At 39.7% G+C, this 129,014-nt stretch overlaps 6 protein-coding genes across 16 annotated transcripts in view; 2 read left to right on the top strand and 4 right to left on the bottom strand.

The window, feature by feature from the left end:
• Positions 1-28,963: 28,963 nt before the first annotated feature.
• LOC107202746 (translation initiation factor IF-2-like) lies at positions 28,964-41,243 on the bottom strand. Its single transcript, XM_015623668.2, has 4 exons — positions 41,198-41,243; positions 40,339-40,928; positions 29,445-29,563; positions 28,964-29,374 (listed from the first exon to the last, which is right to left on the bottom strand). Exons 1-4 carry the CDS (start codon positions 41,241-41,243, stop codon positions 29,332-29,334), a joined length of 798 nt encoding a protein of 265 aa, XP_015479154.1. The 3' UTR covers positions 28,964-29,331.
• KLF3 (Kruppel like factor 3) lies at positions 40,917-68,861 on the top strand. 6 transcript variants are annotated; one of them, XM_015624720.3, is made up of 7 exons: positions 40,917-41,486; positions 45,582-45,620; positions 52,241-52,337; positions 57,708-58,203; positions 59,070-59,220; positions 63,486-63,646; positions 64,810-68,861. In XM_015624720.3, exons 3-7 carry the CDS (start codon positions 52,281-52,283, stop codon positions 64,989-64,991), a joined length of 1,047 nt encoding a protein of 348 aa, XP_015480206.1. In that variant the 5' UTR covers positions 40,917-41,486; positions 45,582-45,620; positions 52,241-52,280; the 3' UTR covers positions 64,992-68,861. The 6 variants fall into 6 exon arrangements, with proteins under 6 accessions (XP_015480206.1, XP_015480210.1, XP_015480212.1 ...); XM_015624724.3 differs by having other exon boundaries at positions 52,238-52,337; positions 64,810-65,112; XM_015624722.3 differs by lacking the exon at positions 40,917-41,486 and adding an exon at positions 41,585-41,601 and having other exon boundaries at positions 64,810-65,112.
• A 4,632-nt stretch (positions 68,862-73,493) lies between these two features.
• Positions 73,494-80,281, bottom strand: LOC107203189 (toll-like receptor 6). The gene is made up of 3 exons (XM_019006407.2): positions 79,398-80,281; positions 79,172-79,241; positions 73,494-76,006 (listed from the first exon to the last, which is right to left on the bottom strand). The coding sequence occupies exon 3, from the start codon at positions 75,914-75,916 to the stop codon at positions 73,511-73,513; it is 2,406 nt and encodes an 801-aa protein (XP_018861952.1). The 5' UTR covers positions 75,917-76,006; positions 79,172-79,241; positions 79,398-80,281; the 3' UTR covers positions 73,494-73,510.
• A 3,584-nt stretch (positions 80,282-83,865) lies between these two features.
• On the bottom strand, positions 83,866-91,156 carry LOC107203190 (toll-like receptor 1). 2 transcript variants are annotated; one of them, XM_015624857.3, is made up of 2 exons: positions 91,061-91,156; positions 83,866-86,243 (listed from the first exon to the last, which is right to left on the bottom strand). In XM_015624857.3, exon 2 carries the CDS (start codon positions 86,178-86,180, stop codon positions 84,207-84,209), a length of 1,974 nt encoding a protein of 657 aa, XP_015480343.1. In that variant the 5' UTR covers positions 86,181-86,243; positions 91,061-91,156; the 3' UTR covers positions 83,866-84,206. The 2 variants fall into 2 exon arrangements, with proteins under 2 accessions (XP_015480343.1, XP_015480342.1); XM_015624856.3 differs by lacking the exon at positions 91,061-91,156 and adding an exon at positions 88,827-88,932.
• A 998-nt stretch (positions 91,157-92,154) lies between these two features.
• FAM114A1 (family with sequence similarity 114 member A1) lies at positions 92,155-123,566 on the top strand. 2 transcript variants are annotated; one of them, XM_015624858.3, is made up of 14 exons: positions 92,155-92,257; positions 94,726-95,099; positions 95,885-95,972; positions 104,436-104,549; positions 104,708-104,814; positions 106,385-106,519; positions 108,271-108,423; positions 110,655-110,778; positions 112,764-112,846; positions 113,902-114,069; positions 115,301-115,440; positions 116,691-116,763; positions 118,689-118,742; positions 120,148-123,566. In XM_015624858.3, exons 2-14 carry the CDS (start codon positions 94,734-94,736, stop codon positions 120,256-120,258), a joined length of 1,716 nt encoding a protein of 571 aa, XP_015480344.1. In that variant the 5' UTR covers positions 92,155-92,257; positions 94,726-94,733; the 3' UTR covers positions 120,259-123,566. The 2 variants fall into 2 exon arrangements, with proteins under 2 accessions (XP_015480344.1, XP_033369328.1); XM_033513437.1 differs by lacking the exons at positions 92,155-92,257; positions 94,726-95,099 and having other exon boundaries at positions 95,914-95,968.
• Positions 123,567-125,060: 1,494 nt separating this feature from the next.
• The window catches only part of TMEM156 (transmembrane protein 156), a 26,570-nt gene continuing 22,616 nt past the window's right edge, over positions 125,061-129,014 (bottom strand). For all 4 annotated transcript variants that reach the window (XM_015624861.3, XM_015624860.3, XM_015624859.3 and 1 more), the window contains exon 7: positions 125,061-126,376. The gene's annotated coding sequence lies outside the window, so the exon portion shown is untranslated. The remainder of the gene's footprint in view (positions 126,377-129,014) is intronic.

The following is a 129,014-nucleotide window of genomic DNA, read 5'->3' as shown; positions in this document are numbered from 1 at the left end:
GAGGCACCGCCCGCGCCCTCCTCCTCCTCCTCCCTGGGAGCAGCCCGGCCCCGGGGCGCTTTGTCCCCGTCCTTGTCCCGCCCTGCCCCGCCCTTGCCTCCCCCGGGCGGCCCGGCTTCGCTCGGCCCGCGCTCCCCCAGCGGCGGCGGCCCGCGCAGCGTGGATTCCTCTCCTGAGGGGCTTCAGCGGGGAAAGCAGCGTTACTGGGGCACTTCCTGCTCTTTCTCTAGCTAAAACCCTTGCCAATGAATAGTATGCGATTCAGAACGACTTAACACGCCTTGGTGTTAACATGCATATCAAAAAGTCCCATTCGTCATGCATAGCCCAAATCTTATCTGTTTTGCTGGCAGATACAATGCAAATAAATTCCAGGAATTCTGTCTTTTTTCTCTTGCCTACTTTGTTTTTGAGTCAACGAGACGCTGGCTTTTGTTCACTGTCTCTCACACAATTCCATTCACTTTATACTTGTTAGTACCTATGGCACATCCAGAGCCAAACAGCAACACCCCTCTTTCCACCTCCACCGGCCAGTATAGACAGCAGACTGACATTCCCAAAACATCACAAACTGACACACTGAAAAAGGACAACTGATATTTCTGTCTTCAGCATTGCTCTAAACAGAAGATAAATCTTTCTAGTATTTTTTTCCCCCTGCCAAATGCCAGTTAGTTTTGAAAGAAAGCTTAGTAGCCAGCATTGCATTTTGGTAACTGACCTTAAAAATTAAAATCGTCATACCAATTGCAAGTTTGTGAGAAAATTTGTAATTATGTCCCACTATCAGTTGCAAAATCTGCTTTAAATTTTTCACTGTCAATCCTATGGGCTTTCCTTGGGCAAACAGTTCTGCCTTTTGGTCTCCAGACAATCAGTATGTTTTGAATCCCACTTATTTCACAAAAAATTAACTGATTTTGTATATCAGAACTCATCATCTGTCACTCCCTGGAAGAGAAAATCTACCCAAACCAATCTTTCCACTCTGATTTTAGTTGGTATTTAGAGTACAAGGCCACACTCCAGAACACTGCTCTTAGGCTCTCCTGATCATGACAGATGTTAAGGAAGAAGCCATGGGGAGTTTTCTCTCTCCTGTGCTCTACATACCACCAGAAGTTAGGTGTCCTTAATACCAAGTTCCTTTTGCCTGAGATGTCTTTCACAAACAGTACTTAAAGACATATGATGAATCCATGGAGGATACGCATCATTCACAGCCCCTGCAGCCATGGCTCACTCAATAAATCATTGCTTTTGGCTCTGGGACATCAATCCTCCCCTCCCTAAGAGACAGTGAGACGCCCTACCCTATATAGCCTATCTCCCATCTCATTAGGTTCTTTGCCACACCAGAAATCTTCAGACTGAAATGCAGCCCTTTCGTTTGTGAGGGTTGATTCAGGATCGTCTTCAGAAACAGAAATGCTGAAGTTTCATGAGAAATCTTGTATTTATGATACTGTGTGGAGCAATATTGCCTGGCTAACAATAGCTCTGCTTCTGCCAAATAAAGGTATGTGGGACGACCAAGAGATTACAGGATGGACGTGGTAATCAGCCAACTTCAAGTGAGTAAGTGGTCATATACACTTATTATTCACAGCCCTATCCTGCAAGGACTTCAACATATCCAGAAGAGTCCATCAGGTCCTGTTGAAATCAAGTTATGTCAATAGTAATAATGGTGATATAAATATGGAACAAAAAGGAAGACACAAACCCAGCCCAAATGCTCACAAAGGCACAATCCAGGCATGGGGATCTGCTTAGATGAGCACAGAAAAGTGTCAAAGATAGAGATGGATCTCCAGAGAGAGAAGAGAGCCAGATGGTCCTGTTTCAGATGGGATCCGTGAGAACTTCTAACAGTTCACTCCACTTTCAGGCACATTCTTTGTGGCTTAGGCAAAACACTGAGGGATAATGTATGTAATGTATGTAATGTATGTAAAATATGTAATATGTAGGTTTCATTCTCAGCCTTTGGCATGGAGGCAGTGTCTTTTACAAGGTCTTCATTTGCCCCATAAGGCATGGGTGCAAAGATGCTGAACATGACCTAGGAAATGCCAGGGGAGGGATGAGTAGTAAGCTAGGCTTCTCCCAAAGCACCAGTGCCTGAGTCCAGGCTGCAAACAGATTCCTTCTTCCAATCAGAGGCAAGCTAAACCAGGTCAGTGACTGTACACGGAAAGAGGAGGAGGAGGAGGAGGAGTATGTAGTGGCAGAGATCACGCCCAGTAGCCCAGTGGCAAGAGAACTCACCCTGGAGGTGGAATATTCAGGTTTGGATGCCTTCTATTCTGCCTGACTTACAGCAGGGACTTAACTTCAGGTCTTCTGTCTCCTAAACAGGAAAGCCACCCAGGCCTTCAGTATCAATGGCACGGCTCTGCACAGAACTTTTAAATGCTCCTTTGGCCAGAGAGGAAAAAACCAAACTCTCTCACTCTGATGTGAGATCATGGAAAGCACCGATCTGGGATGAACACTCCAGCCCTCATCCAGTGAACATTTAAGTACTTTATAGAAACTGAGGGAGCTGAGTCCTACTGCAGAATATCCTCTACTCTATTGAAATGTGCACTTTTTACAAGGGAACTGGGTTTAGACACAGAGGAATAAGGATTTAAATTTCTGACATCTCTGTGTGAGGCTTAGGGGGTTTGGTTTTGTTTGTTTGTGGGTTTTTGAGTTTTCTCCTGTTTTGGGGCAGGTGCAATGCAGATGTGATCTCTCAGATTGCATGGCAAGGTGGAGATACTTGGAGCTGTGAATGCCCTCAGTAAGCAGGTATTAGCGGCTCACAGACATTTAGGAGGAAGGATTGTATGCATGCTGACAGCAAAAATGTAGCTGCATTATAGCCTATACTTTTGTCATCATCGACACCAAAGGACATCAAGTGCCTCTCAAGCTAAGCAGACTTTGTGCAGGGGTTTCTGATGATCCCAGGAATATGCTAGCATCAGGTTAACCAGATACCAGCCTAAATATCAGTCTAGCCCTTAATCTCTGGAGTTCAACTCCACTGTGGTACAGCAGTATCACAAAGACAAGGCTCTAGGCCATATCAACCTCCTATCCATCTGACTTGCCTGCAGAAGTACCTTCAGGGCATCTTCTAGGGCAGCCCAGCTGGTACTCACAGGGATGAACTTTAAGTGCACCCAAACACATTGAAGTGCACTCAAGGGCACATTTATTCCCATGCACTGCATGGCCCTGTGTCTCTGTGAAGCCTCTGCCTGGCCTTTTTGCCTGTGCAAAACATATCCTTGTGACCTTTATCAGGTGGACAAGAACACCTGGAGCAAGAGAGAATGTCTCTTGCCACAGGTGCAGATGGGACCCATAAGCTATCTGAGCTCAGGCCATCTACAAGCAAGAGGAGAACTCAGATGCTTTGCTGTCAGAGGACTACTGCTCCAGCACACCCTGGAGCCTGGGGCTGGAGTACTCACAGCCCTGCTGCCTCTGCTCCACTTGCAGTAGCTGTGATCATTCTCTTACCAGCAGCACCACGAGGATGAATGCAGTGATGTGAGGCCACTGTGGCCACAAAAGCAGGGTATAGGCAGGAAAGCTGATCTGACAAAGCAAAAGTGGAAAAGTAGAAGCTCCTTCCTGGAAACACTTCTGAGAAGCACAGAATGGGGAACAGGGAGGAAGAAAACAATCACATCATTGCCAAATCCTAGCACAGCACAGCCAAGAGTCAGGTCCCAAAGAATCATAAGATTACAAAGAAAAATGACATTTTTGTTCTTTGTATTTTTCATCTGATTTTTTGAGTCCTTAGGGTTCATATGCAATCTTTTCCCTCATTAGAAGAATCAGGATAATATTTTTCCTTTGTCACTTATCTCCAGAAAATGTCATTGTAAACAAACACACCAAACAGAACAAGGATGTCACCTGAAATGCTGAATTTTAGCTTAGAAAATTAAAATTCAAATGTATAGAATGGATAATCAGTGATATGGCTTATTGGTGCCTTTCACAATCTGTTCTACTCCTGTGAAACATAAGGCGATTTGTATTTCTGTGAACTGCAAGTCTGAAAGGAATGGAAAAAGAAACATTTGAGTATTTGCAAACATTGCATTACTGTTTTTATCTATCAGGGTGCTAATAAGAGAAAAATATTTGAAACAATTCACCAAGTCTTTTGTCAATGTGTAGGACACACAGATGAGGGTGTTGTGGGAAGGTTCTTGTCTTCTTCAGAAACATTTGCCACATCCATGCTGTTTTCATGTCCCTATATGTTAAAGTGCTGTGCTCCTGTTTGGGAGAAGGCCCCAGAAATCCCATAGCTGAAGCACAGATCTGAGAATTTTTATGAATGTGGCAATACAAATGCAATTGACGGCTTACAGGAAGCAAAAGAAAGAGAGTTTTGTATCTGTATTTACAGTGTGGTGAACAGGTGAGTTTAGTATCAGGCATCAAATTTATCCAGGTAAAAAATCACACCAAAATAAATCAAAGTCTTACTAATCTGGAAATAGCTTTTTTTCTAACTCATTCTCTAGCTTCTTTAACACGGATATTTTGTTCCTATTATGAAACTTTCTATTTCTCTACTTACATTATCAATTTGCCTATGAAGTTTCACAGTATAATACCATCAGAAATTTAATGCAGTTAAAAAAATCAAAAAGGATAAGGTTTTAATAATTAGTTACTGAAATGTCAGCTCTAGTTCTTGCCATTGTCAGCTTGGTTCTGCCTGAACCAAGATTCAGATCCAAACCATTCTTTCCTTTTGTGTGGTATATACAATACAGACATACTACAGTATTCCCAAGGAAACATAAAAGTCTCCACTCTATCTACAGGTGAAATCTTTTTGACTTCCTAAACTAAAGGTTTGTGTGGGCAAATGTTTTGGTCCCTTAAAAATACTGAAATAACCAGCTTCTCAAAGAGGCAGAAATTTTACTTTATTGTATTGCTACAAGTCTTCTGCAGCATGACTGCTAGGCAGCCTTGCCCCACAGAGAACAGAAAAGAGAGAACTAACAAAGAGAGATTCATGGATAAAGCACATCAAACCTTTATGCACTACAGTAAAGCTGAGGGCACGTTGCTGGCAGCATGGCTTTGCATGCCTGCGTGCATTTGCAGGGAAATGGAGATGCTTGTATGGGGAGTCAGCGAGGAGCCACGCACCAGCAGGACTCCTCCCGTCAGGGATCGCTACTGCCTTGGTGCCTGTGGTCACCCACGAGCAGCTCCCTCAGCCCCGCTCAGCCTGGGGCAAGGCAGAGCTCGTACACACCTGCCTGCAGGGGAGCATAAGGCTGATTCCGACAGCCGCTCACCTCAGTGATCCCCAGTGCAGACGGTGCCCCTTGTCCTTCACAGCTGTTTTACCCATGAGGGACTTCAACCTCTGAAATTGTTACACATCTGTAGTGCAAGTTTCTTGCAGCATCCTCACCTGGGAGACGGACTCTTCTCCTGTGTGGTGGCATGCTGTGGTGCCATCGGTCAGGCCAGTGGGGGAAATATCTAAAAGCTCATCTATATTCACACCAGCTCAAGTTCACTTCCCTACACCCACGTGTCTTCTCTGCCTGTAAGAAGCCTTTCAGCTGTAGGAAACCACTCCAGCTTGCATTTGCCTCGGCTCTTTCCCAGCTAGAGCTCTTCCTGAGTGAACACAAACATGACTCAGCTTTTCCTTTGAAACAGAAGAAATTTGGTTCTCTTTGCAGTTCCACTGTGGTGTGGTATGACAGAACATAGATACGTCTTTCACTTTGTTTAGAAGATGTGACACCAGTAGCAGTTGAGGATTTAATTCTGTTTTCAGCTGCAAGAGAATCTCTGTTATGTTTTTTATGTCTCTTTATGCTTCTTTTCAAAAGCCAACTTTAAACAGGCAGAGCATTCTTTAATATCACTGACTGTGTTTGCGTCTGACTTAGGTTCCCATAAAAGAAATTACTACTTGTTGTCCAAATTTCTCATTTTGGTAGTTAAAAAACGTCTCTTTGACACAGATATGTGTGTGTGTGTGTGTATATATACATATGCATGTGTATTGAATAAATGTCATTGTATAATTGCATCATGAATTGTATGATTAATATTTGAATTTCATAATGAGACTGCATAATGAATGTCTTGGTACATAAATATATGTCATTATTCAAAATGTCTTTCACATACATACACCAACAGTAAAACTTCTCAGTAATCCTTAGTCAGTACAACCATGACAACATAAAAAGAAAGAAAATATATTTATGAAAACTGGAGTCTCCTAACTTATGTCTCTCCAAAGAAAACCAACTCTGATAGTCTTAATTTTTTAAAAAACATAAAAATATTCATTATAGCTTATAATGTTTCCTATAAGCTATTGCTTAAGGATTCATATCTGTGCAATATCACTGCAACCTTGGCTTAGGTCCTATGCTCTATCTCCCTAGAACTACATAAGAGATGTTTTATTTGCTTTGTTCAAAACCAGCACCCCTCACTGCTTTCATAGAATTTCCTCTTCGTGTGGGATTGATTTTTTTTATCACAATTTGGTCATAGGCCTTTAAAAACACCTTGCAGGAGAGGCAAGGAGCATGTAGCAATGGAACAAGTGGCACTACAGTAATGAAGACAGACATGTAGCTGTTAGAAAAAGAAGGTGGATAAGGCCAGTTCAGCTCCCGATGGACTGCGATGCCTCACCTGTGGCAGGTGTGGGTGACTGTGTGCTCCCAGCCCCCTGCACAAGGCAGGTCAGCACCTGATATCAGCTTCTGATATAGCACACCCTGGAGTTCCTGGTCCTCTCTCAACCTCTTCAGTCACCCTCCAGAAGCAGTCTGAGGTCACATGTACCACTTCACCACAGAGAGGCAGAACATGTAATGAAGCGGGCAAAACCAGCTTCTGCTCAAACCATTGCACAAAGCCCAATCCCCAGCTTTCCTTAGGAACAAGTTAACTTCTATCCATCACTCCTTTCCTCTTCTGCCTCTTTCCTGCTTAGTCCACTCCAATTCCTGTGTCTTTTGTGTGTCACTTAGCTGAACATCAGTGGAATGTAGTATACATGAAACATATAAAACATTTCCTCTGCTGGAGAATCAACCCCCTCATGGGGGAGGTTGTTTTATTTTTCTTCTTTGTTGTAAGGGAGCAGAAAGGGAAAAGAGTTGCCTCAGTGGTATTTCAAAGATATAGTCCTACTTAATAAAAATGAAATAAAATAAATAAAAACAAGCAAAAAAGGAAATATCCTTATTTCTATACTCTTTGTGTACTTCACTCATAGTATCAAGCAGCAACACAGGGTTAGACTGGTGGGGTTTTTTTCCTGTACAACCTTGCTGTGGCAGGACAAAGCAATGCACCTGCCTTAAGATCAAAGGGCTGAGAAATACAGCCTTTACACTTAAAGCTGTTACTGCTGGTATGAAAAAAGCTGTGCATATCCGGATTTGAAGCATATTGATTGGGTCACAAACTCCAGAAGCTCATCTGCAAAGCACTGGTGTAGTATAAACTCACGCTGACAATTCAGATAGTACCAAAAAATCCCTGATGGGTTCACTTTGACTGGTACCTGCAGGCTCTGTGCTTGACCCATTACAATGCTTGCCTGACCCCTTCTAGATTTTCACCAGCCAGGCCAGTACAGAGAGGCAACAGAAATGTGCTTGGGGTGATTACACAGAAATATGATCCTGCGCCACACCTGATCTGAATCAAACATGTATTTCTGGGAGATCCAGTCGAACACGGATCCAGTGTCAGCAGTCATGGATTTAAAGCCTGAGAAGTTTCCAGAGAAAAGACTACAGGCTCAGGAAACAGTCGCAGATTCATGGAAATTGAAAGCAAAGCCAGTCAGTATTGTAAATGGCTTCTTCACATAATAAAAAATTGTGTTCTTTGAGAGCTATCAATTAAGAATTTTTTAATTAATTTAATGCAGTCAGGTCATATCATTTTTCTGTCAGGCACTTTTTTTAATCCATGTCACAGGGAAAAGTGTTTTTCAGAAGCCTAACAGTTGGCTGGAGGAGCCAATTCTTAGCCCAATTTGTAATTGGGAAGTGTAGAGGAGAGATAATGCTATCAAATTGAAATCTAACTACCGTACAACTTCATGGCTGAGCATAAATCATGCAACTAACCTATCTGCTCACTATTTGCATGCCACAATAGCCCCTCAAAGATTTTAACTGAGATCAGAGCAGTTTCCTGGTTCGATCTGGTGCAATTTTCGAGCACTAGCACAGATCTTTGCAGAGCTCTGCAAGACGACTGCGTGTGCCGAGCAGTTCAGAGAATCATTCCGACAACTTCATAACGCTCTGGGGAGAGATTTTGGAAATGTTCAAGTTTTAACAGTTCGTGCTTTGTGTCCCAATCGGTCGCTGGGAGCTTGTTTCTGCCCAGCGCAGGCAGAGCCGGGGCGGCCGGGTGCGGGTGTGTCTCTGCGGGCGTGTGTGCCCCAGGGCACCGCACATCCCGTCCCTCCCTCCGCACAGCCCCGAGCCTCGCACGGGCCGGGGGCAAAGACAGCGGAGCTGGCCCTGGGCAGCCGGGCTGCTGCTCACCGGCCCTGCCGCAAGGCAGCACCGGCGGCACAAGCGCTCTTGTGCAGCCCGATCGTCGGCTGCTGATCCTCTCTAGGCTGCTGGAAATATTCTTGTTTCAGCGCAGCACCCTGGCTGTAGGCTCTGGGGAGGCTGCCTGCAGTAATTACAGTCTGTCATAACATGGCTTTATTACAATAGTCGTGTTCTTGTAATAGGCAGGAATGTTTTTACCCTTATGAAATACACAGATGCTGGAAGATTTATGTGGATAATGCAAACAATAACACCTTTGCAGATTACAAACCACAGCTAATCTGCATATACTGTACTGAGGAAATAACAAGAACAGTTTATAAAGTCATCTGCCTAAAGCCAAGACTTCAGTAAAATATTTACTTTCAAGGAAGCAACATACTGTCTTTCAGTGATGTTTCTATTCATTGACAACTACAAGTTATTTGCTGGCACTTAAAAAGAAAACTTAGGGGAAGGGTAAGGGGATTTGTCTGCTTGGGGAAGGACTTCTGTTGCCATTTTAAAAATGATCAGGCCCCTCCAGGAGCCAGGTACAGCATCAGACTGTTCAGGTAGCATCGATGTAAGCAGGTTTTAGTGCCTGAACTCTATTATTATGGCTGCCATGGCTCAATACAGTAGTTGAAGACCTTGTCTGCCATAGAAAAGGCAGCCAATCTCTGCACTGGAGCTTGCTCACAGTTATGGGAGCTGAAGGTCCTTTACTATAAAACTAGTTCCTTAGTCTTTTCAATCAAAGAATCACCTAATTTGAGGGTGAAAAAATATACTTTAATCATCTTCAATAGTGCAGCCACAAGGCTCTTTATAAACAGCTACCAAAAATGAGGTGAAACTGTCAGGGTTCATTTAGAACATTTTCTCTTACATGACTTGTTTCCCCAGACTTACCCGCATGGTAGTGTGCAAGTTATATGCATTTTGTTTGTGATTGTTTCAAGACAGCTTTTTGAAGAGGTGTGGCTCATCCCCCACTCCTTGACAGTGTTTTAAAGGGCAGGGCTTGAAGACGTCTGTGACAGGCAGGCAGCTGCCACAGCAGAGGGCTTGCACAGCTTCTCAGGCTGCTTATTTTTGTCAGTATCATCCGGGAGATGTTCTGTGTCTCCCACCCAAACTGCAGCAGGTACCTCAGCAGTAATAATCTGCACCTACCCTTGAGAAAGATTCCATGGCATGCATGGAAATTCAATTTCTCTAAAACTGATACTTTTCTCTTGAAAATTTTTACATCTGTGTGACAAGGTTTATAGCTCTACTCTCTTGCTGCCATTATAGCAAAATTTGCAAAGATACTTATTTGCATTTGGCATAATGGTTCTCCTTTTTTTGTACAAGCCACAGTGACACCTCTTATGTTCAGTCACCTCCCTGCACATCAAGATGTCAGGAGGACATGCAAAGAAGACAAGCATAGCAGCAACATCACTGTTTCTTGGATCAGCTGTTGACTCAAGGTATTTTTACTTAAGCTGTTTTCCTCTGGAAAAGCAGCCAGGTACACACCAATCAGGCGCTAGTGAGGGGACTAATCAGTATTGCTTATCGTTTAGAAAGCACCACAAACATACTTGTCACTCTATAGAACATCAATTTAGGAGTATTGAACAAACATGCAGGATAGTCTCCGTTCTGAGCAGCTCAATTTAAAAACAGGATGTAGTGGGGTTAATGATAAAAAGGAGTAAACAGAATAAATGTGTTACTGAAAATTATGTTTGAAAGTTCTGTACTGAATAAATTTAATTGCTTAAGTATTGTTTTGGCTTGCAGCATCCTTTCAGAGCTCTCAGCATACTTAATGCTTAACTTTCTAGTTTAATTTAATTTTTGAAACCCCAGAGGTCCCCAGTATCCACAATACCTGATGCAAATTAATTCTATTTTAACAATGTTACAGGGTTTCATCTCCTTTTATTAATTTGTTTAAATTTCTCATCTGATGATTTCATTTCATCCACCTAAATCTTCTACCACAAGGAACAGTAAGCAGTTCAACCCACGTGCACTTTCACCCTTCCACTCCATTTATTGATTGCTCCCTCATTACTTCTCCTTGGGTTCAGGAATCTTGGTCTACTGAAGTGTTTCTGATATGAAAGCTATTCCATATCTTAAGTGATGTTTCTTCCCCTTCTCTATACCTTTTTTAATGTGACTGTACCGTTTTTGAGAAGAGCACACAGTATTTAGAGCAGCAGTGCATCACAGATTTATACAGTGGGGTAGTTTTATTGCTGCAAGCAATTTAGTATCTTCAGCTGCTAGTTTAATTACATTTTGAAAAGATGCACAAAAAGACTAAAAAGGAAATGTAAATCTTTGTAACTTCAGTCACCTCACACTGATTCTGCAACTGATATTCCAGCTTAAATTTCTAAAGACTAATTACTGACTTGGGGAGTCTAATTGTCCTCCTGCTGCACATAATGCTAGATTTTTTTTGAAGCTGTAAGACGAGACTCAGGTGCTTAGATTCTGTTTGAAAACTTATCTCTGGTTGAAAAAGAAGTGTAATATTTTTGTTTCCTTCTCTCTCTAGATTCCCATGTGAAACTGGAGCAGGAATGAAAACTCCTTATCTTACAAGTTAAAACATTTAAAATCACAAATCTCCTGTCTTTTTTTTTTTTTTTCCACTGAGATGTTCTGTTTGCTCCTAGAAGTTAAAGATACAACCTGTTGCTGTAACTGGCCTAAAAGACACTCTTACACAAATATACATACATATACAATTTTAATGGTCACACAGTAAGGAAAACTTTTCACATTATGAAAATGGTTATAGCCTATATACAAGAGTATAATGCATAACTACAGCACTTCTTATCACAGAGCATTTGGGTACTTTGAACAATATCTTAAATCAGCATGGGTTCTCTGAAGGTAATGGAGCCATGAAGGTTGAAATTAGACAAAATAGGATGAAGCAACTTTCTGACCATGGCAGAATCATATCTCTCCTGTCCCTTTCCAAAGGACTTCCAAAGGCTAAAACAGCATGATTTACATTGCTCTAGGAGGTTCAGACAGTCCTCAAACTGCATTTGCAAAGCTTTTTGGTCACAGCCATACTGCTGACAAAGGCATTATTTACACTGACAGGTCTGATAAGAGAATGTAAACACCTTGAAAGTGCCATTCCTCTTGCACAATTAGCTCCTGGCTGCTGAATCAGCGCTCTGGGGACAGCCCTTCCTGCCAACCACTCCTCCTGTTGTTCAGCCTGCACCTATCTCTGCTGCCATCGCACCATTCTTCTTCAGGGCTCCAAATCAGCCTCAGAGAGGCCAGCAAAGCCTTTTGCCAGCCAGCACAAAATGATTGTGCCCCTTTTCTAATCCAAATAGTCTATAAACTGACAAACTAGAAGATTACTTGTGTGTGATAACTGGTCAGAATCCTTACCTTACAGATCTTTTCTTTTGGGTCAAGCACACTTTTCTTGAATTACCAAACCAACCCCCCTAGATTAAAAACTGGGGAAATCCCAGATTACTGGTTACAAATATTTTTTGTTTAAGTTTGTAGGTTCCTCCAGAAGCTCCATGACTTCATCCAGGTAGTAAACTACAGTGCTCTTAGCAGAGACAGACAAAACACACAGCACCATCTAAAATCCTTCATCCATACTGGGTAAAAATAAATTGATTTGAACCACAGATAAAGATTTATCTTTTATTATCTTGTAATAGATAGCAGCAGAGCTGATGATATGATCCAACAAGTGTTTACAATCATATTATTGTATTTCATAAGCTGCCACCCCACACCTATCTGCACACCCCTAAGCTGTACCTGCTGTGCAGGCTGCAAGGCAGCAGAGTCCACTCTGGGTGCAGCTAACTGGTTGAGATGCCCAGTAAAAACAGCAGCTGCTGCATGGGAGTGTGAGAGAGGACAGAATCAGGCTCTCCTTGGAGATGCACAGGGGCAGGATGAGAGACACATGCTCCAATATGGGAAATTCCAGCTAGATCCAAGGAAATTGATTGCACTGTGAAGGGAGACAAGCACTAGCACAGGTTGCCCAGAGAATGGATGGAGTCTCCATCCTTGGAGGTATTTAAACATGGTCTGAACAACCAGCTCCAGCTGACTTGCTCTGACCAGGGCAGGGGGGGATGACCCAATATCCAGAGGTCCCTCCTCCGTTACTCCATGATGCTGTGAGTTTATGTCCAGTCACTATATTGCAGTTGAAGGAGAGGTAGTTAACAGGTTTTGAAGATTTTTCACATCATTGTAACTATCCAGGGGAAGTATCAATAAAGTATTCAAGAAAATTCAAGGACAAGAAAACAACCATTACCTATTTAAAAAAAAAAAAGAACAGAAATGAAGATTTTGAAGAAATGCTTTCCAACCAAATTATCAACTGGCAGCACAGCTTCTCAGGAAATGGAGTTCACTAAGACATGGGGAATTTCCAGCATGCTAGAGTGTGTTTTTAACCAGATTTGAGATGAAAAATGCAGACCATATATATTACAGTAATAATCAAAAATATTTCAATTAGTAAACAATGTTAATAGTGTTAAAAAGTTCATCACACAATACAGACATGCACATACATGTGTGAACATAAAATATAAATACATATGGAAATACAATGAGAATATCAACACTAAAAATTCAGGAAAGTTGATGCAAGAGAATCAAAATAAAACAAGGATAAAATATCCAGATGGAATATCACAGTTTAATTTTGAATTTCTTTGAAATTTTCCCATTGAAAAAGCCATTTGTTTTCAACATTTTTCTTTGTGAAATACATCTTGTACCCTGAAATACATCTTGTACCTGTGGAGCAGCATTTTCCAAAGGCAAAGTTCAGTTTCAAAACTTTACATCAGTTCTCTTCAGCTATTCCTACAAGAGCCAGTATCTTTGAGGAACATGAGGAATACAACTCCTATTTTACTGAGCCATGGTTTTCCTTTCATCACAATAAAGCAGTGAATTCTTCATGTCTGTTACACATTCCTGTAATGTTTCACAAAACGGCATCTACAAATGTTACTGCCCTGTTTCTTTCCGGACCACCCTAACAAACAACTTCTGCTTTATTTTTAGAATTAGTCCTTCTTGCTGGCTTTTATTTTCCTGTGCCACCCTAGCATGATTTACTGAAATTCAAATTTAACTATTAGTTTGCTGCACTGCACACCTGACTCTATGACACAAATAATACTTACTGCTTTCCCTCCAAACCCTCATGACTCAGACTATTTGAGTACCCCAAGTGTTGATGAACAAAAAGGACATAAATAATGTAACTTTCTTACTTGAAAGTATGGAGGAGAGATAATGAAATTAGCATGGCAGAGATCTTAGCAATCAGTCCTCACTACACTAAAAGCTGTGCGCTATGTCCCAGGGTGTAAGCATATAACATTTATGGATGTGAGTTATGGCCCAGAGAAGAGATTTGTGCTTCCAGTGGTATAATGCCACTAAAGGTCATGTCAGAAGAACTGAAAGTTTCTGTATCACAGGGTTGTAAAGACCCCTGATGTTTCAAACTCATGGTAGTAAAAAATGAGAGTGACTGGGGCTGCTGCACAGTTTGTGTCTGAAGCAGCTGCTGCTCTACAGTTGGTTAGGAAAAGGTTAAGGTTTTCTGGAAGTGATGTCTCCACAGATGGCAAATTCCTCTTTCTGTTCAAATAAGACTGTCAAAAACAAAACAACCTCTTTCCCAGAGAAAGAAAACTAATTTTCCACGAATTCACCCCTTCTTTCTTCCACCGTTTCCTCAGCTGTTGGTTCACTGCCAGCTCACTACATCCTCAGGCCTCGCTCCCTGTGGTTCTCAGAAAAGATCCTGTTTGCTGCTTGCTGTTGATTCCCAGCCCTGGTTACTCTGCTCTCGCAATGAACATTATATTTCCCTTCTCCCTGCTCTCATTCCTACTTTTTTTCTCTTACCTTTATGGTTCCGTCCCCTGTTTGCAGTATCATGTGCTGTTTGTGCAAAAGATGCTACCTCTCCCTAAAAAATCTGACTCATTCACATCACTGAACTCAAAAAGTTAATTGCCTCAGGGGTTTATTCATCTCAACAGCATCAAGCTAAGCTGCTTTTTCTGATGATTCAGTTTCAAATCTGTGTGTCACCAGCTTTTTTGCAGATTTTCTCTTGTTTTCCTGTGACAATCTTCATTTGATTCACTATGATATTTAAACTCGGCAGACTTCAAGAGCTGCAGTGGTAGGGTTTTTTTCCCCTTCAGCCTTCCTCCAAGGCATAAAAGGCTTCTCTTACATTCTCCCTTTTGTTTTCTGTCATGTAAGAAGAATGATCTGTAGATCACAACTGGTAGGAGCTCAACCATCAGAATTAAATGTCTTGATGAAGTCCTGTATCCTTTTGTGAATGCCTGAACACTCAACTGCGAGAACATGGATGTACAAATCTGCCATTTCTATGAACCTAAAACTTTCTCAGTAGCAGACCCATTTCTCCAGGAGGTGTTGCAGTTCTGTTCACACTCTATGGCTGAGGGGCATCAATAACTTACACATTATTGCACTTCCAGTCATTTTCATACTCTCACACAGTTATACAAATAAGGAGGGTTATGTTCTAAGGATTTATTTAAAAATCTGCTCAATAAATAAACATAAATAGCCTATAAGTAAGAGCAGGAGAACAAAATTTTTGTTACCATAACTTGAATGATAATGTGGAAATGTGGAAAAACACGTTTATGTGAGAGTGCCACGTTTTTTTAGCAATTTACATGGAATTTTGAAATCTCAGTCTTTCTGTAGGTCTTGGCCGCATGTGCAGGCAGATGTTCATTTAGCTTGTGTCTACATACACAAATCAGATGATAAAACTGGAGCTGCACACCAGTGTGGCAGAGGCACTGCTAGTGGCATGGCTGGCAATGTTTTCATCGTTTTCAAAGCGTGAAACCTCATATAATTGCTTTTTGAACACATACAAAAACTACAGCAGAATCGAGGAAGAAAATGACCCAGCTGAGAAAGAAAATCCCAGCCAAACTATTCTTGCAGATGGATCCCTCCAGCTCTTGCAAGGGAGACGTTGCAGACAGACACCTATTTCAAGGCACCTAATTTCAGTGCTGTGCTAGCCCATTGGATATGCCACTTGCAAGCGTATATTCTGCCTGGAATTCCCATGCACAACACTCACAGGGGATCCTCTTCCAGTCTCTTTCTATAGGCAGCTATACTACATGAGCTATGCAGTGGGTACACACACAAACACTGGTTTAGCTCTACATTGTACTTGTTCAGCTGATGAGTAACTTGGGAGAGAGAGTCTATGTGTGCTTCAGAGCTCAGTTAAGCAGGGGAATCTCTCCAAAAAGTTGTATTTACAGTGTCAGGGCCTAGGGCCAGCTTTGGTCTTAGAGCAATTAAGACACTTGTAACAGAAAGCTTCACTTCTGTGAGAAGATCCTGCAGAAGACACCTTCATTCAGGAAAAGAGAAATATTTTCCACAGGAAAATTTTGAAATCCTTTTCTGATATAATCACATATTTTCTAACTATATGGCACACAAAAATTATTACTTCACCATCAATTCCTACTGCCTGTCTATGTTTTGAACGCCACTTTCCCTCCTTTCCTAATTCTAACCCTCCCTAATCAGCCCCTCTCCCAAAATCAGTGACCTCTGTCAGTGCCTGGCTGCACAAAGTTCCCTGTGTACCATGCCTTAGCTGGCTGGTTCGCTGATGACTGTGCCAATTACTCCTGATGGGAGAGGCCTTCATGGGCCAAGGGAATGGAAAGCAGTCTCTCATTTTGTTGATCATAATTCCAGTTATCAAATGGGATCCTCTATTGTTTTTCTTAGCCCTGTTTTCACAGTAGTAGCTATGAATTTTCATGTAGCCTTTGAATGAGCTGTGCTGGCTGCCCAAGTTCTTTCATTATAAATACTATCTAGAGCTGTTGATCCCTAGGCTATCCCAACTCCATCAAGGGTAAAATCTAGCTTGCTCAGTCTCAGCTAAGGAGCAACCTGTTTCCCTAGCCCTCAAATGAAGTCAAGCCAGTCAGTTTTTACATTGGAAAATCCTTACAAAATATGTCTCTCGTAACTCCAAGGAGTTTCTTAGTTTTTAAATCAAACTATCCCATGACAAATTGGCACTTTAAAACAGAATACAGTCTCATAATTCTTGCATTTCTGTAGAGAAATGTTAAATGAGGACAATGGGGCAAAATTCCATATATCTTGCTGGAAGGCAAAAAGGTTAATTAATCCTCAGTGTAGTTTCAGTCATGAACAAATAGAAATGTTTAAAGAGCTCCAGGGTTTAGATTTTAGCAGAGGCTGCTATGCATACAGCAAGACTGTGATATTCTTCATCAGTGTCTGGTGCTCCACAGAGATTTTTCTGTATGAGTCCCAAAATCCAGGATTTGAGTTTTATTCACATAACAAAGCTTAGGCTGAATGGCTGAGCCAAGCTTACCAAGATGTCAGGACATCCATCTAGTTTTAACTCCTCATTTCTCCTCTTTACCATCTCTCCAGCACCTGATCTCTTTTCCCTTCAGAGATTGCTGTTGCCAGTTCCACACCAGAGACAGGCTATCACCGCAGTCTGGCATGTCTAACCACTGCAGACCCAGGGGTGTAGTCCATGACAGGAATTTGACTGTTAAACATTGTCCTAAGACTGTAGTGACATGAAAAATCCTTATTCTTCTACCATGGTTTTCTGTCCTAGACAGCATATTTTCCCAAAGGTCTGATTTTTTTATTTATAGAAAAAAAAATGAGGCATTTTGTGCCATATTATAATTGGACAAACATTGAGTGAAAGATCATCATTTCTAGGAGACCCCCAGACTGAGAGTTCAATCAGAGGAGCTTCTTGCCAGGATTTTGGTGGGAATCAAATCAGCCCCCATATCTCATGAATGATGCTTACAGGTGAGTTTGTGTCTACTGCTGGCTGTTTGGGAGTGTGGCATATGACAAATCAGACCTGCAGCTGCTCTACCCAGGAGCTCAACACTGAGCACACGATCCAGTGAGAGTGCAGTGAGCGTGACAAGCACAGTGACTTACAGAACAAGGCGGCACACCCAGCATCAACGTTGAAAAAGCTGAAATCTGATGTCTTTGCAGGACAGAGAGCACTATTAAAGTGTATTACAAAGACATAAATTTGAGCTGTGAAATGGAGCTACAGCTAAAACGATGGATCTGAGTTTTGTATCTATCTGCTGTGGGGAAATAGAATATTGGATACAAGAGCACTTAAATCCAGTGCTTTGGACTTTGGACTTGAATCTAGTTTTTCCATCTTTGTAAGTTTTTCAAAACTGTGTTCAAATTTGATCTAACACAAATTCAGTCCCAGACCCAAAATCTCAATTCAGACTCAACTCTACTGAAAATGAGTTACCCAATTTATGCCATTTAAATCCAAATTCATCCTAATTTCTAGGAAGTTCAACCTCAGTTAAACTAATTCTGAAGTTCAGGTTCATATTCTGGAAACATATGGAGAAATTAGGATACCTAGAGTAAAACACAGAGTAAAAATCAGAAGGAAGATATTGAGAAGACCAGCTGGCTGCCAAGAGAGGGGAAAGAAGGGGACACTATTTCATGGCTCTGTTCACACTTCTGTCAGGTAAGGCATAGTCAGTTCTAGTGTGGAAGCTGTGGAGATAACATGAAATGTCTCTATTATAATAAATCCTGGTTTTCAGGTAGACTTGCTAGAATGAGAACATTCCTATTCTAACCAGTGATGCAGATCTGTGATTGGAACTGATTTGTATCTCTCTTGGAAATGATGGCACCTGACTGCTTTCACCCTGTAGGAAGGTATTTAGTATTTTAGATAGCTGGCACACTGGCATAATGGTGTAGAAATGACATGAATCTGGGGTAACAGAACCAAGCAGAAGTAACGTAGCACCAGTTACATCTCTTCAATGGTGAAAGACGCTTATATTAAAATTCAACTCTTATTTTAAATATAGTTTCTTCTAAACTGAAATGGTAATTTTTTTTCTCTAGCCCTGAGAAGGTCATTTCCATAAATGGAGATACAGGTGGAATATTACTGTTTTGGTTTTGCTGTTCTTGATAGAAAAGGAAACCACAAATCCTTGCTTGCTCTGTACTCAGAAAGACAGAAGGAAAAACTCTAAGTGACCACTTGCTGTGCAAGCACAGCCTGAGATGTATGTAAAAGCTGGTAAGAAATAAAACCTTTTTTCATTCTCAGTGAGAGCAGAGGTATAAACCTCCTCACAAACAGTGTCTCCATGGTCAGCGAGATCCACATGGGCTGTTGAACTCAACAGAAACTGCTGTGTGTTAGTGCTCGCTCTCTCTCTCTCATGTGCTCAGCATTGAAAGTAACTCCTCGAGGTGCTGCACAGAACCAAAAAGGTCATTATTTAGACAAAAAAGGAACACTCAGAGTGACATGCAAAAAGCATCTTGTAACTGCCTTTAGAAGGGCAGTGACACTGCAGAAACCTAACAAAATTATCATGTGAAACTCAACATGATATTGTGAGTTTTATCCTTTTCATTACCCACATTTCTGTTTACCAATTTATCATGTGCATATGTGAAACTGTTCATCCAGCCTTGGGTGCAGTTGTTGCTGTATACTGTTTTGCACAGTCTGTGCAAAGCTTTGGCACACATGGTGCAGATTCCTTAAGACCCACACAGGGTAGTGATGGTTGTGCTGCAGAAACACTCAGGGATAAGAGCAGGGCCGTGCATGGAAAGGGAGCCCAGACTATGTGCCAGAGAATCCTGACAGGATAAAGTTTGAAATTGTAGGACGGTTCTAAAACTCAGCTAAGCCTTGCATGGGACTGCAATTTGCAGTGAACAGCAGATTGAATGGGTTCTCTCCTAAAAAAGAGAAGGAAACCTAGCAGTGTTTAAAAATTTTGTGAAAAGGAGAAAGCAGAAGCAGTAGCTACAGAAGAAATCAAGATCAAACATGGCAATTTTTTAAGGTGGAGAAGTCAAAAACTTGTTTGCATTATGCAGCAAAAAAGTCCAGGAACAAAAAGAAATTAATGTGGTAAGCAGAAGAGAGTAGGGATGGAGAGATGGAACCAGGGACCAGCCTCCAGCAGGATGAGATCCTCCTCCTATATTCCCTGCTTCACCTCCCACACACTGCTTCTTCCAGCCATAGGGTGCCTGTAGCTTGCACAGCACCACCATTTTCTCTAGACAGCTGCCCAACTGATCATATTCCTCTTTAACCATTCTGGAATGTGTTTTTAGGACCTTTTGGCTGATCATTGCAGTGGGCCAAGGAGCAATAATGACAAATCTGACCTGGGCTCTTGCACTTGTGAGTGTGGGCACATACAACAGTCTGGGCATGGCCTGTGCTCAAAGTACACTCAACTTTTTAAAGTATATTTTCCCCAAACTGATGGCACAGTCTGGGAAATGAAATCTTGTCTCTGGAGCACTGCACTGGGACCCACAGTGCATTTTTAATTCCATGCCTCATACACAGCAATTTGTTGATGACTACTCACATAGTGAACTGCACAGTTACCCACAGAGCAATTGCTGGGAAGTATCTTCCAAGTCCATTAATGATTTTTGACAGATATGGAAAAAGTTAAATTAAGGTGAAGCTTTCTTGGGTTTCTTTTCCTTTTTGTGAGACATTCAACATTTGTCTCAGTCCCAACAATATTTAAGTGTACTTGGTGCTCACACAGGAGTTTGAGGCTGTTGAGCATCCCAAAGGGCTGGAGACACAAGTCCAAGGCTAAATTTTTCTTAAGAAAACATTTCAGGTTACCTTTAAAATTATAGGCCAAATGGTAACAATAAAACAGATAAAAAACTACTATCACAACCAGAGTCTTGTATCTCCTTTGCAAGCAAACATCTGAACAAGACTAAACTTCTGGTAGTGCAATAAAACACAAAGGGTGTGGAGTTTGTGTAACATAAAGACATAATTTCTGCTTCATGAAGAAGAACAGAAAGAGGAATGAATTTCTGGGAAGTAAGCAAGTTCATTTAAACTTCAAAGAGAATCATAAAAAGGGGAGGGCAAACACAGAGATCACTTTGTTTTGAACTCTGTACAATTGCTCAATAAAAATGTCTGCTATTCAAATTTAATTTTTGGTTTAAACATTACAGTTTCTTTTGCTGCTCTTGGCAAAATTATGTTCTTATCCTGTAGGCACTTCTGTCATTACTCTTTTTCTTAGCCTCTGAGCTTAAGGCTTCACAGGAACACCAGAATTCATTCCCACAGGCTGGCCTCCAGGATAGTGCGTTGCTCATAGCTTATGCAAAAGTGTGGAGTGATATTTTCAGATATGGACACCATATCTGCAAAAACAGTACAAGTTAGCTCAAAGTTTGAGAAACTGAATGTGTCACTACTGCATAAAAAAAATTCCATTCTTCATTCTGTCTTTTCAAGCTACAATATAGAGTTCAACTATAAGGAATCTATTCCTGATTTTTAACTTAAAAGTACGTATCTTTAGAGCAGCAGAGGGTTAGCTGGCAAGTCAGCTTTTTCCCTGTCTCTGATTGTAATTCCTCTTTTAAAAGACTATTTGTGATCTTCTTCAGCAAGGCATATCAAACATTTACCAACCAAAGAAAGATTTTAATTTTTTAAATTCAAATGTTGTAGCTATATTTTACCCACAATTTCTCTATTCTCCTGAGAGCTGAGCCAGCTGACATTTATGGATTTAACTATTAGCATACTATGCATGATATAGCTTAACTTACATGCAGTCTGCATACAGTGGCAAGGATTGTTGTTTTTAACAGTTAAATTTCCCAAGGCATTTAGTGGACCTAGCTACCTATGGGGACTTACCTCATTTTCCTGCCTTTGAAAATCCAAACCAATATTAATATCTAACAGTTTTTATAGCGACCTTTTTTAATACCCAAAAGAAGACAATTTGTATTTGCACACAACAGATCCCAAAGACCCAAGAAGATAAAGAAAACTGAAACACAAAGTCCACTGGAGGCAGAGCAAAGACATGGTTTGACCCTAGGGACATCAGGATCGTTTTGGTCATCTGCTACACCAAAAGCTGGGGAAAAAAAATAAAGTTCCTTATTTACCCATAGGCTTGTCCTTCTCTTGAGAACATCAAACTCACCTGGAGCACAAAACGTTTCAGGAGACTATGGCATTGTTTTGGTCTGGTTAATATTTCTTTTTGTAAAGCTTTTTATCTTGTTTTTCAAACAGCGCTAGCACCAAAATGACCTGCCAGCTTTTATTTTTAAAGAAGTATGACTGGTCAGATTCCTAGGAATAACTATTTAAGCCAGAGGGCATGTGGTAGCCAAAGATTCTCTACACTTATAAACAAGTAGTTCTATAAAACATTGCTTCAGGCAGAGAAATGTGGCAGATAAGGCACTGCTGGATGACAGTTACATTTTCCTCAAAGTAGGAAAAACAATGTCATAGCTCCCAAAGGTCCCATCTCTGTAGGCTTGAAATAGAGCAAAAAAAAATAAAAATAAAAGAATAAAAAAGAAAGCAAGCACTGTTTTCCATTTCTCAAGAACTGCCAGTAATAAAAAGACAATGGATAAGCCTTTCTTGCACTGTATGTAATATTTTTGCATCTTCATGAATGTTATGTATACAATGCATACACAGAGACGTCAAGAGAAATAATACCATCAGTGGAACCACAGAGTTGAGAAAACAAGCATTCAAAGCCAGGGAAACACAGTCTTAAAATAAAATGCTATCCCTGAACTTTACCCTCCTATTTTTTTTCTAAAATATTGGATTTGTTATAGAAATATAAAGAAATATTGGTGATTCTAAGAGCACAAAAACCATAAAACCATCTATTGTGCAACTCAGCATATGATCCTTCACCAAAAGTAATGTTTGGCTCTTGCACATCTATAGGCTGGAGAACTTCACCTCAGTTAGTTTTCTGCAAGCCTGTTATGTTTGAATTGCACAAGTGTATTAATTAAACTAACTTTGGTTAAACTGTCTTATTGCTCAGTTATCCTTGCGCAATGAAGGTGTGCTTTTATAGGGGAAAAAGTTATTTAATGTGTTTGTAATGAAAAATGCTATAGATACATTCTCCTTCTACAAAGGGACAAACTATGAGACTCAAATTTAGTAAAATTGTACACCTTTGGTATAAGGATTTAGAAATCTAAACTAAAAATTTCCCTTTAGCACTCAATAGTACTACTACTATCCTTTTTTAACCCACTCAAATGTTAATGGTCTCATAAATTAGGCAATACACTCTCTGAGTACATCCTTTTGTTTGTTTGTTTATGTTTGTGTCAAATATAAATAATGATGATTTCATTAACTGTCTGCATTGATATCAGTCAGGGACAGTTAATTAAGTACTTTAAAAATGCACAATTGAACCAAGAGTTCCCTTAGGTTAAAAATAAATTAAATGTAATATTAATTCCTGTGTTTAGGGATTAGAATCGAGGATTCCTGCAGCATGGTGGAGGTTATCAACTGAAACCACAGAAGAGAAAACAGAGGGTACCAAGACCACAGGAAACCCATTAGACCCAAATGTAATTGCAAACTAAGTAATGTGGTCCTGGGAAACTTCAGACAAAATGTTTCCACCAGAAATGGGACAATATCCATGGAAATGTGCATTGCTTCACCTAAATCTGCAGTATTTTGTATACAATTCTGGTCACTCATTGTTCAGAAGGGATGAATTCAGGAGGCAAAAGCAGTGCAGATGACTGGCATGAGCCAAAGGATGGATAGGCTACCATACATGAAAATACAATAGGCTCATTTGTTTAACCCAGTGAAGTGAAGGTTGTTAGTGAAAATGGAATCAAGCATAACACCAGAAAGCTAAAGTAATTTTTTCAGCAATTGGGTAATACTGACACTTGATGGAAATTGGAAGTCTGACATTTTTTCAATAATGTAGATTCTTAACCAGCAAAGAAATACATTTCTGAAACAGGCACTAATTGAAAATATAAACCTAATTGCTTTAGAGAGAGACACAATTAACTTGTGAGAGGGATTGTATGATACAATTGTCTGCAACAGCAGAGGCACAGGCTTGATGATACAAAATGTCCTTTTGAATTGTATCATCCTACCTAATAGGTATTAATCTTACAAGTATGGTATAACCCACAGGTTTAATGGGCTTTAGCCACCCATAGGAGACTGGGCATCACCCATGTTTCAAAGATTGCAACAGCTGATGGGTACTACCACCTCAAAATCACTTTCAAATTTAAGTCAAGAGCTCTCAGGCAACGTTTACTCATGTTTACCGGTTTCCTGAAATCCCTCTGGTTTGCTATGGCTACAGACATGCTGCCAGTGGCTGTGCCTGCTAAAAGCAGCTTCCAGTACATAGGTTACCCAGACTGTGCTGTGTGGGTTCTCTTCCCTGCCCAGGCTCCTCTGCCGAGTGCTGCCCAGTGGCACAGCCCTGCTGCAAACTGCCTTGCATTGAGGACAAGCACTCAGGGAGCTGGAAACCCTGCATGGAACATGCAGTAAACCTAGAGGACTGTGGGAGGGACTAGCAGTGTTGAAGCAGCCAGGATTTGGAAATTTTGGCTTTCAGGAAGAGGACAGTTTGTTAACATGAACTGTGGATCCTGGAGCATTCCAAGCCTGGCTTTTTGACTTCAGCCTGTTTTCATCAGAGACCATCTTTCTGTTGAATGAGGTGGCCCCACCCAGGGATCACTTTCTGCTCTGTCTGCAACCTTGTCACCACAAGGTGAAACTGCAGCTATTGTTTAATTGAAAAGAAGTTTTGCCCACCTACAACCATTGCCTGCCATTCCTCCTGCAATCTCATTAAGCTGTGTTTTGCTTTGCTGACACCAGCGCTGCCAAAAAGCTCAGCTGGCAAAGGAGTCTGTGTTAGTAATGTGGCTGGCATTCTGCCTCCTGCGGCTGAGGTCACTTCTGAGCACTTCTGAGTCTCTGCTGGTCCACTCGGACGGATGGCCTAAAACTGTCTCCCTTTCAGCTTCCCAATGATGTAGCAGGTTTGCAATTGGACTATTGCACTGGCCTTGCTCCCTAGAAGTGATAATATCTATAACTGCTCTTTTTCTTGCCTTGTATCATCCCTAGCCATCCACCAGAGCTGTTGAAATACTTAATGATCCTGTGCTCCCATTCTACTCAAAAGCTCCAAACAGCCCTGCAGACCATTCCCCTTAATTCATGGAACAGCTTATTTACTATTAGGAAATAGCTTTGATGGAAGATTTTACTTAAATTGTTTTAAATCTGAGTTAGAATGCTTCTTTTTCAGTTCCCTGTGAAACATTCATCACTCTCACTTATGCAGGTCTTTGGATCTCAGAGGCCAGAGATGTAAAGCACAAACTCTGCCTTCTTTGTACAGTCTATAAGCAACCTTAACTGTCTAGGATGAAGTCCATTTCACCTCATCTAAGACATCAAAAAGTCAGCCTAAGTCAATAATTTATATTATCTCTATAAAGGTTGGAAAGGAGAAATTTCTTTTAGAAGGAAAACATCTCCTACACTGACATGTGGGGAGGTCTTACCCTTTGGAAAGGTCTCTCTCCATTAAATGCATGTCCAGGACACCTAACACTCAGAAAAAAAAAGTAGATGAGTCTGATGATTGATGGTTTATGTCTTGACAGTATTTTTGTAACAGAAACTAATTATTTCTGGCCCTTAAAAGCTAAGTAAAACTTTATAGCCCATTTCAGAGAAGGCAAATAGAAGCACATAGAGAATCAGAACATATCTGACCTGTCAAAAGACAGGCTGGCAACCACTGTCAAAGTCACAAGACAAAGACAGGAGATCCTCAACCACAATCCTGTGCTGAGACCATTAAACCATGCCTCTTTCAACAAACACCTTTCTACTTGTTGCCTGCGAACATATGAACAGCAGTTTTACATGGGTTATTAATTGCTTGTAGTGCCTTGCCTGGAATAGTGTGGTCACACACAAAGGATTTTCTGTAGCTGGAAGGCCAGTCCATGCCCCTTAACCCCTTCAAGCCAGCTTGAAGAGAGCAGTCAAGCTGCACATCCAGAGCCATTCAAAGCGATACTTCACAGCTCCAGATTCAGTAAAATGCCAGTGGAGACATAGTTGTACCAGAAAAGTGTTGGTTGATTTCTGGTTTGTTTTTTTTTTTTTTCCCCAGGGAAGAGGGAATATGATCAAAAGCAATCTTTCCTCCGACTGTAACTGTGGAAAGCTTGCCAGCTCCAGACATATTTTCTAGAGCAGAGCAGTCCTCAACCCTTCACAAGTGCTGTCACCTTCCAAAAGGTGAACAAAAAATAAAAGTCAGGCCAGTGAACCTTGAAGTTCTTAGGTTATCCAAGCCACTGGGTGTATCTGTAATAATATTCACATTTACACCTATTTGAAGGTACCCTGAAGTGTTTCCATGAGCACACACACAATTTTATCATTTTTAGGAACAGCTCTTGATTCTGAAATACTTGTTCTTACTAATGAAGTATACAGCTCACCAGAAATTTGTATGCACCTATAAAGGGAACTCCAAAGAGATATCTTTCACTTTATTGTGCTGGACTTAGCCTTCGGAAAAGACCGATTAGATCAGGAAGGGAGAGGTATGGCTATAAACCATTTTTGGTTAAAAGCAATTTGTGGTGCAATGTAGTTGTAAAATCACTGGGCAAATGCCTACTTCATCTCTAATCCATCGAGCTGCTGGATGTGGAGTGCATGTCATGCAGAAGCTCAGTGGTGTCATGGAGAGGCTGCATGGAGTCCTGAATTCTTATTGCCAGCTTATCAGAAAGAGTCATAAGAGAAAGGAATTGCTCTTTTTCAAACAGTTCAGTAGCTGAGAGCAGAAAATAGTAGGTTTGTTTGTGGTAAAGACAGCATTACACCCTGCACTCACTCTGCTACTTTATAGAAAGAGAAAATGTAAGCGTGCAAAGCAATAGCATTTTAATTCCAGGTTGTAAATGCTACACTCTGCTCTTCATGCCCCTTGCTTCACGTCGAGGAAAAGCTGCAGCACGCCAGACAGGAGCTCTTTTCAGTGAGGAGAAACAAAACTGAGGAAACTGGAAAACTATGCTGTTTTACTGCATTTAAACTCCCTTCTCATGGTAAGCAACAGCCACACCAGCAAGCCACAAACCAAGAGACACCTTAATGGTCCAGGAAGTTCAGAGATCTTTGAGTTAAATATTGAGCAATGCAGGTGCAGGCTGCAGATGGGAGGTTCGGGTGTGAAAGCATGCCAAGTGCATAACAAAACTCGATTGAAAGAAGCCAGTATTAAGATCTCAGTCTAAATTCATTGCACATAGATGGCAGGAATTCCACAGATAGCCTATGTGAAACAAGAGCATTTTCAAGGTTCCTCAGTGTGTGAGCCACTGGAATAAAAAGGGACCTGCATTGCTCTGCTTTCTCAGTTACAATTATTGCTATGCACACCCGAGGATATCTTCTGCTAAATACGCAGGGGCAAATAAATTCTTGGTGCAACACAGCTGAAGTGACTGTACTCATAGAATCAATGTTTTTTCAGGATTTGTGTCTAATTATTTCAGAATTAGGAACTGAGTATTTTGCTGGTCTTACCCCTTTATGCTATTTCATCTGTAAACTGTAAGAGGTAATAACAGAGGTGACTCTCTTACACATAAAGTGAATAATTACACATAAAGTGAAGAGAAAGCCTATCAAAGCAGCCCCTTGCATTTTCTTGGAGCCATTTACATACTGGCATTTAGAATCTGGGCAATTGCTCACGCAGTGGTTTTGATACAGAAAGCCCTGTGCCTACACTAACTACTACTCCATCACTGTTGACACCTACTTAAAAGACAGACTTCATGATTTATTCTTCGTGCCTTACATTTCTTTGCTTAGCTTCCAATCCAATACCTTTACAGCCAGCATTTTAAGTTTACACATTATCAGTTATAATACCAGAAATATATGCAGTATATTAGGCTAGATACACACAAGTGTTTGTAGAATGTAGGAGACTTCACAAAGACTGAAATTCTCTCTCCTCACGTGTCTTTGAAATTACCCCTAAACTTTTATTCCAGCTTAAGGATGTAAATAGGATTTATGCATGAAATGAGCTGTTGCTGGCTTTAGCACATGGGTGAATTTGGTCCGGCGGGTGTGTATGTTGATTTTCCACTCTAGAATTTCTGATCCTCCCAATTCTTCATTACTGCCTGCCAAGATTGCTATTGTTAGGCTTTGTTTTTTGTACACCTGAAGAAAGATTTATAACCTTTATGGACAAAGTATTCCACATCTGATCCTTTTATTATTTGCCTTTAACTCACTTCCCCAGCCCTGATCATAGCTGCTTTAAAAAGTTTAAATGGCTTGATGATGTTTTTATTAATTATTCATGTAAATAAAAACTAGTTTATTAAATGAGTAGGTCTTGGTTTCTGGAGTACTGGGGAAAAAGCATGTCACTGAGGACTTCTCTAAGTTGATGGTGTCCCTATAAGAGGTTCTAACTTTCTCAAGTGCTTATTTCTGAGAACTTACACCTCCAAAGGACTGGTGTTTGCAACAATTTTCTTTGGAAGATTTGAGAGTTTAAACATTTCAGACTTAGTATCAAATTTTAAAGTGAGTTAATAGACCTTTTTGAGAGAAACATTAATTTGTATTTTGAGTTATATAATTATTTCCCTAAGGTAATAAAATTCAACTGCTTTTGCAAATGAATGTTATTTTACCTCTCTTATTTTTAAAATAGTATTTCCTTAAGCTTGATAGCTCAATTCTTAAAATAAACTACTTTTTCTATTTTCATATTACATCTTAAATAACTGACACATTTTATGATCCTCTCTGGAATCCAATAAGTAAAGCTTTGATTTGAGATTTCTGTATTATGAATTTATAGTTCTTTCCTGCCACAAGTACATTCCAAAAAGAGATGAAACTTTCTGCCAAAGTATAATGCTATTCAAGTATACAAGAACAAAAACCCGAAAAAGTTGAAAATTGCATTAAGTGTCTAAACCTCTACAAAGAGGCATCAATGTTATCCAAGAAAAATATATATATTCTGTACAAAACGGGAGATTCCACAAACCCCAAACTCTAAATTTTCAGCTATTCATTAAATACACACCTGCAGCAGATTGTCCAGACCTTTTACTAGAAGTATACACAATATATTGCCCTCTCCAGATGTACCCTGCAACTGCTTCATAAAGAGGAGAAAAGGCAACAGGCACAATTTGAAGAGGCCAAAGGAAGACCTTGGACATTGTTTTTCCTGAAGAGATGACAGAACAGATTTGATGCCTGCAGAAATAAATACAGCATGTTTAATTTATAAAATATTTTATTTGTAAATAATTTTTTTATTTATTTTAAAAAACAAGCTTCAGGATTTCTACAGTAGATTTTTATGATGGTATTTATAAATATAAATACCATTCACCTAAGGTTGAATTTCTTCACTAATGTCAATCTGCTTTTGCCATGGCTCACTGGTGAGATTTTGCTGAAACAGTTCCTTTGAGAGGTCCTCGCTGCAGGAATAACTTGGCTGTTCGTAAGGGATCCAAAGAAGCCTGAGGAGAGCATGCCTTCAGTGTAGACAGAGGAGAATAAACTGAAAAGCCATCTTCATGTTCTTCATGATCTTGTTCATCTCGGTCCCATGTAATTCAGACATCCCAGACAAACTCTTCAATATGCACGTGAGCAGCAGCGCTCTCCCAGCACCAATACACTTAAAAAGGCAGCCATTATTAACATCCCCACAACTCTTCCCACATCCATCCCTAATAAAGCCCTCTTACCAAGTTTCTGAAAGCATCTTTGGATCTTTGGAAAGTGCCACTTGGCTATGCCTGTTCCTGTTCCAGGTCAACTGTCTCCTCTCTAAAGACCTCTTCCTCTCTTCCATCTCTCTTGCATACTGTGAAAGAACATAGTAAGGATAAGTTTGTATAGATCCAACAACCCTTGTTTTGATGTGACCCAGGAGAGGTAAAATCTAATTTCTGGATAGTTTTCAGTAACTTTTTCCTGTTTTGGGAACTGTTTTATTTCTGTTTAAATGTTACTATAGATACTGGAACATAATCTTATGAAGTTACATAACCAGCCTCTGCAGAGGCGAGGGCAGGGGTGTCTGGAGGGACATAACACCCTTCTGTGCAAATCTGACACAGAGAACATTTGGTGCAAAAGTGCTGGGAGGGAAAGATACCCTTCACACCAGGTCTGGGAGGCTGCGCGCCTGCCCTGGGACCCATAAGGGACAGAACACGGCTGAAGCATCTGGGTACAACTGGGTGAAACTAGTCATAGGACAGGCATTAAAATATTGAAAGGGTAACAGCAGATATTGTTCAGAGACAGCAACACGTACTACTAGATACTCCACAGCTTGGAAAAAGGAATGAAGGTACACTGTGTTTGTGTGGACTATTCAGGGCAATGATAGGTACAGAAACCAACCACCTTGGAAGAAGCTAAATCTAGGCCCAGGGTGTCAGAGTGGCCAAGCACACTAACTAGCCCAAAAAGCAGAGCTAGTCAGTTGTTGTGTCACTGCTGTCTCTGTGCCCAAGATCTGTGGTGGTGGCTGGCTAAGCACAGCTCAAAAATCACCAGTTTCCTCAGCACAAACTCTGAGCAATCTTACCTAACCATGGTAGCATGCCCATGGCCTCAGGCATTTTTCTATTAATCATGTATATTTCTTTATCATATGGTAGGAAAAATGAAGTTTCTAAACCAACTTATACATTAATTTGGCTTTTTACCACTGTGTTTATAATTTAGGAAATTGCTTAGGAAAAGTCCACTCTCCTCAAAGCCCAGAAATTTTCTATTGGTCCACCAAATACAACTGAACTCCAAGTGGACACCTGCATGTTAGAGGGGAAGGATGGTGCACTGTTTTCTTAATGTTCTTTGGTGAAAAAAGGAGAGAGCTCAACAAGACAGAGACATCAGGTACAGCCATTTAGAACCAGAAGTAAGAATTAATCAACATCACATAGCAATAATATAGGCAAGCAGATTTTGTGAGCAGAAGCCTTGTTTCACCTTCCCTGCATATACCTGCTGCCCCAGTTTTATATCTCACAGCTCTCACTGCCAATTATACTGATACCAGAGCTTTTAACCCATATGTAGCTTTTAATTAAATAAAGGCCATTTAGATACTCTTCACAAGCTATGAGTGGAGTGCTATACTTGAAAGTCTCCAATACCATTTGAAATAAGTACACACTTAAGTTAGTAGATTCTTCCCAAATCATGTAAAACAGGTCAGACACAGGTCCACTGCATTTTAAAAAACAGGGTTTATGTAAACACAGAGAGTTAGTAAATGATCCAGCATTGAGAAGGCAAGTAGGAGGTCCTGACTCCAGTGTTTGTAGTGCATATATATATATATATATATATACAGACATTTCAATTCTATTTCCACCTTCTGCTACATAAAATAAAATAAAGTAAAATCCCTCACAGAAAAACCTACAAAACAAATACACATTTAAAAAAGCCCAGTTTGCCTTGAGAAATGCCAGTAGAGAACAATTTCTATGATATACAGACTCCCCCACCAACCAGGTTTTGGCTGGGATAGAGTTGATTTTTTTCCTAGTAGCTGGTACAGGGCTGGGGTTTGGATTTAGTATTATTCAATTGATTTAATATTAGTCAATTTCTGTTAAATAAACAGGTGTTTTTTCCACTTTTGTCCAAGGAAATATTTTCCTGAACCAGCTGGGGGAGAGGCCGCTTGAATTTGTTTTCTGGAGGGACCCCATTTGGAGGTTCTCTCCCAGATTTGCCCTAAACCAGGACAAGTAATAGTGTTGCTAACACACAGATGTTTCAGTTGTCGCTGAGCTAAGTCGATGGGCTTTTCAGCTGCCCATGCTCTGCCAGCAAGGTGGTCCACAAGAAGCACGGAGGAATCGTGGCCAGGACAGTTGGCCCGAAGAGGCCAAAGAGATGTTCCATACCATAAAGTGTCACACTCAGTATAGAAACTGGGTGGGGAAGGGGTCAATCACTGCTCAGGGATAGGCCTGGCATTCGCCAGCGGGTGATCACCAATTACAATGTTCATCACTCGTGTTTCTTGGGGTTTATTTTGCTGTCTCTCCTTTTTGTTACTTTTTCATTTAAATTATTATTATATTTAATTCCTATGATTAAGCTGTTCTTATCTCAACCCTCAGGTTTTACCTTTTTCCCTCCAGTTCTTCTCTGATCACACTGGAGGGCAGGGTGTAGCAAGCAGCTGTGTCATACTTAGTTACCAGCTGGGCTTAAACCATGACTCCCACTTTTTAACAACCTGATTCCTTCAAAACTGTTTCAAGACGCACTCTGAAAACCTGAGGACTTAAAAAGAATCTGGTCTTTTTTGAAAATGTAGTACTAGTATGAAGTGATATAGATTGAGGAACAGAATTCCCTCAAAGCTTAGACTGAAAGATGGTTTTTTGGTGATGATTTTATCTGATTAATGAAAAATTTTGAAGGTGTTTGGTAAAACATACAGTATAAATGCTTTTCCTATTGCATTGAAGAAGCTATGAGCACAACTGAAAGACTTGCTCATATTGTGAAATAGTTTCTTTACTTTCACATCATTTTAATGTCACTTTCTTGATGAAATCCTGAACCATAAACTGAACTGTAGGCAGGATACCTCTGTAGTAACCCCCTCCATGACTTTGGATGTTCTGGATGTCACATTCCCTTCTATCTCAGTACCTTTTATTTTAAAATTCCATAGGGCTTTGCTTGAATTATAACTACTGCCGGAGTATTTCAAATAAATTCAGGCCACTTTACTGATCAGTTCAGTGTCATTCTTTGCTCAGAAATGCCAGTGTGACCTTACTATTTGCTGAATCTGTAAATAAGTAATTATTTGGCTTACTTATTAAGGTAACACACCCTAGCTAGGATGAAAAACCAGACCTACAAGATAATCCTCATCTCAAGTTTCTGCTGGCTGTACTGTCCCAAAGAATATGCCCATATTGAATAACTGAAATTTCATCTAGCCTTCATACTGTAGTTGGACAAGTGAGGCACAGGTGGGCAAAGCAATAGTCATTGAACAGGTGTTTTCTCCCATTAATTTATGAGTATAAATTTTTTCTCCACAGATAGGGAAATATATTTTTCTTACTAAAGAAACTGTAGTGCTAAGTATGCAATTAAATTTTTCTGTCAAATCACTTTTCATTAAAATAGGTGGATCAATAATGACATTATTAGACATCTGTGTAGAAGGCAAAGAAATTAAATTTCATAGAATAAATCCATATTTCACACTATAGCTGATATCACCCCATTAATCATTTTTTTTATATACACTGAAATTCTAAATATCCCTGCTTTACAAAAGTAAAAGTTTGGAAGTATCATGAAAAGAGCAGTTAAAAAAATAAACACACTGATAAATTTTTTTTAAAGTTTTGAAATTATATATTTTCCTAGATTTATTTTTTTCTTTCAATACTTAGAATATGCAGTAAATTTTAAAATTATATATGCATTATTGCTGGTTAAAACAGGGAACAGCATTTGTTCTTTGTTTTTAACCAACAGATGCCATTCTTGCTGGAGCATATAGTACTACATACAGGTATGTAAGATGGTAGCCACTGGCTATTCCTTTACTTTGTTGTTAATGCCTGCATTATGATAATTTTAACTTGCAATTTGTTCTCATTCAGGTTTTCTTTTTAACAAGTACAACATTTTATAGCTAGAAGTTGCTATGAACAGCCTGATTTTAAAGTACATAATGATCCTTATCTTCCCCCAACAGCAGTACTTAATGCAGAAAGAAAGAAATCACAGGGTTGGTCAGGCTGGAAAGGACCTCAGGAGGTCATTTAGTCCAAACTCCTGTTCAGAACACGTTCTGAGTTTAGAATGGATTTGTCTAGACTTTGTCCAGTCAGATCCTTTCGAAAACATTTCAGAGCCTCTCCAGGCAACTTGCTCCAAAACTTTATAACAAAACAATATTAAATCTTGTTTTAGCTAGAATTCCCCTCCCCCATTCCCTCATTTTTAGGAAACCACTGTCTCCCACTTCCACACTGTGCTCCTGAGCTTCCGTTTCACCTCCTCCATAATTTCCAGTGCTCAGGAGGCTGCTCTTGGATCTCCTGACACCATTTCTTCTCCAGGCTGTCACAGCCTTTACTGAAATACTTTTTTTATATAGTAATATTTTTAATTTATGAAAATCAGCCAAAGATGGCAGCTAGTCCAAACTGGTCAGAGTCTGCAAAGGTTTTTCAAACATCAGGAGAAGGAACAAATTATCTTATCAATTTCAGTACATACTTCAGACAAATGTATTAAATTCTACATTTTGTCTGATAAGTCATTTCAGGGCCTCACAATTCAGCAAAGAAATGTTCTACCTTTTCAGTAAGTATTCAATAACATTAGAGTAAGAGATACAATATTTTTTAGTTCCATATTAATTTTTTAAATTCTTCTAGTATATCTTTTTCATACAATACCAGCTATGCAAGGGAAGAAAACCAAACCCAAACCAAACCAAACACTCTTTCCCAAAATTGCATACTTTTGGAGTTTGTTTTTGAATATTGAGCATTATGAGTCATTTGTGACTGTGGAAATTCCAGTAAGTCAATGGAGTTACATCAGACCTGAACTGGACTCTTTAATTCCTGACAGTACATCCTAAACTACACAAGCAAACAATGTCCCCAAATGTGAAAGAAGTGTTAACATCCTCCATATTTTAAAACAGCTCTCAATCACCCAGATTAAACCCTAAAACTCCATTCTTGCAGGACCCATAAAAACCTGTGATGTCTGGATATATGAAACCTCCAAAGATCAATCTGTCTCCTACTCAATTTATAGAAACCCATACATAATAAAAGACAACAAAATGGGGAAATAAATTCTTAAATTAAACAAAAAAAAAATCCTCAACAAAATCCTTAAAATTTATTTATTTTCCCATCAGTTAAGCAAATAAATAACCATTGAAAGTCTAGCAGCTTTAACTGTAGGCTGCTGTAGTTAGATAGCCTTAACTATCTCATGGAAGATCCAAGACCTGGTTTTCCCCTAGGAGTAACCTGGCATTACTCCACTGAGTTGCTTAACTGAGCAAAGTCAAATGATATGGGCCCTCAACAGACATAAACAGACACATCTAAATTACTTTTTGCACAGCAAAGTCAACTTCCATCTGTTAACTATTCCTCTTTCTATCTAACTAGTGCATTACAAGATTTTCTGAGAATAACAAAGAGCAGAATTACTTCTCTTGATTTCCCATGTACCATGGGTTGACCCTAACTGGATGCCAGGCACTCACCAAAGCTTTTCTATCACTCCCCTCCACAGCTGGACAAGGAAGAGAAAATACCATGAAGGACTCATGAGTTAAGGACAGAGAAAGATCACTCACCGAATACTGTCATGGGCAAAACAGGCTTGAATTAGAGATGTTAACTGAATTTGTTGTTAACAAAATCAGAGCAGGATAATGAGAAGTAAAATAAGACCTTTAAAACACCTTCCCTTACCCCTCCCTCCTGCAGACAGACAGGGAATGAGGATTGCAGTCAGTAATCTCAAGTTGCTTCTGCCACTGCTCATGGAGAGCAGTCCTTCACCTGCTCCTTCCCACAGGAGACAGTTCTCCAATGTTGAGTCCATCCCACAGGCAACAGTTCTCCACAAACTGCTCCAACATGAGTCACTGTTCCACATGGTGCAGTCCTTCAAGGACAGGCTGTTCCAGCGTGGCTCCCCAAGGGGTCACAAGCCCTACCAGGAAACCTGATCCAATGGGGGCTCCTTTCTCCATGAGTCTGCAGATCCCTGCCAGGACCCTGCTCCAGGACAGCTCTCCCATGAGGTCACAGCTTAGTCTCAGGCATCCACCTGCTCCAGTGTGGGTCTCCTGCACGGGATGTAGGTGGATCTCAGCATCCCCATGGTCCTCCATGGGTTGCAGGAGCACAGCTGCCTCACCTCAGAGCTGCAGGGGAATCTCAGCTCCAGTGCCTGGAGCACCTCCTGCCCCTTCTTTTCCACTGACCTGGGTGTCTGCAGAGTTGTTCCTCTCACATATTTTCACCCCACTTTTTTCTGGCTGCAATTACACCTGCACAGTAACTTTCTTCCTTCTTAGATATGTTATCACAGAGTCATTACCACCATTTCTAATTGGCCCAGGCTTGGCCAGCAGCACGGCTGTCCTGGAGCCATTTGGGATTTGCTCTCCTGGACATGGAAGAAGCTTCTGGCAGCTTCTCACAGAAGCCACCCCTGTAGCCCCCTGCTACCAAAACCTGGCCATGCACACCCAATGCACCATAATTTCAAGACTTCCAGAGCATTTATTAGAACACAGAACAAATCTTTATACAGTGAAAGTCAACAGAATAACTGACTTCTTATCCATGTGTTTTCTGTTGCTTTCTGTTGGGAAGGAACATAGACTGAAAGCAACAGACCTATTATAACCAAACCACCGACTGCATATATTTTTGCACGAGAAAACCATGTCATCTTTCTGTTCCCTGTTGTGCAGTCATAATTCCAGCCCCAGTACTGGAAAACATCATTATAGAAATAAAGCTCAAGAACAGTATTAAGAGACAGGGTACCTACACAAGATCATTTTCAATTATAACATCATCCACACATTGTCTTAGTTCACATCAGCATATACTTGATGAAGATTTGGCCTCCAAATCCATCAATCTTCACACATACGTATCTGCTCTTGCTTCCAAAATTATTGTTATTTGTTCTGCTATGGAAACTTCAAGTGTGCCTCAACTTGAACATCACTACTAAAATCAACCATCTTTCTACACTTCAAATAATGAAATTCAAGCTCAGCAGCCTTCAGTAGTCATTACACCTGCATCAAAATCATGCCTGTTTTTAAAAATACCAACGTATAGCAGGAAGTTCAACACACACACGTCCCAGTCCCCACATGTTACCTCTGTAATTTTGATTGCTGCGGTTGGCTTGAGGGCTGGCCCTCAGAGAGCTGATTTTTGTTAAAAGCAGTCATGTGCGACTTGTTGGTTTTAACTAGAAAGAGTACCCATCCATCCTTTCCTTGTGTGAGATGGTGAATGCAAAATAACCTTGCGTTGTGGTCTTTGAAATTTGTTCCTGCACAAAACGTGAATTCATTTTAGGAGTGAGGAACTACAGTAATTGTCTTGGTCCATGGGCCACAGGAAGGGACAGGCAGGAGGAAGAGCCTGGGCCAGGTCAGGCAGCAAGACTCATCATCCGTGTGTGGGCAGGAGAGAGGCAGGGAGGGGTTCACACAGTAACCTCTGCCCTAGGCCCCATGCACCTCAATACCAGCTCTGCCCATGCTCCTCCAGTGGTTTCCTCTTGCCCACACCTGTATGAGAGAGCCAGGAAGCCTGGCTACTCACCCTTGCCTTGCCCTTCCTCCAAGCAAACAAGAAGGACCCAATTATGCAAACATGCAGATTGACTCACAAAGCTGCTCACGTGGCTGCAAGATGAGAGCCCACCATTACAGCACGGGATGTTTCAATGCAATAAGGGTGCATCTTATGTTGTGCTGTGAGTTTTTTAATACCTGCAAAAGCCTTTCCCATGGACCACTGAATTGCCGCTAGCCACAAAACTCCCAGATCTTAGGAATCATCTGCCAGGAGACAAGGCTGAGTCACAGAATTCACAGAAGGATATGTCTGAGCTATAGTCACAAGTGATGTGACTGCAGTACTGTGTATACACACACAGCCAGGCAAGCTTGACATTATTTGTCTTGGGCACTGATAGTAGTCTGGCCATTGAGTTCAGGCCAGCTTTTGGGGCATGTTTTCCATATAGCTACAGGGGCCACACTGCCACAGCTAGATTGCTACCAGTTCCCCAGCTGACTAGTTTTAAACCAGCTCAGGTATGTACATGACTGCAGTGTAAACACACCTAAGCTTTTAAGTCATTTAAGCTTCTATTCAAATTCATACTACCTCAACTTCTATATTTTTAACAACTTGGACTTACAGCATGTATCCTCACTGTACTGTGGAGAGTAAACATTTGGGGTGCAATAAATTAACAGCATTTTAAATGTGAAATTTATGATTCTTCCAAAATGTGAACAGTGTTTAACAAAAGTAATGAAGATTGCTGATTATGTGATGATGTCTCCCTCATTCCTTCCAGAAGCTGTTCAGTGAGTACTAGATGTATGAGGTGACTATCTGACCTGAAACTGCAGAACACAGTAAGTTTATACACAGATATCCAAATCCCTCAAACATGTATCTGTAGACTAAGGAAAAAGCCCACTGGTTGCAGTGGACATTTTCTGCATAAATACCACTCACTGACTATATATATAGTACATTTTGTAACACAGAACAGCTTGGAAGAAATGTCAGCTTAACAATTGTACTGCGTGGATCCAGCAAACTACTTCCAATGCACCTCATAACCTGAAGCTGAATTAAGGACTGAAAAAGTACACAGAATTCTTAAGTATTTATTTTTTAACTGATTTTTGGGAAGCAGAATATATCAGGAACGTGACAGAACAGTTACATATATCACACTGGCAATTTGGCTGAATGTAGCAAAGGTTTGTTTCAACAAATGGCTGGATTCGAACTTTTAACAGACATCTGAACATATTATGCCCTTTCATTTAACATTTTAATACTGATTTGTTCGCACCAGAGATCCATACATTTCCCTCCACCCACTCTAGGTAACATCTCCTGTCTGCTTACATCAGAAACTTGTAACATGTTGCCAACACTCCTCCTAATGCTCGGAATTATGGATCCTCAAGGCCCCATCAGGTTAAATGCTCCATCTTGTTGCAAGGGCTCATAGCAGGTGCTACAAACCAAAGGACACCCAAACAGCATTCTTTCTTTTCCAATACCAAGGACTTGCATATCACTTCTCTGCCTTCCATTTTGAGACAGAAATTCTGTGGGGATGATGGGTCGAGCAGAGATTGAAGAGGTGTTGTGATGGAAGATGTTAAGGGCTGCCATCAACCAGTCCTTTGATCTAGAAACACTTCCAGACCTGGTTTAAACTCCTGGGTCTGCTAACCAGATGGCAAGGACTCTCTCTACTACCAACTTCTCCCTACTGGTTTTTCAATTCCCACTAAAATCATTAAGATTCTGCTCCCTTCAGAATCTGGACTTGCCAAAAACAAACACAGGAAGGCAACAAAATGCTGACAGGTGTACAATCTTGACAATGCAAAAGTATCATTCTCAGTCCTCCCTCTCCTCTGCCACTTCACAAGAAGCCAGTAAAATTATACCAGATTAAAACAGGTTAATCTGAGGCCAGGGCTAGATAATAGCAAGGAAAGCCAGTGACTTCACCAGGAGCAGCAAGCTGGCTACTACTACGTATTTTGGCATTTTTCACGATTTAACATCACAACAGCTCTGCCTCTGACCTAAGGGTTTCAGTTAGCTGTTTAACCTCTGCTAGTTCCAAGAATAAAAGAATGCAAACTGGGACATATCTACTTTATCTCATGTTCATGCAAGAAGACTACAGTAGCTCCTCTTCATAGCCCTAATGAAATATTCTGTGCCCATGTGTGTAACACAGCATTCTGTTTATTTTATAGGCTTATAATAAAAAAATGACACTTTATGAGCTACATGATAGTATTTCAACAATACCTTGTTGTGACATGATATGGTGTAATTACTTAGCAGGAGATACAACAATTTATTGTTATGTCACTGAGTCATACCCTTCGGGGCTTCACATTGGTGTCTTAATTTGCTTTTTTAAAGATATACAAGCTTTAATAGCAAGCTAAGTAAAAGGATTTATTAAAAAATCCTAGGAATAAAGACATAGTCTGAACATAGCGTGCACAGCTATGTATTTGAAAATACTTTCCCCATCCTTTCCCCTTCTTTCTTTGCTTTGTTTCTACGGCATTATTGACTGGGTCAATAAGAACCAAAGTGAAAGAAAGTTCAACCCAAACATAAAAAGAAACACGTATGTTACACTAGGGTCCTATTAAGACAATTATATACATAGACTGGTCCTGCAAAGTTAGAAATACTCAGCCCCTTCCACTGGCTTTACCCACAAAACAAAGCATGTAAATGAAGACCTGCTGGGTGACCGGTCCATCCACAAGATGTATCACTGGCTTTCCATCTGTCCACACCATTACTACTGGACAGGGCCTTGCCAAACACAGCATTTGCCTCTTCCTTGGTCTCATGGTTAGGTACCATACATCAGTAAGGAGAGAACATGATTTCGTATGTCACACTACAACCATTGTGGGCACACTACAGTGAATAAGTGAGTAAGCTTTCCTTAAACAGTGAAATCAATATAGTCAGCCAAGATACATTTTTTTAAAAAGAATTGTTCAAAGTGAAGTCACTCCGTCTATCTGTGACTGTAAGTGCCTCCCATTTTACCGAGGGCGCGTGCAGTACACTCCGCTGAAAACAGTCTCAAGCAGCAAGCGCAGTCCTGGGGCAGAGCCAGAGCCCCGCCGTACCGCGCATCCCCGTGCCGGGAGCGGCCCCGCAGCGCGGACCCCACGGCAGCGCGGCCCGGCGCCGCCGGCCGCTCCTCCCGCTGCGAGCGGGGCCGGGAGGAGGGGCGGGCTGGGTCACGCACACACACCTGCCCCAGGCCGGTGCCAGACGCAGGGCAGGCAGGGGCGGCACGGGTGGGGGAGGGAGGGGATCGCCGCCTCTGGCGACGGGGGTCGAGTCGACAGAAGCTGGCAGCGGCTCTCTTCGCCGGCCCCTTCCCCTCCGGCGGGAGCGCACCCGCGGCACGACGGGCTGAGCGCAGCCATAAAAACCACCCCGGCACGGGCCTCAGCAGCCGGCGGTCCCGGCGGGCGAGCCGCCAGGCTGGGGCGGAGCCGGGCCGACACCTCTGCCCCACGCCCGCCGCGCTCCAGCCCTCGCCCCGCCCGGCCCCGCCACCTCCCCCGGCGCGACGGGGCGCGGCGCGGGCAGCCCGCGGCGGCAGGGCCGGGGAGCCGCCGCCCGGCTCCGCGCCGCCCCGCGCCCTTTCCCAGCCCCCGCCGGCGAAGCCAGCTCGGCGGCAGCGGCCCAGCGTGAGCACCTCCCTTCCTTCCCCCCGGGCGCTGGGTGTTGCTGTTGTTTTGCTGCCGCCGCAGGTCGGCCGGGGTGGACGCGGAGGGAGGGAAGCAGGGAGGGGTGCGCCGTGCCGCAGGGCCGCTGCCAGGTGCACGCCTCTGCCTGACACACGGGCGGGGAGGAGGAGCTGGACGGGCAGGTTTGTCGGTGGGGCGGTCCCGCTCCCCTCCCCTCTCCTCCCAGAGCTGCTGGGGATAATTAGTGTCTGTGCGAAGCTGTCTGCCCCCGGGAGGCAGGGCGGGCGCGCAGTCAGTGCGTGCCCGGCTGTTTGTGAGCGGTGACTCGCCCCAGCCCCTCGGCGGAGCCTCCACCCCGCGGGCGGGGACCCGCCCGGCCGCGCTCCCTGCCGTGACCCTCCCACCGCCACTCACCCCGCCGGCCCGGGGAGCCTGGCAGGGTGAGCGGCGCCGGCGTCATGTGACAGCGCGGCCCGGTGCCAGGAGCCCGGGGGGAAGGCGAGCGGGCGGAGGGCGGGAGCGGGCAGCTCCTCCTCGCACACAGACCCGGAGACACTGCCGAGGCGCCTCAGCCGCGGGGACGCGGGACACGCCGGCCTCGCGCCTCGGTCCCACCGAGCGCCCCCAGCCCTCCCACCTACCGCGACCCCCGGCGCTGCGGGAGCAGACGGAATCGCGGCGTGCTCCGCACCGCCTGCCGAGCGTAAGTGTGAGGGCGGGGGTAATGTGGGGGCCGGGCTGTGCCAGCTGCGGGATGGAGGTGCCGGAGGAGGAAAGTTTCCAGGCGCTGCGAGCAGCGCGGAGCCCGCGGCAGCAAGGTGATGCCGTGGGAGCCGCAGCCACGCCGGGGGTGGCGGGAACTGGGTCTCCGTCAGGCCGCAGCTGCAGGGAGGGGGGAGCAGAGTTCGCCGCGGGGGTTTCCTCCGCGGCGCCTGGGAAACTCGCTGTGCGGCCGGCGGGAGCCGGGGCCGGGGCCGGAGGGCCGCCGCTGGCCGCCGCGCCCGCCGGGCAAGCAGCGTACCTGTGTGGCCGGCGGGGCCGCTCGGGGGGCGCCTTCTTCAGCGGCCTCCCCCGCGCCTGTCCCCGGCGGGAGGGCCCGCGGGCCGCCCGCCCCTCGGGGCTGCTCTCCCGCCCAGTGCGGCCGCAGCCCCCGGCCTCTCGCCGGGGCGGGACAGGCGCGTCTTTGGGTAGAGACTGAAGTGCCATCGGATCCCGGGCGGGATACAGTGTTCGACCCAACCGGGGTGGAAATTTAGCGGGCTCGCTCAGTCCCGCGGGTGACGGAGTAGATGCTAGGGCAGGAGCTCGCGTGCGCGCCGTGTCCCACCCGTAGCGCGGAGCGGATCGGCAAGCGCCATGTCCCTCGTTTAACTCTTGGTGAAGTCTAGGATGAAATCGGCTCCCAAAAGACTGGCCCTCGTATTGTCACGAGCTTAGCACCGCTTGGCCGCCATGCACGGGAAGGTAAAACGTGGGACAACACAGCAGGGAAGTGTGGAGTTTATTTATAACCTTTCCTTTGCCTTTCGTTGGTTTTTCTTGTTTTGTTTTGTTTTTTACCCTTGGAGTTTTTATTTATTTTTTTTTTTCTTCTTAATTTCTGTTTATTTATTTGTTTTTAACCGAAATGGGAATAGGAGTTACTTGCCTTAGACCGCTGTCAGGTGAGTGCCTGGCACAGCTAGGGGAGCCCTGGAAAGGAAGGCTCAGCAACACGAGCCTGCTCTGGGAGATCACAGCACCTAACTGGAGCTTGGAGAAAGACCTAGTTCAGAATAGTTCAAGTGGTCATTCAGGAGTTACATTAAAAAATACATTAAAATTGTTTTGTGCACTTCCCTTTGGATTCAGGTACTATATATGCACTGTCTACTGTGTTTTATTCACTTCCTCACCTTTGAAAATTCAGGAAATGTCACGTTGCGGAACTGAACTCTGAAGGTTTAATTGTTGGGAAAAGCTGAATTTGAGTGGCTGATAGGAGAGCTCTGAAGATTGACTTCATTTAAACTAATATTCATAAATATATATTACTTGTATTGAAAAGAAAGAATTACTTGGCTGATGACTAGTGACTTTTCCATCAAATTCTTTTAAGATACCAGCATGATAATCACAAGAGCAGCTGGTACTTGTGTGACAGGAATTGCATCTTGATTTGATAATCTCACCTGACACAAAGACATGTATTTCAAATTAGCTTTCACCATGTATTTTTAATATATTGTTACTGCCTAGTATCAAAATATAAAAAACCCAAAGCTGACTTGGGTAGCCTTTTTATTACAAGCAGGTAAATATATCTGTATATCTGGTTTTCATTTTTTTTCCCTGTGCATGCTGCTACAACTATGGTGCAGATTACAAGAGAGACTGGGGGTAAGGGTGAGGGATGGGGGCAGGAAAGAATGCTATATGGTCTCTGCTTTCCCGGAGAATCCAAGCAAAATCTCCTCCAAGCTGCAGAACTGCAAGGGAGCCTGTAGGTACTGTGAACATTTGACCTAGTCAACACCTGTTTAGCCAAAAGCAAAAGCCTTCAGATAAATAAATATGTGTGAGTGAGAGATGAGTTAAAGACTCAGTGATAATAGAGATGTTGTTATACAGCAAATTACCTATATTTGCAGTTATTCAGTATAAAGAAATAAGGATCTGATACTATTGGCATAAAACCTACACCCACACCTTGCTGTGTAGATGCTGTACTAGCCAGTTTTTACCCCATATTCATTATTAAACTCCAATTTTGGAACCCCAGAGCATTCATTGGTGTTGCTGTGGTACTCATCCATGTAATTTGCTGTAACATTCTCACGTTTGATAATATTAGATGTCCCACCCGTGGTATATAAATAACCAATGCAAGGTATCTAAGAGAAGAGAGTATTTGAAACCACAGCTTTGAAGGAAAACAAGTGCTGAAGTTATTCTACTGCATGAAATCTGGACGAGTTGTGCTAGTCCTCTGCTTTTTAGCTTCCTTCACTTGTTCACCTTTATATGTGGGTGCTTCAAAAATAAGAAAAATCATGGAAAATCAGATTCTGAAATGAAGTCTGAGTGCATATGAGAACAGGGATGTGGAAGGCTAAGCATGTGATGGCTTAGAAAAATATTCTTGGGTGTATTTAGTGACGTTGGTCCTTAGCTACGGAACCGGTATTGAGCATGAGTTAGCCACTGTCTAGGAGCAGCCCCAAGCTTTACAAATCCTTCCTGCAATGGTCTCATCCCCCAGCTCTGTCTGTGAAGAGGGTGCTTACTGCCAGGCTGGGCGCTGCCTCTTTGATGTCATGAAACCGGAGCTCTGTTTAGCTACTGGCATTCTGTAAATACAGTAATAAACCAACCGGTCTAAGGGAAGGTTTCAGCGAATCCTCCTGACCTGTGGTGTCTTAAAATCTCCTGCTCCTCGTGTTAAGGGAGCCTGTTTGTAAATAGGGCAGGTCCCCTCCATAAGGACAGTGTTTTTATTCACACCCAATGAACAAACACCTCCACCCACTGTTGTTGTTTTAAAAGACTCCAGCTGCTCATGAATATAGGGTCAGGGAGGGCCGCCTAAATGTTTCTCTGTGCTTTCTCCCCAGCGCAGCCAGCAGAGCTGTTTCCTGTTCTTTGTTTCAAGGCTGGGGTTTGCGTCACACATTCCAAGTGGCATATGTGGTGCTCTTTCCTGTTTCAGGCTGTTTTCTGGCAGTTCGGTAGCCTCGTCCAGGCCCCTTGTCACTGCCCCTCAACTCCCAATCCCCACCCGATGAGTTATCATGTCTCTACACACTCAGGATTGCTTAAGATGCCTGTGTTATGTCATAACGAGGTTTCCAAGTTAACCTTTAACGTGCGCCTTCGACTCCAATATCGTTATGGGGGTGAACTGGTTAGCTCTGTTCGCTGAAAACTTGAACTCAAGTCCCCAGAAAGTTGTGAGCCAGTTTTCTGCTCTCACTTGCTCATCAGCTGATCTGGAATAGCTCCATTAAAGTCACAGAGTTGCATTGGTACACGAAGAGTATAAGTAAGAAGGTCTACATCTGTAGGCTCATAGTTGTGAGAGGGTTTTGACTTCAGCCCTTACTCAACCTGAATGGCTCACTATAAACACTTCTTATTTCCAAATCTCAAAAATGAGTAGGTATTTTCTCCTTGTGCAGGCTAGAAGATTCATTGTCTTCCAGATGTAATACAGAAACTGAGGCACTTCTGTCTCATTTTTCTTTGGCATTAATTACTGCTGTCCCGCATTTTGCATTTTTGAAGACATATAAGTAATTGTTTTACTCCTGTTTTTATATTTATCTTTCCCCCCCACCCTGTTGCAGGCAGATGTAGTGAAAAATAGAAAGGAAATGGAGAAAAACATAAATCTTTGTTGCTTTGAATCTGACAGAAGAGCTAAAAGACCCAAGTCAAAGCTCATTGAAATTGAGAGAAAAACTTGCGTTAACTTCAGTGTGCCCTGGATGAAAATGCAAGATGGAGTATTTATTCTTCTCTGTCTCTTATGGACTTGAATATATATGGTTTCTGTACACAGAGAAATACTTCCACCCTTTAATTTTACTCTTTTTGGGTTCCCCCCTCCCCCCCACCCCAGTCATTTTTAAAGCAGTCTTTTAGTTCCTTCTCTTGCTCTTCTGGATGCTACAGGTTAGCTGCTTGAGATTATTGAAGGTATCTTTAGGAAGTATCTGAAGTACACAGTTTATACTTCTTTCAGAGCTTAATTGTATTTGAAAAAAAAATATATTGGATTTTGTGCACATACTTACAGCAAACTTTTTTGTCTGTTCAGAAATCCAGATAAAAAGAAGTATTTGACTACACAGTTTTGGTAAGTTGTTTATTGATATTTTAATATTTTGCTCTCAGTTGTTTTTATTTTATTGTTTTTGTGTTCATTTTAGAACACCATGGATGAGTTTACCCATTAGAACACGATTACATATTTTAATTCTTATACTGTTAATTTGTCCAAGATTTCAAACAGTTAATCTTTTTTTTTGGTCCATTGACAGAGAGAGTTGCATTTAACTGTGTTTAATATTGGAAATTGCTGTATAATAAATGCAGTAAATTTTGTGGTTCACACCTTTTTGTAGCCAGAAGTTCTATAAAATAGGGAACTGAGGTTAAAATTAAAATAATTTTTGTAAACCAACTTTTAAATATTAATTAACATCGCTAACAGGAGGTCTTTTAGAGTTCTTTTATGCTGTCAGCGTTGAATCTTTGTGTTTTCATTCCAAGGCTAGTTGCTTCCAATCCAGAATATGAAGTTTGGCAGAGCTGGTTTTAGGAGAGATTTAACTCTTCCCTGTGAAGCATTCACTTGATGCCGAAGCTTCCTTTGAGGGTGTTTTAGCTGTAGGTGATATCTCCCAGGGGAAGGAAGTGTAAGTGTAGATCAGCCAAATGGAAAGACAAAGCTCCAACAGGTTTTAAATAGCAAACTAACTCAGAAGGGAAAAAACCTCCAATCAAATGCATGGTCTGCCTATCAAGCAGTCAGTGTGTGTTACCAACCAACTAAATTGATCCATGAAGACATGACAGAGTTTCCACTCCTAAAGAGTCTAAGCTACTTTGATCACTGTCACATTTGTACCCACTACACTGTCCACCTCTTTTCCCTGGTTGTTTTTCATTCCCCTAGCTTCACAGAAGTTCATCACCATTTGCCCTGTGTTCAGCTTCTTGTTCAAATCAGTCGTTTAGGCTGTTACTCATAAATGCATACTTCCTTTCTCTAGGATTAGATGTTCTTTCTTCTTTCTCAATCTATAAAAATGTTGAATCTCTTTTCATGTTTCCTGAAATAGCAGGAGCATATAAGACATAAGAGAACAATACTTTGACATTTTTCCCTCACAATTAAAAGATGTAATATTTCTCCTTTTAAATTATCTTAAAAATTAACCTCTTAAGAAAAACATGACAAAAGCGAAGTTCAGTTTGGAAGGGAAAGATTATCATACCATTCCACATACTTCATTTGTTTTCAAAAGTTTGATCTTTTATCCTTACTAGACTGTTTCTCCTTCTAAGAAGTAGCCTGAGACAGGAAACCAGACAGCAGCCTGCCTTGATAAGGGAGAATATTGTCTAATGGAGGTGCCTCAAGAGCTTTTCCTTCTTCTCTTAGGTTCAGTAAGTATAGAACTGAAGGTCGAAAAGGGTTTACATGGGCTCCATTTTTTTCTTGGTAAAGAAGATAATTTCTTAACAAGCATGTCAAGAATATTTTTTCCCAAGATTTTTACATACAAGACAGCCATTTGCAGACATGTGACTTCAAAGAACCTGCAACAGTATTATCAGAAATTTAATTGAAATACCTATTAGTCTACATGTCAAAGCAGTTCTGGGTCAATCAAGATGACATCAACAAAGTTACAATGCACAGGTTGTACAAAACCACAAGTTTTTCAGCCTGCTTGCAGTCCTGAAAGAAGGAAGATAAAAGATTTTCTAGTCTTCGCTAAGAAACAAATACGGTTTGAAATACTAAATACCAGAATTCTGTAGAAATGCTCTTTCTCATAATGCCTATAAATAAAACTTCAAGGAGAAAATGTTTGCCTAGGTACCATTTTCTTTTACAAAATATTCTAACTTTTTTAAACAATTATTACTGTTATCCAGTGGAAATCCAGCAAATAAATAAACACAGAAAACTGTTGCTCACTAGAACATTTTTTTGGTGTGCTGGTTCTTCATTATTCTCCTTCTGCTCTGTTCCTCATGGTCTGGCTGCTCTGGTCTCTTCCCACAGCACCGCGTCTGGACTTTTGTTGCTTTGGCTGAGTCTGACTGCTGTGCTGAGCTGGAGAGCTTCTTTCCTGCTGCTATTTTGGGGTCAAGTGCAGTTAAGCACTTGCTTACTTCCCATTAAAGTTAATGGAACTTTAGAAACACTATTTTGCTGACTCAGGTCTTGATGAGCAAGTGGTAAAGTGCAAACACATTATGGGCTCTGGAAAACAGTTTTTGTACCTTCTGCAGGGAACGTTTTTCTCAGAAACTGGTTCTTCTCTTATCAAAATCTTCGGAGGTTCCACTGAAGACAACTTTTCACCTGGGTTCAGAAAACCTCCTTTTCCTTTTGAATTTCATCAGTGGAGATTCTTCTGATATTATTACTTCTCACTTGTATCAGAGGAAGTTTCACTTGAGATTGACAGAAGTCATATGTTCCGAGCAACAGGCCTGAGTACCGAAGTGCTTGGACTGAAGAGCTTTTGCAATGTGACAGTGTTTGCTGCTGGATTCAAGCAGTGCTGCAAGAGCTGCAGTTTCTTGCAGAGGGTACTCATGCAGTGCTAATTTTGCAGATACCATTACATTATTCTGTAATTATACTGTCAATAACAATCATACCTTGAAGCTTCTAGACAAAGACTTGCTGTACATGAGGCAGCATTCCTTTGTTTCCCCCAGGCACAAAGACTGAGGAAATAAACCCTGTGTTCTCAGAGCGAAGAGGGGCAGAATGTATGGTTATCGCCCCCCTGTCTACAACAAAAGTTAGTCTCTGACTGCTCTTCCAGATCTTTAATGAGAGCATGGGCTTTATATTAGAATAAACCTTTGTTGGTGGATGTGCACAGTCAAAAGTGGCCTTCCACCCCACCCTTTCCTTTCATAACAGGTCTGCAGAGTTGGTGGACCTTGAAGATAGATGTGCAGGGGTACAGGGAGTAGCTGCACTGTGGTTGCCTTTTTTCAGCTGCTCTGCAGTGCAGATGTGTAGTCTGAATGCATTCTTTAGCCACTTAGCACATTTCATCCAGGGTAAATAATCCATACAAGCCCTTATTGTCAGAATACATGTTTAAGTACATTTAAGCTTTCATTTAACCTTAATTATGTCTCTGAAACAATAAACCATACACTTATCAGGAAGTTAATATTAAGAAGTGTTCCATCCTGACAAGGTGATGAGCTCTAACGATAATGAACTTCCCTTCTGAAATGGATACCTTGCTGTATATTGGATCATAAGGGCAGAGTTTGTGTTATTTCTGGGGTGCTGTCTTCACTGGGCTTCAGATAGGAGAGTAGTGACGGACTTTGCCTGGACTTCACCTTGCACCTGTCCTTATTTGCATACAAAACCCAGTTGCTTCATTCGTTTTTCTGAAGTACAGGGTGTGAGCAAAATCTTATCAAAAGCCGTGTCCTGTTTGGACAAGCTGGACTGACTTGGCAGAGATCCACAGGGTGGAGTGAATGGGAGGAGGCAAGAAAGTAAAACTGGGTGGCTTGTTAGCAGAAAAAAAGAGGCAGAGCAAAAAAAAGAGAGGGTGGAATGTTTGCTTACTGGATTGCAGTTAATTATTTAGTTTCAGATTACATTCATTTTAAATTCTTTCACCTCACATGAGAAAACCCTTTAATGCAAAATAGTTTACCTAAAAAAGTCCAAGACAAAAGTTCTTATTTTTTAATATATTTAACATGAATATATTGTTGTCACCTCAACAGTTTTTCAAGAGCACCTCAGGAATGAGAGATGGTATTTTGATTTTCCAGAATTTATTTGTTTCTACTAAACAATTTGCAGGATTTCAAACAAGCACATTCTGAAATCACTCTGTAAAGTATAAACCAACTGTTTTTTCATTCCTCTATAGTAGGAACAGATAAGACTGTTTACCTTCCTTCCCTATTGCCCCCCTTCTCAAGTGTTTAAGAGAGAAAGACTGAGAAGTTTTGAGTTAATAGGCATGATTTTACAAATATACTGGGAAAAATTACCTACTTCTTAGTAGAAGTACCATGCTTTATTTGTGTGTGAGTGTACATGCACATATTTGCTCATGAGTGTAGTCCAAGCTAGTAGTTTGGAGCATTATTTTTAAATACAAAGAAGAGTCCTTCGTGAGTTTATTTATAGCCTTAGAAAAACATAATTTTAAGCTAAATTTTAAATGCCAAAGCTGACTTATCTTGACTCTGTAGCAGTCCTACAGGACTAATTTAATTTTCCGTTCTTGAAAATTGGTTTCCAGTTACTATCAAATGGGGAAAAGAAACCTGCTTAAGAGTAACATAATAAGGAATGCTTGATTCCTATATTCCAATGCAGTACAGTAAACATAAAAGTAAAGCTTTCCTCTGCTTTCTTAGATGACTGCACTTGGGAAAGATTGAGAATTGCTTTTCACTTTTGTTCAGAGTAGTACACTTCCTGTTGTCTATGTCAGTTTAATTCCTTCACAGTGATTTAGAGCTATCTCAGGAAACACTGAAATGTGTAGCATGACATGTGAAATGTGTATCTAGTGTCTTTTCACACACTTTCTTGAAGTAAAAGGTGAAAAGGAGTCATTCTTAAACTGAAAGGAATACAGTTTTTGAATTAAAAAAATACAGAAAGGATGAGCATCATTGCATTTACTTAGAACAAACTTTTTTCTTTCTCTTACTTTAGAACAAAGCTTGCTTGTTTTCTTTCTCTTTCTCTCTCTTTTTCTCTATTTTGTCTCTTTCTTTCCTTTCTTTTCTCTATTCTTCCTTCACTAAAGTACAAATTAGTGTGTTACTTTATCTATGCACATACAAGCTAAAATCAAAAGTTTGTGGAAACCTGAAAGGAATTAGTTCCGAGCTCTGAGTGCCTACATTTTGCTGTAAACTTTTTTCATGCTTAAAAGTACAACTTTCCTGTTTTCACCATGTGGATGAATGTGTGAGAGTATGAATGATGCATAGATACATGGATATATTTCTGGGAAGTCAGTATTCTGAAACGCAAGTTCTAGCTATGTGACATGTTGAAACTTGAAAAAGATAACTAGATATCAGTTATATAAACTATAATAACCATTCAAAGAAAATAGTACAATTAATAACCTTCTCACTAACGTACTTAAGGTATTTATGGAATTATCACAACTTTCAGCAAATAGTGCCATCTTACATGACTGCTTTCAAACTAAAACTACATACCAAGTTTAAACTGGAAATTGCATTAAGCTTCATTATTTGTTTCACTTAAGATTTTGCAATTAGTTTTTGTCAGGCCTTGAACTTTTATAAGGGGAATTATGAAGATACTATAATTTACTCTGCTACTTGTTTGTTTCCATTATTCAAAGTACACACTGTTGTAATAGATTTCCAGAAGTCTTTAAACTTTATGTACCTGAATAACTAGTGGTAGACTTGCAACAACTCATGCCATCTTTCTCTGGAAGTTCTTAACAAATTTTGATCTATAAACACATGTTAATTTCAAAATTGTTCGTTAGCGTAGGCTTATTAGAATTGTTTTAATTTGAGCAGATACATCTTTAAATTTACATTTCTGGGAGAATTTCCCAGCCACAGCTGTAAATCTGTTTGTGAGCCTTCAGCCTGTCCTGCGGGGTGAACTGAGGATGGTGGAGTTTGGCTGTATTTGCTTCTTTCCAGTGCCATCTACTGGCCTGATTGAATTTGTGTCATTTGCTTTTGTCCTCGCATCTTAAAAGAGTTCGTACCGCTTCCAGGCAGGGCTGTGAAGTCTATGGTGTACGGTCAGAACTTGCTTCTTCAACATCAGTCATATAATAGATAACCTCGAGTGATTTATTAACAGCTTGGCAATATCTAAATGTCATTGCAAACATCTTCCTTTTACTTCCCCCTGGTTTCTCTGTGTACCCTTATGGCTTTACCCAGAAGAGGTAACTCCTTTACTTCCCAGTCTCTTTCCAAGATGGCCATGGCAAATGTGTATTATGACAGTTAGGACATGCTTTATGCTAAATACTTTTATTTCAGGCATTTAGAGATTGGACAATTAAGGTTGAACACTGTTGGAAAAAACCCTGAAGCTGCACAGAATGCAAGCAGATTTTTAAGTGCTTTTATTTTGCACAGTTAGCACAAATAGTTCTTGAATTGTCACTAAATCTATTACATTATAATAACTGATGGATTTTTTTTTTTGTTAAGTCATTGTAGCACGTTGAATATAGTCTAAGTCTTGAATTTTAATGTGTTTTTGTTTTTTTGCATTGATAACAGTGTCACTGTATGTGATCTATTGAGTGTTTCTATTAGGACTCTTAGGAAAGAGAGATCTCCAGAATCAGTTCACTTGTATAAACAAGATTATTCTGAGGTTGTAATGCTGATGAGAAATGCCTGGTCTAAACTGTGATGTGTTAAAACACTTGACAGCTAATGAAAGTCAAAATTCTTTGGCCTTGGTGTGCTGGCATGCACAATAAAAGTTCAATTTGACTTTCATTAAAGTGAGCTCCTTTGTTTCGATAGCAATTTAGAAAAAAAACCAATAAACTGCAATAAATTCAGTCAAAGATTTAAAAATCTGTGTTAAATAAAATATTTATGTAAATAAATATTCACATTAATCTGACAAAATAGTAAATTCTCTACAATTCAGAAAGTTGATTTGGGTATTTCCTGTGGCATTCCTAACACCTTATTTTTCCCCAGCAGGACAGAACCTCAGAGGCATCAGAACAGGTGAATAAAAAAGATGCTAATGTTTGACCCAGTCCCTATCAAGCAAGAAGCCATGGAGCCTGTTTCAGTGGTAAGACTTTTCAAATATATTGCCCTAAAGATGACTCTATAGTTTTTCCACCTTTAAATTCATAGTGAGATGTAATAAAGCTTTGGACTAGCTTAGGAAAGCATGTGAAGCTATATTTTGCTCTTAGTGCAATCAGATTCACGTTCTAGGAAAACTTACTATAGTTTATTACTTTATTGCCTTAAATGACCTGACCAGTTGCCTATGAGAGGCGAGACCATCCAGCTTTTGCTGCTGATGGAGGTTGAAATGAAGTTGCCATGCTTCATGGTGAAGTGGCAATAGCCTGTGGTTTCAGTGTTTGAACTAAGTGAACAGCTTCTTGCTGTGCCTTTTTCTCTTGCTTGTGGTAGCACATGCCCATGGCTAACTACTCTAAACAGGAGAAAATTAATCTTGCAAAAACCCAAACCAACAATGGCTTTTTACTGGGTAAACTGGTTGCACTACTTTACCAAAAGAGCAAATGAGAACTAGGGAAGTGGAGAAGGAATGTGGGGGGAAAAAGGGGAAGAGGAGACACTTCCTTAAAATTGGGTTGATTTTCCATGAAGTTAGAGGGTCATCTCAGAGAAGAATCTGGTAAGTAACAGCAGCAGGGACACATAGGTGGGAGCACTACAATGGGAATTGTGATTTTACAGGCTGCTGCTGAAAGGAAAGGTTTTGACCTTGCTCCCTCATACCAGCTCTGTCTCCTTCGTGTGACTGAGGAATTGTGTGGTCCTGGAATGATTTGGAACCTTTGGATCAGATCACTGAATGGTCAGAATTGCTAATCCACCAAAAATACTCATCTTTTGGTCAGATCAGGAAGCTGATCTGACTCACTCTGTGCAGCTGCTCAATATTTTGAGCAAGGGGAAGGGGGGGATGAGAGAACAGGACCTCCCCTTTCAAGCAGTAGCCTGCAATAACAGATTAAGTGTAACATGAAACCACACCCCTAGAAAGGCTGATCTATTAGAAGGGTGAAGTCAGTGTACATAACTCAGAGTGCATTGTGCTCTGAATGGCATCTTTCAATGGAAAGTTTGTTTCCTGTTTTATTAAAAATAAAGAGTAGTTTTCATAAATTTAAATGCATCTGTAAGCAGGCTGATTTCTTCAGTGGTATTAATAACACTTCTGGGAGTGGAGTTTGTATGCGTTTTAAAATTACAGTTTGACTTTCGTGGGGTTTATTTGCTGGAGAGTAGTGATAGAAAAATATCTGTCACTGAAAGTATGAGTGTGACAAATTTCAGTATTTGGGTCAGGAAAGAACTTTAGTATTGGCCAGCCTGTCTCTCACTTTAATCACAGTTATTGTGTAACTATGTTAAGGTTAGTGGTGATTATGTATTGTAGTCTAAGATTATCTAATGGTGTGCATTGAAGTCAGAGAAGAGGTCAGTTTTACAAAAGAAGTGTCATTGCTGTCTTCTGGGCTGCTTTCTGTGCATGTCTGCCTTCATCTCCCAGAGAAGATTCTGCAGTGGTTTGGGGTGCTGCACAAGTCACATAAGTGCCCCAGAACAGTTAGGTGCTTCTGCCAGATGTGCAAGATCAGTCCCTCAAAAGACTCGCTGAGAGGGGAGCAAGCAGTCTTTCCCAGACCAGCAGATGAAGGAAAAACTGCAGTGGGAAGAGCAAGGGAGCATTTCTGAGCCAAGAGCATTTCAAGACTAGAGTTCCAAGTATTGGTTAGTCTGTACTATATCCTTCTCCTAGTGATGTGGTGCCTTCCATGCGTTGGACCTCTGGAGTCTTCTTATAAGTCAGTGTAATCACTCTGGCCAGCTATTAAAAACTACTCAGAGCATTTTACCACATCTGTATGTTTTTCTTTTTGCCATTGCATAAGAGAAAAAAAAAAAGGCAGAAAAGAAAAAGCAGAAAGTCCAGAGGAAAGTATGGTTTCTGAGTGTAGTTTCCATCACTGGACACTACTTTGTTTTCCCTCAGGCTGAGGACCGTGTGTGTTTCAGCTTCTGCACACACATAGGCCACTTAACCACAAGCCCTTGAGCCCCCCAGCTCTTCTTGGTCTTGTGGCTTCCTTGGAGCCCTGGTGCCACAGCAGAAACTTCCCTGGAGACACCTCTAAAGGGAGGTACTGTGATATGGAGAGAGCATAGGGAAAAGATAGCAGCCACTGAGTGAGTTAGCTTTCTTGACCATCTTTTGAGGAGGTGGAATAAGAAACTTGTTAGTGTGATGTTGAGAGGTACTAAGCAGAGCAGTATGGGCTAACATAACCCGGACATCTAAAATCAGGATTATTTGTATTGCATCTTTAATTCTGATAGAATAATTAGAGGCCAAATTAAATAAAGCCCCTTAGGAATAACTTGGTCTTCCATCTGAATGTACACTGTAGGTGTGAAGTCTATTTGTCTTTAAAATATGGCAGTAATTGGAGTGGAAGGAGGAAACTAGTAATGTTTTTGACACCACTGTATTTCAGGGTGTGTGGCTGAAAGGATTAACTATACTTCTCAGGTGACTGAGGCTTGCACCCACACTATTTCATCACTCTACCAACAGCTCATGTCATGTATTGAAATGAATTATTGAATATATATTATGATAGTTCTGAATGAACTACTGACAAAGTCATCCAAATCCTTCCAAAAGGACTGCCTCTTGGTGCGAGGACTTCTGAAACATTTGGACAAATACCAGTTACCATTTGGTGAAACAAGTTGCTTTTTTGTTTGAATTGGAATAAACAGTTTTTTCTCTGTGTAGCAGTGTAATAGAGAGAAGTCTTGGTCAGGTGCAAGAAGTATGACACTGGTTATGTGGGTCAGGATGATTAGATTTAGTGATAATACAGTATCTAAATATTGCCAATGCAGTATATAACATAATGAGGTCTAAAGTGTTATAATATATATAAGCAGGTTAAGCTAGAAATGTTTACAGTCTTTGGCCTTGCAGAATGCACAACTACAAAGGAACAAAGCACCTGTGGAACTACTTCAGGGTTTTATCTTTGTATATGACTGCATCTTGGCATTTTTACTCACCCATCCAAAAGTGAGTGTCCCAGTCTTTGCTGTGGGCGTATTCTGCTGGCCACTCTACCAGGAAGAGGGCAATCTACCTGGAAGCTGCCCACAGTCTCAGGAGACCAGTTTTCCCAGTCTCCAGCAGCATTTCTACCCTTTTGCAGGCTGTGCACCAAAATCAATCACAGTCATCATGGCTCCCCCATCAAAGAACACATAAACTGTGTGAACATCCAGACAGTTATTCCTTGAATTCCCACCAGGTGTTCTTAGGATAAGGTTGCACCTAGGGATGCTTGTTCTTTAATACACTCATTGGCCAAAAACATTCCTGGAGATTTAAATTTCACAGGCCTTTTCCTTTTTAGCATTCTTGCAATGGAAGAAAAATTCATAGGCAATGACATTGTGATCATCACTGACAAGCCTGCAGCAGTGTAAATGCACTGATGCTTAGTGGTGGAATGTTTACAGTTTGTTAAAGCTGGGTGAGCTCTGTACTGTAAACCAGTATCAGGAGTTTTTAATGGAGTTTTAATGTTTCTTACCTGTAAAAATTCAGATTTTTTGGCCATGGCCATAATTTGATCAGATTTAATAGATACTAAATGCTGTTAAATATTAAATTATATCAATATTTAGTGGTCTCCATCACTTAGAGTGCTAATAGTTTCATTGCTTGGCTGAACCGTGCTGGCAAGTCTACAGATAGTAGACTGCAGTAATGGCATTTAATAAAATTCTGACACACCAATTACCATCAAAAATGAATGTTTCTATAAATGGAATTTATAAGAATAGTCATAAAGAGAATATATAACTTTCAGAGATTTTAATGTAATATTTACTGTTTGAAGATCAATCACCACAGTGTGTGCTGCTTTATTTGAGTGTTTTATGGACTGAGTGACTCAGCTTTGTTGTTTTATCACAATGCTATGAATGCAGGAGGAAAATCTAATATTTTCTAAACTCAGTGTTTCAAACAGTTACTGAAAAGAAGAAAATCACATTTGTGTCATTTTACAAAAATACCTCCAGTTAACATTGACATTTAAAATGAGCCATGTGTTCCCTCACAGGGAAGACAGAGTTAAGAAACCAGGAAGATGTACTGACAGTGACAGATGCGTTCACCCCAGGAAGAAAAATAATTGAAATATTACCAAAATAATTTTATAAAAATACAGTAGTTTTATACTTCTGATCTGTTTCACTTTATACCATTTTGAACATTTTTTAAATCTCACTCATCAAAATATTTTTGGTGCCAAAGAAGTAATTAGTTTCTTAATACTAGTTTACTTACCTAAACTCCAAAGATAGCATTTTATTTCAAAAAGTTGACAACACAACTAAAAATTTGTGTGCATTGCATTTTCTGTGTCTCACTGCTGTGTTAGAGCATCATATCAGTTTCCCTTGTGAGTTAGCTGTTAGTAAACAACCTCAGTTTTCTACAATTTTTAAATGCAGTCTTGATCTGGATATTTGTTTAATAATACTGCACTTTGCAGTTAATGTTAATACTTCCTTGTTTACAAAAATCTGTAGATACATGTGTGTTACTTATATAATACAAACATATATATATATGTGTGTGTGTATATATAAGTTACTAAATTGTGGAGATCATCACATAGGTCAAGATTAACTTTGGGATTTATATTGTCATGGGAACTGCTAGCTACCACTAACAGGGATATTCTTCCAACACACAAATGTTTATCCTTGTCCTTATTTTACAATATTAGACTGGCTAGTTAGCTCCTTTATATCTCAACAAATCATTTAGAAAAGTTTAGATTTTACCTTTTGTACTCTCGAGTTTCTCACCCATTACTTATATAGTTCAGCTGAGAATTTTGTATTGATTATAGGGTTCAGATTCGTAATTGCTTTCTTTAGTGATGATTGTCTTTCAATTACTTTAGCAGTTTATTGGGACCCATTACTTGCAGTTCTAAGCTCAACTGTACTCCACTCTTGCCAGAACTGATGATCCCCAGTATATAGTTATGTGCTTGGCATAGCAAATGTATCTCTCAGGTCAGATAAGAAAGGTACAGCTGAATATATGACAGGCAGTTTTAACAGGAGAAAAGTAGTTGAATAAGCCTTGAAGATTTGTTTTCATAATCTGTTTTACATTGCTTCTGAAGCAGTTAGTGAATCAGAACTTGATTAACTTCCTGTATGTGGAATCTAAACCTTTATTTAATTCACTTTTATTTAGAAAGTATATTAAAGTGCTTTTTTGAAACTTTTTCATTTTGCCTATTTTAGTGGCTGCCTTTCTTTTTCAGCAGTAGCTGTGTGTACGTGTTGATTTATTATTTGATTTTCTGTATTTCTTTTCCACTCTTTCTGACAGTCATACCCATCCAATTACCTGGACCAAATGAAACCAAACAAATACGGCGTCATTTATTCTACACCAAGTATGTTGCACAATAAATTCTACTCAAATCCTGAAGGACTATCAAATGGAATCCAGATGGAGCCAGTAGACCTTACAGTAAATAAACGGAGCTCACCACCTTCAACTGGAAGTTCTCCTTCCCCTCTAAAATTTCAGACTGCGCATAGGAGAAGTTCACCTGGTTTGACTCTGTCCTCACCCAGCTCACCTCTCAGTAAATTCACACCATCGCCCCCAGGAGTACAGCCTCTTTCTATGCCAATCACAATCCCGCCTGTAATGGCCGCTGCTCTTTCACGACACGGACTGAGAAGCCCTGGGATACTCCCAGTTATACAGCCTGTTGTGGTCCAGCCAGTTCCTTTCATGTATGCTCCCCATCTCCAGCAGCCCATCATGGTGTCCACAGTTCTTGCAGATGAGATGGAAACTCCAAGTAGCATGCAAGGTTGGTGTTGTCAGAATTCCTTTTTATGCTGTCACATCCCAACAAAATAACACAAATATCCAAGCACTTGATTTTTGTGGGTTGTTTGCATTTTAGAAAGTGGAACATAATTCCAGTTCTTCCAAAATAAATAGGCATAGAATTTGTTGTGTAAATATTTTACCAGACTTAGCAGGGTCACAGCATCCTGTTAAATTGGAAAGACCTCTGAGATCATTGGGTCCAACCTGTGACTGAACACCACCTGGTCAACTGCACTGTGGCACTGAGCACCACAGCCAGTCTTTCCTTAAACACCTCCAGGGATAGTGATGCCACCACCTCCCTAGGAAGCCTGTTCCACAGTCTAATCACCTTTTCTGGGAAGAAATTCTTCCTAATGTCCAAACTACACCTCCCCTGTGCACCTTGAAGCCATTTTCTTTTGTCCTTTCTCTAGTTGTCTGGGAGAGGAGACTGGCTGCTACCTGGCTAAAGCCTCCTTTCAGGCAGTTGTAGAGTCTCCTCTGAGCCTCCTTTTCTCCAGGATAAACAACCCCAGCTCTCTTAGCTGCTCCTCACAGGACTTGTTCTCCAGACCCTTCACCAGCTCTGTTGCACTTGTTTGTATCTACATAAACTATTGATCTACTGAGATCTGGACTGATAATAACATCAGACTGATGAAAATGAATAGAAATGTTTTGAATCAGAGCTCATCAGGAGATAACTAAAACTGAAAGATTCTGTATTTAGTATAAATTGTCACAGTAAATGTAGAACTGGTGGATTTTTTTTAACTACAGATTTTTATGTATACTATTTATTTCCCTAACTCTTTATAATTTTTATGTGTTGCCTTCCCTTTCCTACCCTCTCCCATACAGTGCCCGTCATTGAGTCTTATGAGAAGCCCACAGTCAAGAAAACAATCAAAGTAGAGCCAGGAAGCGAACCATCGAAGACTGACTTCTATCCTGAACAAATGTCACCTCCAATGATGACCTCCTTGTCTCCTCAGCAAGTAATGTTGCAAGAGTAAGTAGCTAACAGTAGTCCCAAGATCAGCAGAGGAGTGGAAAGTAGTTCCATTCTGAGGCGTGGGAAGGATTGGTGCTGTTTTAGAACATGTGATAAAATACTGGAAAACGTTCATCCCTCCCACCACTGTCACTGTGAAATGTGATTTCAATTTTCTTTCCTCCCTTATTCAGCAATACAGGAATTGATACATATTTATACATTGCAATAGATCTGCCATTTATACAATGCATTATTGAAGTGATGATAGCTTCCAATTCCACGATTTACTGAAAGTAGAACTCCCAGTGAGCCAGTGATAACCTACTTACATAAGAACAGCAGCAAAACTGAAAGAAGTTACTTGAAATACCTTTCTTTAAAATGAGTGTTGTGACTTTCTCTTCTTGGAGGACCTCTTTGTCTTTTCAAAAGTTTTGCCTACTTGGTGGGAAGAACCTCTTCAGGCTTACAAGTTCTGTGTCTATCTAGTGAAATTGCATTTTTACCTGAGGCCATTGTTCTGAAGCATTCTTCCCTCATGGCAACTTGTTTCCATCCCAGTACAAACTCATTGTGCTGGTATAGCTGTGACTGGGGCCACTGCATGAACTGGATCATAGATATAACGGGTTTTAAAACAGTGGTGTTTGCAGAAGAAAGGACAAGGGCTAGAAGAAGAAATTAGGTCTGGGGCATAAACCTTTTAACTGAAAACATTAAAAAGTTCTCAGGGAAGTACCTGAGGAGCCATGGGCACCCTTCCATTTCCTGTTTTCCTAGGGAAAGTCCTGTCAACTTACTAAAACCATGGAATGACCCAGAGCCTGTCTCATCCTTCAGCAGGCCATGCTCTGGGTAGGCAGGCAGGCTGCCAGTGTGGCTGTGGCAGGAGCTGAAGCTGGGAGCTGAGCAAGACTCACAGCACAGAACCTCAGAATCCATTTCTGCACTTCCCTCTTGCTCACTGTCACCCTTGAGGTGGTTGTCTTTGACCTCACCTCATAGAGTAAGGGAAAGGGAGCTTCAAGCCAGACACTCTAAACCCAGTGTGAGTATGGTTCAGAGACAGAAGAGCATAGGATGGATGGGTGGTCTCCTGTATTTCCTCTAGAATTCTTCCTCCTCCTCATGGCCATTGGGTTCAAAAGCACACCACATCACCAGGGCTGGCTACATTCCACAACAGCCTTCTTGTAGGCACCCCTTCTTGTCTTCAAATAGTCTAGATGCAGCTCCTAGACTGCAGGCTCTTTGCCGGTAGTAGCCAGCTAGCTTTTATAAACTATATGCTGTTTCTTTTAAATCACCTTAAATGTTTTATTGTAATGAACATAAAATAGTAAACATGCTGTTTACTAGTTGGTAACTTACCCTCCATAATGGACCTACCACACAAGGGAGTCAGGTAGGTCTACATGTAGCTGGAACTAACTACTGCTAGGTCATGACTATCAAATGGTTCAGTTTATTTTTTGTCTTCATTAAGTCTCTTTAACAAGAGCAAACCAGTAAGTGCTGTTCCTGGCTGGTACCACACCCTTCCTCCAGGGCTGAGACTTCTGCAGACTTGTCACCTGCATTAGTGATTTGCATTATTTATTTCCCAATGGGTCTATTTTCCCCAGGAAACCCATTCACTGAGCAAAGAATGTAAAATTTGGTTATATGGTATGTAATTGGTATTCATGGTACATATAATGGTATAGAATTAACGTGTAGATAGCCTTGTTACATAAAACATTTGTATGTCCATGTTTCCAAAGCATCTCCTCTGCTTGCCCATGCAGAGTATGATGTTCATGGAGAGTCTCTTCCTTGCATTGTAACAGCTTAAATTGCTGTATAGCTGTCCTGTGGAGATGTAGTTTTTGCTCCTAGAGCCAGCCCTTTCAAGTTCACATTCTTCTGTGTCCAAAACAAGAAGTTTATAATTGTATTTCTTATCATTAAAAAAAATGCATAGACAACTCACAAAAGTTGCAAGATGAGATACTTAAACCTTTATTTTAAAAAATGTTGTTGTCTCACAAGTTTATAAGCTGTAGTTAGGCATTGAAGTTTTTATCTCTGGGCATTGGTTCCAACCAATAGTACAGAGTGTACTATTCAGACACCTAAGCTACATTGAAGGGGCATAGGAAACCTTTAGTCTCACTGAAGTGACTTATTTTGCTGTAGTTTTTGGCAGTATATCTATCTATAAATAATGGTGATGGCATTTCTGTAGGGATGGCTGAACTTTCTAGTACATCTGATAATTGATGTAACTATGCAGTTATGTCTGAAATCAACCTTGAGGAAATAATCTCTGGCCAAATATAAGGAGCCTCATTAACATATTTTCATACAAGTGTCAAAGTTAACTCATGCTGTCAACATAGTGTGGTCTGTGGTTAAGAAGAAAAAGCTGTTGAAGTTTTAACATAATTCTTGGAAGATGCTCATACCTATTTAGGAGTGACACTTAAATGGGTAGACTTACGTGAGCTTGCATCTGGTTGTAGAAGAGGGAATGAAAGAACTGTGGCTGTGCTTTTATTATTGGCACTTACTTTATATTTAACTCTGAATTTGACACCACCCTAACCATTTTTTAAAACTGCCATGTCCTATCTGATTATTGATAACATTTGGTTGTCTTACCAGCCTCCTCTCCCATAAGGGGAAAAGGAGAAATTTTCAGTGCTTGTTCCAGACACTTGTGGATTGAAAATCTAAATCACAAATGGATGGTGTATGGCCAATATCCTTTTTCTCCCTTTTCCCAGATGTTATCGTGTCCAGGACTAGACTCCACATGTAATGATTTGAACCAAGTCTGTTTGCTGTCCTAAGCCAGAGCTTCTCCAAAAAGACTGGTATGCAACAGCATTAAAACGGCTTTAGAGAGCCGTTTCTTTGGAAGCTAGAAGCTTGCCTTCTTATTTAAGAGTGTGTACATCTCTGTCTAACTTCACCATCTGGGGTTTCCTGCCACTATAATATTTTTAGCTAGATTTAATGTGTACTTGAAGAGTACATCACTCAACGGTCACAGAACCACCCAAGAAAGAGAATTTGGCTCCCAGTTTCCAGCCTCTAACTCTTAAGAAAAGAATCAACAACAGAATTCAACTTTTCCCATATCAGTAATTCCCATCCTACTGCTGTGGGGTCATAGAAAAATCTCCTTCTTTAGCCAAGCACAAGATTTTCTGTCTTTAGTACATGCCCTTTATTTTGCTGAGAGAAGTAGGAATTCAGTGTTTCTGAAAATTAGGCCCTAAAGGAACTTGGGGTAAGTAACCAATAGAACCTGGTGTTACAAAACATAAGTTGATTGGTAAAAACAAGTGAAATACATTAACTTAAAAAAGATGGAATTTCTAGAAAGCTCCTTTCTGTTGCATGGAGGAGCTGGTTTTGCAACAAGGAATGCTAATATCTGCACATTACATTCTGCACGTACCTTTTTGACAAACATACAAACAAACATTTTCTAAGATTGATGTGGAAGAAGGAATCAAGGTTGTTCCCAGTTCTACAGTAGGGGTGTCATTCAACAAAGACACCTTCAAAGAAGCTTGTGTGTTTTCGCACACGTGAACATTCATGGGTTTGTTTGTTGCAAAAGTCCATATGTAGTTTGTATATGTCTTACCTGCACTGTACCTGTGGGCTTCTGAAATGAAAAATTATGTTTATGAAGGTGGAGGGACAACTTCAGACATCCTGTGGGTGTGCCACGCAGGCTAAGCTCTACTTTTAGGAATTGACGTCAGTGGTACAGGGAGGCCGCACCCTGCTGCCAGCACCAAACAGGAAATTCTTAATTACATTCTGAAGGAGTGGCTGGAACAATAAAGATTGAGTTCTGCTTTGAAACCCTAAAGATACAATTTCTTTAATAATATGGAATAGCTGTTTCCAATTACAATCAAATTAGTTGTATTTGAAGGAAAAGAAATAGTGAACAAATACAAGAAGAGTTCACTCAGGGTTTAAGAAATCTGGGTTGGACTGAAAAACACAAAGTTGAAGGGGGTTTTTCCTCTGTAAGTTTTAAAAAAGAGCTAGTAAGTAGTAAAAATGGCTACATCATGCCACAAAGTGAGTAAACATTTAAAAATACTACTGCTAAAATACACAAAATTTGCTAAACCCAGTTGAATTTTTCGACATGCGTGTAATGTTGTTCTTTCTGCCAAGAGAGAGTGGTAATGAATAAAAGGCTCTGTTATGAATCATACTAGCTGAGGTTTGCTGTGCTAAATGTTTTTAACATTAATTTGACTTTGCAGGAATCACCCTTCAGTTATAGTTCAGCCAGGAAAGAGACCTTTACCTGTGGAATCTCCAGACACACAAAGAAAACGCAGAATACATCGATGTGATTATGAAGGCTGCAACAAAGTCTACACTAAAAGCTCCCACCTGAAAGCTCACCGAAGAACCCATACAGGTTTGAGCATAGCTGTTCTTCTCTTTCTTCAATTTACTATGGTGAAATAGTGGGCTAAGCTTGTAATTTCTGCTAATGGTCAAATGACCACAGGTGTAAATAACAAAATGACAGAAGGTAGATCTGGCATTATTGTGAAAATAATTATAGGTTGAGAAAAAGATAGAGGACATAGTAGGAAAAACCTACAACAAGATACTGTAAGCCAGAACAGGTTCACAGTGCATGCTGATGTGTTTTACATTCACTGGCTCTTCATTCATTTTGTGTCCAGTTGCTTGCAGTTTACTCAGTCTGCACACCCTGTAAACACCAAATCACTTCAAATTGCACTGGCTCACCTATGACATCACTGTTAAATTTGACTTTGATTTCCATGGGAGTAGCCTGTTTGCAGAAGTCTGGACTGTATGCCAGATGCAAATGCATCTGCTCTGTGGAGATGATAACCACTGGTGCAGTGGTGCTTTTTTTCTGAATGACTGTTCCAGCAGACATCCCCATCTCTGTTCTCCACAGAAATGTTCATCTTGGCATGCTGAATGAATATACACACATCCAAGGTTTTTGCAAGGATACCTTGTTTAGGAAAAATGGAGCCCAGTTCATGTCTGTTGTGCATCAAGCCAGCCCTTTACCTGTTGGGCAATACAGTGGTGTTAAAGGAGGAGGATGACATATTAGTAATTATAGTGAGTTTGAGGTACTTGCAACAGTGATGCCAGTCATTTACACTACATTCAGTTTCAGAAATCAGAAGATTTCTGCCTGTTGTACTTTATGGTAGCACAGTCCTTTTCCCCAGAAATCTAGAAAACGAGATCCATGTTTTGAAAATACTTAACAAATGCTTAAACCTTCATCCTTCTGGGCTTCATAAGACAAAACCAATGCTAATATGGCAGAGACAGGAACAGAGAGACAATGAAAAAATAAGTTGTGGCAGGTAACAATTTTTTGGTCAGTTAACTTCAACTACACAGTTTATAGCACAGAGTACTCTTCAGCTTTGAGCTGTTTGGAGGTTTTTTGACTAAGCATTGAAGTACTTGCTGAAATTTGGCAATGCAATGAATAAATCTGTCAGATGTATGTGTGAACTTACGTGATCAAAACTGATACGTTCATGTCTTAAATCCCCACTTCTGTGTTTCCTTTTCCAGGAGAAAAACCATACAAATGCACTTGGGAGGGATGCACGTGGAAGTTTGCTCGTTCCGATGAACTAACGCGGCATTTCCGCAAGCACACAGGAATCAAACCCTTCCAGTGTCCAGACTGTGACCGTAGCTTTTCACGTTCGGACCATCTTGCTCTTCACAGGAAACGCCACATGCTAGTCTGAATGTCTTCTGTCCCTGACTCCTGCCACACTTCTTTTGTTTTTTACACATGCATTTTAATTTGGATTCAGCTGGTCTGGATCTCTGAGTTTATACCATTAAAAGCTTACGTATGGTCAGTAACAGATGTTATCTAACCCTTCCATGTCCTTGCCACGGGTCAGACCTAAAGAATGTGAACACTTCTTTTTTTTTCTCCAGGGGATGCTAAGCAAACCCTTTCTGCATTCAGTATGTTTATCGTATTTCATTTGTGAATAAGGGAATGTTTAAACCAACAGTTTTTGTTGGTTTCTTCGTATAATCAACCCAGCATATACTGATAAAATAGTAAATGTTATTGAATATCCGAAATGCTAGTCCTTGCCAGAGACTGTTATTTATGTACCCTGTAAGGGATACACTCTCATTTTATGCTCAACAATGCAATTAATGGACTCTCCCAGATATGTTGATTTCTGCAGTATGGTTAATACAACAGTTTTAGAAAGATGCCTGATTTAGAAATCCCTTCTGCCCAAACAGTGAGTAATGCTGAGGAAATAAATCTGAACAGTGTAATTACTTTACAGAAAGATTGAGTCATAGTATCATTTTCCCCAGTCAAGAAGAAGAATGGGCAGGAATTGGGCCGTACCTAATACTGAGCATCTAAACCAATGTCATCTGTATTATAGTGTAGTATATATCCTTGTTTTTGTTGCATAATGCCCCAGTGGATTTGTTAAAGGAAGACTTGGTGTGACTCTGTATGTCTGGTTTCTATGCAAGTGTATGAATGGAACACACACAGTTGAGGAAATGACTTGAGGCTGAGTAAGGGGTTTACCATGAAGAAGTTTTTCACCCAGAGGATGGTTGGGCACTGGAACTGGCTTCCCAGGCATCAAGCCTGTCTGAGCTAAGCATCTGGGCAATGCACTCAGGCACATGGTGTGACTTTTGGGGTGTCTGTGCAGGGCCAGTAGTTGGACTTAATGATCCTGATAGGTCCCTTCCAAATCAGCATATTCTGTGATTCTATGGTACTCTCCTGTGATTTGGCATTAAATTACATTCATGGAAATCTATTGCACCTCATTTCAGGAATATAGATTATCCACCTCCAGTCATGCCCCTGCATTTCTTTTAAATCATTTTTTTCTCTTTGCTTTACTTCAGAAAATAACAATCATTAAGTCAAAAATGCTCTCAACTGTATTGTTGTGAGTACCACTGCAATACACTACAGTATTTAAAATTATTGATCCACAGTGTTTTTATGAGAAGTTGGCATCAGTTATGAAGTACTTCTGATGATAAATTGAGTCATGTATCTGTTTTGGATAAAAGCTTATACCAAATCATCCAGTTCCTAACTCTGATTTGTGACTCTTGTAGTCTCTTGGTGGTAGGTACAACTACTTCCCTGTGGATGTGTCTATTGCATTAAAACCATGCCTATTAGCAAACAGAACTCCATAGGTATAAGAAATTGAATTCAAGCAACCTGCAGTTGCCCCTAGAAATGTTCCTGTGTGGGAGCCCTCTGAAAGGAAGGTTTCTGTTTGTATTAGCTGGCAGACTTTGTGGCAGGTAACAATTTTTTGGTCAGTTCTTTTGTGTGCAAGGAAATAAGATGTATTTCTCTATGCTCTCACACACGAGTGCGTTTTCCTTCCGTGCCTGGTGTAAGGTAACCACCATTCCCTGTACATTAAACATACTGAAGTCAGCATTTCCTTTCTTTTGGAAAAAATCTGTGAACAATGGAGGTGTGAGGGGAGGAAGAGTTTCATAGAACTCTGCAGCAGACAGGAGGAGTGTCCATCTGCAGGTGGGTATATTTGAGCTTGTGGAGCAGGTAGACTGTGCTTCTGTGTCCAGTGGAGCCCAATGCCAAAAATCTTGAAGATTCAAGAGTGTGAGTGCAAAGAGCCTTTATTTGGTGATAGGGCTTTACCAGCTGTTCTGACATCCATATACCTGTGAAATTAGGATGGGTCTGTACTTCCTGTGGAAAAATGCTCTGACAGTAGTTGCTCTGTTCCAGCTCCATACATCCTCCCCACCTCAGTAGGGCTACATCTGGTGTCTTGTGAGTGCCTCATCTGCTCACCTGTGGTGCTGAAACACCTGGCACATGAATCGGTCTTTTTTCTTTCTTGGTGGGCCAGATTGTTAGTGACATTGAGAAACTTGTAGGAAAGAGACTGATATTAATGAGCAGCACAATTCCAGAATGTGGACTTGTTTTACATTTTTTTTGTCATTGGTAGCAGAATTTGCTCTAGGTTTTAATGGTAATTTTGTAAATCCAGACACATCATCACTGGCTGAGAGGCTGTGTAGAAGGAGCCCTGTGCCATCAGTCACATGTCTACAGACATTTAGTACCCTGGGATGAAAACATTTCTCTGTTCTGTTGTAGAGGGGAAAAAATCAGATACTATAAACATAAGCACCTTAATGGAAACTGGTCCCGTTTTTACCTTAAAAATGCAAATTCAGAAAATTAAGGATGTTTAAGGAACATTTCTTTCTAATGCTGTGTATTGCTTTTGAGGCTTACATAAAATGTTTTCATTCATATGTTTTTTAATATTTTTTAAATCAATATTTTTTAAAACCTAAAAGCAGAACTTCTTTGTAACTAAGAGTTACTTCAGATAATTTAGTCTAGGTTATTTGTCATGTTAATTCATTATCTTATGTACCTTTTTCCTGAAAATATTTATGCTAATGATGGGGTCAAATACAGTGGAGATTGAGTGGAACTTTCAAATTTCATCCATGTGTCTTGCGAATTAGGACAACAAATTTAAACATTAAATATAAATATTTGATATTATTACATGATGAGGCCTTCTTTGTAGGATTTTTCTTTTGTCTGTGGTGTCTTTGTGGGATGTCTAAAAAGTCACAAACAAATACACTTTTAGCTGAATGTAAATTTACATCTTAACCAGCTCATTGGTTCATTTTAACAAGCTTTGGGCTTGAGGGATACCTTGCAATTTTTAAATATACTCAATTAAATACTTTCCAAAACCAGTCATTCCATCTATATCCTAAAGAATAGCCAGTTTAGATAGAAAATCCTAATCCTGGAGAATATGTAAACCCCCCTTTACTTCCTAACAGTATTGCACTGTGCAGTGTGTAGCAGTAATACTGTTTTACTAAAATGTGCCTGCTTAAGCCATTTGATTATAATAAATTACTAGTTTCTAATACAATTGCAAGAAACTAAGCAGGTATTAATGTGTGTAGTTTATTTAAATATAGACACAGCATTCTGCCATGATACCTCTAATGCCACATCTTGTTCAAGTATGTCGTCTCTGTCAAGGTTAGCAACATATAGATGAATACAAATCCTTTCTAAAAAATTTACAAAGCATTTTACATCTCTTAAGAGGGCTACACCAGTTTTCATTATATTTTGCAGATACTAGCACTTAATGTACTTTAGAAGGTCAAAATAATCTTTTTGCTTAGCATCTCTCACCTGCAAATATAGCAAGGATTTTTATTTACTTTAATACTTCTATAAACTATGCAGAATTTTTAAAATAAAATGTAATATATTTTATAAGCTAATAAGACGAAATGGCTAATTAAAGGTTTCTAGCGTGCATTACTATAACTTGCAAATACAGAGACATTTTGGTAATCTTTTCTTACTAAAGATGTGAATGTTTAATGTACTTTCACTGTTTCTACTTTGGTAGTCCAATGGGAATTCAGTAATGACATTTTGTCATGTCAAACTGTGAACATAAATTTGTACTGTACAGTCCTCATACTATATTTAGTATATTTAGTGTATTCAGTATATTTAGTATACAGTGCATATGTATTATACTTGTTAATAAAACACTCAGAATGTTGTTGGTGGTCATGTTGTCACGTGCTGGATGACAAGGAGCAGTGATGCCGCGCTGGGGTCGGAGGCAGCCTAGAGGAGACCCCTGTGGCTCTGGACATTTGGGTGGCCCTTCTGCCTGGCCCGTGGCCACCTCCCGTGTGGCCTCCTGCCAAGGGGCCCAGGGCAGGAGCACAAGGAATTTGTGCTGGAGGAGCAGCACACTTAGTGGCAAGCTCATAAAAATGTTTTACTCACTTCTAATTAGGGCATTCTAATTAGCCCATAGGCAGGTGTGGAGCACCGAACACGTGAGTTTGCCTTTTTTATCACTCACAAGATGACTGACTGGGCCTGCTCCTGGTGCCAGGCTCTGCCCCACAGCCTCTCCCAGGCTGGGGTGCCAGAGGCTGCTGACACATCTCCATGTGAGTCCTGTGCACCTCCAGACACACCTGCAGTCTGTGCTGAGAGATGATGATGATGATTAGAGATGAAGAAGAAAGGGGTTTTATTTCTTCAGACCTTATCAGATGCCTGAGAAGGGGGAGCCTGTCTGAATTCACTATGCATCTCTAACACTTCCATTTCTGCTGAAGTATTTGCATCAGGATGTTGGTTTCTCGCTGCCTGGGATCTTGCAGATCAGCCTGGTGAGTACCTGTGGTAAGCCATGGTGATGTACAGAAGGGAAAGCAATACAGCAGAAATGAGGCATAAAAATAAAAGCCTGCAAACAGCAATCAGCATATGAGAAAATGACTGGCTTGAATTTCTTGGTCTCCTGCTTGAAAATAAGGACTGCATATTGCAAAGCTCATATCAGGCTGCTGATTTCTAAGGTTTAGGGAGGAGGGACCAATGGCATGGGGGAGTCACGGCCACTGACCCAGCGTGGCAGCTGTCACGGGGAGGAGCTCGTCCTGACCTGTCCTCTGGAGCCCGCACACCTGCAAGAGGCTACTCCAGTTGCTGTGCTGATAAGATTTATCTGGTTTCCTAGGAGTCAAAAAGCATTGCATACGTTCTAGACTGAGTTACCACTTTCAGGAAGCAGTGATAATTTCAATGGCCACTGGGTGTCCCTCTTAGTCTGAGAAAAAGGCAAAATTTAAATTCATTGGATTTAAGGTAATGTTAATTTTCTCATACTTGAGAAATTAAGCTGTTCTGTCTGTCTTATTTGCTATCACTGAGTTTAATCCTGTCATACACAGAAGTCTGCTCAAGGATTTAAAACTGTTCTCTGTGTCTTTACTGTAATTTTTAGTCATAAAAACACTTTAAATGTATCTTTTACAATTAAAATTCTGCTCTGACTGAACACTAACTAAGGCAATACACAATGTTGCTTGATAAGAAATGTTGTCAAATGCTTATTTAAAAAAGAAAACCAACCAACACACCACAACAAAACGAGTCTGCTCTATCAAAGAAACTCAAAAGTGTATTTTAAGAAGCTGTAGTTTATGGTATGGTATGTAAATAACTGAAATAATTTGGCATGTGCATGAAAGATCTGCAAGGTGGAAAGGATAGAGTATAAAGGGCTCTTACAACATTAATATTCCAAAACAATATACATGGCAGACTTGAGAAACAATTTCTTTCACACCCACCTAAAACTTACATTTCAGAGCAGTCTTAAAGATGAGGGATCCTCCATGGCCCAGTCTGTGCATTACTTAGGACATAACTCCCAGTTTGCTGATGCATTAAATTCACAGAGACTGGAAAACCTGAATTAAGAAATTTTACTTCCTCTTTTCTTGTCTAGTAAACAAGATAGACTATGTGCCCTTTAGCCCATTAGCACTAAGTGTGACTGCTAATCATGTCCTTAGGCTGTAATGTCTGGGAGGGGGAGAAGGTTTTCACGAAGAAGGGGTGCAGGGTTTCTTGATAGCATTCCCCACTTTAAAGTGTCAAGAAGTGCTAGAGAGATAAAATCATAGAATCATAAAATGACTTAGGTTGAAAGGGACTCATAAAGATCATCTAGTCAACTCCCTGCAATGAGCAGGGACATCTTCAACTAAATCAGATCACTCAGAGCCCTTCCGAACCTGACCTTGAATGTTTCCAGGGATGGGACATTCACAATGTCTTTGGGCCATCTCTTCCAGTGTTTCACCACCCTCACTATAGAAAATTATTGCTTATATGCAACCTAAATCAGCCCTCTTTTAGTTTATAACCAGTACCCCTTGACTTATCACAGCAGGTCCTGCTAAAAAGTCTGTCTGCATCTTTCTTACAAGCCCTATGTGAGTACTGAAAGGCCTCAACAAGTCCTCCATGGAGCCTTCTCTTCTGCAGGCTGAACAACCCCAGCTCTCTCAGTCTGTCCTAATAGAAGAGGTGCTCCAGCCTTCTGATCATCTTTGTGGCCTCCTCTGGACTTGCTCCAACAGGTCCACATTCTTCTTACGCTGGGACTCCAGAGCTGGTGCAGCCCTGCAGGTGGGGTCTCAGCAGAGCAGAGCAGAGGGACAGAATCCCCTCCCTGGCCCTGCTGCCCACGCTGCTCTGGATGCAGCCCAGGACACGTTTGGCTCTCTGGGCTGGGAGTGCCCATGGCTGGGTCATGTCCAACCTCTCAGCCAGCAGCATCCCTAATCCCTACAAAATCTTAATTTCTGGGTAAGGCTTTGACATAGTCCCCCACAACATCCTCCTCTCTAAGTTGGAGAGATATGGATTTAATGAGTGTGGAAATAATTGAGTGATAATTAAGAGTTAATGGAGATTTTAGCTCTTCTTTCCAAAGCTCAGGAGCCAGGCACCTGGCATACTACTGTGATCCTATCCAGTTAACCTGAACTGGTAGGTGGGAAACAGCAGTGTCTTTGTTGCAGTGTGTTTTGTTAATGGTATGTTCTAAGTTGATGGTTTGGTCTAAATGAGACCCTCCCACCCCACGCTGTCAATCTATCCTGAGTCTCCTGTCAATCCTACCTTAGGCCCACCGCACGCTTGGAATTCCACTTCGGAAATCCCCTAAACTTCAAGGCTTCATTAGTCCATGTGACCCAATTTCCCCCCCAGATCCCTCATTGGATGATGATTTTGTGAACCCTGCCTTCTACCCTCCCCAGGATATCTCTGATTAGCTGATGCTTTGTACCCTCCCTTTGAATCGTCTCCATATTTCAGCTGTTGCACGCTCACATTTTCTGTCTTTTGCCGCCAAGATTCGCCAGAGCAATAAATCCTCTATTATCCCATGCAAAAGACCTCCTTCTCATCCTTGTCTCCTCAGAGCTCAGACTGACAGCCAAAAAGCCGTAGAGTAAGTGCTCTAGTCACACTTCAGGTCATCCTGCTCCTGGGGTGTGACCCACTCCTGTTGCAGGCCGAAGTGATAGAGCCAGACAAGCTCTGGTGAGATGCAATATGTCTTGGCATCTCTGGACACCAGGAAGCTCTCCCACAGCTTCAATTTCACTGTTTCATCTAGCTACCACAGCTGGTGTGTGCTGGTGAGCCACCTCAGTGAGCATTAAGGATCACGTCCTCTTACCAGTCTGATCACCTCATGTGCTGCTCACAGTTGTGATCACAGGACTTTACATTTCTATTAAGCTGTAAGTATAATGACACAACTCCACATCACCAATGAAATGACACAGGAAATTTAATAACTGATAAAGAATGAGATGTTTATTAGACTCTCAAATCTAATCTAAGCACAGCAGGTTACTAGATGTCTCCTACTAACAAACACCATTAGTTTAACCAGTAAGATTTTAGCATGTAAGTTATTTCCAAGGGAAAATTACTCTTTTTTCACCTGTGTGATGACCCTCAACACCTGGAGATAAAAGAGGGTTCACCTCCAAACATCAAGTTTCTGAGTATTAGGAAACAGAAAAAACATGCAACCTGGTATAGCTTGATAGAATCAGAGCAGAAAGCAGCAATATTACGAAACTATAAAAAAAAATAAGTACATAGTATTAACTATGAATTTGAAGACAGTGAATAGCAAATTCTCTGAAATCATGACTTGGCAGGTATCTATCTATAGATAATGTTGGATAATGTAGATAATGCAAGTAGTAATGTTAAATACAGCAAAGGAAGAAGACCACCAAACAAGGATTAATGGATTCAACTTTTCAGCATTCACCCAAGGAAGTCTCTCTGTGATGAAGGGAAAGACTTGCAGGAAGGGAAAATAAGCTAAAAGGGTGCAGATACTGTACTCTTGACATCTACTATTCTAATGTACTGGATAGGATTCAAACAAGAGTTTTCTTCTTTATGTTACTTTATTAAAACCAAGAAAGCATATCCCTACATTCTTAACCTCACAATATTCATATCAGAACAAAGATTAAATGTATGCCTTGGCAGCCTGATTACATTAAACCAGCCACTATTCTTGTTACTTTCAAATATAGCTTTCAATGGGAAAAGTCCAAAACAAATGCAACCTAAAAATAAGGTCAAACACTGAAAATTTCTCTCTCTTTCTTTGTTGATGAAGCGCAACTACAGATGACCTCTGACTACTTGGACGGCTTAAATAAGCAATAGCAATTTCTATATGTACCACATTATGTAACAAACTGGGAATATTGTAAGAAAATAGAAAAAAAAATTAACAAAGTTTAATGCAAAATAATCAAGTCAGTTATTTACATACTTATACTACTAGCAGGTGTAGCATCACTCATTTGCTTCACTGGATATTTGCAGGTTAATGTTAATGGCTGCCCTCAGGTTAGCCCAGAATAGGGCACGCTTGCTCCTCTCCTTTGGCCACTCCAGGTAAGTGCGCTTTGCCATGAGAGCTTTCAGCTTGTGATACCTGGCAGGGATAAGGTACGGAGGGATAGGCTCCAGTAAAATGAGGATTAAGCTGTTGGAATTCTCACTGAATAACTTGTGATGGGCAAAGTACAGCTCATAGTGACACCACTCGCTCTGCACAAAGTTGGGAGACAGCACAAAGATCGACTTGTAGCTCTTCTCAATGCAGTTGATAATGTTCTCCACAATGCTCTTGCCAGGGATAAAGTTCCTCTCGTGCTGGCACAGCCGCATGCAGCCCTCCCCCTTCTCCAGGTTCGGGATCAGCTCGTTCTTCACCCACAGCGAATCGCGCTCGCTGTAGGAAATGAACGCGTGGAATTGCAGAACGGCGCCCTGATCTCCGGGCGGGCTGTGCCAAGCTCTGCGCTTCGTCTGCGTCCACTGCCATGTCATCCGCACGTACCACGGCACATCCAGGTAGATGCACAGGAAGGCCACCGCAGCCACCAGCACCAGCGTCAGCAGCAGAGCTGTCACAAGCAGGAGCGTCGTGTTGCAAGCCAGCAGGCTCAGGTGGAAGTCCTTGAGCTCCGTTCCTCGCAAGCCTTCCGGGTACTCGCACACGTACGCCGCTGGCCAGCCGAACAGCTTCCCCCCTGCCCACCTCTCCAGGCGGATAAAGGCCTGCAGTTCACAGGAACACTTGAACGGGTTGTGCCCGGCCTGCAGCTCCCTGACCCTTGGGCAGCTCCGGAAGAACTCAGCAGACGGGGTGAGGATCGAATTCATCTCTATGTTCAGGAACTGCAGGGACGGAAAGCCACTGCACCCTGGCAGGTCAGCCAGCCTGTTGGATGCCAGGTTCAGCTCTTCCAGGGATTCCAGCTGCACCATCCCCCTGGGGACACTGCTGATCTGATTGTTTTGTAGGCCGAGTTTTTTGACGTTGACGGGCAAGCACTCAAACACAGCATCCGCCAACTGATTGGAGGACAGGTCCAGCTCTGTCAGAGACTCAGCCCACTGGCACTGCACGTCGGCTCCATCGTGGCGCAGCAGGTTGCTGCTCATGTCCAGGTATTTCAGTGATTTCATATGGCTGGTCATGAAGCTTACCTTGTAAAGGCTCTCAAATTTATTCTTCTGCAAAATAAGTAATTTCAGATCCATGAGAGTGCCACAATTCTGGAACAACTCATCTGTCAGAGCATTGCGAGAAAAATTTAAATACTGAAATGAGCTTGTTCTATTGGGACAAAGCATGTGCGGCATATAGGCATCACTTATTGTCAAGTTGGCAATATTCATCTCTGAGAACTGTCTGTATAGAATCTCCTGGTTGAAATAATAAACCTTATTACGAACATGCTCCAAAGTTAATGTTTTCATGGAGCCATCCAAAGAGATTAATTGTTCTACAGAGCTTAATAAGGGTAGAAATGCATATTCATTTGGCTCCTCCAGTGGACCCCGAAAAGTCAAATTTCTCACAGTCAAATGTTCCATAGGTGAATACCAAATAAGCATGAAAATTTGTAGGATGATAGCCCATTGTAAGTCCACAGCCTCAAGCGTGAGAGCCGTTGTCTTGATTTTTTTCAGAAGCATTAAAGGCGGAGCAGGGAAATATTTGTAGCTCAAGGTATATATTAAGTTAACTATTTTTAAGTTTTCTGAAGTGCTCATTCCATCATACAAGAGGGGAAAAATGAAGTTTTGGTTTGCTGCAAAAACAATGTGGAGGTTCCTTGTGGTCAAGACTGTCAGACTCTGAGGCTCATACGATGAAAAGTTTCTTAAGGTCAGGAAGACAGTGTGCAGCTGCAAATGTTTGATATATCTGAAGTCTGACCTTCGTATCATTGTAGCACTTAATCCAAGGTACTCCAAATGAAACATGTTCCCAAATTCCTGACACATGGGCAGGGCAGTAAACTTATTGAAAGAAAGATCTAAATGTCTAAGATACGCAAGAGTGAGACAGCAAACTTTTGAAATGTTATTATGAGATAAATCTAAGTATTCTAAATTTTCATTAAAAATAAAGACACTAAAGTCAAGCACTGTAATTATATTATGAGAAATATTTAATACTTGAAGGTCAGAAAAATAAATAAATTCTGAGATACTAAGTCCAGAGATCCTATTATGTGATAAATCTAATACCTGAGTATGGGCTGGAATGATTTTTGGAACATAAGTTAGCAAACTGCTTGAATAATTTGCAATAAATTCATCTTCTACAGTTGGCTGGATATTATTCCATAGTGTGAAGGTAAAGGCACAAGTAAAAACATAGATATTTGTGAGGGAGCTCATTATGCTATCCAGCTTTATCTTGTTTTTTTACAGAAACACGGAAGTATATCTTTGTTTTCTGTACAATATGTCTCCCTGATGAGTCCAGCCCTATGAAAAAAAATACATGAAATTTAATGAAGCTATTGAATGGTTGAAGTTGTTTCTTATTGTGAAAATAAAATACAATATACAATCTATGTAATAAAAAATTATTTTTACATACTCTTGTTTTCAGTCCTTATCAATAGTCCTCACTCCCATTCTTTAATTATTGACTCAGTCAAATATAAATTACTTCTCTTAATAATGGGGGTGGGATGCCACTGGTATGTTAAAAATAACATAGATGTTAAAAATACAAATTTCTCAACAATCACAAAAGAATGCAAAACTGGTACAAACCAACATCAATGCATTTATAAATAAAGGAGAATTAAACAACCAATCCATCTGCTTTTTCTATACCTCCCAAATTCATGCACATTTGGGAACAAAACTCCAATAAAACCACCCTCACAGCAACTGGTGCAAAAACGAACTCTTCACTCAAAGGATATTCTTTTTCACACTCCAAAGACCCTGGCCATTGCCATGCACCCTCTCAGGGTCAGATTATCAGCTTTGTCCTTGCTATAACACAAAGAAATAATAGTCTATTTTTCCAGCAAGCCAAGAATTCTGAAGAGGAATTATACTGTCCATTGCATTGGGTTTGTGCAGTGAGGTTTTGGTAGCAGGGGGACTACTGGTATGGTTTCTCTGAGAAGCTGCTAGAAGCTTCCTCTGTGCTCCATAAAGCCAGTAGCTGGATTTAAGCTGGATTTAGGGCCAAGGTCATCCACAACATTAGTACTGCCTCTGGGATAACACCATGAAGAAGGGGAAAAAGCCCTGGGGAACAGCAACTGCAGCTGGGAGAGGGGAGTGAGAAGATATGGGAGAAACAGCTCTGCAGACACCAAGGTCTGTGCAGAAGGAGGGGGAGGAGGTGCTCTGAGTGCTGGAGCAGAGATTCCTCTGAGGAAGCTGTGTCCTTGCAGCCCATGGAGGTCCATGATCAGCAGAGATCCACCTGCAGCCATGGAAGAGCCCATGCTGGAGCATGTTGATGCCTGAAGGAGGCTGTGACCTCATGGGAGACCCAAGTTGGAGCAAGCTCCTGGCAGGACCTGTTGTCCTGTGGAGAGAGGAGCCCACCCTGGAGCAGGTTTGTTGACAGGGCTGTCACTTCATGGAGGACCCATGCTGGAGCAGCCCGAAGTACTGTGTCCCATGGAAAGGATCTGTGCTAAAGAGTTCTTGAACTGCAGCTAGTGGGAAGGACTCATGTTGGAGAACTTTGTGGAGAACTATCTCCAGTGAAAGGGACCTCAGGATGGAGCAGGGGAACAGAGTGAGAAGGAAAAAGTGGGAAATAACAAGTGATGAGCAGACCACAGGCCCCGTTCCCTGACCCCCAGTGCCATTGGGAGAGGAGATACAGCATTCAGAAGTGAAGCTGAGCCCAGGGAACAAGGGAGGTCTGGAAAGAAGGTGTGTTGGGATTTGGTTTTATTTCTCATTATCCTACTCTGATTAATAAATTAAATTAATTTCCCAGGTTGAGTCTGTTTTGCCTGTGACAGTAATGGATGAGTGAGTGATCTCTCCCTGCCCTTATTTGGCTAACAAGCCTTTCATTTTATATTTTCTTCCCTGTCCAGTTGAGGAAGGGAGTGATGCAATGGCTTGGGTGGACAGCTAGTACTCTGCCAGGGTCAACCATCCATACTCCACACAAATGAATATTTTTACACCAGTCTGACCAAAAGCATACTAATGGTAATACCACACCATGACTGAACTATGTATGAAGCAGTGATACCCAAAATCTGAAAGAAAACAGACATTACCAAAGACTCCAGAATTTCCTAGGTGTCCTATGAAATTTCCTATATTTTCCTACGATTGGAACTTGAAAGTGAACCTCTCTAAAAATAGTGAGGGACAATTAATCTAGTTCTAAGTATCAAAAACCCAAGGAAGAAAGGATTTTGTAGATTGGGTCCAGCTGAATTAATATCTGGTCATGCCTATCAATAGCCTTCATGGACTTGGAGAGACATCAGTCCTTTTCTGAAAAACCATGACCTGGGCATTACTCTCTCATTGTCAAGCGTTAAACAAAACACACAGACAATATGAAGCATAAGCAACTCATATTGAGCAAATCACTCAACAACAATATTGTCAAATTGTTTCAGGAGATAAACATCTCCAGCTGTATTTTCTGTTCTGATTTTTTCTGTTAAAAGATCTAAAACCCCAAAGTTTTAAAATTCTGTCCCTGTGTAATTTTTTGTTAAATAGAAACCAAAACCCATTTTTTTTTCAGTTCTAGATTATGTGTTAGTGCCTAATAATTTGACTAACTGATACCAAAACTCAACCCTTCCCATCCAAGCTTCCTATCAGACTTAATAAATTTTTTTCTCAATTAAGTAAAACAAAAATATATGCAATTAACATCACCAAAAGCAATAAAAGAAGAAATCACTAAAGTATTTCTAACACTATCAAATCCGATAGAGAGGTCAAATTACACCTTCAGAAAGCTGTGCTAGGGTATCTGAGGACACAAAAGAAATTAAGCTGGGATGGTTGGTCAAAGGACAATATGAATTGCAAGACAAAACAAGACAAGGAAATCTGACCCAGCTCCTTCAAAGCGCAGTTAGCTCCGTTCCTCAGAGTCCAAGCTGATAAGCAATCTTAACTCTTGAATCAAATAAGCTTTATCTAGCACTATCTTGAGAAACTTCCTCTTGGACAAAAGGGATGTCAGTAATAAAGCAAGAAATGTTCTGAAGGGAGAAAAAGATAGAAATATATCCTTTGTCTATGTTCCAGCACCAGATGAGTTTTAATTTACTGTACATGCTATGCTAGACATTGCAACAAGAGATGAGTCACACTCTATAGCCCTGCAGAGTGCTGCAGGCAGAATAAAGCAAATATATCTAGAAAAGCAATAGTAAGGATCAAGGGTTACCTCTCCAATGCTGATTTAGAATGGTATTAAATTAGAGTTGGCTGAGAATTACAACTGCCATACCAAATGATTTTTCTCCCCTTCCTCTTTGCTGAAATTCAGATGAGTGTTTTCACTGAAACTTCAAAATGTAAGAGTATCTTCCAACAGCAAAGAAACACCAGCACCTGAGAGCTGATGAAGAGATATACATATATAACAAAGAGAAAATAATTATAAATAATGAAGCAAATATAACCCACCTCTTTTGCATGGAATTTATCTCCAAGTTGAAGAACCAGAAAAAGTCCTCTGCATATTTGGTTAGCATGCCTGAAGTAGAATTTCAAACATATGTAATCTTCAAGGTGAGGAATCTCACATGAGATGCTGATTCCTCAATAATTACCTACCCCAGGAAGCAAAAAAACCCCAGGTTTTATTTAAACAGGCTATACAATTCAAGGAATTAATGAAACAGGTATATACCTTACAATGCAGGTATTAAGAGCAGTTAAGGAAACTTTTAGCAGCTCAGACTAAAAATGCATTTACTTCTGTAATATTTACATAACTATCTGGTTTAGGAGGAAATAAGCCTATCTGTAGTATAGATTGGCAGGACGATTCAAATAATTCTGCATTTCTAATTTCAAGTCTGCTTCTGATGTTACACAGGTGTTCTAGAAATCTGTCAACTGCATCTCCTCTTTGCACACACAGAAAAGAGGAAGCAGAACCCTCACTGCCAGTTTTTGTTCATACAAAGATCTCTTGCAGAGCTCTACCCTACCAAAGTTTTTTGCTCATCAAGGAGAGTAATTAATGTAGCACACTGATGGATGACAGAAGTTTATATCTCAAAATCTAGTAACAGGGGCAAACTGGCACAGTTAAAAACCTTTACAGGTCAATCATCTTTACACTAGAATGGTTATCAAGGATACCTCGCATTGTGGCTTCCTCCAAAAACTTATAAAAATCAACAGAGAATATTTCCTATGACAAGACAGGTGTAATGAAGCTGCAAAGAATATGACAATATAGGGCAATCTGGGGCTGAAGGAATCCAAGAAAGCAGCTATTCAGTTAGCACTGTGAACAGGCACATGAGCCTGGGAGAAAATCATCATCTGTGACCCAAGACAAGACCTGGGATCATGAATGTTTCTCAATAAGCAGCAAGAGTGTTTGCCAGCTGATATCATCTAGACTTCAAGTTCAAAAAGATGCTCCTATTGCTAGGCATTAATCCATGATACTGAATAGAGTAAGGCACTTGTTGACAGAACAGAGATATCACAATTAGGCAAAACAGTAGCAGCTTTACTGCTTACTTTGAATATAATTCATAGAAAAAATATTAGATGCATGGTAAAATCAAATACATCATCAGCTTTCATCAGAACTGACTCTAGTGCACACACAGCTATTAAAACCACCTTTTAGTTGTAGTATAATTTTCTTACCACCTTTCTTTATGAAGTTTTAAAATACATCCAAATAAACATTTTGCCATAAAGAAAAATTTGCAATTGGTTAAAATAAAACTGATACTCCTGAATACCTCTGTTAAACCATTAGAAACCTTGCATAATTTTTTTACTAACCAATTCAATAAAGTTTTGTTTGGGGCTGATATCAGTTTAGTGATTCAGTCACTTTTCATGACAGACAAAAACTGAAAGCAATTTATTTTTGCTCATGCATCTTAAAATGTACCAGCTACATATCATCTTTTCCATATGTTCATGCAGATACTTTGTTCCATTTCTGAATTTTACACCACTGGGGGTTTTTGTAGTTTGCTCTACCAATGGTCACAAAAAGCCATTTCACACTTCTGCCTGTATGTCACCATTACTTACCCAGAGAGGAATCACAGCTACCCTTGGCCAGGCATGAAAAGCTATACAGGACCAGCACCATGCCAAAAGTGTGAACAATCTCTCTGATAAGAACTGCAGAAGGGATCTTACGTGTGCAAGACATGGGATTAAAGCATAGTCACAGCAGATGAACTCACCAAAGTACTCATGGAAAGTTAATAAAATAATTAAAGGTTTGCAAAACTAGTGTTTGCTCACATCAATGTTTAACTGTAATTGTCATTGTCAGCTGTATGTCAAGTAGGTGAAACAAAGGCTAAATGCCGCCACAAGTCAAAGTGAGCAGGGACTGTATCACATTGATGCTCAAGTCTATTTTGCTTTGGTATAAATAGACACAAGGATCAAAGCTGCAGAAATCAAATTGGTAACCCAGAGCCACCTTGCAGGACACACAATTTTCTCATTTATGGATTATAAATACTGCTTTCTTTTGACAAAACAAAAATGAGCATTATAGTCAATCTAAGCAAATATTTCCAAAAGAAAAAACAGACTAACCAAAGCCCTGAGTAAACATGGGTTTCACAGAAGTTTTGAACCTTCCCCTCAGCAGAATCTCCCACAGTGTGTCATTATTTTCCCTTGAGTGCCCTTCCTTCCTCTAACTCTCTGCAGCTAAACTTCAGTGAAGATGTTTTGTAACAGTTCTAAAGCTAAAGAAGAGCTGAGCTCTCAGCAGGGCAACCTACATTGTGTCAAGTCTCCCTGTCTGCCATAGTTCAGTTTCCTTTATACTACACACTACTTAAACATACATAAAAACTTTTACACTTTCATTTGATTCTGCACATTTTTTAGGTTTTGGAGGGTGTTTAATGTTATCAGTTTTGTATGTTGATATCCTTATGTATGTGAAAATACCATTCCTGCTAGTCACCAAGATGACTAGTCCAATGCCAGGAATCTGCTCTGATACAGTATCTGACATCAGAACATATTTACACACTCCCTTTTCCTGATAACTGGAGTGCAGCAGCAGTTAGACATTTCAGTGCAGCACCAAATGCAGGCAAATATCACCAGGCTGCACAGAAAAGTTAGTCTCTTTCCAAAATGTGCAGATAAACTGGCTCATGTGCTGTGAGACGTACTGTGAAACAACATATGAACACGGAAAAATTTCTTCATGGATTAAAGCTGGTTTTATAGAAAGGGTTGACAGTATGACAGAGGCTGAGATAATTGTTAGAAATATTCTAATAACACATGAGAAACTCGTTGTCTCTTGTGGAATCAGAGAAACTAGTTCTAATAATTTGTTGCATGTTTAGCTGTTTTATCAATTATTTGGCACATATGGAAAAAAAAGATAATAGCATGTGGGCTTCTGGTTCCAAAGTACAAGTTTTAATTGATGCCCATGCTCATTAAAAGCCACCCTTTCCAATTTATTCACTCAAGGATTTTGGAATCCAGAAACCTATAATAACACAGAAGTGTAATTGCTCTGCTTATCATAACATCAGCTACATTTCCTGAGGTCACACAATTCCAAGTTCTATCCAAAGTGGCAAACAAACCTTGCTTGCCTTGCTAAAACCTTCCATTCCTTAATTTCTGGTAATGGCTATGGCTCCCACATGAGTAACAGGAAGGTTTCTTGGTGCACCTCTGACATTCAGAGGGTTTCTCTGTCTTCCAGCCAACATAAGACGACAGATGAGTTCTTAAGGTTACACACAACAAGGGGATGTTAATTGTATTGCAGAGGTTTCAAGGGTAACTAAAACTCTGAGGCTTTTGAAAAAAATTTTCAAGCAAGGCACCACATAATCCAGCTACCCCTGGTTGTGAAAAAGGGACAGGCAAAACAAGCTCTCTGATCATCTACACTTTTCCAAGGGTCACACACTGAAGAAGTAATTGGAGGGGAAGGAGGAAGCAGAAAATAACCATTTATTTCCACAGTCCTGAATGAAATGTCTGCAATTTGGCAATAGGTATGTTATATTAATTTTGAGGCTAAGTGGGATGAGAGAGGTAATTGTTAAATTTGACCTTTCTTTTACAGGTCATAAACAGTCACTCAGAGTTCAAGGCTTCAGGTCAAGAAATCTCATCATACTTAGAACTCAGGCAAAAAGAAGAATCAAAATTAACACATTTTGCTAATAATGGAAGGCAAAAATATGATAAAATGTAAATATTCTATACTACATGAGGATTTCATCATAACATCCCTTCTTCTCTCATATACATGTTGAAACTCATTTTTGAAGGGAAACTTCCTGCTTGACGGTCATCTAGCTCTGGTATTTCAAACAATCTTCCCTTGTTGGGGCAAAGAGGAAGTTTGCTGTCATCATCTTTAGCAGTTGTGAATGTTTGCCTGAGCCCAGCCATGCTTTTTTGAAGCTAAAACAGTGTAAGCACAGACAGAGGGGCCTGCTATATTTCTGTAAAGGAAAGCAAATACTGTAAATGTAGTTTGTTTTTCTAACTCAGTGAATAAAGTCTTACCTGCTGTCTCAAGACCTGGGAATTTTTTCTGACTCTGACTGGTTATTGACTTTCTGATCACAATTCATAGCTGTGCTACAGGAGATACAGTTTCAGCTGAAAAGGACAGATTCCTTTAACAATAAGCACAAAGTAAGATATATGGATGAGAAGACAAAAAGTAGAAATCTCGGGGTGAAAAAGGTATGATTTAGAGATGTCAGGAGTTTCTCAAAAAATAGACAATATGATGAAGGCAGTTCTTTTCCTGCAGCCTCCCACCCCCTCTGGTCAAGGTATCTCTCAGGATCAAAATGGTACCAGGACTCTAGGGGTATTAGAGTTCCATCAATTCACTGCTTCTCCCTTGCTGCAATGCCAAGTTAAAAAGTGAAGTACCTCATCTTTCTTTTTACCCTTAAGAGAAAAGCCCAAAACTTTTCTTCCTTCCTCAGTCTTTGTTTTTGGCAAGATCAAAGTTCACAAACTTCTGTAGCTGGATCCTATCCTTTTGATCTTCACCGAATCTGAGCAAAGACTATTTGGCAACCATTCTGAGCTCTGGACTTCAGACATCTTCTCAGGACCCTTAATTTTCTTTCATATGAACCAATTTTAGCAAAAGGTCTCCTTTGACAAAGCTTTATAAATTGTGTGATTAAAGAAGTTCTGCAAACTCTCCAGCAGCCATAGTATTCTTCCAGATGGCTATACCAACTGCTCCAGATTTTATTCTGCTGAGCAAAACTCACAATATTTCAACTCATATTTCAAAATTCAAATTAATTTGCAACTTGCTATCTCAAGAGATTTGCAATACAGTGAATTGAATTTTGACTACAGTTAGGAGGCAACACAGACAACTAGTTAGAAACAAGACTGTGCAACAAAAAGTTGAATACATTTATAATGAATGGAAATCATATTTATTGTTTCACTGAAAAAAAAACAAACAGATGAAACTCCATTACAAAAGTTCTTCATCTATTTCCTCATACCAGTTTTCATCAGCTTTTGGCAGGTTAATGTTAATGGCTGCCCTCAGGTTAGCCCAGAATAGGGCACGCTTGCTCCTCTCCTTTGGCCACTCCAGGTAAGTGCGCTTTGCCATGAGAGCTTTCAGCTTGTGATACCTGGCAGGGATAAGGTACGGAGGGATAGGCTCCAGTAAAATGAGGATTAAGCTGTTGGAATTCTCACTGAATAACTTGTGATGGGCAAAGTACAGCTCATAGTGACACCACTCGCTCTGCACAAAGTTGGGAGACAGCACAAAGATCGACTTGTAGCTCTTCTCAATGCAGTTGATAATGTTCTCCACAATGCTCTTGCCAGGGATAAAGTTCCTCTCGTGCTGGCACAGCCGCATGCAGCCCTCCCCCTTCTCCAGGTTCGGGATCAGCTCGTTCTTCACCCACAGCGAATCGCGCTCGCTGTAGGAAATGAACGCGTGGAATTGCAGAACGGCGCCCTGATCTCCGGGCGGGCTGTGCCAAGCTCTGCGCTTCGTCTGCGTCCACTGCCATGTCATCCGCACGTACCACGGCACATCCAGGTAGATGCACAGGAAGGCCACCGCAGCCACCAGCACCAGCGTCAGCAGCAGAGCTGTCACAAGCAGGAGCGTCGTGTTGCAAGCCAGCAGGCTCAGGTGGAAGTCCTTGAGCTCCGTTCCTCGCAAGCCTTCCGGGTACTCGCACACGTACGCCGCTGGCCAGCCGAACAGCTTCCCCCCTGCCCACCTCTCCAGGCGGATAAAGGCCTGCAGTTCACAGGAACACTTGAACGGGTTGTGCCCGGCCTGCAGCTCCCTGACCCTTGGGCAGCTCCGGAAGAACTCAGCAGACGGGGTGAGGATCGAATTCATCTCTATGTTCAGGAACTGCAGGGACGGAAAGCCACTGCACCCTGGCAGGTCAGCCAGCCTGTTGGATGCCAGGTTCAGCTCTTCCAGGGATTCCAGCTGCACCATCCCCCTGGGGACACTGCTGATCTGATTGTTTTGTAGGCCGAGTTTTTTGACGTTGACGGGCAAGCACTCAAACACAGCATCCGCCAACTGATTGGAGGACAGGTCCAGCTCTGTCAGAGACTCAGCCCACTGGCACTGCACGTCGGCTCCATCGTGGCGCAGCAGGTTGCTGCTCATGTCCAGGTATTTCAGTGATTTCATATGGCTGGTCATGAAGCTTACCTTGTAAAGGCTCTCAAATTTATTCTTCTGCAAGATTAATGTCTCCAGCTGAAGTAGGTTGTCACATTTTTGAAAAAGAAAATCTGTTAAATCATTCTTTAAAAAATTTAGGTATCTAAAGGGACTCTTAGATGAAGGACAAAGCATATGAATCATCTCTGAATCAGCTATTGTCATGTCTGCAATATTCATGTCTGCAAATATTCTGTATAGGTCATCCTGTATGAAGTATAAGTCTGTGATTAGAATTTTCTTCATTGTCAATGCTTTCATTGAGGTACCAGAATAGTTAAAGTCATAACTTTTAATGTCTGATTGTTGTGTTACACTGTTAATATTGAAGTATTCAATGGATGAGTGCCATACAGTCTGAAAAAGTTTCATAAGTGCATTCCAATCCAGTGACACATTTGTCAGTGTCAGATTTTGTAACCTGGATCCTTGTCTGAAATTAGATAATAAAGCTACCAATTTTTTTACATTGTCATTTGTGATTTCTGACAATGACAAGCTCTCTGTAGTATTTTGTATCACAACCCAATCAAAATTAGCTTTGTTTGGATGATTCTTTGTATACCGGAGTGGCAGGCTCTTGATTTCTTGGTTAGAACCATATTCTGGAAAACTGTTAGAAACAGGTGCGAAGAGTTCATCTTCCACAGACCGGCTGACATGGTTCCAAAAAGTTAATGCAAACAGACACTTGTAAAGAAAAAAGTTTTTGAGAAAGCTCGTATTTTGTGTCATACTGTTTTCTGTTTCCTTGGAGACGCTCAATACTTTTATTAACTGTCCATCCTTATTCTAATTCTGTTGGAAAACAAAAAAAGACACAATCAAAAACTAGATTGTATTATTAAGCAGCTGTGCAGAAACCACCAGAGATTTTTTTTTTTAAGGTTCCAATTTCTCATTTTTCTGTTTGATTCAAAAAACAATGATTTTCTACAATCATTCAGGAAAGACATTCTTAATTAACAGAAATGAAACCACTAATTTTTGTATTTGGCAAATATGGTGTATTTAACAAATAATGAGTCAGTTTCTTACAAAACATGTCTGATTTCATAGGTGTGTAAAATTTGCTGCTCACTTACAGAATTACTGCTGTGATACAGTGTATTATAAAGGCTTCCTGAACTGGTGCACAGAATGTAATACACTTGGATTAGAAAGTACAATAATTGGGGTCAGCACAGTCATTCTCTCCTCAGATTCTCTCTTACAGGATGTGAACTGGACTCAGATTATTTTAAAAGGGACTTTTGACAGTAACACTTGGACTGAAACATAGGATGGAGGTTCAAGAGCCTGAATCAAAGCTGAATGTCTTTAGATAGCTGAGATTGGATCATCAATGCTTTCTTTAATGGGTGAGGGTAGAATGATCTATATTTATGCCTTGGGAAAGTCCACAGAAGAGTTCACTTTTTGTCTGAGCTTAAGCATTTCCTGAATTTAGACTCTGAAAGTGAAGTGCTCACATGTCTGGTTTGCCAGGGGTACACAGAGAACACTAGACACACACTGGGAATATTTGCAGGCTACACAAAAATATATCAGTTGTAGAACCTCAGTACACAAAATCCAGCCCTGATCTAAGGACACTGACCTCAAACGTCTCTGTTGCGAAAGAGAGGTTTATTTTAAAAGACTTTAGAGGAAAAAAATTGTAGCTGTGCCTTTGCTTTGGTTTTCCCTATTAGAGGTCACTTTTTCTTTCGAAATATAGGCATTTAGGGTAGCCATCTTCCCTTTGTTTAAGTCAGCCTTTAGAGAGCACTGTCTTAAATTTCATTTTAGGAACTGCATAAACCCATTAGACCGCCCCTCTAAAACAGGAACTGGTAAGAACTTGGTTAACACTTTTGCATGCGTAGATCTTATTTAAAGTTGTCGTCCAGATTTCAAGTATTTTTTAATTTCCTCTTCTTTCCCTTTCCCTCCCATTAATTTTAAATCATAGTGTTGCCTGAAGCTTCCCATACTACTCATTAATGACTGCACTGGACTTCAACTTTCCATTGATATTGAAGGGGCTAAACTATGAGTTTGTATATTTAATGACTTTACAATGAGACAGTAGCTATCACATGATGGACTGACTTACAACTTCAAGGACTACATTCACTGCACCATTAACCATTCCACAAGCTTTCTCAGAATTACTGAGGCAAAATATATGTTCCACTCGATCTAATAATACAAAATAAAAAGAAGGAAAAAAAAAAAAAGAAAAAGAAAAAAATAGTCCACTGAGTTATTTCATAAAGAATGCATGAAACTAAGCTTGGAAATCATCTAGAAATAGTGGAGTAATATGGACAAACTTTTCCAGCCTTTTTCCAAAGTCTCATTTGGAAAAACTATATGTATCACAGCCCTCAAAAGGCATTTGGACATCTTCAGTCCTGTTCTTCTGATTGTCTGGGCAACTCTACTAATGTGTTTATAATAAAACAAAATATGTAGTTTCAAGAGAAATCTGAAAAAAATTCTATCTTTAAATCATTATTCTTTCTTCAGATAAAATTTCAGCAATATCCATAGACTAGAGGAAAAAAGGATATGATTCTTCTACATGTGTTTTATTTTCTTTCTCATTCATATATCCTAGCAGTCAATCAAATTGTTTATGAGTACCTTCAAACTTTCTTTAGAATATTCTATGAAGCAACACAAGTAAAAACTTTCATAACATATAACCTGTGATTTGGGGGCTAAAGCTATAGAAATTATCCTTTATAGTCATATCACTTTTAATTCAGAAGTATCCTCATGTCTTCAAACTTGATTAAAAAAGCTTAATCAAGAAAAGCAATCCAGAAGGGTAGGCAAGCCAAGAGCATAGCAAAAAAGTGCCCTGTTGTTTAAAGAGTGAGGGAAGAGATTAAAAAATGAGGTTTTTAGAGTTTTTCCAATATAGAATTGGTATAAACTGACTAAACTTCCTTATAAGAAATACACAGAATATAGTTAAGACAGTTCAGTCTTAAGGCATGCTTAAGATGGTCACAAGTTACCATCATAGCAAAAAAACTTAATGTTACAAGCATGCCTTTCACGAGGATGAAACACATGATCAAGTTAGACCCATTCCTTAACTGTAGCCTCACTCTACTGCTATCACTCTGCCCCCCTTAACTATGGGTGTAGTGCTAACAAAAAGAGACTGCTGCTTGGACAGTTTCCTTGGATAAATATTCCGAACACAAGCAACTTCACCATTGTTGCTTACCCATACACTTGAAAGAACATTGTACACTTGCTATGGAAAACAAGACTAATTCAAATAATAAAAATAATTTAATATTTTAAAATAAGATACAGAATATAAAACAATTCCAGCTAACTAGCAACAGCATAAAGTCAACAAAATTAAAACTTTCTCACCAGAAATCCCTGCTGTCCGAAAAAGCAAAAAAGTTCTCAGGAAAACACAAAAAGAAAGCTTCCTGTAACTCTATCCTTCTGAGTAACAATACTTAGGAACGCCCAAACTTTTATATACAGGTTTGTGCCATCTACTGACAGCTTGTGAAATGGCATTTGCTTTTCTCCAGATGTACTTTTCACATGCAATATTACTGTAATATCTTCACTATTCTATTATTGAACTTCGTGTTTTTATGCTTTGCAATATATTAAACAGGAGAAAAATTAATCTTTTTACAAACTTTCTACCTTCATTAAATTAACATGAGAATAAGTACTTGTTTTGAAAAAGAAATTCAACACCTTCCTATCTGAACTTAATAATGATCTAAGTCTATAAGCATTATCGTATTTTTTTGTCCATTCTGCTATACCAGTTTAGTTGTCAGGCTCTTATCAAGGCTGGTTTATAAACATACCATTTGTCTTAGTTTAATTTACATTTAATGGGAATGGAATAATAATTTCTCTCATGCTCCAGCAGTGTTGTGATTACGTTAAACAGTGAACATGGAAACATTGAGTGGGCTTTGGTTTGTTGGTTTGTTTTGTTTTTTTTTTAAACAGAGCAGTGACTTTGGTGCTGAATGCCCAAACACAGGGTTATTGTCCTGGCAAAGACACAAACTAGCCTCTCTTTATTTCTGTATAATGTTAGTAAGAAATCCCACCATAGCTGAGATCTAAATACTGAACTACCAAAATATAATCTACTTTTCTGGGTTAGCATATCATAACACATTCAAGATTTAATATTTCAATGATTCAGGAAGCAGAGGAAATCATCTAAAAAACTACTTTTTCAATTTGAGGCTTATTCTGTATATTATATTTAATTTCTCAGCTTCAAGTGAAAAGAGGCCATCCAAAAATGAAATTGAAAGATAGGATAGGTAGTAAGCAACAGAATATGGAAAATTCTCTGCTATAATGCTGATGAGGCTGACAAGACTATTCACAGCTGATTTCCAAATGACACCTTATAATGATGTTACATACCTCCCCATTGCCTGCTCTTAGCTGGAAAGACTTTGCTATCCATCCTTAGGATGAGATAAAATCCCAAGGTCATCCTAATATCTTGCATCAAACAAATATTCATTCCTGTTTTGTAGTGTAACAGCTGAACTGCTTAAACATAACCTACATATTATTCTGCTGAATACAGAACCAGACACACAATTGGTACTGTGTATTAACTGCTGCAATGTAGAGACTCTTATTCCAGAGGATCTCCTCAATTCACTGACACTATGAGATGCCACTGGCATTGCTTGTATGCCTAGGTACTATAAAGACAGATGAACAACATGTTAAATAGGGAAATAAGCATATTACCATTAATTGCATGCCATTAACCCTTCAGATTTACCACTCAGATTTAACAGTGCAACCACTGAAGTAGATTAATACAGTCTGTGAATGCCATGAATACTACCATGTTCTATTAAAATTAGCCAAATGTCTTTTCACCTTTATTTATAGTTATCTATTTATTAAAGGGCACGTATCTTTTTTGAAACCCATTAGAAAGATGATGACAGAATAATAACAAACATCAGTGAAATCTGAGATGAGTGGAAGTGTTCAATCCCTAATGCTTATTTATTCCAAACCCATTTGCAGTATTACCATAGTGAAACAAGTAAAATCAATTACTGAAAATTGAAAGAGGAAAAAAAATTAGAAAATGCTAAGTGTAAAAGTCTTAAATTCAAGAAAGTAGTTTAGGAACTTACAAAATGTATGCATCCTTATAGCCAAATAGACAGATGTCCACATTCATGTACATATAATGATAATTTCACCCTTAGGTGATAACTTTGTGTTGTAACAGTGATTAACAATGTCTTGCATTAATAATGTCTTGCAGTTCTACGACATGCATGGTTATGTAAAGAATCTGCAAAAATGACAGTGCAAGATCCACATTACCATCAAAATTATTATCTGTCAGGGGCTAAACAATCTCCAGCTACCATGATTCCTCCTAAGATACTGCTCTTACTCTTCCACACGCTCCACTGAAAAGCAGAAAGAAATCCGTAGGGCCACTCTAGATTTAATTCTCAATAAATATATTTAACATTAATAAATTACCCTGGATTCCCTGACACTTAAATTCTCACTGAAAGACCTTCAAAAGAAACTTACTATGTAGGGCTACAAATATTTGGTCTGCTACCACATACCTTAATGAGAAACTTCAGAGACTTATGCCTGGTAAATGTCTAAGTCATGTAGCATGATTGGTATTTGAGAAACACATTTCTGGAAACTGGGGCAATGTTTTGTGTCTTCTTGGAGTCGTTCTCCTCAGTGGGCTCACAATGTGCTGCTGGTTTGCCTCCTGTGTAAAAAGTAACTTCTCTCGTTGGCAGACTAGTGATAGAAATTATGCTATGACGAACCGTGGAATTGCCTTTCATCACTGCAAAGGGCATGCTTCCCCTTAAAATGAGGTAGCAAAAAGAGGAATGGGTATGAGGAATTACACAGAAACAGGAACCACAGGCTGCTGGGAAGGGCCTGAAACCCCTTTGCTCAACCAAGTGTTTCACCAGCTGACTGGAAATGTGTGCAGGCACCGCCGGGTGCTTCTGTCGGGCATCTCCTGTAAGCACAGCGAAAACGGAGGTGCCAAGTGGTATCTGAAAAGCTACACTCGGTTTCATTCCGCAACCCTACGGGTCAGTAAGGTCTCACTGTGAGGAAGGATTAATTTTCTAAAAAGAAAATAATAAATTTTTATGCCATCTCGGAAATTAGATTAATTTGGACTTTTTCTCTTAGAAGATGGTTGAGCAATGAACTGGTTTCCCAGCGAAACATCCCCAGCACCAAGCTTGTCGGAGTCCAAGAAGTGTTTGGAGACAACGCTCTCAGGCACATGGTGTGACTCTTGGGGCATCCAGCCCAGGGCCAGGAGCTGGATTCCTTGATCCTGATAGGTCCCTTCCAATTCAGCGTGTTCCATGGTTCTATGAAATCCACCCCTTTTCCGCCTCAAGGCGGACGCGGGAATGCCGCCGGCCCTGAGGGAAGCGCTCCTGCGGCCGCGCCTGGACGCTTCCACTGGGCTCCCGCCGGGCCCCGCCGCGTTCCCCGCGCCCCGGGCTGTGAGGGGCGGGCATGGCGGCCGGGGCGGCTCCCCGCGCTGGGTCAAAAAAGCCTGGAGCCCGGGGATGGCTCGGCAACGCTGCGCCGTTAGAACAGGCACTCGCCTCATACAGCCGGAAGGAGAGCGAGGGACAAAAGCCAGCCCCCCGCCTCCCTGGGGCCGGCCAGGGCTGCCTGGCCCGCTCCGCCTCCTCCCCTCGCCGCTGCCGACGTGGCGGGGCGGGGAAGGGAAGGAGCCGGGGGCGCGCCGGTCGGGGCACTGCTGAGCGGTAAGAAGCACGGCGATTTCTCTATTTTCTACCGCTTTTGACACTGGCTGCTCCACACAGCTCTGTCCCAGAGGGGAATTTCGAAAAGGGAAAAAATGAAAAGGAGAAGTTGTGGCCGCTGAGGGCTTGCGGGAGCCGGCTCGCGCCCCGGCTGCTCCTGCCCCGCCTGGGGCAGGGGACGAGGGCAGCGGGGTGAGGGGAGCTGCCGGCGGCGGGTGCCAGCAGGTTCGCCTGCTCTCGCCGTGCCTGCAGCGTCCCGCGGACGAGGAGCGACAGCGGGCGTCGAGCAAGAGGGGAGCAAGGTGCCATCGCCAAAAGAGTTATTCCTCTCTCCCGCTCGAGGATGGTGATTCGTGCCCTAAGGTGCCCGGCGGCGGCTGGGATTTGCTTTCTGGGAGAGATAAAACTCAGACGGACGCTCGGCAGGTGCCGCCACCCCCGGTCCCCTCAGCGCGGCTGGTCGGTGCGGGCCGGGCACTCCCCTGCCACCGCTCCGGGCTGGCCTATGCATCTCCCTCACGAAATCCCTGTAGAGTAATTCCCTTTGGGCGGGGCTGTCCGAGTTGATTTGGATCAGGACAGTCTCACGGATGAGAGGTTGAATGACGCTGACCCCGGGTGCAGCACGGCTCGTGTACTCTGACAGACGCCGTAATTTGCTGTTAGGTGCCGTGCACCTGGAAGGAAGGTTCAGCAGGCAATTGCAGGGACCGTGGTCCAAGTGGTACCTAAAGATGACCCAGTATGCAAAAATCCATGTGCACATCTGTGTGATCCTTTAAAAAGTGCTGGACTTACTTAGAGCTAATGCCTATTCAAAATTATGAAGTATGTGTGTAAAGGTTTTACATGTTTTAATAGAGGACCCTCATATCATGATGGAATTCGGTTTACAAATAAAAAAGGTTTTCCTTAGGTGATGCTGCCCATCACATAGTGAGTAATGTTAAAACAATAGTAATGCTTCCCTACACTAAAGCATTCTATAATATTTGCTGTGTTTTTAATGGAAGGCTGTCAAATGCAAAGATTCTGACTTGAGAATTCATGTTTTCTGAAGATAATTAAAGTACAGTGTAAGCTGAAGTAATACAAGTGGTAGCAAGTGCTTACTTTTTTACTTATGTTTCTTGTTCACTGATCCAAAGTGCCATTCTTGGAACTGTTTAAATCAACTTTCACATTAGATAAACAGGCTGCTAAAGCTATAGATGAATACAGTTCTGTAGACTTTAATAAAATATACTCATTTAAATACATGCTTCTCAGGAAAATTTCCCCTAAATCCCAGTTATGTTTTGCTTTTTGCCTTTCCCCCCCATTCATCAGTCTCTTATAGAACCTTCATTCTTCCAGACAGATACAAACATTTGAGGCATATTTAATTGTTATGAGAGTCAATGAAAAGGCAGCATATACAGAAAGGACTGTAAAAGTCTTTTTATGCCATGCATCTCAACATTTTGCAAGCTCTTTGTCAAGGATTGTCTTCTGAGTGCCAAGTATATTATTACCAACAAATAAGTGTTAGTAATCACAGACCAGCAGTCCTTTTGGACTCTGCAATGCCACTCCTTAATCAGCTGCAGAGCTTACTCTATGGCTTTATCTTTGCCCATCAGGATCCTCAGCCTGATGACTGCACAGTGGTGGAAAATGCCTCCAAAATTACATTGGAAGACAAGGAATAAATAAAAGAAAACTGGTTCATAACCTACAAAAAAAACCCAAAAAAACCCCCCAAAACAGTAACTACCTCATACAAGCTTACCTTGGCTTCAAAATTGAAGTTTAATCACACAGCTGGAATTTTAGGAGATGGTGAGAAGTGTTGCACTGCCCAAAAGCAAGACTTTGGGACTAGTCATACAGAAACAGTGTGAGCAATAACTCTATGCTATGGCTGTGTCTATAAAATGGCTCTAGGCCCCATGGCCTGTCATGTTCACAGATGATGCCCCTTCTCAAACACATGAATATCACCACAGTTTTAGTTACAGAGGGTTATCCTCCCCTCTATCAGTCAGCAGGCTGTAGGAACCTGTGTATGTCGCAGTGATGTAAGGGAGAGCAAGAGCTTCTTGCCTATTGCAGCTCAGATTATTTTGTTCTGCAGTGGTCTTTCATACACACCTGATAGTGAATATAGAAATTAACCATGTAGAAACTCTTACATTTGACTTCTCCAGACAAATTAATATCCTTTCACCCTCACTAAACCATATTTTTGAAAGCAGTAATGCCGCTCTTTGTATTTGAGTGCGATCTTGCAGAGTGAGTGGAGTATTTACAGTATTATCCTGATACCAGTGCCAGCATGATGCACGTGCCACAGGGCTCCATGCTTTTGGACATCTTACATCAAGGCTGTATTGGTTTTCAGCTGTAGCATATGATAAACACTGTGTATTTTATAATAAACACTCAAATGTTTATGATACCTAAAAGACTTTACTTTCTATATTCAGAACTGAAAATGTCTGAGGACATATCAGATGGCGCCCCATCTGAAGAAAAACCTGAAGTAATGGAAATGCCCAGCAATGAAGTTTTGTCTCAAGAATCAGTACGACACCTCGTAGAAGCTGAGATCTTGCATGAGTCAACACGGACAGGTCAACAAGATCAACATGGACAGGTCACTCAGCATGTCAGTAATAGAGAGGAAGGAGACACGTTAATTAATGAAAACCCTTTAACTGAAAAACTTGTTGAAAGTCTGCCTTCCAGCCTGCCTTCCAGTGAAGAGACAACTGGAGACATGCCCACTGAGTGCATTGAGACTGTAAGCCTTGATACAGAACCTGAATTGGAAGAAGCACTACATGAGCAAAGCAATCCAGTAAGCAATACTTTCTTTTCTGTAAAAGCCATCCTCTCCCTGCATTGTAAGAACAGAATTTTGTATAACGTATGTACTGTTTTTCACTAAAACCTACGGAGTTATGCAGAAAATCTGCATAGGAATAAATTAAATTGCAACATCAAGCTTTTGAAAACTAGGAGTAGTTTAATTTCACTTTGCTATTAGGATATTAATTTGGTCTTTCAAGTTTGGTTGCAATAAAACTTGCATTGTGTAGAGGTGATATGTTATTGGAGACATTCTTGAGACAACAGTTTCTTAACATGTCTTAAATGTGGAATACTGATAATTGCTTTACACTACCCATTACTGTAAAAGGTGTGCAGCACCTCCTCTGGCTGTGTTTTTGTTGAACTCAGTTGTTGGGAGTTCCTGTGCACATCTACTGAATTACACATGTGAGGAGACTTTGGTAGACAAGCCTCCAACTCTGGCTCCTGCATCCAACCTAGGAAAGAGACAGGTTCCTGCCTCTCGCTAATATTAGTCCTAATGAACTTGTATGGCATTATAGGATTGGATTCCTGAAGAAATACTAGGGCATCTGTAAAGACATCTCTGGAATTTAAGGCTCTTCCAGGAGTAGATGATGTGAACTATGCTTCTACTTTTTTGTGTACAAAGTTTGAACTCCGCATAATACCCAATCTATCGTCATCTATTAAATTCTAGACTTTGTTGCCTGATAGGTTCTTTGTGTTTCCTCCTGCCATTTGAGAAAAAGATTTTTGGACAGTGGAGTAACATTTTTGTTCTTACAGGCTGTGGACTCCTCATCTAAAGCAAGTAGATGGGGAGCTTGGGGTACCTGGGGAAAGTCTCTCCTGTCATCAGCTTCTGCCACAGTGGGTAAGTGTTCTGTTGGTAAAGTGTGTGGAAATAATAATTTTCATGTGTCATTAGGCAGATTAGTATTGCATCTTAAGGATTCATAGACAATTTTGCCTTGATAAACTTGGGAAGCATGACGTTTTTAAAGAGGAAGATGGACCTTCCTAATTATTCCAATTATGGACAAGGTTCTAGGCTTGTTTGTGAAGTTAATGAATTACTTGATTGTGACTTCTTCATAGAAAGGATCCATAATTCAATACAATTTCTATCTGCCAAAGGCTTACGGTTTCTCAAGTCAAAGCAGCCCAGATTCATGCTCATGTGTGTTAATGGTATGTATGCCAGGTTTGACTTCTGCCTACACAACATGAATTCACTTCTAGTAAATCATTCCAGCTTTCATTGCCACCCAGTGAAACTGTCACGCTGTCACACTAGATTTCAGACAGTAGAACAACGTATTGAAACATGGGCCCTATGCTCCCTCTCCCTATACTCTCATTTCCCACAGTAGGTCAGTACAAAATGTCGTGAAGACTTTCAGTAAAACTTAATTATTGCTCTTTGAAAACTCACAGACAAAAAGTGAAGCATAGAAATATGTAGTTACCAGTGGGAAATAATTTCTCACAAACCAGAAATGTTTTGTAACAAAAAAATCTGTTAGCTAGTCAGTTCTCATAAAGGATCCACAGAACACCTTTAAAAGATGAACCTAGGAATTAAAATTAATTGCTAGTTACTAAAAATGAGTTCAATAGAGGTACTGTTTTTATGATCCCACATAACGCCAAATGTTCTCCTTCTTTTCTCTTTCATGGACAGTAAATGGTTTCTGTCTGCTTCTCAGAGGAAGGAAGTTTCCTTGTTTTTTCAGTAACATCCACAGTCAGGAGTACATAACTACATTTTCTTTCATACAGTCCAACAATTGACATTTCTATCTATTCTACATTTGGAATGGGTTTCTAGGGTGTGTGGTACAAGTTTGTTGTGTACACAGTCTGACTTGATAAGGTCGTGTGATATCTATTGTAAATAGGCATGTCATCACCATAAATATACATTTTTAGGACTGTTATTCTCTAAAAATGAGCATTTTTGTTCTAATTGGAACAAGTCAAGTTGCCTTGGAAAAAGAGTACCCACATGCAGAAAAGGAAAAGGAGAATTTTAGAATAATTTTAATTCAAGATCAGAATGGTTTCACTGTTTCCCACTCAAGACCCATCTACCATTTAGTTTCTGGCAGTGACCAAGAAGAACTAGGAAAGCACCTAAAACTACATGTATATAAAGCAGCAGTTCCCCCTGTTTTCCTGTCTCCTGGAATCTGCAGCATAGACAGACTTCCTGACCCTGGTATCAGGGTAGGTTAAGTTTCCATGTTACCCTCTAATAATTTTGAATCTAACTTTGTGAATGTGTTAAACAAAATAGACTTTGAATTAAGCAGAAATCAAATGTATGTTCTTCCATGTTTTATGAACCCAAGGTAACTTGGAAGACCACATAGCTAGTCTTAGATTTGTTCCAGGAAATCAATGCATCAAGTAATATTTTACAGTCCTGATACAGAGGGCTTATTTCCTAGTTGTTTATTAAGAAAACTCATGCTTGATCCTGTGAAATATTTACTGTCTCTCTCTCTCTCATGGACAGATTCTGTGTAGACCACATACCTCCTTCAGTATGTTAATTCCCTGGTGAGATAGTGGAAAAAAATTAAAGCTATTGGGAATTTCTATAAACTTTATTATTATATATTTATTATTCACCTTCAAGTTACTCCATTTAATATCAGATCAGTTCAACCAACACTTCATCTCCTGTTCCACACCAGAAAACAGTTTTGCTATGGACCAGTCCATTATAAATGAACTGTAAATGCTATTCCTTCAGTGTAGCAAATTCTCTAAGTAAAACTGCCCTCTTGGAGTTAAGACTTAGCAGCAACACCTTCAGTCTGTGATCTTTCTGTTGTTCTGTCATCATATTGCACAACACAGCTGCTTGTCTGGTGAAATATGACCAATATTTACGATTCCTTATATTTTTCTTCAAAATCTTACTTTGTAAAAATAGCAGAAACAATTTGAGGTGGACTAAATAATATCTTAAAAGCTTAAACAAATATATTCTGCTTTTATCAAAGAGTATCATAGACCAGTGAGGGTTGGATGGTACCTTGAAAAGTCATCTAGTCAAGGGTTTTGTGAGAAAGGCTTTATGCATCTAGATGAGATTGTCTAGCATGTTGTCCAGACAAATCTTGAAAACCTTCAGCAATGGAGACTTTAACATATCCCTGGGTAGGTTTATTCAGTGAATAATTCTTCTTCCTGTAATTAATTTTTCTTGCACCCTTACCTATTTAAGACTGAATTAAAATGTTGTTCCAATTATCTCAGTTTCATTATCCTTCAAACACTGATAAAGAATTCACATGAGCATTTTTAATGCATGGCTATAATTTGTTTAGAATAGGTGCTTTATTCCCCAGTAATAACACAGTATATATAATTTGTCCATATAATTTGTCTTTCTTATATATTGTTCCATATAATTTGTCTCTCATCCTCCTTTAAGTAACTCTGCACATACAGCCAGGGATTGTTCTGGTGGTAGTTTTTTATTCCAAAGAAAATATATGTTGGCTTTGAACTGATTTTGATATTATTTGGATTGAGGTCCCCATGACAAGGGAGATGTGATACTCCTCTACTCAATAGAATCTGTAAGACCTTTGGATTAGTTTCAGTCACTGCCTGAACCATGTTTGAGGTCTTGACACTAGATGTCACACTAAGCAAACTATTGAATCAGCTTCATCAACGAGGTGAAGAGATTTCTTTTGTTTTTAAAAGGTGTGAGAAAGTTGATTGCTCCTTGTGGAATCGCAGTGGAGCAGAACCACTATAATAGTTACTGGAATGATGAAATGCAAGAAGAAGGCTTACTGTGATATGGAGAATCAGCTTGTACTAATTATTACCATTTTAGTCTCTTCAATTGTGTTTTTTAGTAAATCAGCCATTACACAATTCAGTCTTTTAACAGTGTTGATAAAGCTATCCTGCTTGAGAGGGTGACTGTTGCAGCTAAATCGATTAATGGGTAGTAGTCACTGAAAGGTGTAGTCCCTCACCTGTCTTTTCTTTTCATGTTTCTTCCTTCTCCCTGTACCAGCACTCATGTTCTTCTGGGTTCCCTCTAATCCAGTTCAGGAAGCTAAATTGACATAAGAATAACTCTAGAGGAAAGAAAAATCCATTTTCTTCCTCATCAGTTCCTTGAACCTACTCTTTGAGACCAGTTCCAGGGCAAGCAGAGAGACAAGCATGGAATATGGGGAGGAGTAGAACCTCCTATAACTGCACCAAGAAACCATTAGGTTAGCTTAGTTGTAACAGCAAACTCTTTATCCCCAGGGCTTATGTGAGGCAAAATATATTTTCAGTTTGTACTGGCAGCTTGTGACTTGCATTTTGAAAATAGCTTCTATGCTTTAAAGCTTGGCTCTTTGGTTTTTCTTCCAACTAATCTATCTGCTAGTTTAATGTGAAAGTGACTACCTTCTGCCAGCCTTGCCTTTCATATGCTGTGGTGTTTTCAATGAGGTATGGCATTCATAAGGTGCTGAAGTTATGGTGCTCAATGAGCCACATTTCCAAGGAAAGTCTGTACTCTGTCATGCTATATACAAATGCTCCACTCTGTGTAAATTTAAGGCATTTTACCTTTAGGGCCGTGGCTAAGACTAGGCACCTGTCAATACATTCACACTAAGTAATAAAAAAATAACCCAGCAGTTTGATTCACATGATCCCTGAAATTCATATTATAAGTCTGCATAATGCATCTTTCTAATGTATTGTTTGTAATTAATGTTCTGCTATCTTGATTATTTTGTTCTTTTATATATTCTCATCTAGTTCCTTAACTATGAGAATAGCACATGAAAATATCAGACACCAATAATTTCCCTTGGTATGCTGAAAAGTACTTTTTGTCACTCAGTATGACAGAACAAAATGTCAGTTGAGATGTCACTGTGTTCATGAGCTTGGATATTATTGTGCATGGGTATGTGTAATAATCTCCATTGCATATCTTAAGTTGACTTCTCTGTGGAACAGAAATGCCAGTGCTGCAGATAATGTGAAACTAAAGTATTCAAATGTTGCAAATGTCTTTTCTGTATAGATATTATTCCCCTGTTGCAAAGTAAAGTAGAACATTAAAAAAAAGAAGGCTGGGTGTTGTGCTTGTACTTTAGTTATGCTTGTGCTTTATGTGATGATAAAGAGGATAGTTAATGTCTTCAGACTTTTTTTATTTCATAAATTCAGCTGATTAAGGGAAAACAACTTTGGGTTGAAATCACATGGTGGTCACAATTTGTTTTGTAAATAATACTTCTCAGCTGCTGTAGCAGCAAAGCCCTTTTTTACAGTTAGTCCTTTCTAAGAATGCTGAATGCAAGTAACAAATGGAAGGAAATGTGGATGCATTTGGGGTTGGCAGTCCCCTTTGCTTTCTTTATGTCTTTTAGGATGGGTTCATATCTAGAAGAGACTGAGAACTGATAAAATGGTGTAACAACATTTATGCTTATTGCTATTATTGAAACCTTTTATGCTTGCAATAAGGAGATCTAAATCTAGTCTCATTTACTAGATTAATTTGAGTTATTCCTCATTTGTAGACTAGATACATAGGTATTATAAGAATCTAGCCTGGTTTTTTTTGTTTTAACTGCTTTAAAGGAAGAGAAATTTTGTAAAGGCTTGAAGAGAATGGAATGCCAATGGGATAGCCTAAAAGGGAGCACAATGGGGTCCCACTTTTTAGTGTACAAAACCAGAGCACAGCTGGATTTTCCACATCCCAATACTTCATGTATTGGTGTGATTCTCTTCCAGCCAGTTTCAGGTTCCTCAGTTCCTCATCTGGTGAAAGATGCTCATTTAAGGCCTTGGTCTTCATCTTTAGCTTGAGCTAGATGAGACTTCATTCATGTTACTAGACTAAATTTTTATCAGTTCTTCATTAGATGTGCTCCCATGGTAGGACACAGGTTACAAAGGCAGTGTGGTAGCAAGGGACAAACTCCTCCCCACCTGTACCACTGAATCAGAGAGTCCAATTGCCTGTGAGTCCTAGATGGACAAGGGATCAGTGATTCCTGTACAGAGTGGTTTAGGTTTCAGACATAGTGAACTGCCCCCCAGAGGTGTCTGCCTCTCTCAGCTCTGCTAGGAATCCAAAGCTACTAAGCTGGGAGGTGGAAGATAAGACAGCTTGCAGTGAAGTGGAATGTATCCAACTAGAACATTTGTGAGTGCTGTAATCTGGCCTTGGGCAGATCCGGCAAACCAAAAGGCAGGTCATATTGTTAGACAGTGTTAGCAAAACCTCTCTTTTCAAATGAGAGATCCCAGCTAGGAACACGAACAATGATATTCTGTGGAAATTTCCAGCCAATAGAAAGGCAAGAAGTCATGGAGGCAAGAGAAACAAAAGCAGCAACACAGGGAAAAAAGCGTGCTTTCTTCCAAAAGCTCGCAGTTAACAATGCCCATTGCATAGCTCTTCTGTCTGCTGTTACAGAAGAGTAAATGGAGATGTCAGAGGTCTCAGCTCAGTTGCATTAGCACACCCAGCGTAACAAAATGAGTGCATCTTTAAATTGTAGGCTTCTCTCCCATGATGTCTTTTATTTCTGTGCCTTTTGAAATTACAAATAATCATTTTCATTTCCAAGGCAACATGCATTTCTGCTCTGTTTGTGCATGTATGTGTATCTAATGGTTGCTTCAATTGTGGTCTTCTGATCTCATCTGGTTTTGCTGCTTCAGTCAAACATACATGCCATATAGCTTAGCTCAGCAAAACCACCCCGAGCTGACCTGGAGTATTTACTTATTATTCTAGTGCATGTAACCACAGCCCCAAAAATGCTGCCTTTTGTAGGTCAGTAAATATCAATACAGCAGCTGTGTGCTTTCTCTTCATCAATGTGTTAACTTGTCTGCAAAACTACGGGAACCAGTTCAAGGCTATAAAAAAAAAATCACAGGGAAAAAAGTGGGAAATTGATCTGAAAGTGCATAACTTTTGCAGACAATTCAAATTTTTTTAACTGAAAAAATTTATAGGATTTTTTTATATGACTACAGGACCATAGTATTTTGTTACCAAGTCAAGCTGATTAAGTCAATGAAACAAATAAAACTCTTGCTCATTTAAAAAGTTGTGAGCAGAAGCAATGGAAAGGACTGTGACATGCAGTATCTATTATATTAGTGTAAAAGCACAATTAATAGTGATTTGATTCCCAGGAATTTGGGGATTAAACAAATGACTCCAGAATCTATCTGTGCTTATATTTTCATTGAGCTCATTAAAATATGTGGGAGATTGGGATTAGACCATGCAGTACACTGCTCTCCAGTATCTGCATTGGAATAGACTTTGTAAAAGTCAAAAAATTATCCAGCAATGACTTAAACATTGTGGTGCATAACCTGGTATGACCCACACAGTTGAACACAGTGCTGTTTTTTGAAAGACACAGATAAAATAGATTAAGGTCATATTTTCTTTAGACAGATAAAAGCATTTATCTGTCTAGGCTGTTACAGTATAAAAGATTAGGACTTTGTGCAGCCTCTGAAATTCCTTGTCTCTGCAGGTCTGTTCCTTAGCGGATATCTGTTCTTTGTGTTTACCTCCAGATAGTCCAGTTTTCTTGTATGTGATCCTTCAGAGGTGCTGCTTCACATCTAGGGTATATTAATTACTGAAGTCACAGACCCCCTGATGTGTATTTCATGTGGAAATCACAGAATCATAAATCTAAGCGTTCCTTCTTTTCTACTCCATTTCAAATAGATTTACTGCCTCTTTCTTGAATCAAATGTTCAAAAGCATATTTGTATCACTACACGCACAGTTTATTACATATGTTTATTCAGAGTGCTGCAGAGAACTGGCAAGTGATAGGTTATTTTGCTGTAGTTAATGTAACTCAGAAAAGATGCTTTGAACTTCTCTAATAGAATGCACACAGTTGTGGGAAAATATGGACACCACATAATGAATCATTATGCATAACTTTGTGCCTTAGATGTCTAGATATCTGCCTGCCTATCTGTATTAATGCCTTTTATGAAATAATTTATCTATTTACAGTTCAGTTTAACCAAAGAAGTATGAAATTGTCATTAACATTTCTTGTAAGTCGTTAGGCAGATAGTCAAAGCATTCTGGATTGTCCTGCTGCTAAAAGTGATTGGTTTCATGCAAGATGCACTAACAGTGTACTGTACAAGATAAAAATAAAATCCTGTCTCTGAAACTATTTTATTTTGTGTTGGAAAGAAATATTGCTCACATGGTTTTTTGTTCACTTGTTGCACCTCAGCTGATACACTGAAACTTCCAGCTAAGGAATATTAACAGCTGGATTGCTTGTAATGAGAGAAGTATATCATGGATATACTTGTGCACATAGCCAGAAGCAAAATAGGCAGACAATTTTGGAGTAGTCTTTCTTAAGGGCAGCACTTTCCAACTACAGTTGATGCAGATTAGTAAGATATTGCCTCCCTTGACTGACTACCAGTCAGTCTACCTTATCCTATAGGGGGATATTACCAGTCCCTGTGATCTGTTAGTGTAAATAAACTCTGTGTAGAAAACCAACAAGGCAAAAATATTCTGTCAAAAATACTCAGATGAAAAAGATAGCAATATTTATACTTCCTTTTAAAAGTATATAATTTTAATAGAGGGCTAGGGAGTTACTGCATATGAACCATGTAAAGGTGGTAACATCTCTGTAGGAGATAACCTGCCACTGGAGCAATAGTTTTGCCTGTGTCAAGTGACATCAGCAAACTTTACGAAGTGTATTTAAATAGTAGCTTTGGGGAGAGACACTTCAGAATTTTACTTCAATTGAGAAGCTAAGGAGCTTAAATCCTGAAATAACTTTGAGGACTGGACTCAGTATTCCTAAAAACATAGCGCCTATGCAGAGGACTGAAGAACGAATTCCTTGCTTCAGTCTTGTAGTCATACACAACCATTAACTTTGGGTTAATTGTTCTAGAATTCTGAAAACTACATGAGGTCCTACCCTATGGCCTTAAGAGGACTGTGAGTTTCCATTTAAACTGATTGCAATACAATATTTAGCATTTTGAAAAGCAGGGAACTAAACTTAACGTGTACCACTGAAATAACTTTTATTTTTCAGATTGAGCATAATTTGTGTTATATTTCAGCTTTTTAATTTATATTCAGTTAATATAAATATAGTAGAAGAAGTGAATTATTAACCTAGAGAAAACTAAGCAATTGAAGTAAGTTTAATAGATATTTGGTCATAATTCATGAAGTATAAGAACACTCTGCACTGCTAGTAATGAGTTTTCAAATCATGTAGTCTAAAATATGCCTCTGCTACAGGTCATGGGATAACAGCAGTAAAGGAAAAAGCAGGAACTACCCTAAGAATTCATAGTGCAAGTTCAGCATCTCTGGAAACAGCAGAGCCTCCTGCAGCTGAAACACCACTTACTCGTAAGTTCAAATCCACTGAAATGGGACAAAACTCTTTACCCTGCCAAATTAGTTCAATTTTAAAAATTGTAAGATTTTGGTCACAGAAACCAGTTCACTGTAATTTGTGACTTGTAGGGTTGAAATGATGCTGTAACCTGCTTTTTTTCTTTTGTTAGAAGCAGAAGATCCTCTGGACCAAAACTCTTCTGAAAATACTCCTTCTTCTCCTTCATCTGGATCTCGTGGCATGCTGTCAGCTATCACTAGTGCTGTACAAAACACAGTGAGTCATTTTAGCTAGTCTCTCTGCTCTAGTTATTTTTCATTATTTTTAAGTTCAACTTCACTGTAGGTCACATTTTTTAAGTTTTAGGTCTTCATAAAAACCAGTTCTTTTGTAAGTCTGTTTGGGAGTCTTTTCCATGTTAAAACAACTTTTTTTACACATTTAAGTATGATGTTTTACTTGAAATTAAAAGAGACTTTTAACATTGGTTGCAAAAGCATAGAAGATTAATTCCCCACTGAGCAAGTTTTATGAAATGGCAGTTCTTTTTTATTCTCTATCCTGTTCACTCTGCCTCATCACTCTAGTATCAAAGATTTTGGGAACAGAAGGAGATTCCTATAGATTATTCCTAAGACTGTTTCTACAGAACCTGGAGCATGATGTGGCTTGTGACAGCTGACCACCAGTAAGATTACTTGAGCATTATACAAGATTTACAAATAAGAGAAATGTGCTTGTAGGCAGCTTGGAGAGACTTCATTGATTCATCAGTGGTCAGTGTGGTACAAAAAGAATCACTTAAGGTCTCAGTAAGTCACCTGTAATGCCATTGGAGACTTTGGTAGGGATTTCTACTATATATCAAGTTACATCAGCATTTGAGTATCTGACACACACACACAATCCAGATTGAAATGGAAATCTTTAGCCAGTGAAAATTCTTCTTCAGTTTACATACAAAATATGAAGACATAGAAAAACATATTTAAATAGACAGTTCCAGAGTCATCACAAGTGTTAAAATTTTTAAAATCAGGTAAGGCAGAGTATTCTGTCCATGATGGATTTGGCTCCATATTATTCATGTCTAAAACAAGTTCCTACAAACAAGATGCCATTGGATGAAATTAAAGTGGCATTCATAGAATGATAGAGACACAGAATATTTAGGATTGGAAGGGAACTTAAAGATTATCTAGTTCCTATGCCCCTACCTTGGGCGTGGACAACTTCCACTAAACCAGGCTGCTCAAAGCCTGATCCAGCCTGGCCTTTAATACTTCGGGGTGGGGCATTCACCACATCTCTGGGCAACCTTTTCCAGTGCTTCACCATCCTCATAGTGAAGAATTTCTTCCTGATATCCAATCTTAATCTGCCCTCTTTCAAAGTAAAGCCATTCCCTTTTGTCCAAAAACTTCTTGCCCTTGCAAAACGTCCCTCTCAAGCCTTCCTGTAAGGCCCCATTTAGGTACTGGAAGGCTGCTGGAAGGTCTCCTCAGAGCTTTCTCTACTCCAGGCTGAACAGCCCCAGTCTTGTCAGATCTTCTCCTGTTTTCACAGGAGATGTGCTCCAGCCCTTTTATGATATATTCTTTTTTTATTTTTCATTTTTTACAACAATTGTTATATTTCCTCTGGTGTAAGTAGTTTTTTGGTTTTTTTTTTTCTTTTGGAAAATGTATCCAGAACAAAGTAAATGCATCAATCCTCTTGTTAGTTAAAGTATAGGAAATTTAGGGACCTGAATGTTCAAAGACGATGTCTACAAAAGCACTTCTCTTTACAGCTCATATTAGCCTAAACTAGGAAGAAAATAACCACATTGCATTATTTTATACAGGGGAAAAGTGTGTTATCTGGAGGCTTAGATGCTTTGGAATTTATTGGGAAGACAACCATGAATGTCCTTGCAGAAAGTGATCCTGGATTTAAGAGAACCAAAACACTTATGGCAAGAACAGTCTCACTATCTCAGGTTGGATATATTTAAATACTGCTCTGTCAAAGCAATTTCACATTCTTTTTCCAGAATTTCACATGCCTTGGGGAGAGGCTTTATTTATTGCAGTAGATGCTGGCTGGGTTTATGGAAATAAATATTATGCTTTATAGTTTCTCTACTTCATTTTTCTTTACAGAACGACAAAAGATAATGTGAAATCATCTTTTCTGCATAATTACATATGCAACTGCTGATTTAAATAAGGTGTTATATGTGGTGATAAATCATTACACCCTGAAAACAAAATCAAATTGTTGGTGTCTTGGTAACAGCTGTAGATAGATATCTTCCAGCATAAACATTACTATACTGTTTTCCTTGGAAGTCAGTAATGCTAATGTTTCATTAGGAATTAAACATGTAAAAAGTTTTATCTCAACGTCCATCTAATTTAATAGTACCCTTACACTGTTGTGACCCACATGTTTTTAAAGCTCAGAGATACAATAAAAACAAAAGAATACAAGAAGTATAAATGCTGCCAGTATAAAATTACTTAAATTCTCCAGATGCTGAAAGGAGGGAAAACAATAGACATTGAACAGAAGCTATGTTTACTGCATGTTTACTTCCTTGTAGAGAAGAGTAAGGTTTTTCTTTTGAGATGCTTCATCTGTCATATTCATCATTATGTTAATAGACTTATACTCTCATAGTAGATCAAAAGCAATTAACCCTTGTTAAGGTCCACAAGGTTAAAATGAGCTTTTGTGAATGTCTCCTTTAACAACATGCATAGTTTTGCACAGAGTCTGAGGCAGAATGCAACATAAATCAGTTCTCATGGGTCACACTATTGTTTTTCAGTGATTTGTTCATACAACCTTGGGAGTTAACTTTTGAAGATGGAGACTTCAGAGGAAAAATGTACCATTTTAAGTCTTTCGTACTAAATGAATCACTGAAGACAATATTGTAGGAATTTTGAATGATGGAATAACAACATAAGTGGTGGGAGTTCACCTGTATTCAGAGACTTGTATGTGACCTAATGGACAGTTCAGATGTATTTGTCACCTTTACTGTAGGAAATTCATGAGAGGCCATTTTGTCCATGAATAGAAGGAAGAAGATCCTGTTTGATACACTATTCTATCCTTCTTATACACTGATAGAAGTGTATTAAAAACACACCAAAATATACCCAAGTATATAGAGGGTAGTTCTGCCCCACCTTTGGTCTAAGTCATCATTGTCTTTTGTCAGTCCCGCTATCACATAAAACTGACTTCAGTATTTGCTAAGAATATTTTATAGGAAATATTTATGTAGGTGCATTATTTATGCAAGTTGGTAGATAGATCCTGAAGATTATACTCTTCCCATTTTGTGGTCTGCAGAATGGATTACATGGCTTTTTAAGGCTGCACATGAAATAGTCCTTTGTCTTTCATTATAACTGGTGGTGAAATTTATTATCTGCTATCTGTAGCTGACATTGCTTTTGAAAAAAATAAGCAAGATTGGTTTTTTTGTTCATTGTATCTTAAAGAGAGATGGTTAGCAATTACCATTAGGAAAACCCCGCTTAGAGTACTATATAAATATTTTATCAAAGAAAATTATCAAAAAATAATTAGCTATTTCATCTTTAGAATTTTAGCTCAGCAGGTGTGATACTGTCCCAGATTTGATTACTACTTCTAGACACACAGAACCAGATAGTAATAAAATCTGTCACACATTACTATCAATAAAACATGGAATGATGTATATTTTTACAGCTGTTGCGAGAAGCCAAAGAAAAAGAGAAACAGAGGCGGGCCCAGCAAGTTACAGTTGAAAGAACAGCACATTATGGACTACTTTTTGATGAATTCCAAGGTTTGTCTCATCTTGAAGCTCTGGAAATCCTATCAAATGAAAGTGAAGCTCAGGTACAGTATACAGACAGCATAAATCAATATGGTTGGTAAAAAAATTACCTTTACATTAATTTTATTCTGCAGATGCATATAAAGTGAACAGTAAGTTTTCTATCAAGTTCAGAGAAAGCTGAATTGATCCTATGGACTGGTTCTGGATTTTAGGAACTCAATACATCTAAAATGTAGCTACAAGATTAACTCAAACTTCATAACTGACAGGTATTTTTGTTAGGACCATATATAGTGTGCCATACACAGCCTGTGACACTGCAGATTTCTTGCAAATTCCTTGCAGAATTTGCAACGAGGTTGAAATATTTTAGTTGAAATCAGGTACACTTATATTCAGGAATTCCAGACTTACTACACATGGAGGCTGGTGAATTAAAATTAGTTCCAGATTACTTATTTACTTCTTATTGTGTTAGTTTTTAAAATTACATAGAACTACACTAAGATACTGTTACTGGAAGTATACAAATGTCTCTCTGAAGATGGTAATGTTAATAAGACCTATCTGATAAATATATATTTCAATTTCAACTCTCAATTTATTTGCTCAGCTAGTACATCAGTATATCTCTGACAGAATTAATAGAATTTTGTAGATTCCTAGCAGTGATATTTCTGTACTGGAACAGCTTCCTAAATAAATTTCTGAAATACAAGTTTTCTTTTTTGTTTGTTATTGTAATTAGCGTTCTTTGCCTATACTTAATTAAAAAAAAAATAAAAATATATATATATATATATATGCTTCTTAATACAATATAACCAACTTACATTTTAAAATATTTTATTTGCTCTCACAAATAAAAAAAGCTTATATTGATAACAGCTAGGTGCATACTGTCAATGTTGGTTTTATATTTCATTGTTATCTAGATGAAAAATTATATGTTGAAACCACACATGGAAGGTTCAAGGGTCTGCTTTTGGGAACAAAACCAAAAATGGCCAAAAACTCCTACCCACTAAGCAGGATAGAATCAGATAGAAAAAAGTTCAGGTTAATTGCATGTGTCAACAATATTTTTATTTTGCTGTGAAATACCACAGGGTAAGCAAGACAAGCGGAGGTTATTACCATGAGGTTTCTGATGCACTTCATTTATGTCCTAGACATGTTCATAGTCCTACTCAGTCCAACAGGACTGATGATAACTGTGTGGGTCGACAAGTCCAATACCCAGATAAATGTTCCACTTACCACACACAGATGCACACAGACATATAATACAGAATTAGTATGCTGTATACAGAAAAGAGTACGGTAATACACAGGAGTACTGTAAACTTGAGACCACTTTTAACAACCCAAAAGCCACAGGAGGAGTGCAAGATGTACTGAAAACATGTATGTTTAAGCTTTTATTTTAAAAGTCTCTGTCAAAAGAAGTTCTCAGTTAGCCCTTGAAATAGACAGTTCTATGGAAAGAGAGGAAAAAAGCCTTATGTAGTGCTTCACAACCTGACTCGGGTGTCATGGTTTTATCTTGTGTTTAACCCTTAGCACAGGAGCTGGACACAAGGACACACCAATAAGAAAATAAGAGCTGTCTCCAGCCTGGCACTTAGGTAGTCTGTACATCTGTCAAGCAACCTTTAAAAAAGCCCCTTGAAACAAACATAAAGGTAAAACTTTGTATCAAGGGGAGCAAAGGCATTTATCTTGGCTTCCATAGGCAGAAGGAGTGCTCTACTCACAGGGTTAACACCATATAGCTGTAGTACAAACAGTGATTCAAAGAATCTGTTTCCATCCCTCTTGGGTGTGCCATCCTAAGAGATGCAGGGACTTGCAGATAGCTGAGACATGCAAAGGCCTGCCAATACATTCTTCAGAATAGGTAGACTGTCAATAATTTTGGCTGCATTTTGAAGGCAACCTTTTCCAGCTCTTCCCATGACTGCTCAGACTAATCATTATGCCTGTGCTCTTTTTGCCTGATGTCTTCATCCATGCAATCCCAAAATGCCTATTACAGTTTGTAGTTAAACCACAGATTTATATAGTTCGAAACTCATATTCTGGAGGAAGGAAGAGACCTGATGATCTGGCAAGGCTGGTGTAATTTTTGTGATACTCAACAAATTCTGTTGACAAGATCTAAAAATATGTCTAAGTTGGGAGGTTAGAGAAAAGATTGGGACATAATGGAAGTTTCCATTTCTTAGTCTATTTTGGATTCAGGCTCTAAATTAACATGTAGTAATACTTACTGTCCTTTCTTTTACAGATTCAGTCACATTTAGCAACACTTGATGGAGAACAGTTGGAGACTGTGAAAAATGATTTAATTGCTATAAAAGAGATCTTTGTTCCAAAGGAATTAGAAGATGAAGTGGTGCAGGTGCAAAAAGGTAATTAAAAATACAGAGATTAAACCATATGAATATTTGCTACTTCTTTATCTAGTAATTAAAAAAAAAATCCAGTCCAGACTGTAATTTCTGATATCATGATAGTCTTCATAAGGTAGTTACTAAAATAAATACTCTAAAAGTTCTGGAAGTTGTTCAGTGCTTAATTTTTAATTTACATTGTAACTCAAGTGCGAGATATGAAAGCTCAAATATAAATAAATATAAAATTGTTATGCTATATCATCAATGAAATCAAAAATATGGAAAATAATAACTTCAGATAACTAAGCTTTTCTTACAGAAATTGTATAATCTGAAACTTTTGAAGTACTTTGAAATGCTTTTCTTTTTGGCAACTTCATCCTCACTCTGCACCCTCCCTTGCTAGATGGGGGAAAAGATTAGAGTATCATAAAGAATTTAAGGAACCCTGAATTTTTTTGAATTAAAGTGACTTTGAAACATAGTAGCAAAGCTGCTTTATAGGTATTGTTTGGCAAGATGTGGCATGTGGAGTATGAGAATGAAGTTAGAGCAGCATAAGCATTTTCATAGCTCTGATATGGCACAGCATGGAAGAGAATGGGCTGGGCTCACGAAAGTTACAATAAAATGGATGGGTGCTTTGGTTAGGGGCAAAATAGGTGTCTTATGTCAGAAATTATAGCATTCCCCAAAACAGGTTAGAACAGAAGGATAAGAAGACAGCTTAAGAAGGATAAGAAGAAGCAGCATGGTTCATGTCTCCAGGTCTGTGAGATCCATACCAAACCTCTTAGAGCTAACAGCAAAAATCCCCTTGACTTGACTGAAGACTGGCTTATGCCATTGAACACTATATTGTTGTGTTTTGGAAACAAAGAAACGTGAAAGGATATTTCTTCCACATCCTCTTGATCTTCTCAGGGGTATTTTGCCCATAAAAACTACATTTTGCAAGATGGTGAGATACAATTTCTTTAGCCTTCAGAAAAGTTAGCAAAACTGTTAGAACATCCACATGTTCTAACAGGAGAGAAATTTCTTCTCAGACTGCTCTTTCTGGCACTGCTTTACTCAGCTTGCCTGATCCCTCTCACAGGGAACTCATCATGTCTCATTGAGGGGGACAGCAAGTGCTCAGCATAAAGTCTTAGTATGGTAAAGTTTTGTGCTGTTTTTTTCTCCTCTTAGTTGCTCTTTAAACCCCATTCCTCTATGGAGTCATGAGAAATAGAAGTCAATAAAGTGTATTACCTGCTTAGGAGTGAGGATTCATAAGATGTGTGTTGTTCCTTAATTGCTGTGGAAAATAGTTCCTTTCTTTGAAACTGACTCCTAGGAGAAGCTCTGTTTCTTGCACAAAGTGATGTATTCTCTCAGGGTGAGAAGTTCTGGTTTTTGTCAGTAAAGCACAACTTCTTATCCTGTTCTTGAAACATTTACAGGTGTTTTGAATGGGGTGCAACCAAGGCAGTGAGCATCTAAAAAAAAAAGAGAGACCAAATAAAACTGTGCTGCAGATTTGCCCCTGCAAAAAGCTAACCACTCATCAGTGAAGCACATTTCTTCCTCCTTATGACTGCGGAAACAATTATGACTGTTTTCTGGTACAAGTGTCAGAAAGCCACACACATACCCTCCTCTCTAATGTTTCCTCTCATTTTGATTATGCAACCTTTCATGTATTTTTCACTGCAGCATCATTTCAGTTGTTTATGAAATAACAAGAGGAGAGTATCGGGAAAAGTGACTTTACCTACATTTTGAAAGCATTAACACCATATTTTCATACATGAGGTTAAATAAGACAGTAACCACAGTGAATACTCAATTGAATATCCCGGTTATCAACAATTTTAGTGCATATACATGAACACCCCCACACATTCCTTTCTTGTGTCACTGTCACTGTTTTTCAAGTGCTGGAATACTTGGTGATCATATAAAATGCTATAGCAGTAACACACTAACAAAAACGGTCTTGTTTTTTCTTGCTGCAGATATGGGAGAAGAGTTTGTCAGCATGCTCACAGAACTGCTGTTTGAATTGCACGTTGCTGCTACTCCTGACAAGCTAAATAAGGTTAGCACCTGTTAGTGAGCTGCCTTCAGTTTCTTGGGCAAAGAAGGAGGGCTTTGTTCTGAAATCTGACACACAGCAGTACCCAGTTCACTTCAGACAGCTCAGAAAGCAAAGTACAGGAGATTGAGACTAAAATGCTGAATATAGAAAAGCTTTCACAGAAGAAGTGATATGAGTAAGGCAGTGCAGTTGGATGAGCCCTTTCCAGTGTTAGAAAGCTTGAACCAGGGGTGTCTCAGCAGAATGGGGCACATGAGCACAGCAGATTTGGTTTTACATACTGGGAACAAAAGTAAGGTTCAGAATAATTTTGTTGCCCTAAAAGTGAGTTGTGTAGGAGTTAGTCACATAACTAGTCACATTTGTACTGTTAGGTCCCTTTAAAGCTGGTTCATCTGCTGATGTTAGGCTTGAATGTTTATCTCTCTAGCTACATAGATAGACTGTGGATAACTAGCTTAGGCTTAGGTCTCAATGTGTTTTAATTTGACTTCATGTTAAAAAAGAGGCATCATAAATTTCCTACTAAGCATAGCAGTAGTCTGAAATCGTATAAAGCTTCAAGACTCTTCAGCTTTGATCTATTTGCATGTCAGGGAAAGCAGCTCCAGATACAGTGATTCTGTATTTATTTTTCCTTTAAGAATTTAGTATATCTCTCTTAACTCTCCAATTTTTTTTTCTTTTTTATACACACTTTTTATTTTCTTATTTGGGAAACTGTAAGAAAAAATTCTGTGTAAATTCATTTGAATGATACCTACTGAAGCTGAAATACTGACTTTGGAATTAACACCAGCTGTATGTGTTGGTTAGGAATATTATACCTTTAGAGGAATTATCCATGGATGATCCATCTTCATGCAGTCCAAAATGCTTCCCCCTACAGTTTCTTAAATGTACACTTAATTAAATGCCACTCAGAGGCTTGATACATTCAAATTTCTGAGTATAAAAAGGAAGTGATTAAATATACTGTTAATTAATGATCAGGAATGTCATCTGAGATTCTCTTTTCAAAACTGAACTTTGGGGTTGGGTTCTTTGTTTGGCAGGCTAGGAAGAAAGCTCATGAATGGCTGGAAGAAGCCAGTTTGTCTACCCCAGTAGACATAGAAGAGGAGCTAAATGAAAAACCTGAAGAACCTGGTGAAGAAAAGCCTCAAAAAGACAATAAAATTGAGAGTGATAAAACAGAAGTAGAGAAAAGCAAAACTGTGGAGGTAAAATAACTTATGGAGGATAAGTTTCATTAAGTGAATGGACATTGTTTGATAAGATTGTTTCTTTGTGCGTTGGCTTTATGTGTCATCCTTAATTTTTAAATTCATGGAAGTAGTAAGAAATAATAATATACAACTATTCACAGTAGACCCAGCTGAAGACTAAAGTACAATTTAAGGTAAATATTCTTGCTGTCATTATGTTTCCATAAGTAAATGTAAATGTAACAGATTCTCTAACACATTGTTTTAATTGTTTTGTGTCTGTGTTTTTGTGTGTATGCCTGTGTATACTCAACATACAGTGAGCTGAGGGATTCTGAGGTGTAATGTCAAACATTACATGCACACTGAAAATTGTATCTCAATGTTTCTTAGTATCTCCTTCTCTCAGTGACAGTACATGGGAAAAATGTTCAGACTATTTAAGCAGTTTAAATCATAAACAGACAAAACTGAAATATTATTTAGGCAACTGTTCATTCTCTTTATGAAAGATAGCTCTTAAGGCTAAAAGTGTTCGTTTAGACAGTTCTGATAAAGTTAATTGCAATTGAGTATTTTCTGTCAAGTTAATGGCAATATTAAATGTGGTTGCTATCTTTGTTGAGAGTATTATTTCTCATTTGAAATTACCTGTTTCCTTACAAGAATGTCTAAAAAAGCAGAGAGAATATATACGCTGTATATATTACAGATTTTTATGTGATTGCAGATTACCAGCTGGCATCAGCTTGAGAAAGCTGTAACCCCACAGTGCTGTCTAGAGAGTTCTATCATTGTTGATAAAAGCCACTTTTTTATTGGGCACATTATCTATTTCTGCTCTAGAGGTTCACCTAAGGGATGACTCAGTACCTTTGGCTCCATATGAAAATAATTATGATTATGACTTATTCTAGAGTTTAGGTATCTTTCTGTTTTTTAGGATGAGATTTAAAACTGGTATGTTAGAAAATCCAAGAGCCAGACCTAGTTCCCAGACAATTAAGCAGTAGACTTGATCTTACAAATTTTTCAGAGCAAGTAGAATGTCTTTTTTTTATAGTCTGTGGATATTTAATTTTCCAGTATTGTTTGTGAGGATGGTGTTAGGGCTGATACTACTTCACCATGTATGTGTTGGTATTTCCAGTTGTGGTAGGAAGGGTTCCTATGTTTGAAATTCTATTATATATATATTTATCAGTGTTGTTATTATTGATTATATTATTCCCATTTTTAATTTAAGGAAATCTACATGCTGTCCATTGAAAGTCTGGCTGAGGTAACTGCTCGTTGTATTGAACAGCTTCATAAAGTAGCAGAATTAATTCTACATGGCCAGGAAGTAGAAAAAACAGCTCAAGAGCAAGCAAAAGTACTGACAAAGTGAGTATTATGTACTTCATATATGAACATTTGACATTTGCATAGCACTCATGAAGTTCCATTCAGCTTGAAGACACAGTAAGTTCATGGATCAACAAACAGCATTGGCTTTAGGGGTGCCGATGCTGTATTTTCTCATGAAATCAGGTTCTGTAGGCTACCTGTAATTTTTCGACATGGCTGACATATGTATATTTACATGACCTATACACAGGCTAAAGGATGTTTCTGCTCCAGCAAACAAATGTACATGCCAACTTGGGTTACATTTCCTGTTTCCTCTGCAGAAGATACTGTGCCTGCATATATGGAATTTGCTTTTAGAGTGTATAATGCAGTCTTATTATCTGCCAACAGAGCTTCATTATCTAGTGTTTATCTGCCAAAAATGTACAAAAATCAGTCTGTAGTTCTAAACAATAGACCACATTTGTTAGCAATTTTAGAGTTAACCATAGTGAAACACCCACAATTTCAAGAAATCAGTCAATATAGTGGGACTCTAAATCAAATCTCAAGCTCTCTGTAGTTATTAAGTCTACTGATTTCAGTTAGTTTTCATGTTAAGATATTTTAAACAGTTGACTCCTATGTAAGTAAAATATTTGACCAAGTGCTTATCCTTAAGAATGCTACTAAGAATAGCAAAGTCCATAGGAGCACTTCAGTCTAAAGCAGAGCACTTATATATTTCAGAATCAGAGCTAAAGCATGGTGCACCTTGGAGAAGGAGGTCCTATGGGATACACTTGCGAATGTCTACGTAAACAATGAAAGATCTCAGAACAGAACTAGGTCCTGTTCTCTCATATTTTAACCACAAGTGGTCTTTCCCTTTTAGCACTGAGTAGATGTTTTATTGTTCACATGGAAAACTTCTCACTGTTCTCATTCAAGTTTGATTTATTTCCAACAGTATTCCCAGAAGTTGTGTTGCTGCAATTGTCAGAAAAGCCATGATTGAACTAGAAGTTTAGAATTTAAACAAATGAAACATTGCATTGTCAAAAAAGATTAGTGTGTGCAACAATACATCATTTTGCTTCTGTGGTCAGCAGTGGATTTTTCAGTGAAGGAATATAAAAACTTTATCATGAAAAGTTTGTGCCTAAATATTTTAAAAATATTTAGAAGCAAAATTGCTTTAAGAACATCTTTGCTTCCAATATAAAGTTTGTAATAGGGTTTTTTATCTATTGATAGGTGAAGGATGTATTTTTACATGTGTCTCTCTTGTTTTTTTAAACCAGTTTAACAAGTGCCATGTGCAATGAAGTTTCATCTTTATCAAAGAAGTTTTCTGATTCTGTAACAGCAGCTGGGGTAAGATGACAGCATTTTCTGTAGCATTTGGGCTTTTTCAAACATAGTTCACCTCTTGAAACAGAAATTCTTACATGAGTCCAGGGGCTTTATATCAGCAGAGGATACTTCTTTCCTCAGATCAAGAACACAGAACATTTTTACAGCAAGGAAAGTTTATAAGCCTTGATAGATGACACTTTGCCCCCTGCCTTGTAAAATCTCTCTTTCTAGAAACCATTTCCTGGTTTTCTTGATCACTACTCAACATTTCTTACCTTCTCACATTGAAGGGCCCTACATTTGAAGTTACACAGCTTGATGATAATTTCTTTTCCAACTTAGCCTATCCTTTTTGAACAATTTGTGTAAAAGTCATTAACAGATTATACTTGCAGTATCTTAAGGTGGTTTCATGAGTTGTCTTCATAGCCTTTACTAGATCCTCTGGCTCAACACTGCAGTGTTTTCAAAAGATTTAAGAGATTAGAAAATCTGTTTGGACCATCTTAAAAAAAATCACTCTGTCTTCTATCACAAGATATTCTGTTTAAGAACATCTGTTTATCTATGAGCATCTTTGCTAGAAATAGTATCCTGCCTTTCAACGTGCTTCAAGAATGACTGACATCTCAGTATTATAGCATGATTTGGAGGTAAAAATTGTACAGTTGCTGAAATCATTCTGTAAACATCAGAGAAGAACAAGTTCTGGTTCTCCTGATTGTTCCATGAAAACATGAATGTAATTCAAAGGAAATTTTTCCAGTTTCCCACTAGCTCTTCCAGCACATGTCTGAGCATGTTTTTTCATAGGTATTACTAAAGGATGCAATTTATTTCTTTGCTTTTATTATGAATAATTTACATAACTTCCAATTACTGTAAGGAAAAAAAGCTTATTTTGCATTTTCAGATGGTACTTTAGAATATACCTGTGGGACACTTGAAACAAATACATGCACAAAAATATAAAAATAAATTGCACACAAAATATTAAACTGGCCCATTAAACAGTGCATTTTGTAATGGATTTTCTAGTAACTGAGAGTAAAAATGTGCATCTTTTCTCTACCCATCTTTCCTTGGTTCTACCATCTTTCTCCAATTAAGAAGTTTCATGTTTCTGTAAATCTGTAATACAAGAGCTACAAGGTTGTAAGTGGAAATCCTACAGTTAAATTAATCAGTATTGTGTTGAAAGAAAACAACTCTTGCTGGAGGTTACTGTTGTTGTAAAGAACCACAATGCAAAGAACAGTAAGAATAAAAAAGGGAAAACTTTTGCCATTTTAAAAAGTAGAGGACCTAATGATTTTCTAGCCTCTAGTTGTGTCACTACTCATTGTATCAATCTTTCTTCCTGTGTGGTGGTTGAGAAAAATGTTGTGCATGCTGAACTGTTTCACCAACCAACCTGCACTGCCCAGCACGTGCTTTCTCCATTTTGGGGATGTGAGTTTCACCTGGTTTTCCTTCTCTAGGGGAGCTACTCTGGACCTTTCATTTTGTCCTAACCATAGATACTTGTGTAACTTCTAAGAACTTTTCTTCTGACATGGCTTTTTCCTTTTTGTGTCCTTGAAAATGAGCAAGGGATTAAAAATTTTGTGGGATGTGAAAAGGTCACTGATAGATAGATGGAAAAACAATGCCATTACAGAAACCTCACACCTGTAGGAAAGTAGGCAGTTTGAAACTCTGTGGTACATGAATTAATGAAGAAGTAAACCCTGGGCCTCTTTTAGTTCATTGTACTCTGTGATAGGAATGTATAGGTAAGTTTGAAATGCAGACACAGTTACTAGCAGTACTGAGATAAACAGTATGAATAAGAATCAAGATGAAAGAAGACCTTTACAGAACTCATAAAACCACATCTCAGATATCAGTGTATATCTGTTAAATGTATTTCTTGACCTGGCTTTCTGCTTTCTGGTTTACAGAGTAATATGAAGGCAGAGGTTCTTAACCCCATCATCAACAGTGTGCTATTAGAGGTAAGCTCTACTTCTTCACATTAAAAAATGTTCTAATAAAATTATTTGAAATGAGACAGGCCTATTTATTTCTAAAGGAAAAACTATTTTAAAATAGTTTAAATAAAATAAATAAATAAATATCATTCTGGCTGTTCAGTACCAGCACATAAATGTCCCAGTTTTGTGTTCAGCTCCTCCCACAAACACTGTAGTAGTGAGGTTGCATTTACTGAGGATTCTTAAGAGCTGTATTACTGAAGTGAAGCTGGCCAGCTCTGAAACTGCTGCTGTATTGGTCAGAGCACAGCAGTAAGTTGCAGTTTCAGACTATTCTTTCCTTTAAAGTTTAGATTGTAGGTATGCTACAGTGTTTCCTGCCTGCAGGCATTTAGATTTCTACAAAGATTCAAAGTCTAGCAACAGCCTTGGTCAGCACATGGATAATGTTGTGTCAGACCACCAAAATGTTCATGAATGACTTCTTTTACTTGGAACCATGATCTGTTTTTCTTCAAAAAAGCACGGTGAGTAAACATACCTCGGTTTTACCTAGAAGAGGTTGAGATGAAGGACTATCCTCATAAGGTCCTAAAACTCATAGGATCTGCAGCACAAATTTTTAATGCTGTTAGATCACTCTACATTTCACACATGTATGAAAACATAAACATATAGTAGTGACCATAAATTGTCATTCTCTATTTAATAGCTGCATTCCCTTAAATATAAGAATATTGCTTTACAATAAGCAATTTTGCACTGAATTAACAATACTCTTAAGGAAAATTATGAAAAGTTGAATAGAGCTGTGGTGAAAACTACCATGCAACTGCATTTGTTATAGGGTAAATTTGCTGTTGCTGCTGACTTACCTCTCTGTGCTCCACAAACTGCAAAATCTAGGAATATTTAGAATTGTGTAATACAATGTTTTGTACTTCATATATCACATAGTTGTATACAAATGTGTATTAATACAGCCTAGGATCATGGAGAATTACAAGCCACTTTACTGTTCAGTATTAGAAATTCTAAAAATAGTACTACATGTTAAATCCATTATAATTTGAACTGTTAATTTCAGTGACACTTTTTTCCACCTACAGCAAATTCAAAATTAGTTCAGTTGATGGAAAGACTATCTGGTTTGTGTTTAAAAAGTCAAATCCGCTTCTGAACACTGTGGTATTTTATTCTACTCATATTACCAATAAAACTATCCAAGTGTTCAAACTTAGCAGCAGTCAGATTTTGCTATATTTATTCAGGTTATGCTATCTACAGATTCTAAAATCTTGTGTGAAGACATATCATAATATAGCATGATGCAGATGTAAAAAAAGTAAATAAAAAAAAAAATGTACAGTGTAATTCCTGAAGTACATGGCAGCTGTATTGATGACATGTTTTCTCTCCTCATTAGGGCTGCAACAGTACTACTTATATTCAGGATGCTTTCCAGTTACTGCTTCCAGTTCTGCAAATTTCCCATATTCAGACCTGTTGTTCAAAAGCCCAGGAGTTGCCAGCTTGACAGCAACCACAGACCCAAAGTCCTGAGCTGTGCCAACAGGAGAGCTGGTACAAGAGATATCTGGCCACTAGAGTTCTTTGAAGACACTAAATGCGGTTTTGCACACACAGTACTGAACAACATTTTAAAACTCTTTCAGACTGTCAGACTTTAGAAGTAGTCAGTAAAGTAATTTCTTTTCTGGTACAGTTCATGCTTTCATTAATTTAAACAGAAGTTTATTTGTATAAGCATTGACTTAAATACAGATTCTAAATGTCGGCCCTTTCATTTGTAAACAATGTATGAAACAAATTGGAATGTAAAGCTTCTTAAAACATTTCACTTCAAATTACCATTTATATTGTTTGTATTATAACTGCAGTTTAAAAAGTATATTTCAGAAGCTGGTTTCAGTATTTAATTTTCGCAAACATGAACAAATCATCATAGTGTTGAGCTTGTTAAATATTATTTCCAGTAGAAAATAATAACATCATATTAATATGTACCACTAACATAACACTTTGTATTGAAGGAGTTGCACAGCAATAGGTATTAACTTTACTAAATGAAAATTAGGTTGTGCATAAAGAATTATACTGATAAGAAATTTTCTGAGCCAGGTAAAATTACGGGTATAGCTCTGTGTTTGCTGACCCATAAGTTTATATTAATTTAGGTCTATTTCTTCATTTCAATGGTTACTAAATCATTTCAGTGATTACTAAAGTAGTCTTTAATATGCAAAGGATAGAAAATTTCCCTTTTGTTTGGCAATCAAAACACCAGCTAAACAACCTTTTCTTAGATGTGTTACCAGGTTAACACTTTGGGGTTTACTGATACCTACAGTTCAGAAATAGAAGTTGTAGTAAGAAGCTATGAAAAAATTGCTTTGGGAGTAAAGGTTATCTGTCAGAGCAATCACCTTTTTTCTGAGGCAATAGTAAGGGCATAAACAAGAATAGAAATGACATTTCATAACAACACTAGCAACCATGCTAATTTGTCTATATCTGTAGTTTAAAATCCTGAGCTTTGAACCTAAGAACTTGTTTAGGGTAGTTTTCCTCTTCAGCAGGAAAAACCTTCCAATATTTTACATAGCCTGTTCTCTTGGATTTTTGTCATTTATTATGTTTCTTTCCGTTATTTTGTATTTTTTTTTCTCTTGGTATATTCATGAATTGTATTTAAATGCTAATTTTTACAGTTAACATTTTATTAAATTTAAACATAGTTCATGTATCATAAAAATAATGAAACAGAGTGTGAGGCAGTTTCTGTGTTTGATAGAAAAGAGAAACCATGTATCTGTTTTGTACATGGTAACTTCTTTGAGTCCAAATAAGAGGGCAGAAAGTTTTTTTTGCATTTTACCCTATTGTGGTCCCTGTTCTGCTGTCACATTCATGGTGACTTTTCCATTTTCTGTTATTTAGAGATGAAATTTTCCCTATCCCTGAAATAAGGTTTATTACGCAAAATCTATTTTCTGGCACCCTGTAATTTAACAGACATGAGATCCCTTTCTGGGTAAGTAGAAGATGTGCAGTCTTCAAATTCATTTGAACAGGCTGAATATAGTATCAGAAGCCTCAGGGGATAATGTTTGAAATCATCGAGGGATATTCTTAAGACAAAGATCGCTTGTCTGAGATACTCTTTGCTAGAGGTTTCACTGTCTTGCTTAAATTATGCATTTATGAATAAAATACCTTACCCTGAAGTAAAAGAAGGTTTAAAAACATGGAAACTAAGTATTTACATCCATACAATGTAGGAAGGGAAACAGGGCAGGATATAAGCATAGGGATAAGCCCATCTGATCTTAGATTCAATCATCTTGTCCTTGGAAAACAGAATGTTGTATCTTTAAATAAATTTCAGGTAAATAATATTTCAGTAGAAAAGTACTGTATGGATGTAGCAGAATATTTTGTTTACACTGATTTGTACTTTTCCACCAGTCAAATAAATCATTTGAGATACTGAACTAAGACAGTACACTAAAAGGGTGTGGTTGGAAGAATAATGTGATGGGAGTATATTCTCAGTGAAGTAATTTACTTTCTGATTTTTTGATTTACCTTTGGAATGATGAGTGTGATTTCACTGGAAGACTGACAAAAACAGATGTTGCCTTAAACTTTTAATGGACAGTGTTGTTTCTTTCATCACCACCCTTTTCCAGGTTAGTACACTGAGTGTGCCTTGGCACTCAGCAAACTACTAGGTTTTAAGTACTTGTGAAAATTTCCTGTTTTCTTGAGCAGATGTGTTTTCTGTGGCATTCCATTCACTTTTGAGCACACCCACCCTGGTATGCAGTGACAAAGGAGGCAGGCTTCTACACTTAGTTTGAAATTTATCAGGATGAAAATTAAAACAATGTCTCATACCTACAGCCTTGCACATGATCCACGGTTACAGGTCATCCCTGAAGAATGAATAATTAGACTGTTGAAGAAGTAATTTACTGTATATTAAGGATATTGACTTCTTTTTTTCTTGGGTTTGGGGTTTCTTTTTTGTAAACAAACCAAAGCAAGCTGTAAGTTGTTTATTGCTTTTTAGTGTTTAGTCTATTCATGTGTAAACATCTCTTCCCCATGAGTTCCTTCTACATTCCAGCTTCCATTGCTAGAGATAGCTGAACAAAAGACCTGTCTCTACCACTTTTTATCATGCTGCTTAAATCACCCACTGAAGCCATTAATATCTTCCTCCAAAATGTGCCTCAGTCATATCATACAAAACCACAGTTATTACCAGTTGGGATGCTTTGTACTGATGTGTGTCACCAGTAATGTCCAGTGTCACTCACCAGTCAGGATTCATAACAATTTCAAGGAGTCTGAAACAGCACAGTATTTTGAAAGACAAATACAGGTTTTCCCCTTTTTTTCTGATTCACAGAAGTGTTTTTATCATACATGCATTCATCCAGCTCATAGGATTATCTTTGAGACATTTCAGTTCTATTTCAGATGACAGCCCCATCCTTTCTGTTAGTCTCAGAAGAATGTAGAGTGTGGAAAAGGACTTTCCTGAGTTTTTTGAAAACCACCTCAGAGCAAGGTTTAACGTGATGCCATCAGCCAGTCTGACCTACTTTGAAGTTCTTACAGTTGGACTGGAAAGCCCTCTGGACTTTAAACACTTTATTCTGTCTCAGGTCAACCTTTGTTGCTGAAGCTGCTTTCATTTTGCAACTTGAACATTTTCCATGCTGTCTCCTACTTCAGTATTCATATTAATGATGGTGTGCAATTTTAGAATTAAAAATTAAAAATAAAATATCAAAATTTCAGCTGTATTAAAAAGATGGGAGATGGAAATTGTTTTCAAAAGAAAAAAATAAAATGTGCTCTCTGGAAATAAGAACAATTTTCAAGGCTGGACTAGAGAAAAGTCTCTATAAAAATATACTTTCAGCATTTCTGAGAACAAGCAAAACATGACATCTGAGTGGCTCAGCAGAACAGGAATAATATACTTCTAAAGTAAAATGAAAATCTGCATGAATTTAAAGGTAGTCAGAGGTGGAACGTTAAAAGAGGAAGAGCTCAAAGGAAAGAAGACAGTTAATTTGATTACTGTGAATCTGCAGTGCTCATTCTCCCTCTATTTCCTGCCCTGCAAAAGTCCCTGAGCACACATTTAGTAAGAACTCCTTAGCAGTCTTCCCACTTTGATCTCCTCTTCACAGCCTCCCTTTACAGCCTTTTGAGGACATATCCAGAGCACCAGGTAATTCAAGTACTTTTTAAACACCTTAAGAAGCCTCTCAACCCATTTTGTAGGTTTGGGAAAATGCAGCCTTGCTCTTCCTGCCCTTGAGATCTGAGAGACTGTGTCAGCAGCTTATCTGGTGCTGGCATTTAAGGTGGTCTCTGCCTTCCCCCCAGTTCCCTTTGCCAGTTCAGTATCATGTCCATTTTGCACATTTTCTGCTCCATCAGTTCCACCTTCCCCACCAGTTTTGTTCACACACACCCCTCCTCCACCTTCATGTGTCCTTCCCCTTGCTGGTTTCCGAGGCTCTTCCCTCCTGCTCATCATCTTGTGCTTGAGAGGCTGCACCAGGACATCCTCTCTCTCCTCATATGTTTGGTTCTGACAAAGCCAGAGATGAAAACAAGGAGTTACAAGGATTTGGGAAGAAAGAAACCAGACCTTTGGAAAAAATGGCAACACACTAAACCAGTTGTTTTCAGTCCCTCCTCCAGTGTAAGGAGGTTGGACCAGTGACTGCCTGAAATCCTGAAATTTCAACCAGAATTACTTCAGGATCACAGTTTTTGTTACCATCCTTACCAATGTCCCCCCATTCTTCCATTATTTCCTATAGTTTGGATCATAGTTAGAAGACAAGGTAAGCTTTACTCAGAAGACAAGAAAAGCTTATAAAGCCTTTTGGGTTTTCTTGTTTATGGTATTCTTAAAGGTCACTTGGAAGATGGAACCTTCCAGGGTTGTAAAACCAAACACTTGGAGAGCTGTGGGATAACTGTGGGTAATAAAATAGAAAACCATGGTTTATTTGTCTAAGGGAAAGAAAAGAGGTTATAGGCAGCAAGAATAATAATAGAATTAAATTAGTGAAGAAAGAAAATTAAGTAGGGGGTCACAAGAAGTAGAGCTGCTCCTGTCAAGTTCTCTGGATTACTGAAGAGGAAAAGTGATAGCTTGAATCACTCAAAGCATTTAAACACTGACCAAAATGGCCTTAGCAACTCTGTGGTGAATTGAGACAAATATGTCTCTTCATCTGTAAGTTGCTCTCTATAAGAAGAAAAAACAACCAAGAAGCAAAGTGTGAGAGGTTTACTTTATAGGCTGCATTAAAAACTCTGCTTCTAAGAAGCTTTGTTGTTACCACAGACAAACAATAAAAAGCCCCCAAATCAAGGAAATATTTTTCTCTTTTTAATAAGATGGTAAAATAAACAAGAGAAACAAATGCTTCAGGTTTATCCAATGAAATACAAAAAAATTCCGTATGCCCTCAAATCATTCAGAAGCTAATGTTCCCAACTATTCCTATTAAATCTGAACTGCTCAGTGTAGACTGGAAAATGCAATTTCAGAAAGCTGCAGGAGGGTAAGGCTGTATAAATGTAAGGAATGGAGGTAATGAAGTATTAACTGGATGCTAAATTGCTGCCTATCATGTTTGCAATGGGCAGTTTACAATCTGTTCGTCCTGATGGATTTAGCACAAGGGAGCCTGAAGTCCTGGCAATTTCTGTCTCTGCCTAGTAATTGATGGCTAAGCTGTACCCACAAATCATGTGTTAGCACCAAAGGAGTTTGAGACCCTGCTCAGCCCAAACAGCTCCACTGCACTCAGAGGAGCAGTAGTAAATGGAAGGTAAAGAAAAGTTCCAAGAGATAATGGGTTGGAATGCTAATGACCCAAGCTAGAACAAAAGATGGAAATGCAATTTCTCAAAAAGTACAAACCCATTTAATGTCTTAATGAGTTACTAAAAATCTGTAATAACGATTTTGTGATTTGAAGCCAAATTAGTATTTTTCCACTTTTTTTTCTTCATGCACTAAGCTATTGCGCAAATTATGATGGTCTTCCTGTTTTACTGCAGAAACTAACATGCTTGCTACAGAAATCTTTTTTTCTGTAATACTTTGGCCACCCTTCTCAACAGCCAAAAACTCTATCTTTTAGGCATCTCAGTCATCTAGAGCATTAAGCAGGTTGAAAATTGTGCTCATTTCATTAAAGTAGAGGATAACTCCCAGCTTTATACAGACTTCTTAACCTGCGGAATATATAAAATAAATTTCTGCCCTGATAAAAAAATGTAATTATCACAAGGATTGTCTTGCAACCAAAGATGTATCTTGAATGAACAGAAAATAGATGTGAAATCTATACTCCGCTATTGAAGTTGTTTATGCAGCAAAACATGTTTGTCCATCATTCATATTTTCTTAATACCAAATAATTATGATGTAAAAAATGGAGCTTGTCAACTGAAATGCATAATTGGCCTTCTCCTGAAAAGACAGATAGCATAGCTCCCCAAGCTGAAAATGGGGATGCTTTCTTCTGGGCGTGTATGATGTGTCTTCTTTTATTCAGAAGTGCTGGTATTTCATAGGGTGATACCTGAAACGAAAGAAAATAGTATCAGAATAAAAGAGGAGAATAAAAGTCTTCTCTAATTATCTCAAGTGTCATAATTCTGACTTTCACAGTAATTAATTATTCTCTTTATTACAAAAGAAAACAACATTGTAGCTAAATGGCAGACAAAATAGATGATGCACATCAGATTGGAGCAAAAGACTGAAACTGATACCTGACAGCTGAGTAGTGGCTCAGGTACCTGCCCCATAAGACTGTGATACAGGAACTTGAGCAAGGCACACCAGGTCTTACCCACTTCCAGGGAAGATGGCAATGGAAGAGTGGGAAGAGCCAGAAAGGTTCACCACATCCACCTAGCTGGAGTGCTCTTCTGCAACTGCATTTCCCATTCTCTACTGCTATATGGCAGGGCACATTTGGAAATAATTAAATTGAAGCAGCTTTTTCCACATTCACAAGTGAAATGCTTCTCCCTAACCATCAATGACACTTTTGAATTTGGACTGCAGCTCCCAGAGCTCCCAGAGTCCAATCAAGCTTATCTTACTTTTTAGAGAACTATGCAATGCTGAGGCAGGGGAAGAGGGAGGTGGAGTGGAAGTACAGCATTCCTGTACTTCTAACTTGGACACTGAGTGAAAAACCAAAAACAGTTTGTCACCCATTCTGGTAGTTCCCATAGCTGCAGGCCTGATTACAACATCTGTCTACATTTGCTTTTACATGATAGGAACTGGCTTCAAAAACGTTCCTTGGCTGTGAAATCGTACTGGAGGCAGCAGCTGCCGAAGTGAGCTAGAAAATGACAAGTGTAGGCAGGATACATTGCATCAAAAATTGATGCCAGCTAATGGAGCAGTGGGTTTAAACAGCCTGCACAGTGCCCCTTATAGTCCAGTTCTGCCAGCAAGCAGGAGTGTTTCCCTTGGAAACCTTTAGTGTCTCTTTTGGAGAGAAACACATCCTGGCATGCATTTAGTGCAGGACCCAGTAATTGTGCCAAGTACCCTGGAATGTGCTCAGCAATCTGATTCTGTGGGCTTTTCTGTTCTGAGAGTTGTCATTTTAATCTATGAGTAAGACTGGAATCTCTTATGGAAGCAGAAACAGGAGGAATTACCTTTCATGATATTTTAAAAATAAATACGTAACTGAGTGCATACAGTTTAAAACTGCATGAGGGCATAAATCATAGAATCATAGTTATCAACAGGAATTATGGTGTAAAAAATGAAGTCTTACAAAAATGGCCAACTGACAAAGCCAGTAGGTCAGTACTAGTAGGAACTTCTCCCTTCAGCAGCTTCACACCAAATTTTATGATGACTTTAATGACAGTACTATCACTTCAGAGCACTGAAATTATGCTTTTCAGAAAAACTGTCAAAAGGATAATTGGAAGGATCCCAGCAATTTAAAATCACACCTACTGTTCTTCACAAATACCTGCATGAAAGCAGCTTAACTGTAATCTTCCTCTCACTCCTGATCTCACTTGTAACATGCCTTTGCTAGAATGTCTTATGAGTTTCACTGTTTTCTCTGCATAATTTCTATCTTCTGTTGTTTGTGTGGGTGCCTTGCTTGAAGAAGATGAGAGAGAGATTCTTTTAAATATGAAAACATTTTTGTAAAGCCACAATCACATAAGGAAAACAGGCAAAGAATATTTTTAGTTGCACTTTCTGTTTGTGCTACTAAGTTCAGCAATGATGACATTTAAAGACCTCTTCAGGAAGGCAGCAGCAGCATGAGCCAAAGCCCAGGTAATACCATAGGTATACCTGCACTGAAATTTCCTGGCATTAGACTGGGATATACACAATCAAATTTCTAATTTCCTGTGGAAGTGTTTCATTAGAAAACAAGGACAGCGATGATAATCTGAATGTTGCTGGGTAAGAGTCAGCCTCTCATACACTTGTTAATCTCCTTGCACCCTTGGGGGTGCCAACCCTTTCACCTATAGGGGGTTTCATGCCTACATGCTTCTCAGATTTTAAGAGAGGAAAGGAACCTGTCAAATTCTTTTATTTTACAATTTCTTTGACAGAGGTTTTCATCTTTTTAGCCATACGCCATGTGTTGTCTCTGCCAGTTACCTGTCATCTACCTTACGTTCCAGTTTTATATTCCATTTCACCTGAAGATAAGATCATGTCTTAAATTCTATATTCACTGGAGACCAACTTGTCTTATTTAACTGTACAGCTACACTGTTACTCAGGAAGAAGTACAGAGACATGAAGCACCTTGTGTGTTCAAGGATCTCAAAGCTCTTTACAATGACACATGGCAAAAGGCAGTGCACTAAAAATCATTGGCAGTTGCTGATGTGGAACTTTCATTAGCTTTTATGCAGCCTTTGCCATGTCTACCAGTTTTATTAAAAGAATTAACAGGATGCAGGATACCAGGATTCTTTTATCTTGTCCTTGGGGCATTGATTGTCAAAGACATTGACACATAAATAAAATGTTTGGGTAATAGTAACCAATTTGTGTGAATTTGTTCTATCATCAGCTCAGAGCTGATGCAACACTGGGCACTTTCAAGGAAATATAAGACCCACAACAGTTGGCTTTAAGACACTGAGCCAGCCTTCCCTTCCCTTCCCTTCCCTTCCCTTCCCTTCCCTTCCCTTCCCTTCCCTTCC

This window comes from Parus major, chromosome 4, assembly GCF_001522545.3.
Source record: "Parus major isolate Abel chromosome 4, Parus_major1.1, whole genome shotgun sequence".
NCBI lineage: Eukaryota > Metazoa > Chordata > Aves > Passeriformes > Paridae > Parus > Parus major.
The sequence above is the reverse complement of the archived record's forward strand: the minus strand, read 5'-3'. Positions and strand labels throughout refer to the sequence as shown.

What these genes read in the sequence shown, in the direction of transcription:
- LOC107203190 (XM_015624857.3), bottom strand. Translation starts at nt 86,180, where the DNA reads ATGACACAAAATACGAGCTTTCTCAAAAACTTTTTTCTTTACAAGTGT.
- LOC107202746 (XM_015623668.2), bottom strand. Translation starts at nt 41,243, where the DNA reads ATGACGCCGGCGCCGCTCACCCTGCCAGGCTCCCCGGGCCGGCGGG. An exon ending in CTGGCACCGGCCTGGGGCAG is followed by an intron (nt 29,564 to 40,338) that starts GTGTGTGTGCGT and finishes GTTCTTTCACAG; the next exon opens with TATGCAAGAGAGATGGAAGA. An exon ending in AAGATGCTTTCAGAAACTTG is followed by an intron (nt 29,375 to 29,444) that starts GTAAGAGGGCTT and finishes TGCCTTTTTAAG; the next exon opens with TGTATTGGTGCTGGGAGAGC.
- FAM114A1 (XM_015624858.3), top strand. Translation starts at nt 94,734, where the DNA reads ATGTCTGAGGACATATCAGATGGCGCCCCATCTGAAGAAAAACCTGAA. An exon ending in TACATGAGCAAAGCAATCCA is followed by an intron (nt 95,100 to 95,884) that starts GTAAGCAATACT and finishes TTGTTCTTACAG; the next exon opens with GCTGTGGACTCCTCATCTAA. An exon ending in AGAAAAGCAAAACTGTGGAG is followed by an intron (nt 114,070 to 115,300) that starts GTAAAATAACTT and finishes TTTTAATTTAAG; the next exon opens with GAAATCTACATGCTGTCCAT.
- KLF3 (XM_015624720.3), top strand. Translation starts at nt 52,281, where the DNA reads ATGCTAATGTTTGACCCAGTCCCTATCAAGCAAGAAGCCATGGAGCCT. An exon ending in CCATGGAGCCTGTTTCAGTG is followed by an intron (nt 52,338 to 57,707) that starts GTAAGACTTTTC and finishes TCTTTCTGACAG; the next exon opens with TCATACCCATCCAATTACCT. An exon ending in CAGCAAGTAATGTTGCAAGA is followed by an intron (nt 59,221 to 63,485) that starts GTAAGTAGCTAA and finishes TTGACTTTGCAG; the next exon opens with GAATCACCCTTCAGTTATAG.
- LOC107203189 (XM_019006407.2), bottom strand. Translation starts at nt 75,916, where the DNA reads ATGAGCTCCCTCACAAATATCTATGTTTTTACTTGTGCCTTTACCTTC.